Here is a 144,179-nt window from a genome sequence, read left to right as displayed (position 1 = left end):
TACACATGTATTGTGTAATAAGGTGATGTATTGTCACGGTTGTCGTTGGGAAAGGAGGACCAAAATGCAGCAGGTATGTGGTTGCTCATCTTGAACTTTTATTAAACTCAAAAATGAACACCAAAATAACAAAACGAACTCACGATCACCAAACAGTCTTCTCCGGCTCACATACGCTAGACAAGAAACAATCTCCCACAAAACCTACACCAAACAATTACCCATATATAGGACTCTCAATCAGAGGCAACGAGGAAGCACCTGCCTCCAATTGAGAGTCCCAACCCCCCCATTAACCTAACATAGATATACACTCACTCGACTAAACATAGAAATACCTAAACATAGAACATAAACCAAAACCCGGAAATAATAAATCCAACGCCCTTCAACAAACACACCACCCCGAACCACATAAAACAAATACCCTCTGCCATGTCCTGACCAAACTACAATAACAATTAACCCTTATACTGGCCAGGACGTGACATGTATTGTGTAATAATAACATGCATGATGTTTTTATTTTAGTTTTATTTAACCTTTATTTAGCTAGGCAAGTCAGTTAAGAACAAATTGTTATTTACAATGACGGCCTACCAAAAGACAAAAGGCCTCCTGCAGGTACGGGGGCCGGGATAAAAAAATAAATATATATATAAATATACGACATCACATTTTATATAAAGGTTCAGTAAAAATCCTTAGTGTTATAGTTTAATATTGTACAGGGATCTTTTTAATAATAGTAATATGTATGCATTTATTTACTAAAGATTTAGAAGAAAATACAAATATTTTAAAAGAAAATTGTATTTACCTTAAATAAATGACAGCTCTCTCTCTCTACGGAAGAAAAATTGGTTCGTTGGGGTGTGTTGTGTGTCTGAGGCCAGGCTGTGTGGATGGTGTCAGGTTACAGTAGGAGCATGAAATGTCATCAAAAGCCTTTTTTCTAAGAAGATAAAAATAAACATTATTCATTCCTACAAAAAATAATGGTATATTTAAACATTTATTGGGTTTTAAAGTGTAGTATTTGTTTGACAATAATATGTACGATTTACATCAAAATGTGAAAAGAAAACATTTAAAACAATATGTTCTATAGTCTAATATAGCATTGTAAACTTGTAATAATTGTAATATGTATGCATTTCTGTAATAACAGCTCTCTCTCTCGCTCTCTCTTTCTACACAAGACAAATTGGTTCATTAGGGTGTGTTTTTGTTGTTTGTGTGTTTCTGAGGCCAGGCTGCATGGTTGATGTCAGGTTACAAGCTATGGGTGTTACAAGCAGAGGGATGGAAGTCACACATATGCCCAGGCCGTGAGTGGGCAAACTTACCCAACCCCCACTCTTACACTAGCCCAAGCCAATGGAATGTACCAGATGCTCAGCAGGCTCTGCTCACACTTACTGGCCTGAGGCCAAACCACACAAACAACAACATTGGAGACTTTATGGAACACAAAGCCTTCACTATCTCATCCTGGAATATCCAAGGGCTGAGGTCGTCTGCCTTTGGCCTAAAGAGCAGGAACCTGGACTTCATCAAAGAAATCGGAAATGGAGACATTGTCCTCCTACAAGAAACATGGTATAGAGGAGACGGACGCACTGGTTGCCCTCTAGGTTACAGAGAGCTGGTAGTCCCATCCACCAAACTACCAGGTGTGAAACAGGGACTCAGGGGTATGCTAATTTTGTATAGAGCAGACCTAACTCACTCTATTAAATTAATCAAAACAGGAACATTTTACCTTTGGCTAGAAATTCAAAAGGAAATTATCTTAACAGAGAAAAATGTCCTCCTGTGTGCTACCTATATCCCCCAACTACAATCTCCAAAACAAAGATATATGGTTAAACCACTTCTCCAATCTTTTTGGCTCTATAACAAAGAACAAACAGCAAAAACATATACATGATCATATACAAATCTTAGAATGAACTATTAAAGACTACCAGAACCCACTGGATTCTCAATTTACCTTGAATGAACTACAGGACAAAATTAAAACCCTCCAACACAAAAAAGGCCTGTGGTGTTGATGGTATCCTCAATGAAATGATAAAATATACAGACAACAAATTCCAATTGGCTATACTAAAACTCTTTAACATCATCCTTAGCTACGGCAACTGCACCGCCCTCAACCGCATGGCCCTCCAGAGGGTGGTGTCGTCTGCACAACGCATCACCGGGGGCAAACTACCTGCCCTCCATGACAGCTACAGCACCGATGTCACAGGAAGGCCAAAATATTAATCAAGGACATCCACCACCCGAGCCAGTGCCTGTTCACACCGCTATCATCCAGAAGGTGAGGTCAGTACAGGCGCATCAAAGCTGGGACTGAGATACTGAATAACAGCTTCTATCTCAAGGACTTCAGACTGCTAAAAAACAATCATTAACTCAGAGAGGCTGCTGCCTACATTTGAGACCACTAGTCACTTATACAATGCCACTCTAAATAATGCCACTTTAATAATGTTTACATATCTTACATTACTCATATCACATGTATATACTGTATTTTGTACCATCTATTGCACCTTGCCTATGCCGCTTGGCCATCGCTCATCCATATACTTATATGTACATATTCTCATTCACCCCTTTAAATTTGTGTGTATTAGGCAGTTGTTGGGAAATTGTTAGATTACTTGTTAGATATTACTGCACAATCGGAACTAGAAGCACAAGCATTCCACTACACTCACATTAACATCTGCTAACCATGTGTATGTGACAAGTGCAATTTGATTTGATTTGATTTGATAACCTTGTTGAGATTAGTAAAAATGCTATACAAATTGCCATTCTATAATGGTGTTGCTGGTTTGACCTTGTTGACTTCTCAACTGCCTGGTAGAGTTCGGTTATGTCACGTTCTGACCAGTAAGGGGTTATTTGTTATTGTAGTTTGGTCAGGACATGGCAGGGTGTATTTGTTTTATGTGGTTCGGGGTATGTTAGTATATGTGTTTATGTAGAGGGGTGTTTGTTTAGAGTGTTCCAGGGTTTTTGGTTATGTTCTATGTTTCGTATTCTAGGATCTATCTATGTTGTGAATTTCTTTGTGTTGGCCTGGGATGGCTCTCAATCAGGAACAGCTGTACATCGTTGTTGCTGATTGAGAGTCATACTTTGGTAGCCTGTTTTTACCTGTCCCATTGTGGGAAGTTGTTCTTGTACTGCTGTGTGTTAGCCTGCAACACTGTTCGTTTGATCGGTTTCTTATTTTGTATGTGTTCTAATAAAGTTAAGATGAGCACTCAACCCGCTGCGCCTTGGTCCAGTATATACGACGACCATTACAGAACTTCCCACCACAAATGGACCAAGCAGCGAGGTAAGGAGCAACGGAGGAATTATGTGGACCTTAAGGAGTACTGGACTTGGGAGGACATCTTGGAAGGAAAAGGATCCTACACATACGTACGATGACCGTTACAGGTTATTTCCCCCCAAATTATATTAGAAATTCCTATTTTATTTGTTAGTAATAGGAATTTAAGATAAAACATTTTTCAACATGTTTTTGAAGAAGAGACAGTTAACCTCTATGGGCTAGGTGGGACGCTTGCGCCCCACCTACTCAACAGCCAGTGTAATCCCGTGGTGCGATATTCAAATACCTTAGAAAGGCTATTACTTCAATTTCTCAAACATGTGACTATTTTACACCATTTTAAAGACGAGACTCTCGTAAATCTAACCACACTGTCCGATTTCAAAAAGGCTTTACAACGAAAGCAAAACATTAGATTATGTCAGCAGAGTACCCAGCCAGAAATACACCCATTTTTCAAGCTAGCATATAATGTCACATAAACCCAAACCACAGCTAAATGCAGCACTAACCTTTGATGATCTTCATCAGATGACACCCCTAGGACATTATGTTATACAATACATGCATGTTTTGTTCAATCAAGTTCATATTTATATAAAAAAACTGCTTTTTACATTAGCATGTGACTAGCATGTGACTAGCATTCCCACCGAACACTTCCGGTGAATTTACTAAATTACTCACGATAAACGTTCACAAAAAACATAATTATTTTAAGAATTATAGATACAGAACTCGTCTATGCACTCGATATGTCCGATTTTAAAATAGCTTTTCGGTGAAAGCACATTTTGCAATATTCTAAGTAGATAGCCCAGCCATCACAGGCTAGCTATTTTGACACCAACCAAGTTTGGCACTCACCAAACTCCGATTTACTATTAGAAAAGTTTGATTACCTTTGGTGTTCTTCGTCAGAATGCACTCCCAGGACTTCTACTTCAATAACAAATGTTGGTTTGGTCCCAAATAATCCATAGTTATATCCAAATAGTGGCATTTTGTTCGTGCGTTCAAGACACTATCTGAAGGGTAAATAAGGGTCACGCGCCCGACGCGTTTCGTGACCAAAAAATTCTAAATATTCCATTACCATACTTCGAAGCATGTCAACCGCTGTTTAAAATCAATTTTTATGCCATTTTTCTCTTAACCTGTTATGGCTAGGGGGCAGTATTTTCACGGCCGGATAAAAAACGTACCCGATTTAATCTGATTATTACTCCTGCCCAGAAACCAGAATATGCATATAATTATTAGCTTTGGATAGAAAACACTCCAAAGGTTCTAAAACTGTTTGAATGGTGTCTGTGAGTATAACAGAACTCATTTGGCAGGCCAAAACCTGAGAAGATTCCATGCAGGAAGTGCCCTGTCTGACAATTTCTTGCCCTTCTTGATTATCTCTATCCATTACAGGGGATCTCTGCTGTTACGTGACACTTCCTACAGCTCCCATGGGCTCTCAGAAGGCGGCAAAATGCTGAATCGTGGCTTTGCAGGCTCTGGCTGAAAAAAAGTAGCGCGTTTGGATAGTGTCTGGTCACAGTACTGTGAGACTCAGGCTCGTGCCCGAGTCGACCCCATGCTTTATTTTCTTTCGTCTGTTTACCTAAACGCAGATTCCCGGTCGGAATATTATCGCTTTTTTACGAGAAAAATGACATAAAAATTGATTTTAAAGGTATAAAGAATCATGGCCATAAGGTTCTAATTGAAACCTTTATGGTGCCATAAAGAACCCTTTCATAAGGTTTTATAAAGGTTCTGAGAACTGGTGGCAGGTTGCCACTTATCAAACCAATCGAATATTTTGCCTATATGGAGCTCCAAACTGAGGTTGTGTTTCTGAAAAATGTTCAGCAACAAGCTAGCTATCATAAGATGCTAAATTAACTGTGAGCGTTAGATGCCAGCCCTGCCATTCAAATGCAAAATGTGAAACTGAAGTTCTTTAGACTTTGAATATCGAAGACAACAAAATAAGATTCAGAAGGATGGCCTTGCGAAACTACAGGACACATCAAGGCATATGTCATTTGGCCAGTGCATTAGAAATTTGACAGTCAGGCAATTGATAAGATGGTCCATGTGCTAATGGCATTTCATAGGAACATTCCATCTGAACTGAATTATGAAACAATGATTCAAGTCGAGGGAGACAGTTACATCATTGGGACACATAATATTTGCCAGAGATCACTCTGCAATATTCTAACCCAATCATAGTTTTTGTCTAATCAGATGTTGTGGTCTCAGATTCAAGAGGGACCTGTTAGCACTAACATGCAAGGCTCTGTAATAATGACACTTACATCACTCTACCAATTAAAGGTGTCAAACAAGAACACACACACGTGCGCACACACACACACACACACAGTCAGACACACACACAAACACACACACACACACAGTCAGACAGACACACACAAACACATACACACACACACAACCACATACAAACATCTAGTACACTGTAATTTCATCTCTTTGGCACTCATGATTCTCTAAGAGCATATTGCGTCAACAAAACTCAACCTGTGCTCTGTGACTGATGTCACTGGCACAATATTGTAAGTGAACTCCTCTTTAATGATGTTAGTTTGACTTTGTTAAGTTTCTCACATCAGAGGGTCCAGTTATTACCTGTATGCAAGGCTCTGGAATAATGAGGTCCAAAACTCTAAGGAATTCCACCAATTAAAGGTGTTAGAGACACACAGACGCTTTACTCCAGGGACCTAATAAGGCCGCAATACAGCATAAACATTGAAAGTGAACCTGATCTGAAACTCGGTATCCTGTGTGGAGAAGAAACATCTTAACCAATAGTCCAAGAGGAAAGTACCTCTTGGACTGAGGGTGACCCTGACTTTGAAGTACCAGGCAGGGCTACGTCATTGCGAGAGCATGAGTCTGACTCACCTCTGCTTCACATTTGACTTTTCAGTCATTTAACAGATGGGTGGGGGGTGATTTCTGAGGAGTGATTTCCGTTTAGCCACTCTACCATAAAGGCCTGATTGGTGGAGTGCTGCAGAGATGGTTGTCCTTTAGGAAGGTTCTCCCATCTCCACAGAGAAACTCTGGAGCTCTGTCAGACTTACTTTTGGGTTCTTGGTCACTTCCCTGACCAAGGCCCTTCTCCACTGATTGCTCAGTTTGGCCAGGCAGCCAGTTCTAGGAAGAGATCTTGGTGGTTCCAAACTTCTTCCATTTAAGCATGATAGAGGCAATTGTGTTCTTGGAGACCTTTTGTGCTGCAGAAATGTTTTGGTACCTTTGCCCAGATCGGTACCTTGACACAATCCTGTCTCTGACCTCTACGGACAATTCCTTTGACCTCATGGCTTGGTATTTGCTCTGACATGGACTGGACCTTACGTAGACAAGTGTTTGCCTTTCTAAATCATGTCCAATCAATTGAATTTCCACATGTGGACTCCAATCAAGTTGTACAAACATTTCAAGGATAATCAATAGAAACAGGGTGCAACTGAGCTCAATTTCGAGTCTCATAGCCTAGGGTCTGAAAACGTATGTAAATAAGCTATTTCAGTTTCTTAGCAAACATTTCTAAAAACTTGTTTTCACTTTGTCATTATGGGGTATTGTGTGTAAATTGATGAGGAAAAACATTAATTGAATGCATTTCTGAATAAGCCTGTACCGTAACAAAATCTGGCAAAAGGGAAGGGATTTTTTTTTTACACATATTTAACCCCTTTTTTTGCATTGTCACAAAACTGGGGGTAGTAGAGCAAAAGGGTGAACCCATGGTGTTTATGAGAATCTTCCCTTTTCACATTAGTTTGTAGCCCAAACGGTTTGGATGCTACAAACTGAAGTTGGCACACTAACGGTACCGACTTCAGACGACTCCCCTGGGGCTTAGAGTGGTCATATTAATTTGTAGGCCAGACAGTCCGGACACTACAGACTTTTTTGTGAGAAGATTTTCGGATTTCTCATGGTCTGTCAAATACCGCTGTAGATCGGCCACCTTTCACTGCAGTTGTTGAAGACCGCCATAGGCGGATGCGGTGGATTGAAACACAGCCCATGCAGACATATCTAGTTTAAACTGACGGATTTTGAAGGGGATTTTTTTATTATGTTTCTTACATTGTCGCACCGGTGCTACACTAAACTCTAGGGGATTTAAATCAAGATATTCATGGAGGTTGGTTTTCAGAGTACACCTCCCCTAACCTAATTTAAGTCTCAAACCTACACCTCTCTCTATGGGTTAGGGTCAGGGTTAGACAGATAACAAGTAATTTTCATAAATACAGAACTGAACTGGTATTTGTTTATATGGCCTCTCTCAGTTTTCATGGGGCATGGTCCAGGATCAACACATCTAAACAATGATCCAGGATCAACACTGATATATGTCCGGTCCAGAATCAACACTGATATGACGATCTCGGATCAACAACGATATAATATGATGCAGGATTAACCCAGATATAATATGATCCAGGATCAATATAGACACATCTTACATGCTAAATGCTTGCTTCACAAACGCAGCACTGTTTTCACTACTTGAATCAGGCCTCTGATAAGGCCTTTTCAAGTTGTTTACTCAAAGTAGACAGTTTGCTTTTTGAGATGTTACAACCTTCATACTGTAACCCTAATTGGTAGCACTTTATAATAACACACTGTAATAAAGCATTTATAATGGATTAGTAAATAGGTTATTCATCACTTAGTAATAAATGTGTCAATAACTAGCTTACTAGTTATCACTTATTAATAAACATGTGAACAACTACCTTACTAACATTTACAAATGTGGGAGTAATGATTAATAAATGATGAATAAACTATTTACTAATTCATTATAAACGCTTTTTTACATTGTGTTATTGTAAATTGTTACCTAATCTCTGTATGTGAATCATTTCAGGAAACTAGGTGTATGTCGCACATCACTACTTCACATGAGAGGCATTTGAACGTAAACACAGATTTTTTTTATCAAAATGGGTTTCATGGCAGAAATGCCTTCTGGGGGCCTCCTGAGCTGCACAGCGGTCTAAGGCACTGCATCGCAGTGCTAGAAGCTTCACTACAGACCTGGGTTCGATCCCAGGCTGTGTCGCAGCCTGCCGCGACCGGGAGACCCATGAGACGGCCCACAATTGGCCCAGCGTCGTCCGGGTTAGGGGAGGGTTTGGCAGGCCGGGATGTCCTTGTCCCATTGCACTTTAGCGACTCCTTGTGGCGGGCCGGGTAAATGCATGCAGATGTTTTATTTTTTTTTACCCTTAATGTACCAGGAAAGTTGACTGAGAACACATTCTCATTTACAGCAACGACCTGGGGAATAGTTACAGGGGAGAGGAGGGGGATGAATGAGCCAATTGCAAGTTAGGGATGATTAGGTGACAGTGATGTATGAGGGCCAGATTGGGAATTTAGCCAGGACACCGAGGTTAACACCCCTATTCTTACAATAAGTGCCATGGGATCTTAAGTGACCACAGAGAGTCAGGACACCTGTTTAATGTCCCACCTGAAAGACAGTACCCTAGATAGGTCAATGTCCCCAATCACTGCCCTGGGGCATTGGGATATTGTTTTTAAACCAGAGGAAAGGGTGTCTCCTACTGGCCCTCCAACACCACTTCAGGCAGAATCTGGTCTCCCAACCAGGGACCGATCAGGACCAACCCTGCTTAGCTTCAGAAACAAGCCAACAGTGGAATGCAGGGTGGTATGCTGCTGGCAGCGGTCGCCAGTTGTACAGTGTTTCCTCCGACACATTGGTGCGGCTGGCTTCCGGGTTAATCAAGCAGTGCGTCAAGAAGCAGTGCAGCTTGGACAGGGTCGTGTTTCGGAGGACGCATGGCTCTTGACCTTCACCTTTCCCGAGTCCGTATTGAAATTGCAGCGATGGGACAAGACTGTAACTAACAATTGAATATCACGAAATTGGAGAGAAAAAGGGGTAAAAAGTAGAAGAAAATATATAATAACAAAAAATATACATATATGCTGGAACATGTGAACTTTCATGTGGCTTAATAACAAACATGTATGCAGTCTATAAATATGAAAACAATTGTTAAATTACAAGCTTTGTTGGTTTAGCCATGGAAAAAGACATGAACCTTCCCGCTAACCATGATTGGCTGAGATAATGGATGGGCTGGACATACCGAGAGATTAGTTCGGCATGTAGCATGCGTCTGTCATGTAGCGTGCGTCTGTCTATAACATGAGCTGCTCAGTATGTGTAAATAACCATTTCTACCTCAGCTGTTTTTTAAGATATCAAGAAGTGTTGCTACAGTGTTGCTACAGCTCTCCAAATTTTGGAGGGCGATCGTGCCATTTTGACTCTCTCTGATTCTGAAAATGTATCAGACGATGAGGAAATCCCTGATTTAGGTAAACACATTTTCATTGAACCAGACATTGTAGAGTCTTTTGATGACAGTGATGGGAAAGAAACGGCAATCAACGGTGTTGTTGTCACGGAAGAAGTTGACCGAGTTTTGAAATCAGTGAAATGGCCGATGGAAGCAGAGTATGATAGCTAAGATGTAGACAATTCTGGCTTTTGATTGCGAATATGCAGAGGAGTCAAAAAGAGAACACAGAAGGCTGTTGTATAAAACACCTGTCTACGAATTACATCTTCAAACTAAGGGCAAACATGGTATCCATGACAGAGAGGGAGAAGCGCTCATCCATGTACTATATATGGGTCTAGCTAGCTACATTTTCAGATATTATACGTTTCTAATTTTGTCAGAAAGTCATTTTGTCAGGCAGTGGGTGTAGCTGGTGCATGAAGTCAGGCGCAGGAGAGCAGAGATGAGTGAACAATGCACTTTACTAAAGAAAATAGCACAAAGTAACAAAACCAATGTGTGAACAATAATGGTTGCCATACAACACGGGTGAACACAGCATCCGGAACAAACCAGCCGGAAACGTACCGACCCTAACAATAAACAAACACACACAAAGACATGGGGGAAACAGAGGGTTAAATACATGATCAGTAATTTGGAAATGAAAACCAGGTGTGTGGGAAACAGACAAAACCAATGGAAAATGAAAAGTGGATCGGCGATGGCTAGAAGACTGGCGACGTCGACCGCCGAGTGCCGCCCGAACAAGGAGAGGAACCGACTGTGGCGGCAGTCATGACACATTTTCATTCTAAGTTAAGGTGTACTCTTAGCTAGTTAGCTAACATTAACTGGCTGGCTTGCTAGCCTGTTAGGGCTAGGGGGCAGTATTGACACGGCTGGATAAAAAACATACCCGATTTAATCTGGTTACCACTCCTACCCAGTAACTAGAATATGCATATACTTATTCCATATGGATAGAAAACACCCTAAATTTTCTAAAACTGTTTGAATGGTGTCTGTGAGTATAACAGAACTCAAATGGCAGGTCAAAACCTGAGAGATTCCTTTACAGGATGTGGCCTGTCTGACCATTTCTTGAACTTCTTTTCCATCTCTATCATTTACTAAGGATCTCTGCTCTAACGTGACACTTCCCACGTCGTCCATAGGCGCTCAGAGCCCGGGAAAAAACAGAATGTCGTCATTCCAGCCCCAGGCTGAAACACATTATCGCCTTTCTCAAGTGGCCGATCAAGGGACACTGGGCTTATGCGCATGACCCCGACCGCCCCCGCCTTTGGGATTTTTTCCTCTGTTTGCCGAAAAGGAGATTCCCTGTCGGAATATTATCGCTTTTCTACGAGAAAAATGTCGTAAAAATTGATTTTAAACAGCGGTTGACATGCTTCGAAGTACGGTAATGGAATATTTAGAATTTTATTGTCACGAATTGCGCCATGCGCGCGACACTTCTTTACTATTTCGGATAGTGTCTGGAACGCACGAACAAAACGCCGCTATTCGGATATAACGATGGATTATTTTGGACCAAACCAACATTTGTTATTGAAGTAGCAGTCCTGGGTGTGCATTCTGACGAAGACAACAAAAGGTAATCAAACTTTTATAATAGTAAATATGATTATGGTGAGTGCTAAACTTGCCGGGTGTCTAAATAGCGAGCCCGTGATGCCTGGGCTATGTACTTAGAATATTGCAAAATGTGCTTTCACCAAAAAGCTATTTTAAAATCGGACATATCGAGTGCATAGAGGAGGTCTGTATCTATAATTCTTAAAATAATTGTTATGCTTTTTGTGAACGTTTATCGTGAGTAATTTAGTAAAATGTTAGCGAATTCCCCGGAAGTTTGCGGGGGGTATGCTAGTTCTGAACGTCACATGCTAATGTAAAAAGCTGGTTTTTGATATAAATATGAACTTGATTGAACAAAACATGCATGTATTGTATAACATAATGTCCTAGGGTTGTCATCTGATGAAGATCATCAAAGGTGAGTGCTGCATTTAGCTGTCTTCTGGGTTTTGGTGACATTATATGCTGGCTTGAAAAATGGGTGTCTGATTATTTCTGGCTTGGTACTCTGCTGACATAATCTAATGTTTTGCTTTCGTTGTAAAGCCTTTTTGAAATCGGATAGTGTGGTTAGATTAACGAGAGTCTTGTCTTTAAATGGCTGTAAAATAGTCATATGTTTGAGAAATTGAAGTAATAGGATTTTTAAGGTTTTGAAAATCGCGCCACAGGCTGGCAGTGGCTGTTACGTAGGTGGGACGCAAGCGTCCCACCTAGCCCATAGAGGCTAGCTAACGTTACATGTATGTAGTAATATTATTAATATCTCGGATATCTATTTGCATTGTTTGTTATAGCGTAATGTTAGCAAACTAATGTTAGCTACCTAGCTAACATGGAAGGAAGTTGGTTAGTTTAAGCTGCCTGGTGGTTCGCTATGGCAATCAGTCAAGGTAGGGAGTATTGCCGCGTTCAAAATCACTGGGAACTGGGAAATCTCTGACATCCGACTTCAGTGCTTTCAAGACAACTGGGAAAAAAACAGCTCGGGAATTCAGGCCTTTTTCTAGACCCCAGACTTTCCGACCTGAACTTCACTGTCGTCTTGATTTGACCTTGAGTTTTTACAAGTTCCCAGTTGTCTTGAAAGCACCATTTAGGTTCATTGTTTAGCTAGCTAGCTATGTCTAAACAAAATACTCTAGATTATTACATGGCCCGTCAAGTTAGCCAGGTGTGTCTAGGGGTGTTTACAGTCATCTATTGTATTTCATGAACATGTGTACATGTTTAGACAATAGTGACCCAGCCACTTAGATAGATGTGACTGGGTTGTGGTTATAGCATTAATTTCACATGACCCAGTGTGTCTGTGTAAGAATCATCTAATAATTATAAAATATTTATTCAATATTTATCTGGACACATTTTTGATATTGCTGCTATGCAGATATGCAAGTAACCATTTCCATATACCGTTTACACCTGTATTCTGTCCATGTAACATTGATTTTATTTGATACAGTGTGTGTTTTCCAGAGACGGTAATGTGAAGCACAACATGACCTGCAACAACAAAGACGTTACTTCTAACAAGGAACATATTTTTTTTCCTTTGATATCATAGAACAGTAATAGAACAGTATGTACTGTGATTATTTTAACTACGATGCAGGATGCTCCTCAGTGGTGCTGTTTCACTGAAACATGGGGAAGCTCCAAAATTGCCTGACCTGGAAGCCTGTGTTTCAGACATAATGATGGCGTGCCATTTCTTTTGCTTTTTCAATCCCTTTTTTCAATTTTCGCCTAAAATGACATACCCAAATCTAACTCAGGACCAAAATCAAGGATATTTGAAAATATGTATATTTCACTAGGCAAGTCAGTTAAGATCAAATTCTTATTTACAATGACGGCCTACACCGGCCAAACCCGGATGATGCTGGGCCAATTATGCGCCGCACTATGGAACTCCCAATCACAGCCAGTGATCTTGATACTATTGCCTGAATTCAAACCAGGGTGTCTGTAGTGATATCCATGTTCTTGATACCATTTGAAAGGAAACACTTTGAAGGTAATGCAGGAGAATATAACACATTACATCTGGTAAAAGATGATACAATTTTTGTTAATGTTTCATCTTTTTGAAATGCAAGAGAAAGGCCATTATATGACTTTGGACTCTAGGCGCAATTTTGATTTTGGCCAGTAGATGGCAGCAGTGTATGTGCAAAGTCTTGGACTGATCCATAAACCATTGCATTACTGTTCAAAATGTTGTATCTAGTCCGCCCAAATGTGTCTAATTGGTTTATTGATACATTTTCAAGTTCATAACTGCACACTTTCCTCAAACAATAGCATGGTATTCTTTCACTGTAATAGTTACTGTTAATTGGACAGTGCAGTTAGATTAACAAGAATTTAAGCTTTCCGCCCATGTCAGATATGTCTATGTCCTGGGAAATGTTCTTGTTACCTACAACCTCATGCTAATCACATTAGCGCACTTTAGCGCAACCGTCCCGTGGGGGGGACACGGATCCTGTAGAGGTTTTTAAAGACCTGGAGAATAAATCCTCCTCCTCACAGCTGCTCATGTCCCTTAATGTTAATTATGTGGTTGTTACTGACAAGAAGCACATGGCTGAGCTCTTTAATCGCCACTTCATTAAGTCAGGATTCCTATTTGACTCAGCCATGCCACCTTGCCCGTCCAACGTTTCCTCATCTCCCATCCCTTCTAATGTGACTAGCACCGATGCTCCTCCCTCTTTTCCCCTGTCCCGCTACAAAGTTTCTCCCTGCAGGCAGTCACTGACTCTGAGATGCTAAAGGAGTTCCTTATCTTGACCCCCCCAAAAAAACATCTGGGTCATCTTTCATCTTTAAGGTTGCTGCCCCCATCATCGCCAGGACTATCTCTGACCTTTTTAACCAGTCTCTCCTCTCTGGGGAGGCTCCCATTGCTTGTAAGGAAGCAAAGGAAGCATCCTTTATTTAAAGGGGGAGATGAAGCTGATCCTAACTGTTACAGGCACACAATCATTTCTATTTTGCCCTGTTTATCGAAAGAGTTGGAAAAACTTGTCAATAATCAACTGACTGGCTTTCTTGAAGTCTATAGTATTCTCTCTGGTATGCAATCTGGTTTCTGCTCAGGTTATGGATGTGTCACTGCAACCTTAATGATTTCACCATTACCCTTGATTCTAACTAATGTTGTGCTGCTATTTTATTGACTTGGCCAAAGCTTTTGATACGGTAGACCATTCCATTCTTGTGGGCCGGCTAAGGACTATTGGTGTCTCTGAGGGCTTGTTGGCCTGGTTTGCTTACTACCTCTCTCAAAGAGTGCAGTGTATAAAGTCAGAACATCTGCTGTCTCAGCCACTGCCTTTCACCAAGGGAGTACCTCAAGGCTCGATCCGAGGCCCCGCGCTCTTCTCAATTGACATCAACAACATAGCTCAGGCAATAGGTGTGATTACTACCACTGATGGTTTTGAGCTTGAGGTAGTCACCTCATACGAGTACTTTGGGAGTATGGCTAGACGGTACACTGTCCTTCTCTCAGCACATGTTAAAGTTAAATCTAGACTTGGTTTCCTCTATCGTTATCGCTCCTCTTTCACCCCAGCAGGGAAACGAACCCAGATTCTGATGACCATCCTACCCATGCTAGATTACGGAGAAGCATTTATAGATTGGCAGGTAAGGGTGCTCTCGAGCGGCTTGATGTTCTTTACCATTCAGCCATCAGATTTGCCACCAACGCTCCTTACAGGACACATCACTGCACTCTATAGTCCTCTGTAAACTGGTCATCACTGTATAAGAATCACAACACCCAATGGTTGATGCTTATTTATAAAACCCTCTTAGGCCTCACTCCCCCCTATCTGAGATATTTACTGCAGCCCTCATCCTCCACATACAACACCCATTCTGCCAGTCACATTCTGTTAAAGGTCCCCAAAGCACACACATCCCAGGGTCGCTCATCTTTTCAGTTCGCTGCTGCTAGCGACTGGAACGCTAGCAGCATCTCCATCTCTTCATTCAAAGACTCAATCATGGACACTTTTTTTACTGACAATTTTGGCTGCTTCACACGATGTATTGTTGATTCTACCTTCTTGCCATTTGTGCTGTTGCCTGTGCCCAATAATGTTTGTACCATGTTTTGTGCTGCTACCATGTTGAGCTGCTGCCATGTTGTGTTGCTACCATGTATTTGTCATGTTGTGTTTCTACCACGCTGAGTTGTCATGTGTTGCTGCCATGCTATGTTGTTGTCTTAGGTCTCTCTTTATGTAGTGTTGTCTCTCTTGTCGTGATGTGTGTTTTGTCCTATATATTTAAATAGTTTTTTTTAAATCCTAGCCCCTGTCCTCGCAGGAGGCCTTTTGCCTTTTGGTAGGCCGTCATTGTAAATAAGAATTTGTCCTTAACTGACTTGCCTAGTTAAATAAAGGTTACTTAAAAAAAATTAAAAATAAAGAAAATTTCCACTGTCTCATCAAAACACGGAAATGTTTCATAACACAGCAGTCACTCAGGGCAATGCACCACATGTTCTACCAGGCTCAAGACGTAGGATGAAAAGGCAACATTACTGCTCACATTGAAAAGAAGAAAAAGCATTGACAAACGGAGGAATTGGAGCTTGAAACTGAAATATTGGCTAACAGCGATTTTATACTCATTGAATGTATTCAATGAGTATAAAATCACTCAAGGAATGGAAATAATATCAAGTGATGGAATGAACAATAACCGGAATGCAATGGGAAGGCCTGAGGATACCTTGGGGAAGGTTACACAAATCAAAACTTTCCCCACCACCACTCAGACTGTCAAAGGAATCCATAGCACATAATCACACACCATGGCTGAACTGGGATCCCCATTGTTCACGATGTCTGCTCATACTGCACAGGGACAGGGTCAAATGAGTATATTGCAACAAAGTGCTACCACGACATACCACTCTGTTCATCGTAGGTCAACTAACACACGGGCAGAGCCTGTTTTAAGACCAAAAGATAGTCCGCTGCAACTTCCATCTGGGGGAGGAAGGCCTATCAACCCAGACATACATGGTGGAGCTGATAACATGGACAGTACTGTCAACATTATACAACACCAAAATAATATTACTGATATTCTGGTGAGGCAGAAGAAGTTGTCCTCATTACCACCTCTTAGTGTACCAGTGTTTAAGGGTGACCCACTAGACTACAGGTTCTTTGTACGTGCCTTTGAACATGCTATTGAAGGCAGGACAGAGAACAGCAAAGACGGGCTGTACTTTTTGGAGAAATTTACTGTGGTACAACCCAGACATCTAGTCCGCAGTTGCCAACATATGGAGGCTGACAGAGGATATGCAGAGGACAAAAGGCTTCTGAAAAACACTTTGGAGACGAGTATAGAATTGCCACAGCTTAAATTTAGAAAGCTCTCAGCTGGCTGTCCAATCCATCATGGTCGAAGAGTCTAAATCTTTACAAACCATTGCAGTTTTCCTCACTGGATGCTGCAACACTATGGATTATGTTCAATATATGGAGGAAATGGACAGGCCATCAAAAATGAGAGCCATGGTCTCAAAGCTGCTGTTTAAAGAAAAATGGATAGTGTTGGTTTATGACCTACAGGAGTGAAATGGCAGGAGAAAAGTATTCTGATCTGGTTAACTCTGTTGATCGCCAAGCCATGATAAACCCCCACAGCAGCAGTGAGGGGAAGTTCAGGGCCTGTGAGTAGGCGTGTTCTGAGCACTTAACGTGATACAAAAGAAATGTTATGTAATAATATAACTTTTTTTGAGTAAAGGAGTAATGAAACAGGTTCCTTTTTAAATTTGAGTAATCATTTTATTTTTTATTTTATTTCACCTTTCTTTTAACCAGGTAGGCCAGTTGAGAACAAGTTCTCATTTACAACTGCGATCTGGACAATATAAAGCAAAGCATTGCGACACAAACAACAACACAAAGTTACACATGGAATAAACAAACATACAGTCAATAACACAATAGAAAGTCTATATATAGTGTGTGCTAATGAGGTAAGATATGCGAGGTAAGGCAATAAATAGGCCATAGTTGCGAAATAATTACAATATAGCAATTAAACACTGGAGTGATGTGCAGAAGATGAATGTGCAAGTAGAGATACTGGGGTGCAATGGAGCAAAAAAATTAATAACAGTATGGGGATGAGGAAGTTGGATGGGGTATTTACAGATGGGGTATGTACAGGTGCAGTGATCTGTGAGCTGCTCTGACAACTGGTGATAAAAGTTAGAGAGGGAGATATATAGGACTCCAGCTTCAGTGATTTTTGCAATTTGTTCCAGTCATTGGCAGCAGAGAACTGGAAGGAAAGGCGGCCAAATGAGGAATTGGCTATGGGGATGTCCATTGAAATATACCTGCTGGAGCGCGTGCTACGGGTGGGTGCTGCTATGCTGACCAGTGAGCTGAGATAAGGCGGGGCTTTACCTAGCAAAGACTTATATATGGCGCCAGTGGGTTTGGCGACAAATATGAAGCCAGGGCCAGCCAACAAGAGCATACAGGTCGCAGTGGTGGGTAGTATATGGAGCTTTGGTGACAAAACGGATGGCACTGTGATAGACTGCATCCAATTTGCTGAGTAGAGTGTTGGAGGCTATTTTGTAAATTACATCGCTGAAGTCAAGGATCGGTGGGATAGTCAGTTTTACGAGGGTATGCTTGGCAGCATGAGTGAAGGATGCTTTGTTGTGAAATAGGAAGCCAATTCTAGATTTAATTTTGGATTGGAGATGCTTAATGTGAGTCTGGAAGGAGAATTTACAATCTAACCAGACACCTAGGTATTTGTAGTTGTCCGAATATTCTAAGTCAGAACCGTTCAGAGTAGTGAAGCTAGTCGGGCGGGCGGGTGCGGGCAGGCAGGTGCCGGCAGCGATCGGTTGAAAAACATGCATTTAGTTTTACTAGCGTTTAAGAGCAGTTGTTGGCATTCTATTGACGTTTCTATTTAATCCTCAGGTAGTCTATAATGTAAATAAACTATAATATTTCACATGGAAAGTACTATGTTCAATAGGAAAGGAAAATTGGTAAGCGCGCTCCAAAAGACTGTTTTGCTTCAGGTGGTCCCATTACAAAAACTCCAAATACTTGTTCGTTTTTCAAAAGAGAAGCCTGAAACCTTGAATAAAGACTGTTGCCATCTAGTGGAAGCCATAGGAATTGCAACTTGGGTTACAGAGATATATGAAAACAATAGGTTTCCATAATAAGAGCCTGGGAGCTGAAAAAAAAAATTCTGGTTGGATTTTATTCGGATTTTCACCTGCCATATCAATTCTGTTATAGAAACTTCAGAGTGTATTCTATCCAATGTTACCAATTATATGCATATCCTGGCTTCTGGGCCTGAGTAACAGGCAGTTTACTTTGGGCACATCAGTCAGGCGGAAATTCAGGATACTAGACCCAAGCCCTTACAAGTTCTAATTGATACATACAATACGAATGCAGGTGTTGTAAGATCTGGCATACGTCAGCAACATCTGAGCAGGAGAACACAACCAAAGATTTTAAATTAAAACAAAGGAAGTCTGTGAAGAGGTTTAGCTTATAGCGAATGTGCAACATAAAGCCCATATCATAGGATGACACATAAGTATAGAAGCAATTCTAGGTTAACAGAGTGACTCTGAGACTCAGATTTTTTACCTTAAAATGTCAAACAAAAACGAATAATTTGCAAAGATAAACAAACCATGCAACTGTATGCACAAGGACTACCTTAACTATTTCCACTGAAAATGTTACAAAAACACATTTAGTGGAAGAACAGTGTAGATGCAATATTTGCTGTTCCTGGTAAAATTGCTTTTTATGAACGGATTTCATTCAATTTTAGTAATTTATGACAGATTTTTTAAAGGGGAATTTCACCCTGGCTCTGCCACGGAACATATTCATTACAATATTAACGACATTATGCTTTATCATAAACATCACAATTATCCAAAACACAAGCTAAAACAAGAACATATTAATTTTACTGGTAGAATCAGGAAGTGTATCCGTCTGCTCATAGTGAACCAAAAAGTCTGGCATTTATAGTGAATGCAGATACTGCCCGCTAAAGTAGATGAGGCGTGCCCACAAACTTGGATGATGTCATTGTACAAACAATACACAGCAATTTCAGAAGTTCTCTTTCACCATTCTACATTTACATTTACATTTTAGTCATTTAGCAGACGCTCTTATCCAGAGCAACTTACAGTAGTGAATGCATACATTTCATTTCATGTATTTTTTTTATTTTTTTTGTACTTCCAATGGCTTAGGCCATTGTATCTTCCAATGGCCTAGTTCTCACAGTTCAATATTTAACGAAATGCAGTTTAACACCACTAGCATTATACCCATCTCTCAATTGAAATCCAGTTTGATCCAGTTTGTTCCTGCTTAGTGCTGGGTGCTGCACTGACACAGATACTAGCCTGACACATAGCTATGGAAAGTAAGAGCAGCTTAATTGCACATGTATTTATATACAGTTCTAGTATTTGTACATAGTTTATGCTCAATGTTAGCCATCCTATACTCCACTGAAAACATGAGGCAACCAGTAGGCTTTGGGTTCCCAGGCAGTGAAGTATGCATTTCCAAATAGGTCTGGCAATCCTTCGCCAGCTATACCAGTCTGCTGAACTTTAGCTAAAAGGTTCGTCACATCATGTGACAGCCGCAATCCAACACTGTACCAGTCAGCTATTAGCATAGCTACTAGCCTATTAGCATCCCAACAAGAGACAGGGTTGCTTATGAAAGCTACGAGGGTCCCCCTGTCACCCGATCCCCAAATCGGCCATCCGATACCCCAGACGAGGGTATTTTTAAGGTGTCGGAAAGATCCTCCGATAGATTTACTGTCCCTATGAAGTGCATGGCGAGGAAAGCTGTTGCCACTCAATGGGAAAGCACCTGTTGCTATTGCTAGGGATAATAGGTAATGATATTTGACATTTATTTAGATGAAAATCTGTAGATGCACAATGTCATTTTCAAGAGTGTCCAAATGAAAATGAACTAAAACAAACAATACGTAGTAACAATAATAATATGGCAACTACTGTCCTTCAATAATAACAACATTGAAATAATAATAATAGTAAAAAAGCCCTCTAGAAAGTCCCATTTTACAACCTAAAAAGGAATAGTGTTGATTTGTCATAGATTATCTGTCAAACATTTTACTATGGTTGTGTCTTGTTGATACAAAACATACACTGTACAGTTGAAGTCGTAAGTTGACATACACTTAGGCCTACCTTCAAAATCACTGCCTCTTTGCTAGACATCATGGGAAAATCTAAAGAAATCAGCCAAGACCTCAGAAAAAAAAAAATTGTAGACTTCCACAAGTCTGGTTCATCCTTGGGAGCAATTTCCAAATGTCTGAAGGTACCAAGTTCATCTGTACAAACAATAGTACGCAAGTATAAACACCATGGGACCACCAGCCGTCATACCGCTCAGGAAAAATGCAAATCAATCCCAGAACAACGGCAAAGGACCTTGTGAAAATGCTGGAGGAAACAGGTGCAAAAGTATCTATATCCACAGTAAAACAAGTCCTATATCGACATAACCTGAAAGGCCGCTCAGCAAGAAAGAAGCCACTGCTCCAAAACCGTCATAAAAAAGCCAGACTACAGTTTGCAATCGTACTTTTTGGAGAAATGTCCTCTGGTCTAATGAAACAAAAATAGAACTTTGTCCATAATGACCATCGTTATGTTTGGAGGAAAAAGGGGGGTGCTTCCAAGCCGAAGAACACCATCCCAACCGTGAAGCACGGGGGTGGCAGCATCATGTTGTGGGGATGCTTTGCTGCAGGAGGGACTGGTGCACTTCACAAATAGATGGCATCATGAGGGAGGAACATTATGTGGAATACTTAAGCAACATCTCAAGACATCAGTCAGGAAGTTAAAGCTTGGTCGCAAATGGGTCTTCCAAATGGACAATGACCCCAAGCATACTTCCAAAGTTGTGGCAAAATGGCTTAAGGACAACAAAGTCAAGGTATTTGAGTGGCCATCACAAAGCCCTGACCTCAATCGTATGGAAAATTTGTGGGCAGAACTGAAAAAGCTTGTGCGAGCAAGGAGGCCTACAAATCTGATTCAAAATTCACCCAACTTATTGTGGGAAGCTTGTGGAAGGCTACCCAAAACATTTGACCCAAGTTAAACAATTTAAAGGCAATGTTACCAAATACTAGTTGAGTGTATGTAAACTTCTGACCCACTGGGAATGTGATAAAAGAAATAAAAGCTGAAATAAATCATTCTCTCTACTATTATTCTGACATTTCACATTCTTAAAATAAAGTGGTGATCCTAACTGACCTTAAGACAGGGAATTTCTACTAGGATTAAAAGTCAGGAATTGTGAAAAACTGAGTTTAAATGTATTTGGCTAAGGTGTATGTAAACCTCCGACTTCAACTGTATATAGGAGTATTGGGGGTATGGCCAGGCACTCCTAATGCATGTTTTCAAAGACAGTTTCAGGCTTTACCTGAAGTTATTTTTAGATGCTGTTATCTTATCTACTTAAAGGCAGTAAAAGATACAAAAAAATACTGCAAAGTCCACAACTTCCACATATGCATTTATACTGTATTTGCGTACATGCACATGTGTGCCTGTGTCCAGATCAACTGCTAGAGAGCTGTACTACACAAGCTGTAACATAACACTGCCTCGTATATCGGTTCAGTTTAGCATCCGTTAGCTTGTTCCTACTATTTTGTTTGCTTAGCAAACATGTTCTATTTGCTCCTGCGAGATGAGCTCTGCTTTCATTTTCCTGGCTGATACTTAATATTGAATATCTAGTGAGAACATTTATTTCTTACAAGCCCTGTATCAGAGGTCCTCTTCCAAGTAACACCACACAACATGAGGCCTGTATTCAGCAGTTACCAGTTTCCACTGAGCCATTTATTCATTGTGAATAAACATTGAATAAATATATAATATATATATATAATATAAATATATTCTACCGACCAGAGATTTACCCTGATGCTGCCAATGGTTTGCGGCTATCAAGAAAGATGCTCCTTATGATGACCAAAGATTATCATAGGGATTTTCAGGCTGAATTAATGTGTTATCCATTTCGACGACAGCTGAGAAGTGATGCGATACCATCGAACAAAAACCCATTCTTTTGTTGTTTTTTTCACACCAAAACAGAAGAATCTTGATTGAAGGTAAATAAGAGTAGCAATCTGGTAGCCATCTATTACACCCTTGTCTGGAAAACACTCCCTTACTAAAAATATAATTAATTCACTCTCTGTGTGTTAGTAGAAATGATGAATGTGTATAAATCATATATAGTTGGTTATTTGGTTCTCAGCCAGCCTCAGCTGACTAGCAATCTTACTGCCAACTTAGTGGAGCAAGTTAGCCAACAGCAAGCTGACAATATTGAAATGTTCATGTTAGGTATGCTAAGCTAGCCAGTCTAATAGAGATCAATACAATTAGTGGGGTGGCTAAATAGTGTATTGTTGTGTATTTTGTTGTAGGTGGTACAGAATCTGATTCCACCAACATTACAACCCGTAGCTCTGTGGCATAAACATGAATTGGGTAGTGTTTGTGTTATGGGGTTACATGTGAATAGATGTAGCCTGAGGACCACAGAGAACCTTCCAGACCATGTAATCAAGTTAATCTACTCCTCTTCTCTTTTTACCTTTTTTCTTTGTAAAACTCAGGTTATCTGGAGGTTATTCCACAGAGCCATGCTGAAAAATACCCCAAAGTGTCTGCATTTTGGGTACACAAACATGAAGGAGCAGACACACCTTGTGGTTATCGAGCACAACAAGGTTGTGGGACAGAAATCAGCAAGGGATACTGAAAGGTATAAAATCAAGACTACAACAGTAATGACACAACCACCTAATTTTTCTCTCAGATTCTTAAAACACAATACAAAGACATGTCTACAAAAATCCCCTGCAAAGGATTACTATTGACAAGAATGATCTGTCAAAGTCAATGGGCTGGGGGAGGTTTATAGACAGTACTTTGAGATGTGGAAGTGGGGTTTGTCTGTGCAGGGGTATGCTTAGACAGTAAATTGATTGTTGTGTATGAGAGTGATTGAGGTGCCATTTCTCAATCTCCCATACATAACAATTCATACTGTGCAAGAACTGCCCTCCGTAAGACTTTTCACACAGCCATCGGCAAAAGACAGTACTGTGCAACCGTCTTCATCGACCTGGCCAAGGCTTTTGACTCTGTCAATCATCGCATTGTTATCGGCAGACCCAACAGCCTTGGTTTCGCAAATGACTGCATTGCCTGGTTCACCAACTACTTCTCAGATAGAGTTCAGTGTGTCAAATCGGAGGGCCTGTTGTCCGGAACTCTGGCAGTCTCTATGGGGGTGCCACAGTGTTCAATTCTCGGGCCGACTCTTTTCTCTGTCGAAAGCCTTGGCCAGGTTGAATATGCCTGCACGGTATTGTCTTTTATCAATGTCGGTTATGATATCATTTAGGACCTTGAGCGTGGCTGAGGTGCACCGATGACCAGCTAGGAAACCAGATTGCATAGCGGAGAAGGTACGGTGGGTTTCGAAATGGTCGGTGATCTGTTCATTAACTTGGCTTTCAAAGACTTTAGAAAGGCAGGGTAAGATAGATATAGGTCTGTAACAGTTTCGGTCATCCCCCTCTGAAGAGGGGGATGACCGCAGCAGTTTTCCAATCTTTATGGCTCTCAGACGATACGAAGAGAGGTTGAACAGGCAAGTAATAGGGGTTGCGGCGGATAATTTTAGAAAGAGAGGGTCCAGATTGCCTACTTACAAGCCCGTAACCATCAGAAGAAAATATTTACCAAGTAGACTAAAATAAAAAGTAATAATAAAAAGTAACACAATAACAATAACAATACCGAATCACAGTGCGGGGGTACAGGCTAGTTGAGGTAATCTGTACATGTAGTTCTGTACATTGTTTCCATATCTAGAATCCACTCCAGGAAGATTGAACTGTGCCAATATTGCATTAACATTAGGGTAGACTATTTGAACATGCATACGTGTGCACAGGCACAGAGATTACATTTACAACAATTTCTAGCCTAATAGAAATAAGTTTGGCATAACCCTCAACCTTTGCAGAGTGACCAGACCGTACAAATGTACATAGGTAGGTTGTTTGACAGTTCTTACCTATAGCCATGTCTATCAGGCATGCTTAGGCAAATATTTTTATAGTAAAACCAGCTTCAATTTTAGAGATTTAAAAAAGTAAATTGTTGTATTATTGTTTCTCCTCACTGTTTGCTAGTAAACATAATTAGCTAGCTTGCTGGATATACAATACTTGTTATTTACATCTGTTTGGAATCCTATCTTGTGTCATGCCTATCATTCCGTGAGCTTGAAATGCATCCACAGCCATAATCATAACAAATGTCAACCCTTGTCAATTATGTTACATAGCTAGCTAGTAAAAATTATTTACAGTTGCAAATGTTAAACATGTTTGCTAACAATTTAAAACGCGAGGTTTGGCACATAACAAGTTAGTTCGCCCCAGGCTGTCTAACGTTAGCTAGCCAACTCCAGTCCTGTGCTAACGTTTGCTGGAAAACCTAGCTTTAAGTGGCTGGTTGTAATGTTGTAGCTTGCTATTTTGTAACCATATCTACGACAAAAAAGAGCTTTTACAATCGACATACAAAATATATCTGATTGTAAAACCTCATCTATTTTTAGCCATATATGGCTAAACGGTAGTTTTTTAGCTAACTTAGCTAACTACCTAGCTAGCTACCTAGCTAAAAATATAAATAATTTGATTTCCCATCACTGTAACACAGTAGTATGTTAGCCAGCAATACACAATATGGGTTTCAGTAGGTAAACTAAAGTTAGCTAGGTGGCTTGAAGGAAAAATAACTTACTAGGCACAGTATTTGTCATCTACCCTCTTTGTGCTCGAATTTGCTGTCGTTGAGTTTCTAACGTATGGTCATCGTAAGGAGCATCTTTCTTGATAGCCGCAAACCATTGGCAGCATCAGGGTAAATCTCTGGTAGGTAGAATGGTGAAAGAGAACTTCTGAAATTGCTGTGTGTCGTTCATACAAAAACTCTTTGTTTTGAATCCTCTTCGCTACATTCCGGATGAATATGTATGGTTGAATGTCCCCATATGTAGCTAATAGAACAGAAAAAAATGCTCCATCAATGTATTTGTGTTGATGAGAGGAGTCACTTGAAGCCATTTTATGACCAAAGGATTGTGTTGTTAGTGTCTACCTCCTTTTCAAAAAAGCACTCCTTGTGGGTGGGACCGGGGCCAGAGCACGAACCACCGCCTAGCAAAAGTTGTAGTCTTTTAGAGACTGGAAAAAAAATGTCTGCTTGTATATTAACAATGAATCCGCCAATTGGGACATCGCTGAAAGACGTGCAATGGCTCTATCGAACAAAGACTACTGTCGTGTCTTTGGCTATGCCGGATTAAGTGATATGACATGCTATTCTATAAAATCCTTTCTCTGTAATTAATATTACCTGATTAAGCTAACCATGTAAATGTAATTAACTAGAAAGTCGGGGCACCACGGAAGAACGTTTATAGAGCCGTTATCTTCCGAATAAGCTCTTAAAAGACTTAGTAATATTTTACATCAATAGCCGTCATCTTAATCCTCACCTTATTTCAATCTCATAATGAAAGTTGTAAATTCTTGGTTATCTTCACGAACCCTGGCTAACAAGTTGAATCAGCAATACAAAATTATGTCATACAGAAAATGCCCCTGGTGGACGGAGCCGACATGGCGGCTTGTTACACAAAGAAAGGGGGTTGGGCTTGAATGAAAGAGCGGGAAGACTGAGGAACAAAGAAACAGCTATGCTATCGTAAATACAGAATCTTATGCATTCTAAATTACCGCCCATTTGGAAAAGGAAAATGCAATAAATATTAATTCTGAACTGCGCTTCGGTAGATTGGTCGTAGATAGTAGGCCGGGTTGGCCAAGAGAGATCTTCCTGTCCTCGGAAGAATGTCTCTGGTGGTAAATTGGATACGTTGTGGTATCTTCGTCTGTGTTAGACTGGATCCGTCGTCCGTCCTTTCCTAGCCCACGTCTACAGCGGCCGCTGCTAACTCAACGGCTAGGAAGTATCACTTCTGTAGTGAATAAGTTCAAAGTTCATACCGTTCACAACCAAAGCTCACGCCGAGGTTGGCTTAGTTCTGTACTTGACATGTGTGTCCTTGTAACGCAGAGGCTGCAGACCTCACGTAGTGGAACCCATTGTTACATTGTGTCATTGTCTTATATAGTGGAGAGGGGGAAGGATGTGTTTCAAGGTTTATGACCCCTGTCTCTTCACAGGGGCGGGCCACTGATCAAGCAGGGCACTTTCCTTATGAAAACCAAATTCTCTCAATTGGAAGCTAAAATTACATTTAATCTCCTAACAAACAATTTCGATATCAAGCATTTCAATTGCATAACAATTCCATGTGACTCTGATAACTAGAGGGTGTATACTTTCCCAGGTACAGTTTATGTCGTCCTGTCATCAGTCATAATGTCTCAGATGACAACCGAACTGACATCCATACTCATTAAGTTTCAAAGCATATTTCCAACTGGTTTTATTACCAAAATATGGTTCCTTTTCCCCATTTGTTTGATGTTCCCAGACTCTCTATATTTAACACAGGCTATTCAACAGTCCTTCAGTAGGGTCAGAAAGAGAGGGGAAGGGAGAAAGGTATTTATGGGGGGGTCATAAACCTTACCCACAGGCCAACGTCATGACACTACCATATCACATAGTGTGATCAGTATAACATAAAGCCTTTGCGGAATGTCACGAAGCAAGAATACATTTTTATTTACTTGTCAATTATGTATGAAACACATCTCACTTTCCTAGAAATGCCTCGGACATGATGAAAACAAGCCCACATTCCCTCAGGCTGAAATTCCCCTTTAATACCACAGCTAATAGTCTGCGGACCAGAAATTCTATAACAGCATCCCCAATCATAGACCTAACGTTACACTATTTGAACACCATTTTTAATACATCTAGTTAGTACATAATCAATGCAATGATAATAACATCATTATTGAGATAAAATCACAATGTCTCTAGTGAATTAGTTTTGTAACCCATGTCTATTTTGCGTTGATTGGTTAAAAACAGATAGCCTACATTACTTTTATTAGTTCAAAACAATCAGCTTGCTTGCAAGAGAAAATGTTGCTCTCAAAAAGACCCAAAAGAATGGCTGATTTAGAAAATAGAAATTTCCCTGAAGAATGGACAGAGACATATCATCTTACCACATTTCTCAGATGCCTAACCAGTGTATCTTGTTTGCAACAAAACTGTCTCTGCTTGCAAATTATTAAATCTGTGTCATATAATTCCAGTCAATGTAGCCTACATTCAAAAGTTACCTTTCCACCCCAGAGAGAGGCACGATGCAGAACAATTTAAGCTTTAACTGCTGGCTACTCTTCTGTGGTTTAACCCAACAAGAGAAGGTCACAAGTGAGTCCCTAAAAGCTGCCTGGGTTTAAATATCTTATATTTTACAGAAAGTATATAGTTCAATTGATAGCTACAGAGTTCCACATTGTTAGGCTATTAGATTACTTGCCAAGCAAAGTATATATTTTTCCATAAACCCTGGCCAGCTAACATGTGGAGTGCTGACATGTCTCCTGGTGTTGTGGGTTCTGGTCCAAACTGGGCAATGACAAAATCCAAAACGGTTAGTCTTACACATGTATGCTATTTCCCATGTAAAAAAATGTAACAAATCATCACCAATATGGCATTTTTTCCATTAAAATGCTCAGAATTTGAGAAAATTAACCCTTTCTCTCATGTCTAACTATCAGTAAGGCTGAAGGACAGGATAGGTGGGTACAGCAACATCCAATCCTGTCATACATTACATCATGCTTTCACAAATGATTTCTTTATCCAACCATTTTTTTTCTTAGTTTCTGTGCTCACTTGGCTATGGTGTGTGTGTGTGTGTGTGTGTGTGTGTGTGTGTGTGTGTGTGTGTGTGTGTGTGTGCGTGTGTGCGCGTGTGTGCGTGTGCGTGCGTGCAGAGAGACTCTGGAGAGGGGAGTGGCTGTCAGTCAATCAGGGATAAATAGAGAGGCAGAGCTCAGAGTTTGTCAGAAGTCTGACCTGACAGGGTCACACACAGGACCAAGCAGGAGCAGGACCTCAGCATTTTGATCATTTTCTACAAATGGAGAAACATGAAGACGTTCAATACTGTTTTCAAGACAGAAACTCTTCTTGCAGAAAGACTTTGCTATCGACATCTATCTACATAACACTGTACATATTCTTCTCATTGCTTTCAGCAGTTACAGTATTTTTGAACATACTGGTGATCATCTCCATCTCTCACTTCAAGCAGCTCTACACTCCAACCAACCTGCTCATCCTCTCTCTAGCTGTGGCAGATCTCCTGGTGGGACTGATTGTGATACCAGCAACGACTGTAGCATTAATGGAACCATGCTGGGGTTTTGGGGAATATTTCTGTGTGTTTTATTTCTACATCACTTGTTTATGTGCTTCTTTATCTCTGGGCAGTTTGGTATTGATATCTATTGACCGCTATGTTGCTGTGTGTGATCCCTTATTGTACCACTCCAAAATAACAATAACAAGAATGATGTGTTGTATATTAACTACCTGGTGTTTTTATATCATATATGATGCTGCTATTATAAAAATATTTGTAAATGTACAGGTACCCAGTCAGTGTTTGAAAGAATGTTTTATTGTTGAAGGGTTTATGTGGGGTAATATCATTGACCTTGTATTTACAATGGTTGTCCCATGTTCTATTATTATAACACTTTATATGAAAATCTTTGTGGTGGCCAGATCACAGGCCAGAAAGGTATTTTCAAAAGAGGCTGCCGGTGTGTCTGGTGTTAAACCTGTACAGGCTAATAAGTCTGAGAGAAAAGCAGCAAAAACTCTAGCTATTGTTGTTTTCAACTATCTCATTTGTTGGATTCCAATTCAATTTTATTTATTTTTTCTTTTAGTTGACAATGTATCATCATTCATCATCAGCTTTCTGCCACTTGTTAATTCCTTAATTAATCCAATAATTTATGCTTTCTTTTATCCATGGTTCAAAGTGACAGCTAAACGTATTTTAACTCGGGTGAAGTTAAGGCGTTCATAGTTCCTATGTTTTTATTCCCTAGTTTGACATAATTATGTTATACTGTTTTGTTGTTGTTATTACTTCTTTCATGTAACAATATATTGACATTACCTTGCTCCGTGTTCTCGTCATAGATACATGTGGGGTTGATACAGAATGATTTTCCTGAGTTGGATTGGAATGACTTGGAGAAGGCATAAGAAGGCTTAAGCTTGTTTTATAAAATACATTGTAGTCATTTTGGGTTGTATATTCCAAATACTAAAGTCTGTGGTTGTTCCATATTATTTAATAATAAATTGTATGTAATTATTCAAAAAGTACATTTTGAGGATGTCTGTATGTTGTTTAACATTACCCTCTAGTGGCTTAATTGGACACAATGTCTTTAACAAGTGTAGTAAAGTTGAAATGTACAGTACCTCATGATATCAGATAACTTCCAGGTCTAAATCAATGGTCTATTGTAGTAGTTGATGGTAAAATGTAAGAATATGCAAGTATGGGTAACACTTTATAATAACATTCAGTAATAAACCATTTGTAAGGCATTTACAGTTTGTTCACCATTAATCATTACTCCCACATTTGTTAAATGTTAGTCAGTTAGGTATTCTCACATTTATAAATAACTACTATATACATTAATGATTAAACACAACAGAGCAGGAGACTGTAGCAGACACTTCAACCTCAACATACTGGGTATGAACACTACCACTACTCTCACTACCACTACTCTCACTACCACTACTGTCACTACATCACTGCTGCCAGGTCAGGGGTCACACCAGAGCAGCTCTCTCAGATGCTGTTGAGTCTGAATTAATATAGAGATTAGTAAGACTTCATAATAACACTTTGTAATAAACCATTTATAATGGATTAGTAAATAGTTTATTCTTCATTCATTTATCATTACTCCCAGATTTGTTTTAGTAAGCTAGTTATTCACACATTTATAAACAACTTTTATAGGATGTAATAATGATTCAGCAGATGTTTAATAAATGTCCTTATAAACCATTTACTAATCATTAGTAAAGTCGTTTTGAAGTCTCTAATCAAAAGTGCGGATTATTCTTACGTTCTTAATACTTAATGTGTTTTGAGTGACCAGTGTAATTTATCACAAAAAGATGGACATTCTATTGGTAGACATTCCAGCAGTACCTGATGCTCCTTAAGTTCTCAAAATGACCTAGATCATATCAATGGTTAAACAATAAGCACACAACACAGAGGATGTTAAAGGAAATATATTGAACATTTTATTCCAAAACAGTCACACTGTTGTAGTAGTGTGCTGAAGGAAGAGACGTGTTTTGTCTGAAAATGATAACATTCTTGTTTGTTGGCAGTGACTATCAAAACCAAAGTGTGGATTGCAGTCACTCATTAGAGCAGTTCATAGACTGATTACAGGGTAAGGGAACCAATATCTAAATACATAATTTAATTGAACATTACGTTTAAATGGTTACCACCTCTAATACACTACAAGTGAAGTTGTCCAATACTTATTACTTTTTCAAATGGGGGGACTAGGTACATAAGGTGTTTTTGAAAATTCCCTCAAATAAAAGGTGACATTCTATAATGTCTCCTCATATGAAACATTTGATCTCAAATCCATAATGCTGGAGTAAAGAGTCTCATTTTAAAATCGTTTTACTGCAGTGTTTTACACCCACTGGGCGCACACTGGTTGAATCAACGACGTCAGGATGAAGTGGTTGGTACCATTCAGTGGGAACGGGCAATCTATGTGGCAGGGGAGCGATGATCCAGTCCTAACAGTAAAGTCCTTGAAGATGATGTGGAGGGCCTCACCAGGAGATCGACAGAGCCCCTCTTTTGTAGGGGGCGTCACCGGGAGGTAGACAGCTCTCCTCTTCTGTAGGGGGCATCACCGGGAGGTAGACAGCTCACCTCTTCTGTAGGGGGCATCCCCGGGAGGTAGACAGCTCTCCTCTTCTGTAGGGGGCATCACCAGGAGGACGACAGCGCTCCTCTTCTGTAGGGGGCATCCCCGGGAGGTAGACAGCTCACCTCTTCTGTAGGGGGCATCACCGGGAGGTAGACAGCTCTCCTCTTCTGTAGGGGGCATCACCAGGAGGTAGACAGCTCACCTCTTCTGTAGGGGGCATCACCAGGAGGTAGACAGCTCACCTCTTCTGTAGGGGGGGTCACCGGGAGGTAGACAGCTCTCCTCTTCTGTAGGGGGCATCACCAGGAGGACGACAGCGCTCCTCTTCTGTAGGGGGCATCCCCTGGAGGACGACAGCGCTCCTCTTCTGTAGGGGGCATCACCGGGAGGTCGACAGCGCTCCTCTTCTGTAGGGGGCATCACCGGGATGTCGACAGCGCTCCTCTTCTGTAGGGGGCATCACCGGGATGTCGACAGCGCTCCTCTTCTGTAGGGGGCATCACCGGGAGGTCGACAGCGCTCCTCTTCTGTAGGGGGCATCACCGGGATGTCGACAGCGCTCCTCTTCTGTAGGGGGCATCACCGGGATGTCGACAGCGCTCCTCTTCTGTAGGGGGCATCACCGGGAGGTCGACAGCGCTCCTCTTCTGTAGGGGGCATCACCGGGATGTCGACAGCGCTCCTCTTCTTTTTCAGAGAGCGGCACGAGCGGGTTCAGCGATACAGCCACCGGTGAGGCATGGAACTCTGGGATGGTTATGGTTTACCTGAACGGGACAGCCTTCCCCGGGTGGTGTGACATGAAACTGTCTGTTGTCAGCACCAGTCTGTAGTAACGACCCGGTTTACGCCAGTTCTCTGCTAGTGCTTTGAAGTCAAGGGTGGGGCATCCGTGCTCTGCACTGTTAACCGATTTTGTAATTTCACCAGTAACTTACTGTATTAATTATGGTGCATTGTCGGGAAACGTTTGTTGGTGTGGAAAGAGTCTCTGTCTCATTAACATATTTTAAGGCATGTCTTGTATGTTCCTAAATTTTTGGCACCTGCTGGTGAGAGTTGTGTAGCAATTATTACTATCATTATTATACTTTTTTATTATTATTATTATTATTATATTTTTTTTAATCAAATGGCTACCCAGACGATTTGCATTGTCCCCCCCTCTCTGTTTATTATCTATGCATATTCGCTTTAACTCTACCTACATGTACATATTACCTCAATTACCTTGACTAACCGGTGTCCCCGCACATTGATTCTGTACCGGTATCCCCTGTATATAGTCTCGCTACTGTTATTTTACACCTGCTCTTTAACTATTTGTTATTTGTTATTTAAATTTTTTACTTAACACTTATTTTTCTTAAAACTGCATTGTTGGTTAAGGGCTTGTAAGTAATCATTTCACTGTAAGGTCTACACCTGTTATATACAGCGCATTTGACAAATACAATTTGATTGAATGATTGATTGAAAACAGATCGAACAGGCCCTGCTTGGAACATCCCTGCCTGGGTATGCATTCGAAGAGGAAGTCTTCGGGCGAGATGATTTGAAAGCCATTCGAATCTCCTCAGTAGCGTATTGTCCAGACTCCAAAGTTACAATTTTAGGTTGTTCTAAATTCAATAGCGCAAATGCAACCATATCTGTTATTTTGTATGTATTTTCAAACACTTGCACAGAGGTCAACTATTTTGTGTCTGTCTTTAGCTTCAAGTGTCGAGATTGGTTTAAGGTGCTTGATATGATGAAACAAGTGCAAGAGTTTTTCCACCATCGTGAACATTTACAAAGATGGTCCCTTCTGTCCTAAAGACAGAATTTGGGCTTAACGGCAAGAAGGTTGATCTATCATCAAAAAGAAAGCATTTGTAGTATTGTGTCATAATAACGTGTATGATTTATATAAAGGTTTAGTATAAAAAATATAGTTTAATATTGTATAGTGAACTTGTTAATAATTGTAATATGTATGTATTTCTGTACTAAACATTTTGAAGAAAATAAAAATATTTTAAAAGAAAATTGTATTTACCTTCAATGAATGACAGCTTTCTCTCTCTTCACACAAGAGACTTGGCGATCCGGTACCGCTTGCCATGCGGTAGCAGAGAGAACAGTCTATGACTAGGGTGGCTGGAGTCTTTGACAACTTTTAAGGCCTTCCTCTGACACTGGTATAGAGGTCCTAGATTGCAGGAAGCTTGGACCCGGTGATGTACTGGGAAGTACGCACTACCCTCTGTAGTGCCTTGTGGTCAGAGGCCAAGCAGTTTCCATACCAGGCAGTGATGCAACCCGTCAGGATGCTCTTGATGGTGCAGCTGTAAAACCTTTTGAGGATCTGAGGACCCAAGCCAAATCTTTTCAGTCTCCTGAGGGGGAATAGGTTTTGTCGTGCCCTCTTCACGACTGTCTTGGTTTGCTTGGACCATGTTAGTTTGTTGGTGATGTGGACGCCAAGGAACTTGAAGCTCTCATCCTGCTCCACTACAGCCCCGTCGATGAGAATGGGGGCATGCTCGGTTCTCCTTTTCATGTCGTATAGAATCATTTCCTTTCTCTTGATCACGTTGAGGGAGAGGTTGTTGCCCTTCCACCACACGGTCAGGTCTCTGACCTCCTCCCTATAGGCTGTCTCATCGTTGTGGGTGATCAGGCCTATCACTGTTGTGTCATCAGCAAACTTAATGATGGTGTTGGAGTCGTGCCTGGCCGTGCAGTCATGAGTGAACAAGGAGTACAGGAGGGGACTGAGCAGGCACCCCTGAGGTGCCCCCATGCTGAGGATCAGTGTGGCGGATGTGTTGTTACCTACCCTTACCACCTGGGGGCGGCCCGTCTGGAAGTCCAGGAACTAGTTGCGGAGGGAGGTGTTTCGTCCCGGGGTCCTTAGCTTAGTGATGAGCTTTGAGGGCATTTTGGTGTTGAATGCTGAGCTATAGTCAATGAATAGCATTCTCACATAGGTGTTCCTTTTGTCCAGGTGGGGAAAGGCAGTGTGGAGTTCAATAGAGATTGCATCATCTGTGGATCTGTTGGTGCAGTATGCAAATAGGAGTGGGCCTATGGTTTCAGGGATAATGGTGTTGATGTGAGGTATGACCAGCCTTTCAAAGCATTTCATGGCTACCGACGTGAGTGCTACGGGTCGGTAGTCATTTAGGCAGGTTACCTTAGTGTTCTTGGGCACAGGGACTATGATGGCCTGCTTGAAACATGTTGGTATTACAGACTCAAACAGGGAGAGGTTGAAAATGTCGTGAAGACACTTGCCAGTTGGTCAGCGCATGCTCGAGGTACATGTTTAAATGTCTTACTCACATCGTCTGCGTTGAGCGTGATCACACAGTCATTCGGAACAGATGATGCTCTCATCCATGTTTCAGTGTTACTTGCCTCGATGCGAGCATAAAAGTTATTTAGCTCATCTGGTAGGCTTGTGTCACTGCGCAGTTCTCGGCTGTGCTTCTATTTGTAGTCTATAATATTAAGGCAATGCATCTCAGTGCAAGAGGCATCACTGCAGTCCCTGATTCGAATACAGGCTGTATCACATCCGGCAGTGATTGGGTGTCCCATAGGGTGGCGTACAATTGGCCCAGTGTCGCCCGGGTTTGGCCGGAGTAGGCCGTCATTGTAAATAAGAGTTTGTTCTTAACTGACTTGCCCCGTTAAATTAAGGTTAAATAAAATAAAAGAAATGTAAAAATATAAATGACCGGTTTATAACAGTTGATTCAAAGACACTAGGGGTTCCCCCTTGTGTACATACAGTTCCCCCTTGTGGTTAAGGGACCCCCTAGAAGAGCAAACTATTGACCATTAAAATATATATCGTTGAGAACTCTTTTAAAAAGTTTAAAGATTAAACAGATTAAAGAAACACCACACGCTCACACACACACCCCAGTGAACCAATTTATCTTGTGTGGAGAGAGAAAGAGAGAGAGAGATACACAGATCAGAGAGACAGAGACAGAGATTTCATAAAAGGTCAATTACATTTTATTCAAAATCTTTAGTACAGAAATGCAAACATATTACTAGTATTAAAAGTTACTTTGCAATATTAAACTATACCAGTAAAGTTTTTTTACTAAACCGTACATATTATTATTAACCAATACTACACTTTAATGCCCAATAAATGTTTAAATATATAATATTTTGTTTTGTAGGAAAGACTTTTTCTCCTTGATCAGGTTTTTTTTTTATCTCTCTCCGCTTGTAACCTGACACCAACCATGCAGCCTGGCCTCAGACACACACAAACACACACACCCCAACCAACCAATTTCTCTTGTGTAGAAAGAGAGAGTGAGAGAGAGAGAGAGAGAGAGAGAGAGAGAGAGAGAGAGAGAGAGAGAGAGAGAGAGAGCGAGAGAGAGAGAGAGAGAGAGAGAGAGAGAGAGAGAGAGAGAGAGAGAGAGAGAGAGTGATGTCATTCATTGAATGTTAACACAATTTTCTTTCAAACCTTTTATTTTCTTCTAAATGTTTAGGACAGAAATGCATACATATTACAATTATTAAAAGTTCACTGTGCAATATTAGACTATACAACATGTTTTTTTTAAATGTTTTATTTTCTTATAAATTGTACATATTATTATCAAACAAATACTACACTTTAATACCCAATACATTATTATTTGTATAATACATTTTTTAAGGAATGACTGTTCATTCTATTTTCTTAGAAAAGAAGGCATTTGGTCCTTTTCAGGGTCCTACTGTAACCTGACACCATCCACGCAGCCTGGCCTCAGACACACAAACACACACACCCCAACTAATTGCAAAATGTGCTTTCGCCGAAAAGCTATTTTAAAATCTGACACCGCGATTGCATAAAGGAGTTCTGTATCTATAAGTCTTAACCTCTCTGGGCCAGTATGACGCTTGCGTCCCACCTACTCAACAGCCAGTGTATCCCGTGGCGCGATATTCAAATACCTTAGAAATGCTATTACTTCAATTTCTCAAACATGTGACTATTTTACACCATTTTAAAGACAAGACTCTCGTTAATCTAACCACACTGTCCGATTTCAAAAAGGCTTTACAACGAAAGCAAAACATTAGATTATGTCAGCAGAGTACCCAGCCAGAAATAATCAGACACCCATTTTTCAAGCTAGCATATAATGTCACATAAACCCAAAGCACAGCTAAATGCAGCACTAACCTTTGATGATCTTCATCAGATGACAATCCTAGGACATTATGTTATACAATACATGCATGTTTTGTTCAATCAAGTTCATATTTATATAAAAAAAAAACAGCTTTTTACATTAGCATGTGACTAGCATGTGACAAGCATTCCCACCGAAAACTTCCGGTGAATTTACTAAATTACTCACGATAAACGTTCACAAAAAACATAACAATTATTTTAAGAATTATAGATACAAAACTCCTGTTGAGGCTCGGGGGCAGTATTGAGAAATTTTGAAAAAAATATGTGCCCATTTTTAACTGCCTCCTACACCAACTCAGAAGCTAGGATATGCATATTATTAACACATTCGGATAGAAAACACTCTGAATTTTCTAAAACAGTTTGAATGGTGTCTGTAAGTATAACAAAACTCATATTGCAGGCAAAAACCTGTGAAAAATAGATTAAAAAAAAATTGAATTTTGTGACTGTACTATTTAGTGTCATTGTTTTATAGATACCATAGTGAGAAAGGATTCATTTCGCAACTCCTACGGCTTCCACTAGATGTCAACGATCTTTATAAAGTTGTTTGAAGCGTCTATGATGAACAGAGACCGGATGGCAAGGAAGAGAAGTTGACCTCCCTGGGATGTCGTCACTTCATTATTGGCTGCACCTGCGCAATCATGTGATGCCATACATTTTTCAAAGACGTTTTTCAAGACACAGGAGAGGTCGGGTTGAAACATTACTGATGTTTCACGTTAAAAATGGCTCTAAAGATTGATGCTAAACAACGTTTGACATGTTTGAACAATGTAAATAGATTATTTTTTTTACTTTTCGCCGTGACTCCCCCCCCCCCCCCCGCGCTACTTTTTAGTAGCCTACCGAAGCGCTAACAACATGGAACAACTTGGAGTTATTTGGACATCAATTATGAACTTTGTCAAAAGAAACCACATTTGTAGTGGACCTGGGATTTCTAGAAGTGCCAATGGATGAAGATAATCAAAGGTAAGGGAATATTGACAATAGTAATTTTGATATTACATGGTTACATATGGTGCTAACCTGTATAGCCTAGCCTATTGTTCTTAGCACAGCACCCGGTTTATTGCAAATTGTGATTTCCCAGTAAAGTTATTTTGAAATCTGGCATTGCAGTAGCATTTACGAAATGTTAAACTATGAATATTTGAATGACAATAATATAATTTACCAATGTTATCGAATAGTAATTTTGTGATTTGTAACGTTGTTCACCGGAAGCATTTGAGAGAAAAAAAAATCTGATTTTCACCGCTTCGGTAAAATGCTGTTTTTGGATATAAATATCAACTTGATGGAACAAAAAATGCATGTATTGTGTAACATAATGTCTTAGGAGTGTCATCTGAGGAAGATTGTCAAAGGTTGGTGTATAATTCTAGCTGGTTATCCGCTTATGGTGACGCCTGTGTTTGAATTGACAAAACATTACACACAGCTATTTTCAATGTACTCTCCTAACATAACCTAACTTTATGCTTTCGCCGTAAAGCCTCTTTGAAATCGGACAATGTGGTTGGATTTAGGAGATGTTTATCTTTCAAATTGTGAGAAATAGTTGATTGTTTGAGAAATTGAAATTATTAGATTCTTGCAGTTTTTGAATTTCCCGCCGTGGTCTCTTGACAATGAATCCCGATATCGGGATAAGATCCCCAACAGGTAAGCAATCGCTATGTCCGATTTTAAAATAGCTTTTCGGTGAAAGCACATTTTGCAATATTCTGAGTAGATAGCCCGGCCATCACAGGCTAGCTATTTTGACACCCACCAAGTGTGGTACTCACCAAACTCCGATTTACTATTAGAAAAGTTTGGTTACCTTTGCTGTCTTCGTCAGAATGCACTCCCAGGACTTCTACTTCAATAACAAATGTTGGTTTGATTCAAAATAATCCATAGTTATATCCAAATAGCGGCGTTTTGTTCGTGCGTTCAAGACACTATCCGAAGGGTAAAGAAGGGTGACGCGCCCAACGCGTTTCGTGACAAAAAAATTCAAAATATTCCATTACCGTACTTTGAAGCATGTCAACCGCTGTTTAAAATCAATTTTTATGCTATTTTTCTCGTAAAAAAAGCGATAATATTCCGACCGGGAGTCGTTGTTTTCGTTCAAAGAGAGAGAGAAAGTAAACATGGTGTCGGCTCGTGCACGCGCCTCCAGTCTCATTGTCCTCAGATCGACCACTTACAAAATGCGCTAATGTTTTTCAGCCAGGGCCTGCAAAGCCACCATTCATCATTCTGGCACCTTCTGAGAGCCTATGGGAGCGTTAGAAAATGTCACGTCATGCCAGAGATCCCCTGTTTTGTTTAGAGATGATCAAGAAGGCCATGAAATGGTCAGAGAGTGCGCTTCCTGTTTGGAATCTTCTCAGGTTTTGGCCTGCCAAATGAGTTCTGTTATACTCACAGACACCATTCAAACCGTTTTAGAAACTTTAGGGTGTTTTCTATCCAAATCAAACAATTATATGCATATTCTAGTTACTGGGCAGGAGTAGTAACCAGATTAAATCGGGTACGTTTTTTTATCCGGCCGTGCAAATACTGCCCCTATCCCCAACAGGTTAAAATAATTGTTATGTATTTTGTGAACGTTAATCATGAGTAATTTAGTAAATTCACTGGAAGTTTGCGGTGGGTATGCTAGTTCTGAACATCACATGCTAATGTAAAAAGCTGTTTTTTGATATAAATATGAACTTGATTGAACAAAACATGCATGTATTGTATAACATAATGTCCTAGGAGTGTCATCTGATGAAGATCATCAAAGGTTAGTGCTGCATTTAGCTGTGGTTTTGGTTTTTGTGACATATATGCTTGCTTTGAAAATGGCTGTGTGATTATTTTTGGCAGTGTACTCTCCTGACATAATCTAATGTTTTACTTTCTCTGTAAAGCCTTTTTGAAATCGTACAATGTGGTTAGATTAACGAGAGTCTTGTCTTTAAAATGGTGTAAAATAGTCATATGTTTGAGAAATTGAAGTTGTAGCATTTTTTAGGTATTTGTATTTCGCGCCACGCGATTCCACTGGCTGTTGACTAGCCCAGGGAAGTTAAACAGATCATTTTACCCCCTTAACAACCTTTTAATGTAGTGGGCTAAATCAGGGGCAGTCAAACAAATCTACTGGGAAACAAAAGTATACACCTCAGACAATATATTCATTTTTGAGTTTGCATCACGATATGACACTGTAAATACTTCACAGAAGACTGAAATGTAACAAAAAGCTTAGTGTTTATAGAGCTGAATCACAAAATATCTTACAGGTATTCCCTCTTTCACTCTCTCATCATGTCACAAGCTGACAGGCTCCCATAGACAGGGTCATAAAAGGCCCCAGCTCACTCAACTGCCCCTCCCCTCTCCAACAGCCATCAGCCCAGAACATCCTGAAGACAGAATATCTAAAAGATTATCTGGGAATCCTTTCTTGCTCATGGAGCTTTTTGAAAGTGAGTTGAATATTCAATGTTATGTTTGTATATAGATATATATATATTATTTAGTAATGACATGTATGTTTAAAAAATGTGTTTATTTATCCATTGAGCAGTAGTCATTGTTTTTATTCATACTGTTTGTAGACAATAGTTTCTGCCCTCTTAGGTTCTATTTGACCCTCTTACTATATCAAAACCTCTCATAATAGAATCTATGATTAGAAACTATGATTAGAAATTATGATTCGAAACTATGGCCAACTACATTCAAATTGTGATTAGAAACTATAATTAGAAACCTTGACAAACTATGATCAAACTATGATATGAAACTATAAACAACTATGAAGCGTTATCTGTGTTTGTGAGTGATGATCTACTATTTAATAGTGTAATATTACTCTCTCTCTCTCTATCTCTCTCTCTCTCTCTCTCTCTCTCGCCTCTCTCTCTCTCTCTCTCTCTCTCTCTATACTATCAACCAATCAATCAAATGTTTTTACATCAGCTGATGTCACAAAATGCTATACAGAAATCCAGCCTAAATCCCCAAACAGCAAGCAATGCAGATGTAGAAGCACGGTGGCTAGGAAAAACTCCATAGAAAGGCAGGAACCTAGGAAGAAACCTAGAGAGGAATCAGGCTATGAGGGGTGGCAGTCCTCTTCTGGCTGTGCTAGGTGGAGATTATAACAGTATATGGCCAAGATGTTCAAACATTCATAGATGACCAGCAGGGTCAAATAATAATAATCACAGTGGTTGTAGAGGGTGCAACCAGAAGCTCGCATCCGCTACAAGACCATGGTGCTTGCCTACGGAGCTGTGAGGGGAACGGCACCTCCGTACCTTCAGGCTCTGATCAGGCCCTACACCCAAACAAGGGCACTCCGTTCATCCACCTCTGGCCTGCTCGCCTCCCTACCTCTGAGGAAGCACAGTTCCTGCTCAGCCCAGTCAAAACTGTTCGCTGCTCTGGCACCCCAATGGTGGAACAAGCTCCCTCACGACGCCAGGACAGCGGAGTCAATCACCACCTTCCGAAGACACCTGAAACCCCACCTCTTTAAGGAATACCTGGGATAGGATAAAGTAATCCTTCTAACCCCCCCCTTAAAAGATTTAGATGCACTATTGTAAAGTGGTTGTTCCACTGGATATTATAAGGTGAATGCACCAATCTGTAAGTCGCTCTGGATAAGAGCGTCTGCTAAATGACTTAAATGTAAATGTAAATGTCTTGTCCCGTCTCGTGTATATCGTTTTCTTCGTGTATATTTAGCATATTTTTTAATCTCAATTTCCATCTACTTACTGAACATACTCTCCTGCATCCCGCCTCACCCAATGTGGTACGGAGCTGTTATTTTTATACTTTCGAACCGTAACCCCCACCAGAGGCTAGCAAGCTAACTAGCTACTAGCTAGTAGTCAATTAGCCACCGCTAGCGGTCACCACTGTTAACTCGGCCATCAGCCAGCCTCAGCCCAGTCAATTCCTGCCAGTCTGCACAATGCGGTATCAACCCAGAGCATATCGGACTGCTTTTTCTCTACCACATCTCCGGATTCCTACCACAAGCTCTGAACCTTTACACCGGATCATCGCAGCTAGCTAGCTGCTATCCGAGAAACTACTCCTGGCTAACGTCTCTGTCCCGAAGCAAGCATCAGATAGCCTGGAGCTAGCCTGGAGCTAGCCCCATCTCCCGGCTAGTCGAAGAGGTCCATCAGCCAGTTCTTGGGCTACAATACCTCATTTGCCAATTGGCCGGGACAATTTACTGTCGACACGGAGCCCCACCAATCCATCACGACTGGTCTGCTGATGTAACCGTCCGAGGTGGTTTCAACAGGCTCTTCCGTTGCGATGTCCCCGGATGCCCGTCTGCTAGCCCCAGCCCGCTAGCTGTCTGAATCGCTGTATCTCTAGCTCGCCTAGCATAGTAGCACTACTGAATTGGCTCCCTGACTCATCTATTGCTACTCACTGGACGCTATGATCACTCGGCTACACATGCCTCTCCCTAATGCCAATATGCCTTGTCTATTGCTGTTTTGGTTAGTGATTATTGTCTTATTTCCTTGTCGAGCATCCAGCCCTTCCCAATATGCCTAAACTAGCCATTTTGTTCCACCCCCCACACATGCGGTGACCTCAACTGGCTTAACTGGCGCCTCTACCTCTCTCATCGTCACTCAATGCCTAGGTTTACCTCCACTGTACTCACATCCTACCATACCCTTGTCTGTACATTATGCACAGAAATCTGCTCCTTTAACTCTCTGTTCTGAACGCACTACATGACCAGTTCTTATAGCCTTTAGCCGTACCCTTATCCTACTCCTCTTCTGTTCCTCTAGTGATGTAGAGGTTAACCCAGGCCCTGCAGCCCCCTGCACCACTCCCATTCCCTTGGCACTCTCATTTGTTGACTTCTGTAACCGTAAAAGCCTTGGTTTCATTCATGTTAACATTAGAAGCCTCCTCCCTAAATTTGTTTTTTCACTGCTTTAGCACACCCCGCCAACCCGGATGTCCTAGCCGTGTCTGAATCCTGGCTCAGGAAGGCCAACAAAAATCCTGAAATTTCTATCCCTAAATATAACATTTTCCGACAAGATAGAACTGCCAAAGGGGGCGGAGTTGCAATCTACTGAATAGATGCAGAGCCTGCAGAGTTCTGTCAAACTATCCAGGTCTGTGCCAAAACAATTCGAGCTTCTACTTTTAAAGATTTTTCCAGAAATAAGTCTCTCACCGTTGCCGCATGTTATAGACTCCCTTCAGCCCCCAGCTGGGCCTTAGACACCTTATGTGAATTGATTGCCCCCGATCTATCTTCAGAGTTCGTACTGTAGCTCTTCATCCCAGCTACCCACTGCACTGATGCTACGAAACACTGTCACCACCGATAAATCTACGATAATCGATCATTTCAATAAGCATTTCTCTAAGGCTGGCCATGCTTTCCACCTGGCTACCCCTACCTCGGCCAACATCTCAGCACCCCCTGCAGCAACTTTCCCAAGCCCCCCCCCCCACTTCTCCTTCACCCAAAACCAGACAGCGGATGTTCTGAAAGAGCTGCAAAATCTGGATCCCTACAAATCAGCTGGGCAAGACAATCTGGACTAGACAATCTGGACTCTCTCTTTATAAAATTATCCGCCGAAATTGTTGCAACCCCTATTACTAGCCTGTTCAACCTCTCTTTCCTATCGTCTGAGATCCCCAAAGATTGGAAAGCTGCTGCGGTCATCCCCTCTTCAAAGGGGGAGACACTCTAGACCCAAACTGTTATAGACCTATATCCATCCTGCCCTGCCTTTCTAAAATCTTCGAAAGCAAAGTTAACAAACAGATCACCGACCATTTCGAATCCCACCGTACCTTCTCCGCTATTGAATCTGGTTTCAGATCTGGTCATGGGTGCACCTCAGCAACGCTCAAGGTCCTAAACAATATCATAACCGCCATCGATAAAAGACAATACTGTGCAGTCGTATTCATCGACCTGGCCAAGTCTTTCGACACTGTCAATCACCACATTCTTATCGGCAGACTCAATAGCCTTGGCTTCTCAAATTACTTACTCGCCTGGTTCACCAACTACTTCTCAGATAGAGTTCAGTGTGTCAAATCGAAGGGCCTGTTGTCCGGACCTCTGGCAGTCTCTATGGGGGTGCAACAGGGTTCAATTCTCGGGCCGACTCTTTTTTATGTTTACATCAATGATATCACTCTTGCTGGTGATTCTCTGATCCACCTCTACGCAGACGACACCATTCTGTATACATCTGGCCCTTTTTTGGACACTGTGCTAAAAAACCTGCAAACGAGGTTCAATGCCATACAACACTCCTTCCGTGGCCTCCAACTGCTTTTAAATGCTAGTAAAACTAAGTGCATGCTCTTCAATCAATTGCTGCCCGCACCCTCCCACCCGACTAGCATCACTACTCTGGACGGTTCTGACTTAGGACATGTGGACAACTACAAGTACCTAGACGTCTGGTTAGACTGTAAACTCTCCCCTCTAGACCTAGCATTTCTGTTTTGTCCGAGTTTAAGAGTAAAACATTTGCCGCCATCCACTTCCTTATGACTGAAACACAGGCTTCCAGGGAGGGCAATTTTGGGGCTTCATTTTCATCGAAATGTACAGCTGTGTATCGTCCACATAGCAGTGAAAGTTAACATTATGTTTCCGAATGACATCACCAAGAGGTAAAATATATAGTGAAAACAATAGTGGTCCTTAAACAGAACACCAAAACTTACAGTTGATTTGTCAGAGGACAAACCATCAACAGAGACAAACATATCTTTCCGACAGATAAGATCTAAACCAGGCCAGAACTTGTCTATGTAGACCAATTTGGGTTTCCAATCTCTCCAAAAGAATGTGGTGAGCTAGGGTGTCAAAAGCAGCACTAAGCTCTAGGAGCACGAGGACAGATGCTATGATGTGGTCTAAAACCAGACTGAAGCGTTTCGTATACATTGTTTGTCTTCAGGAAGGCAGTGAGTATGTGCGGAAAAGCTTTTTCAAAAAGTTTTGAGAGGAATGGGAGATTCAATATAGGCCGATAGTCTTATATTTTCTGGGTCAAGGTTTGACTTTTTCAAGAGAGGCTTTATTACTGCCACTTTTAGTGAGTTTGGATACACATCCGATGGATAGGGAGCCGGTTATTATGTTCAACATAGGAGGCCCAAGCACAGGAAGCAGCTCTTTCAGTAGTTTAGTGGGAATAGTGTCCTGAATGTGTCAAGAGATATAGGATTAAATAACTTGAGTGTCTCCCATGATCCTAGGTCCTGGCAGTGTTGTGCAGACTCTACCTCTCTCAATGTATACCAAAGTAACAAATATTTAACAATGTTTCAATGTTTTGTGTTACAACAGTTCTGAAAGACACGGACATACAATTTTTAGGGAATTATTCATATAATGTGTTACATAATGTGCATCTTTATGTAATAGATCCCCTCTCTCTCTCTCTCTCTCTCTCTCTCTCTCTCTCTCTCTCTCTCAGGCTTTGAAAAAGACAAATGACATGACATTTACTCCTGAGTGTTGAACTTTTGCCCACTCTAAGCCACCCTGGTCATTATCTGACCCTGCTGGTCATCTACGAACGTTGGAACATCTTGAATAACAATAAAGAGCACATTATCTCTTAAATGTGCACTCAGCACAGCCCTTGGAGCATGGTTCCTCTCTAGTTTTAATCCTAGGTTTATGACTTCTAGGGAGTGTTTCCTCGATGCTGTGCTTCGGCATATGCATTGATTGGTCTTAGGTTTTTAGACTGGGTATCTGTAAAACTCTTTGTGACAACTGCTGATGCAGGAATATCTACAGGGGGTCAAAATTGTTGTTCAAATGTTGCATATAAAAATGTTAGTACCTAGGCATTGCGCAATATGTTAGAATGTCTAATAAACAACTATATTGTATACATTAGCAATATTGTTTTGTCAAAAAATGATTAAAGTGTGTGTACCTAGTATGGTGTATAAACGTTAAGTTGTCTTAAAAAACAGCATGTTAATGAGTTAGTACCTCTTAAGGATTGGACCCTTTTTTTCATTTTTTTGCCTAAAATGACATACCCAAATCTAACTGCCTATAGCTCAGGGCCTGAAGCAAGGATATGCATATTCTTGATACCATTTGAGTGGAGAACAGGAGGGCTAACCTGTTGGGGCTAGGGGGCAGTATTTTCACGGCCGGATGAAAAACGTACCCAAATTAAACAGGTTACTACTCTTGCCCAGAAAATAGAATATGCATATTATTAGTATATTTGGATGGAAAACACTCTGAAGTTTCTAAAACTGTTTGAATGGTGTCTGTGAGTATAACAGAACTCATATGGCAGGCAAAAATCTGAGAAGAATTGAATCAGGAAGTGGGAGAAATTAGAAATGCAGTTTTCTTTTGAATCCCTTGAAAAACTACAGTGACAGGATTTACATTGCACCTCCTAACTCTTCCATTGGCTGTCAACAATCTTTAGGAACTGGTTTCATCCGTCACCTGTTACCGGGCAGAAAATTATGGCTCAGTCAATCACTGGCCAGTCTGAGGACAAGTGTCTTATGACGCGCGTGCACATGACTTCGTTGTTTTTTATTTTTCTTCTGGGATGAATACCTATTGCCCGGTTGTAAAATTATCGCAATTTTACGTTAAAAAATACCCTAAAGGATTGATTGTAAACATCGTTTGGCGTGTTTCTACAAACGGTAATGGAACTTTTGACCATTTCGTCTATGGATTTGCATCCACGCCTCATGGCATTGTAAAGTGTTCTGGATGGGTCAACAAAACAGACATATTTGGACATAAATTATGGACTTTGCAGAACAAATGAACATTTCTTGTGGAAGTGGGTGCCCTTCCGAGTGCATTCCGCCGAAGATCAGCAAAGGTAAGAAAATATTTCGAACATATTTTTAGAGATTTGTCGACGCCGTGGTTGTAGGCTAACTGTATAGCTTCGCATTGAAGGCTAAGTTCTGTACTCAGAATATTGAACAATGTGCTTTTTCTGTAAAGTTATTTTGAAATCTGACAAAGTGGTTGCATAAAGGAGTAGATTATCTCTAATTCTTTAAATAATTGTTATAAATTTTGTCAACGTTTATGAGTTCTTCTGTAAATGTATGTGCCTATTCACCGGGGTTATGGGGAGAAAACATTTTCTGAACGTCACACGCCAATGTAAATATTGGGTTTTTGGATATAAATATAAACTTGATCGAACAAAAAATGCATGTATTGTCTAACATGATGTCCTAGGAGTGTTATCTGATGAAGATTGTCAAAGGTTAGTGCTTAATTTTAGCTGTATATCTGGTTTTGTGACGGCTATCCGTGCTTGGAAAATTGATTTTTTTTTTGCTAATGTGATATCCTAAAATAATCTAATGTTTTGCTTTCACCGTAAAGCCTTTTTGAAATCGGACACTGTGGTTCGATTAACGAGAAGTTTATCTTTAAAATGGTGTATAATATTTGTATGTTTGAGAAATTTGATTATGAGATTTTTGTTGTTTTGAATTTGGCGCCCTGCTATTTCACTGGCTGTTGGCGAGTGGGACGCTAGCGTCGCACATACCCCAGAGAGGATAATGTCGCTTTATATGAAACATTTGATCTCAAATCCCTTTTTTTGTTTTACTGCAGAGTGAAACAAAGAGGACAGGGATTGCTTTCAGTTTGTGCAGTGGCCAGAAGATGTCAGTATAATTCAAAACCTGTGACAGGAATAACTTGATTTACATTAAGTGTACGAAACATTTCTATGACAGATGGACAAGGCGAATCCAGGTAAAAGCCATGATCCCTTATTGATATCACTTGTTAAATCCACTTCAATCAGTGAAGATGAAGGAGAGGAGACATGTTAAATAAGGATTTTTAATCATTGAGACAATTGAGACATGGATTGTGTATGTGTACTATTCAGTGGGCGAATAGGCAAGCCAAAATATTTAAGTGCCTTTGAATGGGGTATGGTAGTAGGTGCTAGGCGCACCGGTTTGAGTGTGTCAAGAACTGCAACGCTGCTGGGTGTTTCACGATCAACAGTTTCCCGTGTTTATCAAGAATGGTCCACCACCCAATGGCAATGTTTAGGTATAATGCTGGGAACAACTTGTGGATTTGACAGCTCTAATGCAGTTCCACCTCCGACACCGTCAAAACATCAGCAATGTTTTGTGGATATGGGCCCAATTTTGAAACATAGGTCTACAGTATTGCAATATATGATTGTCTCACCTGAGCTTCAAAACCAAAAGGTTACGTCCTGATTGCTCGACCAATGACTAGTCATCAGCATCAGCGCACAAAGGCAGACATGCATATCCAGATTAGTATCCACAAAGCATCTTAGAAAAGGTCCTAGGAATCCTGTTTGGCATATTTGTTAACAATTTGACGCATGAAGTCAACACAGAGAATCACGTTGTTAAAAAAAATCTGCCTAAATTGGGCATGCCTATAAAATGGGAAATTAAAGGCATCTAGGGCTTATGTTCACTTTGATTGTGTTCTAAGAAAAGTATAGATCTTTCAAACGTTGATTGCAACGTTGTATGCAACATTATCTGCAGGTGACTTGATACCTACTGTGCCAAAGCGATTTAGAGTTAAACAAGGGTAACGAGTGTCTTGACATAACGGTAATATTGTGAAAATTCCGCTTTTAAAAACCATCAGAATTAGTTTAAAAAAGGTTATGCATGCACATTAGGCAATAATTACGAGTAGGCAAAGCGATTGTGTTAGGCGGAAATTATATCAAAGTTTTACCATTGTAACATTTAATGCACCTGTCTGAAGCCTGCTATGAAGTTCAAAGCTGGCGATGCCTCATCGCGACAATGTCAATGAGCTTCATCACTATCTTTCCTTTGCAGTACCTCAAATTGTCATGATTACCATCTGAGATAAACTTTTATGAGTTGATTTTAATCATTGTCTAAGAAGTGTCTTAACATCCTAAAACCTACTCTGAGCTGGGAGTTTTTTTGTCTTAAAACTGTTTTTTAAACCTAGGAGATTTTCTGAGATGATTTGTGGATAAAGGCCGTTGTACTCCAGAGAAGTGACATGATATCCATCGTAGATATTGGCTGCTAACATTATTGTTTTTCATCAAAAAATGAATGTGTAAAACTTATTTTTGTATCCTGCATTTTGAAAATGCATAGCTGTTTATGGCTATAGGCTTAATAACATTTTCTCAGCGATTGTCTGCACGTGTGCTCGCATGCATGGGGTTCTCGAGGTTTGAACCACTCCATTTTGGGGTCACGGGGCTAAAGGTTTGCTCTAACTAACCACCATATACTAAAATATCCACACAAGCCACTAGCCAGCCAGCCAAATATCGTGAGTTAAAAAATTATGAATATTACGCTATATTATGAAGTGATTATTTAAGAGCATAGAAGATAAATCACAATCAGTAAAAACATTTTTTAGCTAGCCAATTTGCAGATTTACATTAGGCATCTCCTCAATGATCAACTGATAGCCTACCCTCTTTTCCCATGTCAATGGGAAAAGTGGTCCCGTGTGACTCAGTTGGTAGAGCATGGTGTTTGCAACACCAGGGTTGTGGGTTCGATTCCCACGGGGGACCAGTGCGGAGAATGAAATGTATGCATTCATTACTGTAAGTTTCTCTGGATAAGAGTGTCTACTAAAATGTAAAAATGTAAAATCATGTCTTCAGGAGGCACTGTAACTAGCTTGCTTACCATTTGTGATGAGAAATACATGTAAAAAAGTTTGCTACAGATGCAGTTAGTATGTTCTAGTATTTCTTTTATTTTGATCACCTGCCCCCTGAAAAGCCCGTTAGCAGCATAGGGTTCACAGATGAAAGAACTGTCTCCTTCCTCTATGCAAGACATACAGTGCAGTGCTCCAGTTTCCCTGCATGTCTGCATTCCTAGTTTCTTATTCAGGAGATCTCTGCTCTACTCTGCTCTGGGCTTTGACCAGTGCCTCCGCTCTGCCTACTCCTGCGTGTAGATGGGGATGGGGACAGGGATAAAAGATACAGACGCCTGGTGGTATCTGGGGTGGAGGGATGGAGCTGGGCTTGTTTCATGCCTTTGCTGTTTGGCATCCGCCCACCTTCTCCCTGGATCTACTGGCAATAAGAGAAGTCTCCTACGCCTTGTGTTCTGTGGGACTGAGATGTGGAAATCACACTCTGCCTTGGCAGCATCAGAACAGAACCTCTCTCGAGGCTTAGAGAGAGCATGAAAAATTGTGTGTGTGTGTGTGAGAGAGAGAGAGAGAGAGAGAGAGAGAGATGGACCAGGCATGTAATAATTTATGCCTTTAGCAGTTTGATCAAGTATCTTACCTTGCCTCCTGCTATCCCTGGCATCAGAGAGAGAGAGAGAGAGAGAGAGAGAGAGAGAGATGGACCAGGCATGTAATAATTTATGCCTTTAGCAGTTTGATCAAGTATCTTACCTTGTCTCCTGCTTTCCCTGGCATCAGACAGGTCCAGTGAGAGGCTCTGTAGTCCAGTCTATTGAAAGATTGTAATTGTTGAGTTGTTTCCCTCTGTTAATCCAACCCTTCACTAAACCTACAGGGCAGAGGTCCCTTAGTGTTGACATATTCACAAGGGTGTTGGAACAGTCAAAGAGTGACTCAGATGTAGCGATCTGACATGCATTTTAATATCAAATCAAATCAAATTTTATAAGTCACATGTGCCGAATACAACAGTGAAATGCTTACATTCAAGCCCTTAACCAACAATGCAGTTAAAAAAAATGAATAAGAATAAGAAATAAAAGGAACAATTAATTAAAGAGCAGCAGTAAAATAACAATAGAGAGACCATATACTGGGGTACCGGTACCGAGTCAATGTGCGGGGGCACCGGTTAGTCGAGGTAATTGAGGTAGTATGTACATGTAGGTAGAGTTATTAAAGTGACTATGCATAGATAATAACAGAGAGTAGCAGTGGCGTAAATGAGGGGGTGTGGGGGGGGGGGGAGTGCAAAGCAAATAGTCTGGGTAGCCATTTGATTAGATGTTCAGGAGTCTTATGGTTTGGGGGTAGAAGCCTCTTGGACCTAGACTTTTTGATCCGGTAACGCTTGCCGTGCAGTAGCAGAGAGAACAGTCTACGACTAGGGTGACTGTTACAGTACAAGATTGAAGTAGCACAACACTGTGTATGTCCTCTATAGTAAACTATTGCATAAACATCTCACTCAATAGGCTTCTATTCTTCACAACACAGAGAGGACAGTAAATAATTTCAATGAGGCGGTGACAATCATTCATTTGTACACCAGACAGCCAACAGCAGAACAGGAACTCATGCTCGCAACCAGAGAATGTATTGCTGTAACAAAGAACTGGAGACAGATTCCTTGGAAGGACATAATGTGAGGTAGTCAGTATAATAAGCCTTGCTTCCCTGCAACATGTGTATGCCCTGCTATTAGTGAATGAGGCTTGCTAGCTCTTTCGTTTTTAGAGGAGCACTGATATATCTGTAGACCCACAGGAAGCTGCATTGTTTGTTCAGATGCTACTGTGAAGAGAGGCTGCATCACAGTGGATGGGAGACCAAACAGAAAATCACACACTGTACACTGTATATACACTGTATATCCGCTATTATAAATGCCCCAATTATGTATTGAAATTGGATTTGTTGGTTACAGTGCATTCAGAAAGTACGGTCCCATGTGGCTCAGTTGGTAGAGCATGGTGTTTGCAACGCCAGGGTTGTGGGTTCGATTCACACAGGGGACCAGTACGGAGAAAAAAAAAATGTATGAAATGTATGCATTCACTACTCTAAGTTGCTCTGGATAAGAGCGTCTGCTAAAATGTAAGTGTATCCAGACCCCTTGACTTTTCCCCACATTTTGTTACGTTACAGCCTTATTCTGAAATGGTTTAAATCTGTTTTTTTTTCTTCTCATCAGTCTACACACAATACCATATAATGACAAAGCAAATAACAGACATTTTGAAATTTTTGCAAATGTATTAAAAATAAAAAACGGAAATATCACATTTACATAGGTATTCAGACCCTTTATTCAGTACTTTGTCAAAGCTCCTTGGCAGCGATTACAGCATTGAGTCTTCTTGGGTATGATGCTACAAGCTTGCCACACCTGTATTTGGGGAGTTTCTCCCATTTTTCTCTGCAGATCCTCTTCTTTGCTATTTTCTGGTCTCTCCAGAGATGTTCGATCGGGTTCAAGTCCTGGCTCTGGCTGGGCCACTCAAGGACATTCAGAGACCTATCCCGAAGCCACACCTGCGTTGTCTTGGCTGTGTGCTTAGGGTTGTTGTCCTGTTGGAAGGTGAACATTTGCCCCAGTCTGAGGTCCTGAGCGCTCTGGAGCAGGTTTTCATCAAGGATCTCTCTGTACTTTGCTTTGTTCATCTTTCCCTCGATCCTGACTAATCTCCCAGTCCCTGCCACAGAAAAACATCACCACCATGCTTCACCGTAGGGATGGTACCAAGTTTCTTCAGGAGGTGACGCTTGGCATTCAGGCCAAAGAATTCAATCTTGGTTTCATCAGACCAGAGAATCTTGTTTCTCATGGTCTGAGTCCTTTAGGTGCCTTTTGGCAAACTGCAAGCGGGCTGTCATGTGCCTTTTACTGAGGAGTGGCTTCCGTCTGGCCACTCTACCATAAAGGCCTGATTGGTGGAGTGCTGCAGAGATGGTTGTCCTTCTGGAAGGTTCTTCCATCTCCACAGAGGAACTCTGGAGCTCTGTCAGAGTGACCATCGTGTTTTGGTCACCTCTCTGACCAAGGCCTTCTCCCCCGATTGCTTGGTGTCTTGATAGTTCCAAACTTCTTCCATTTCAGAATGCTTGAGGCCATTGTGTTTTTGGGGACCTTCAATGCTGTAGAAATGTTGTGCTACCCTTCTCCAGATATGTGCCTCAACACAATCCTGTTTCGAAGCTCTACGGACAATTCCTTCGATCTCATGGCTAGGTTTTTGCTCTGACATGCACTATCAACTGTGGGACGTTATATAGACATGTGTGTGCCTTTCCAAATCATGTCCAATCAATTGAATTAACCACAGATGGACTCCATTCAAGTTGTAGAAACATCTCAATGATGATTAATGGAAACAGGGTACACCTCAGCTCAATTTCGAGTCTCACAACAAAGGGTCTGAATACTTACTTACTTATAAGCTTGTATTGTATGAAACAAAAACTAAATATATATAACCCAAATTTTGCCGCAAACGAGAGCGGTAGAAGCTGTCTGTGCATCAGAAGTCACAGCAATGATGCACAACAGGCAGACAAGCACAAGGGGTGGTAGGTGTGTGGCTGGAGAAGGAAACTCTAAGACCGCAGCCGTGCCTCAGCTGTGTGCTATGACTTATCCTCACTGAAATTTGTTGGCAACACTGTTTGTCTATCCTTGCTAGTAGTAGCAGAGAGGAAGAGGCAAAGAGAGAGGGTCCACTCCCGTCAAAATCTGTCCATATGAGAATACAGTGATAAGCAGACCACCTGCCTTCTTTCTTTTGGGACACCGACTTGTTAAGGCGGAGACAAGACCATCTCTTCACTATATACAATATCTCCGTAGTAGATAGCTGGCTTTAGCATGGCTAGAAACATAGCAAGTTAGCTAGCCTTTTTAGCTTCCCACATCTCCATGTGAAATAATCAGCTTTATAGTTAAATATAATATGCTATTCTTATAATTGCCGGTGTAACCTACAACATTATCCCAAGTTGATATGCTGCTTAATATCAGCTAAAAATAGAATGTCATCATATCAAGGAGAAAAAGCACATGGCTACCAAGTTTCAAAATAGCCTCGTAGTTATTACTTCTCAACAAAATGCTGTTTGGTTTATTGTTTAAACAGTTGCTGAGATTATATTTGGTCATCAATGCAAAATTGTTGGCAGGTAGCCTAGCGGTTAAGAGCATTGGGCTAATAACCGAAGGGTCACTGGTTCAAATCATTGAGCTGAGTCGATGCGGGGAATATGTTGATGTGCCCTTGAGCAAGGCACTTAACCCTAATTGTTCCTGTAAGTTGCTCTGCTAAATTACAAAAAATGTAACAAAATCTAGATCAGATAAAAGAACCAAGCAACAGCTTCATTGCCTACACAACACTGCCCCCATGGCAGCATAATGAACTCTACGTAGAGTCACAGATGTAGAGCTGAGCAAAAATCTATAGGCAGGACCATGTTCTACAACGACATCTCTCCATCCACATTAGCATCTCCTGTCATGTCACAATGTTCCTCCACCTTTTAATACCAAGTTATTAGAGCTGGAAATACTACTTTTAAATCCCCCTAGCCTCCTGCTATTACAGTCTGAATCTTTGACTCTCTAATTTTTAATTTTGCTAGACAGTCAAGTTCACTGCAAAATATTAGTTCCATTTCATTTGAAATTTACTGGTTGTTTGTATTCTATTACCAGAGCTGTCCTTAATAAAATCAGGGAACAATTATGCTAGACAATGGAAGGTCAAACTGTCAGTCAAACAAGTAGCCAATTACTACAGTTCTACTTGACTTTGACGTGCTACTAAAATATGCATTTGTTTCCCCATCTGATTACTTAAACACAATTACTTACATAGATCAGTAGAGTTCTGTGCATTCATTTAATATCTCCCTTTCTACTGTATTCATCCGGCAGCATCTGGCCACATCTGGTAGCATTTGGCAACATCTGGCAATGCACTTAAGGAGAGGAGAAGGAAAGATGGGAGGATATTTGTTACAGCTGATCAAGCAGAGAGGGAGGGGAGGTACAGTATTTGTGGATAGAGGCCATTAAAAGGAGGCAGGAATGGGGAGTGTGGAGACTCTCTCCCCAGAGTGGTTCATCACAGGCCACCTGCAGAGCCCTCTACCTCAGCACCGGACCAGGATGGCAGTGTGAGCAGCACCTAACATGCTCCATTAAGAAAGCTCAAACACGAGAGGTGCTGCCAAAAACTAACCCTAACCCTGCCAAAAACAAACCCTAATCCTGCCAAGAAATAACCCTAACCCTGCAAAAAAACGGACACTAATCCTGACAAAAACGAACACTAACGCTGCCAAAATCTAACCCTAACTGTCACGCCTGCTCCCACTCTCCCCCCAGGCGCTTGAGGGCGCCAGGCTGCCCTGCATTATGCATTCCTGCCACCTTCATTACGCACACCTGCTTCCCTCATCAAGTGCATCAGCGATTCATTGCACTCACCTGGACTCAATCACCTTTGTTTTTTCCTTCCCTATATCTGTCTGTTCCCCAGCTCTGTTCCCCGCTTCAGCATTAATTGTCGTATGTCTTTGTATTACCCGGTTCTGGCGCTGGTCCTGTCCTGTTCCATGTCTGTGTAAATTAAATGTTCACTCTCATTACCTGCTTCTCATCTCCAGCGTCGGTTCTTAGACTAACCCTGCCAAAAACTAACCCTAACCCTTACCCTGCCAAAAATGAACACTAACCCTGATGAAAACTCACCATAACCCTGCCAGAAACTAACCCTAACTTTAACCCTGACAAAAACTAACCCTAACCCTGCCAAAAACTAACCCTAACCTTAACCCTGACAAAAACTAACCCTAACCCTGCCAAAAACTAACCCTAACCTTAACCCTGACAAAAACTAACCATAACCCTGCCAGAAACTAACCCTAACCTTAACCCTGACAAAAACTAACCCTAACCTTAACCCTGACAAAAACGAACCCTAACCCTGCCAAAAACTAACCCTAACCTTAACCCTGACAAAAACTAACCATAACCCTGCCAGAAACTAACCCTAACCTTAACCCTGACAAAAACTAACCATAACCCTGCCAAAAACTAACCCTAACCTTAACCCTGACAAAAACTAACCATAACCCTGCCAGAAACTAACCCTAACCTTAACCCTGACAAAAACTAACCATAACCCTGCCAGAAACTAACCCTAACCTTATTAACCCTGACAAAAACTAACCCTAACCTTATTAACCCTGACAAAAACTAAGCCTAACCTTAACCCTGACAAAAACTAACCATAACCCTGCCAGAAACTAACCCTAACTTTAACCCTGACAAAAACTAACCATAACCCTGCCAGAAACTAACCCTAACTTTAACCCTGACAAAAACTAACCATAACCCTGCCAGAAACTAACCCTAACCTTATTAACCCTGACAAAAACTAAGCCTAACCTTAACCCTGACAAAAACTAACCATAACCCTGCCAGAAACTAACCCTAACTTTAACCCTGACAAAAACTAACCATAACCCTGCCAGAAACTAACCCTAACCTTAACCCTGACAAAAACTAACCATAACCCTGCCAGAAACTAACCCTAACTTTAACCCTGACAAAAACTAACCATAACCCTGCCAGAAACTAACCCTAACCTTAACCCTGACAAAAACTAACCCTAACCTTAACCCTGACAAAAACTAACCATAACCCTGCCAGAAACTAACCCTAACCTTAACCCTGACAAAAACTAACCATAACCCTGCCAGAAACTAACCCTAACCTTAACCCTGACAAAAACTAACCATAACCCTGCCAGAAACTAACCCTAACTTTAACCCTGACAAAAACTAACCATAACCCTGCCAGAAACTAACCCTAACCTTAACCCTGACAAAAACTAACCCTAACCTTAACCCTGACAAACTAACCATAACCCTGCCAGAAACTAACCCTAACCTTAACCCTGACAAAAACTAACCATAACCCTGCCAGAAACTAACCCTAACCTTAACCCTGACAAAAACTAACCATAACCCTGCCAGAAACTAACCCTAACCTTAACCCTGACAAAAACTAACCATAACCCTGCCAGAAACTAACCCTAACCTTAACCCTGACAAAAACTAACCCTAACCTTAACCCTGACAAAAACTAACCATAACCCTGCCAGAAACTAACCCTAACCTTAACCCTGACAAAAACTAACCATAACCCTGCCAGAAACCGTCTGCTCCTCCCAGTGCTGCTGAGTCGTTAACACCAGAGAGATGGATAACATTCACATACTATTATTTTACTCTGTCTAGGTGACAGAGTTTTGGAGAGTTATTTATGGGGGTGTGGGAGAAAAGGAATGTTTGACTGTAGGCTACCAACTTGCCCTTTACATGGCTTGTCACATGGCTAGTTTACTAAAACCTGTTATTTAAACCTGTTACTCAAACCTGTTACTTACTTTTGGGCTCCCGAGTGGCGCAGCGGTCTAAGGCACTTCATCTCAGTGCTTGAGGCGTCACTACAGACAACCCGGTTGGATTCCAGGTTGTATCTCATCCGGCCATAATTGGGAGGTCCATAGGGTGGCGCACAATTGGCCCAGCATCGTCCGGGTTTGGCTGATGTAGGCCGTCATTGTAAATAAGAATTTGTTCTTAACTGACTTGCCTAGTTAAATAAAATAAAAATACATATAATTAAAAACATGTTATTCAAATCTGTTACTCAAACATGTTACTAAAACCTGTTACTCAAATACAGTATGTCCACCTTAACCTGTTAATACATCAGAGGGAAAAATATTCCTCCTAGTTAGGGGCATAATTTACGATGCCCCTTGCTCGGGACAACATAATACCTACCCTGCATCTTCCTCATTCTCTCTCTTGCAGGCTGTCTCTTTTTCAGACAGAAATGGCCCATACAATGTTACACTGGTGTGAAAGTTGTGTTGTGCTCTACAATGACATGTCTATTCAATTGTATTCTATTCTAATGTTTGGTTGAATGGGCTGTTGCTCAGGGGACTGTAGGCTTGGCTCTTTACTAGCTCTTTGTTTTCATACATGAATTATGCATCATATTTCATGTTCTCTCAAGCATGATACATTTACAGTAACTCAGAGGAAACATAGGTAGATGATGAGTAACCAGTCTGAGACCATTGGGCACTAGCAATCTCCCCAAATCAATCTTCATGAACGCTCTCAATTAATCTACAAATAGGCTTACCAGACTCTTAGCAAATGCTCCGAAGAGATGCTGTTATGGATGTTTTCAAGCTTGAAAGCTAGATGTCAGCCTTGAAAAAGGGAAAACATGGATTTAAATCTGTAAATAAGAAATGGCCAACCACATGCCAAGATCATCCCCCTACACAGTGCAAATTACACTGTGAGATTCACAACTCATGTGTTGCCATCTGGTTGCCATGACACACAATCATTAGGCCTCATGCCAGTCCTACCCAGGCCAGTGCTTTCTATCTCTCCCTCGTCTTCTTTCTATCTCATCTTCTTTCTATCTCTCCCTCGTCTTCTTTCTATCTCTCCCTCATCTTCTTTCTATCTCTCCCTCATCTTCTTTCTATCTCTCCCTCGTCTTCTTTCTATCTCTCCCTCGTCTTCTTTCTATCTCTCCCTCGTCTTCTTTCTATCTCTCCCTCGTCTTCTTTCTATCTCTCCCTCATCTTCTTTCTATCTCTCCCTCGTCTTCTTTCTATCTCTCCCTCATCTTCTTTCTATCTCTCCCTCGTCTTCTTTCTATCTCTCCCTCGTCTTCTTTCTATCTCTCCCTCATCTTCTTTCTATCTCTCCCTCATCTTCTTTCTATCTCTCCCTCGTCTTCTTTCTATCTCTCCCTCATCTTCTTTCTATCTCTCCCTCGTCTTCTTTCTATCTCCTCTTCTTTCTATCTCTCCCTCATCTTCTTTCTATCTCTCCCTCGTCTTCTTTCTATCTCTCCCTCGTCTTCTTTCTATCTCTCCCTCGTCTTCTTTCTATCTCTCCCTCGTCTTCTTTCTCTCTCCCTCATCTTCTTTCTCTCTCCCTCATCTTCTTTCTCTCTCCCTCGTCTTCTTTCTATCTCTCCCTCGTCTTCTTTCTATCTCTCCCTCATCTTCTTTCTATCTCTCCCTCGTCTTCTTTCTATCTCCTCTTCTTTCTATCTCTCCCTCATCTTCTTTCTATCTCTCCCTCGTCTTCTTTCTATCTCTCCCTCGTCTTCTTTCTATCTCTCCCTCGTCTTCTTTCTATCTCTCCCTCGTCTTCTTTCTCTCTCCCTCATCTTCTTTCTCTCTCCCTCATCTTCTTTCTCTCTCCCTCGTCTTCTTTCTATCTCTCCCTCGTCTTCTTTCTATCTCTCCCTCATCTTCTTTCTATCTCTCCCTCGTCTTCTTTCTATCTCATCTTCTTTCTATCTCTCCCTCATCTTCTTTCTATCTCTCCCTCGTCTTCTTTCTCTCTCCCTCATCTTCTTTCTCTCTCCCTCGTCTTCTTTTTATCTCTCCCTCGTCTTCTTTCTATCTCTCCCTCGTCTTCTTTCTCTCTCCCTCGTCTTCTTTCTATCTCTCCCTCGTCTTCTTTCTATCAGGAGGTGGGGGTGCTCTGACTGCAGTTGAGCTGAATGAATTCCACCTGATGTACTGTCTTAGAAAAAAAGGTGCTATCTAGAACCAAAGCGTTTATTCAGCTGTCCCTATAGGAAAACCCAAATGTGTTTAATCCTCCTCATACACTTTTATAAAACAAGGCTTATAAAAAGGGTTCTTCGGTTGTCCCCATAGGAGAACCCTTTTTGGTTACCGTTAATTTTTTAAACCTTTATTTAACTAGGCAAGTCAGTTAAGAACAACTTCTTATTTCACAATGACAGCCTAGATACAGTGGGTTAACTGCCTTGTTCAACAACACATTTTAACCTTGTCAGCTCGGGGATTCAATCTAGCAACCTTTCGGTTACTGGCCCAACGCTCTAACCACTAGGCTACCTGCCACCCCATGTAAAACCCTTTCCACAGAGGGTTCTACATGGAACCCAAAATAGTTCTACTTGGAACCAAAAAGGGTTATCCTATGGGGACCACCAAAGAACCCGTTTGAAAGCCTTTTTCCTAGCAGTTTATGAGGAGTAAACATATCAACACATTCGAGCTGTGAACGCTGTCACATTGTCCAAGCATGTGTTTGGCCCTGCACTCTACAGATGTACCTAGTCCAGCAAAAACCCCTATAACTATTAGCTGTTCATTCCATGTTCGATTTCTGTATTACTTTATGATGCTGTTACCTGATCTGTGGTTTGTCTCTCTACATCTAACCCCATTACCGCCCATGATCCTGAATGTGAACCCGTTCAGCTACTGAGACTTTTATTCTCCACAAAATAAATGTTAGCCTTTATCTATGGGTTATGTGAAAGACAGGACCACATTGAGACTTTGTAATGCTCCACTGATCAATGTAAGGCTTATCCAATGATCAATGTAATGAAACCCTTTTTGTGTGGTCCATCCATTGGAATCTCTTTGATCTCCAGAGAGTCTCCAGAGAGTTTTCCCTGATCTCCTGATCCGGGCTCCATGAACTCCTTTACTTTCCAGTTCACAGTGTGGGGAACGTGTGTTTGTTAAAGGGGAAGAGAAAGAGAGCCTTCTCCGTAGTGTCACTAAAGTTCCCCCAGTGACAGAGTTAAAGGCAGGGAGGCAGAAGATGGTGTGACTCATGCAGCGCTCCTCTTCATCTTGACATTTGACATACTGATGGGGATCTCAGCTGGAACAAACATGCCACAGAGTGTCACAGCTGCTGGGAGCAGCGAGAGCAGAGTACGACTCCGGTCTGGAGCTGAATAGGTAACCATGAGTCAGCTCCTATTTAATTCATACACCTACACTCCACAGATCATGGCCGCTCTTTTCAAGCATTTTTTGCTGCCGCCTGTTCTCCATAGATGATGCTGAACTCTGATTGTGCTCGGATTTCTTTGAAAGTCTGTCTCCCAGTGACTCTGTGCTGAACACTGTGGGTGGGTTGGAGAAGTCAGACTGCAGTGTAGTGACCTGCTGGCGTTGGCTCTGAGAGGACTGCAGTGATACACCAGACCCACGGCCATATTCCTCATAGAAAAAAAAACACTGGAACATACAGTACTGTACAACTACAAGCAGGCTACTGCTAAAGTTGAAACAAACGCCTACACATTCTTTCTCAACTTGATCAGATAGATCAATACCCCCCCCCCCCCCCCCCAAATAAATATTCTCCATCTCTGTATGAGACATACTTTAGATACTAGATACATTATATGTATATATTATAACTGTCTGACTGGGACATTTAACTTCTTTGGGCTAGGTGGGACGCAAACCAGTGAAATATCAATGCGGCAAATTGAAAAACAACAAAATGTCATAATTCAACTTTCTCAAACATACAACTATTTTACACCATTTTAAAGATAAACTTCTCGTTAATCTAACCACAAAAAGGCTTTACAGCGAAAACAAAACATTAGATGTTAGGAGAGTACATAGACAAAAATAATCACACAGCCATTTTCTAAGCAAGGACATGTGTCAATAAAACCCAAAACACAGCTAAATGAAGCACTAACCTTTGACGATCTTCATCAGACGACACTCCTACGACATTATGTTACACAATACATGTATGTTTTGTTCGATAAAGTTCATATTTATATCCAAAAACAGCATTTTACATTGGCGCGTGATGTTCAGAAAATGTATTCCCACCAAAACGTCCAGTGAATGTGCACATCATTTTACAAAAATACTCATCATAAACGTTGACAAAATATATAACAATTATTTTATGAATTATAGATAGACTACCCCTGGATGCAACCGCTGTGTCAGATTTTAAAATAGCTTTACGGAGAAAGCACATTTTTCAATATTCTGAGTACACAGCTCAGCCATCACGGTGAGCTATTCAGACACTCGCCAAGTTCGGGGCAACCTAAACTCAGAATTAGTATTCGAAAAATTATCTTACCTTTGCTGATCTTCGTCAGAATGCACTCCCAGGACTGCTACTTCCACAAGAAATGTTGTTTTTGTTCGAAATAATCCATATTTATGTACAAATACCTCCGTTTTGTTCGTGCGTACAGATCACTTATCCAAAGGCATAACGCGCGAGCGCGGAACAAGAGACGAAAAGTCAAAATGTTCCATTACCGTACTTAAAAGCATGTCAAACGCTGTTTAAAATCAATCTTTATGGTATTTTTTACATAAAATTGAGATAATATTCCAACCGGACAATAGCATATTCATTCAAGAAGAAAAAGAAGGAGGGGCGCTCTCGCGGGACCGAGAATATCCAATCCCTTTGTTGCCAGGCAGACCACTCAGTAACTGCGCTCCTATTATCTGCCCAGTGACAGGAAAATGCTCAAACCACTTTCTGAAGGCTTTAGACAGCCAATGGAAGCCTTAGGAAGTGCAACGTCACCCCACAGACACTGTAGCTTCGATAGAGAATCAAAAGAAGAACTACAATTCTCAGACTTTCCACTTCCTGCTTGGAATTTTCTCAGATTTTTGCCTGCCATATGAGTTCTGTTATACTCACAGACACCATTCAAACAGTTTTAGAAACTTTAGGGTGTTTTCTATCCATATCTAATAAGTATATGCATATTCTAGTTACTGGGTAGGAGTAGTAACCAGATTAAATCGGGTACGTTTTTTATCCGGCGGTGTAAATACTGCCCCCTAGCCCTAAGAGGTTAAGACAATTGATGAATGGATGACTCATAGTGAAGACTGGGTTCGTGCAGATAACCAACAATTTACGACGTTTGGAATGAGACTTTGCGTGAGGTAAATACTAATACGTCATTAATCAGGAGACTCGTGGATCAGATATTATGATATCTGAAAGTTATATTAGGAAAATTATAACTTTGTAATCTGAATATTTTCCTTGGTGCCCCGACCTCCTAGTTAATTACAGTTACACGATTAATCAGTTTAATCGCGTAATAATAATTACAGAGAGTTATTTGATAAACATGTCTTCAGTTTAAGGATGCCAAAGACACGACAGCAGGTTGATGTTTATTGGGATGAATCTGGTCCTGGAGGCAGAGCTGAGCGGTTTCCACTAGATGGGAAGGCAGCAAAGTCAAAATTGGTTTTATAAACTGGGTGGTTCGAGCCCTGAACGCTGATTATCTGACAGCCGTGGTATTCTACAGGTAAGACACATTTCTTTTTACTGCTCTAATTACATTGGTAACCAGTTTATAATAGCAATAAGGCACCTCAGGGGGTGTGATATATGACCTAAGGGCTGTGTCCAGGCATGCCGCGATGCATCGTGCATAAGAACAGCCCTTAGCTGTGGTATATTGGCCATATACCACACCCCCTTGTGCCTTATTGTTAAATATATCGTAAATATTAATTAAAACAACAATTTGCTTTTTGGTCTTCATTTAAGGTTAGGGTTAGGCATAAAATCTGATTGTATGATTATAATTATAAGAGCTGCCTCCAGTACATGAGTCATCCCAGTAAATACCAACCTGCAAGCTAAACAGTAGTGTGTATTGGTCCCTTAGATAAAGTATTCTTCATATTATTATCATAATTCTTATCATCATCATCATCAAGGAACACAAAAACACAACCCCCATATAAACAAAGAAGAAAGTAAAGTTTAATTCATCAAGCATTGTGCACTTGCTGTAGCAATCAACGTTGGGTTCTTGTAATTCACAAAGTGACTGTGCTATTTAGAACTGGAGGTGGCAAAGGAACAGAAACCATTTCCTTCCAAATAGATTTCTCTCTCCCAGAACACTTTAGAGAGAACCCGGTGATGGCGTAGAGTGCCTTTCACTCCAATAAGTAAACATAGAAATAGTGTCATTCACGCTGCAATGCATTGTGCTAAACACACTTTTATTGTTTAGGTGCTAAATTAAAGTGTCATTCATCCATTCATTTAGGGAGGGAGAAAGAGTAAATGGTGACATAAAAAAATTATAAAATGAACAATGAAAATGGTAACCCAGGGAAGGTCTGGTAATCCAGGGAAGGTCTGGTAACCCAGGGAAGGTCTGGTAACCCAGGGAAGGTCTGGTAACCCAGGGAAGGTCTGGTAACCCAGGGAAGGTCTGGTAACCCAGGGAAGGTCTGGTAACCCAGGGAAGGTCTGGTAACCCAGGGAAGGTCTGGTAACCCAGGGAAGGTCTGGCTCCCTGTGGCCTACAACAATGTATAGTTGAGACAGTGTCCGTACCCAGATGTGTATGTGTTTGGTTTGTACGTTTACACAGCCTATAATAATCTCAAACAATAAAGTCATCTTCTTTTGTTTACTAGCCATGCATACAGTTCACAGGAGGTTGGTGGCACGTTAATTGGGGAGGATGGGCTCGTGGTAATAGCTGGAACGGAATCAGTGGAATGATATCAAACAGTTTTCCGGTGTTTGATGCATTCCATTTGCTCCGTTCCAGCCATTATTAGAATGCTGCTCTCCCCTCAGCAGCCTCCACTGATACAGTTGACAACAGTTCAGTCAGTGTCTTCATAGGAGCTGGCACTTTCCAGACAAAATATTTACACTACTGTTAAATAACAATTATCATCATCATCATCATCATTACTGTTACTACTATACATTTGAATACTCTGAATACTTAAATAGGAGTGGGATGATGAGAAAACGTTGCACCCCATTTCATTGTGATACCCAATTAAAATCAAATTCAATGGAGAGGATGATGAGGGATGGCACCCATTCCTGAAAAGTAAACTGTTTGTAGAGTCTGTAGAGATATTCAAATACTGAAAGATGGAGTCCTCCTAGTCCCATCTGAATGAAACGGTTACAATATTCAGAACTTTCTGAAACCAAAACAAATGACAGGATTATGTGACAGACACCTCTTCTACACTTAACACAACACCTCCAAAAGGAGAAAACAGGAAGCAAGACTGTCTTTTCCACCAGTTTCCCCCCCTTCCTCAAAACAAATAAAAGAGAAAATTAAAAAGAGGCTCTTTCAAGTCAGCTCTTTGATTCTGGCCTAGTGATGAGTACAAAACATCTCATTGGATAAAGGTAGGTAGGCTTTCTCTTTTCCTGCGCAGAGAAACCTAGTACACAAATCAATTACTCATCAATGTTTCAAACAAGTGGATCTGAGGGATTACCTCCTCTTTAGTCGATGCAGTTGCTATCTTCTGCTCTGTCAGTTAAAACGGAGAAAGAGGCTCGATGTGCTGAGAGAAAAACTGGGTCATATCAACAAAATTAAAACTATGTTAAAGAAACATATTAATGATCGCAGAACAGCATAAAGAGTACACATCCTGTTCAGTAATTCCGACAGACGACTCAAGACAGAGATAACATAAAGCGAGTGCACTTTTCTTTAGTCCTGTTTGTTTGTCAATTTCTCTTGAGACAAATCCTTTGAATTCCTCATTTAATTCTATTAATTCTGAACATATCATTATTATTAATTACATCATGACTGATTTTATGCACCAAAGAGTTCAATTCCACCACATTTCTACCATGAGTTTGTTAATCGTCGATGTTGTTGGTGTAAGTATTGTCCTCCTCTCTGTGAATCTTCCTGTATGCAGACTCCCTCTCTCCCCGGTCGTTGCCCTAGGCCCTGGGGCTATGTTCTCTCTCCACTGGCCACTAGCGTCGCCCTAGGCCCTGGGGGTACGTCCTCTCTCCCCTGGTGTCGCCCTAGGGCTACGTCCTCTCTCCCCTGGCGTCACCCTAGGCCCTGGGGCTACGTCCTCTCCCCTGGCGTCGCCCTAGAGCTATGTCCTTTCTCCCCTGATTTCCCCCTAGGCCCTGGGGCTATTGTATATTGCAGGAGGAGCAGCATGGGTCATTCTTGTCTGGCTGGGCGGCATAGTCCATCTGCCGAACAATCTCGGCAAACAGTTCGTCCACCATGGTTTTGCTCTTGGCCGAGGTCTCCATAAAGGGGCAGCCCCACTCCTCGGCCAGAGCCTGGCCCTCGCTGGCCGACACCTCCCTCTCACTCTCCAGGTCCACCTTGTTCCCCACCAGGATCACTGGGACCTTCTCGTACCTGCAGATGACACACACACAAACAGATGCAGAAAATGACCAGAAACCATCATGTGACATGAATACAAGGTCAGTCACTGTCAATGCAGATCAGAATGAGATGTGATTTGCTGAGATGTTGAACTAAGATATAGGGGTGCTGACTAGTTTCTCAGCCTTTCTGTTTTCATGTACCTGACGTCATGTACTCTGCACTCTCCTAAATAATAATTTAATAGGCATAATGAAAGCTTCTCTGCTGCCACATCATGTTGACAATAAATCATTGAAACCATAAATAATTACATTAAATCCGTGTGGCACATTTTCCTGAAATATATAATCTAAAAGGCCTGACAAATTCAGTTCTGAGACGTGTCTTGCTGAGAAAGAAATCTATACCGCCAACATACTATATTCCTATTACTATCAATGACAACTCACTATCAATGACAACTTAACCAGCCCAGCAGTCAACAGGAAGCGGGCGAAATCACCCACAATCCCCTGGAGGCAGGAAGAGTCAATATTGGGCGAGTGCTGCCACTGAGGAACTGGGCTACTTGCACGAGTGCCAGAAAGACAAGTGTTACATCATATTCCTAATGAAGGACCTGAGGTCTTAATACTAACACTCTCAATGAAGAGTACCACAAACATTTAGTGAACATGATTCAAAATGTCTGCATCTTATTGATCAATACAAATAAATTGGTTATATTGACAACATTTCAGTTAATTGTAGACATGTCGGGAGGAGCTGCTGATATGAATTAGGCAGCTCTATTTTGGACACATCACAGAGAATAAAGGCTGTGCTTTTAGTCTTTATCTGCAAGTAGCTCTCTCACTAGTTATAATATGAACCAGAACACACCGCTATGAACACTACTCTTCTCATGTTATTGAGCACAAACATCCCAGGAGAATCATGCTCCCAGACACCTTCATTAGACTTTTCAAAGGTTAGCCTCTCTGTATGAAATATTAATTCCTCTAAATGATTTAACACTATTTGACAGAAAACACTTGTCCTTGATTGCTATGGTAACAGGTACACAAGGAAATGCATAGTATTGGAGAGATTGAGAGAATCAGTGACTTTCTTAAGTAGAGGAACGTGAGCTTCTTCTCACGAGGTCCATGGTCTGCAGGTTCAAGTGCTAAATAAGCTTCAACTGATCTACTCCTGAATATATTATCCAGAACCCTAATTTTCACTTTCCTCATTCTGTGGGCAAGCCAAGAACTACAGGGGTTAAAACAGCAGAGTTCAGGGGTCTGTGAGCTACTGTGTGTGGCTGTGACGCACAATACAGTCAGCCACCACACAGCGTTACAGAACGGCTGGAATACAATAGCCTTTTGAACCCAAAATGTACAGTCCTTCGATTGTTCAAACAGCTGGAGACACCATTCCTACCTCCAACAAGTTATTGGAGGCCCCTGATTGGGCAACACTGTTATTCAGGAACACATTTTTGTGGCGACAGTAAAAACATGCAGTCCAACTATACACTCCCTCCCCATGATCACTGAGAGGGCCTAACCATAGTGCTGAGGGTGTGTAGATTGGAGGGCCTGACCAGGCCCTGCCTCGGTGGAGGTTGTGCCCATTTAGAGAGAACCCACAGGGGGCACAGCATTTAGGGGGGTAATGGCAGTCCCCTCCACGGGCGGGCGTCTCTATTCTGAACAGGGCTGTGGTGGCGGCGCCATCTCTACCAGCCCCAACTCATATGGAGGCCTGTGGCTGTCGTCACATGACTTCATATACTGCCTCAACGCCTCACCACCTCGGATTACAGCCTGCTGTCCAAACCCACTCATTCATGGGAAGAAATGCCCTGGAGATCCCAGGGAACATGGAGAACAGTGGTATGGAAGCGTGTGTTTATTCTAGAGTGTGTGTGTGTGTGTTTCTGTGTTTACGCAGAGGTAAGAGCAAAAGTAACACTATTTGGTAAAGGACTTGAGCCTGGCTCTGAGACTCACTGAGCTCTGATGGAAAATGATTTCAGATGAGCTTACAAACACAACATCTCTCCCTGCTTCTATTGTCACAGCTGTCTGCTTCTCAGCACTCTATACTTCACGGGGAACAACCCCAAACAACCCCAGATGATTATGGATGATGAGCTAGAGAGGAGCAGCCGGGACGGGAGAAAATAATTCAAATGAAAACATATGGATCCATTAAAATAATGACAGATTTCATAGGCTACCTAACGGTCTAAAGGCAGAACAGCCACTCCACCATGCAGGAGAGCAGAACAGGCAGCACCAAAAAAATATTTATCATCTGGAGAAGGGCTATAAATATCCGTAATAACAGAGGGGAATCCTGCAATCCCAGGAGGTGTGTGAGGACGGCTGCCACGGATACCAAAGCCTCACAGAGACTTTGCACAATGGGCTCTCTAGGCCAGGCGCTGGGTGAAGGAAGGGAGGATGAGGGTGGACAGAAAAGGTCCAGGGTAGCTTATACTTATGCCCCTATTTTAGGTTTTGCGCCTGTTGGGTGTACATTCTCCACTCTGAAGTCTTGAGCGGTAGTCTTCAACGTAGATACACGGCCGAGCATGCAAACACTCCACTCCCACTGTCTGTCAGCCTGACTGCATGTGGCTAAAGCACTGTCGCTGCAAAACACCCAGCGCAGCTCTCCCAGACACCCCTTATTTATAATGCAAGATTCATCAACTGATATAGTCCTGGGCCTAGCTGAGGGAGGCAGGGTGGGAGCTACGTGGTGGTGTCTGGGCCCAGCTGATGGGTTTATCAGGCCCTAGCTGAGACAAAGCCAGCCAGCCTGGCCTACATGGTGAAAGAGGGCCAGCCAGGTCCCTGCACAGTGAGATGGAGTTTGTCCTGAGTCTCCTGTACCTCAGGCTGGCTGTGTGTCTGTCTCAGTGAGTTCACACAATGGCGCCCAGCTGAGGAGGAGTGGGTCTGACTGGAGCTGATGCAGGTGGTTTTATTGAGATGAATCAGGGCAGGGGCACAAATGAGATCCACCACAGTCCAGGAGAGAGGGGATTCATTAAGGCTGATGAGGTCCACCACAGTCTACGGGAGAGGGGATTCATTAACTTCTCTGGGCCAGGTAGGACGTGACCGTCCCACACTATTCAACAGCCAGTGAAATAGCATGGCGCGAAATACAAAACAGCAAAAATATCATAATTTAAATTTTCTCGAAAAATCAACTATTTTACACCATTTTAAAGATACACTTCTCCTTAATGTAACCACATTGTCCGATTTCAAAAAGGCTTGACAGCGAAAGCAAAACATTAGATTATGTTAGGAGAGTACATAGACAAAAATAACCACACAGCCATTTTCCAAGCAAGGAGATGTCACAAAAACCCAAAACACAGCTAAATGAAGCACTAACCTTTGACGATCTTCATCAGATGACATTCCTAGGACATCATGTTACACAATACATGTATGTTTTGTTCGATAAAGTTAATATTTATATCCAAAAACAGCATTTTACATTGGTGCGTGATGTTCAGAAAATGTGTTCCCACCAAAATAGTCCGATGAATGAGCACATCAATTTACAAAAATACTCATCATAAACGTTGACAAAATACATAACAATTATTTTAAGAATTATAGATACAGTACTCCTTTATGCAACCGCTGTGTCAGATTTTAAAATAGCTTTTCGGCGAAAGCAAATTTTTCAATATTCTGAGTACATAGCTCGCCATCAAAGCAAGCTATACAGACACCCGCCAAGTTCTGGGGTCACCTAAACTCAGAATAGGTATTATAAATATTCTCTTACCTTTGCTGATCTTCGTCAGAATGCACTCCCAGGACTGCTACTTCCGCAAGAAATGTTGTTTTTGTTCCTGAGAAAAATTGAATCAGGAAGTGGGGGAAATTAGAAATGTAGTTTTTCTTTTGAATACCTCGAAAAACTACAGTGACATAGGATTTACGTTGCACCTCCTAACTCTTCCATTGGCTGTCAACAATCTTTAGGAACTGGTTTCATCCGTCACCTGTTACCGGGCAGAAAATTGTGGCTCAGTCAATCACTGGCCAGTCTGAGGACAAGTGTCTTATGACGCACGTGCACGTGACTTCGTTGTTTTTTATTTTTCTTCTGGGATGAATACCTATTGCCCGGTTGTAAAATTATCGCAATTTTATGTTAAAAAATACCCTAAAGGATTGATTGTAAACATCGTTTGACGTGTTTCTACAAACGGTAATGGAACTTTGAACATTTCGTCTATGGATTTGCGTCCACGCCTCATGGCATTGTAAAGTGTTCTGGATGGGTCAACAAAACGGACATATTTGGACATAAATGATGGACTTTGCAGAACAAATGAACATTTCTTGTGGGTGCCCATCCGAGTGCATTCCGCCGAAGATCAGCAAAGGTAAGTAAATATTTAGAACATATTATTTAGAGATTTGTCGACGTCGTGGTTGTAGGCTAACTGTACAGCTTAGCATTGAAGGCTAAGTTCTGTACTCAGAATATTGAACAATGTGCTTTTTCTGTAAAGTTATTTTGAAATCTGACAAAGTGGTTGCATAAAGGAGTAGATTATCTCTAATTCTTTAAATAATTGTAATAAATTTTGTCAACGTTTATGAGTTCTTCTGTAAATGTATGTGCCTATTCACTGGAGTTATGGGGAGAAAACATTTTCTGAACGTCACGCGCCAATGTAGAAATTGGGTTTTTGGATATAAATATAAACTTGATCGAACAAAAAATGCATGTATTGTCTAACATGATGTCCTTGGAGTGTCATCTGATGAAGATTGTCAAAGGTTAGTGCTTAATTTTAGCTGTATATCTGGTTTTGTGACGGCTATCCGTGCTTGGAAAATAGCTTTTTTTTTTTTTTTTGCTAATGTGCTATGCTAAAATAATCTAATGTTTTGCTTTCACTGTAAAGCCTTTTTGAAATCGGACAATGTGATTGGATTAACGAGTAGAGTATCTTTAAAATGCCGTATAATACTTGAATTTTAATTTTGAGATTATAATTTTTTTGAATTTCGCGCCGTGCTATCTCACTGGTTGTTGTCCAACGAATCCTGTTAACGGGATTTTATCCTCTAGAGGTTAAGGCTGATGAGATCCACCACAGTCCAGGGGAAAGGGGATTCATTAAAGGCTGAGCACTTTTAAATACATCACCATCCGCGGAAGAAAACAGCTCCGGGTCCTGATCCCAAAAAGGATGTATAGCCCTAATGGCGGGATGTACAGCCCTAATGAAGGGATGTACAGCCCTAATGGCGGGATGTACAGCCCTAATGGCGGGATGTACAGCCCTAATGGCGGGATGTACAGCCCTAATGGCGGGATGTATAGCCCTAATGGCGGGATGTATAGCCCTAATGGCTGGATGTGCCAAAAGGATCCCTCTGCTATTTGGGAGGATGAATCATGAATGACAAAAGCAGACAACAGCTGAGATATTACTCCAGGCCCCTGAAAACAATCTCCTTGGATCCCCTTCCGACTGTCTCAAGGTAGCAGGAGGATATCCACTCCTTCCCGTTTCCTGTAAAGCTCTGATACTATTCTTGGAATATGACAAGACTAGTTTGTCAAAAACAGGAGTTAGAAATGAAACGAGTGACAAATGCTAGACATGCACTATTGTCATCGCTAGGTGGAAGATGTTAGACGGCCCACTTACAGTTGAAGTCGGAAGTTTACATACACTTAGGTTGGAGTCATTAAAACTCATTTTTTCAAGCAGTCCACAAATTTCTTGTTAACAAAGTCTAGTTTTGGCAAGTCGGTTAGGACATCTACTTTGTGCATGTCACAAGTAATTATTCCAACAATTGTTTACAGACAAATTATTTCACTTATAACTCACTGTATCACAATTCCAGTGGGTCAGAAGATCACATACACTAAGTTGACTGTGCCTTTAAACAGCTTGGAAAATTCCAGAAAATGATGTCATGGCTTTAGAAACTTCTGATAGGCTAATTGACACAACTTGAGTCAATTGCAGGTGTACTTGTTGATGTATTTCAAGGCCTACCATCAAACTCAGTGCCTCTTTCCTTGACATCATGGGAAAATCAAAAGAAATCAGCCAAGACCTCCACAAGTCTGGTTCATCCTTGGGAGCAATTTCCAAACACCTGAAGGTACCACGTTCATGTGTACAAACAATAGTACGCAAGTATTAACACGCAGCCGTCATACTGCTCAGGAAGGAGACGCAAATCAATCCCATAACAACAGCAAAGAACCTTGTGAAGATGCTGGAGGAAACAGGTACAAAAGTATGTATATCCACAGTAAAACGAGTCCTATATCGACATAACCTGAAAGGCCGCTCAGCAAGGAAGAAGCCACTGGTCCAAAACCGCCATAAAAAAGCGAGACTATGGTTTGCAACTGCACATGGGGACAAAGATCGTACTTTTTAGAGAAATGTCCTCTGGTCTGATGAAACAAAAATAGAACTGTTTGGCCATAATGACCATCGTTATGTTTGGAGGAAAAAGGGAGAGGCTTGCAAGCCGAAGAATACCATCCCAACTGTAAAGCACGGGGGTGGCAGCATCATGTTGTGGGGTGCTTTGCTGCAGGAGGGACTGGTGCACTTCAAAAAATAGATGGCATCATGAGGCAGGAAAATGATGTGGATATATTGAAGCAACATCTCAAGACATCAGTCAGAAAGTTAAAGCTTGGGCGCAAATGGGTCTTCCAAATGGACAATGACTCCAAGCATACTTCCAAAGTTGTGGCAAAATGGCTTAAGGACAACAAAGTCAAGGTATTGGAGTGGTCATAACAAAGCCCTGACCCTAATCCTATAGAAAATTTGAGGGCAGAACTGAAAAAGTGTGTGCGAGCAAGGAGACCTACAAATCTGACTCAGTTACACCAGCTCTGTCAGGAGGAATGGGCCAAAATTCACCCAACTTATTGTGGGAAGCTTGTGGAAGGCTACCCGAAACGTTTGACCCAAGTAAACAATTTAAAGGCAATGCTACCAAATACTAATTGAGTGTATGTAAACTCCCAGACTCACTGGGAATGTGATGAAAGAAATAAAAGCTGAAATAAATCATTCTCTACAATTATTCTGACATTTCACATTCTTAAAATAAAGTGGTGATCCTAACTGAACTAAGACAGGGAATTTTTACTAGGATTAAATATCAGGAATTGTGAAAAACTGAGTTTCAATGTATTTGGCTAAGGTGTATGTAAACTTCCGACTTCAACTGTATATACTGACTGCAGCTCTAAGGCTGATTTGTTGCTTTTCTCAGAAGACAAAAACACACCCACATTGGGGCACCTCATAGTCTGTCACGCCCTGACCATAGAGAGCCATTGTTTCTCTATGGTGAAGTGGTTCAGGGCGTGACTGGGGGGTGATCTAGTTTATTTATTTCTATGTGGGGTTCTAGGTTTTATTTTATATGTTGGTGATTTGTATGATTCCCAATTAGAGGCAGCTGGTAATCGTTGTCTCTAATTGGGGATCATACTTAAGTAGCTTGTTTTTCACATGGGGGTTATGGGATATTGTTTATGTGTAGTTGCATTGTAGTCACGGTTTGTTTATTCTTTATTTGTTTTGTATTTTTCTAAAGTTTCATTTTCTAATAAATTATGTGGAACGCTACTCACACTGCGACTTGGTCCGATCATTATTACAACGAACGTGACAGAATATCCCATCCGACCAGGACCAAGCAGCATGACCAGGTGAAGGAGTCCTGGACTTGGGAAGAGATTCTGGATGGGAAGGGATCCTGGACTTGGGAAGAAATCCTGGCAGGACAGGATCGCCTTCCATGGCGGGAGACGCAAGCGGTGAAGGAAGGACAGCGACGACGACAGGGTTCGCGGCCACGACAAAAGCCCAAGAAGCAACCTCAAAATATATTTTTTTGTGGGGGGGGGGGGGGGCACATGGGTTGGTCGGCGAGGCCGAGGGGCGAGCGAAGAAGAATATTGGGGTGAGTCAGAGTCCGTTGAGGAGTTATTGGATAAATTGGAGGAGAGTGAACGGAGGGGAGATTTAGAGACTTTCGAGGAATTGTTGGATAAATTGGAGGAGCGGGAAGAGAGAGCTGTTGGTTTGGCGTAGTATGCACCGCATTCGCCCTGAGGAGCTTGTTAGTCGTCCAATGCCACCTGTGTCAGCTCCCCGTACTCGTCCTGAGAAGTGTGTTAAAGTTCTGGTAGAATTGAGGTCGGCTATACGCACCAGGTCTCCAGTGCGCCTTCACAGCCCAGTACGCCCTGTGTCACCTCCTCGTACTCTCCCTGAAGTTCGTGTCCCCAGTCCGGTACGTCATGTGCCTACTCCTCGCACTCTCCCTCAAGTGTGCCTTCCCAGTCCGGTGCGTCCTGTGCCTGTTCCTCGCACTTGCCCTGAAGTGTGTGTCACCAGTCCAGTGCTACCTGTATCGGCCTCACGCATCAGGCCTCCAGTGCGCCTTCACAGCCCAGTACGCCCTGTGTCACCTCCTCGTACTCTCCCTGAAGTTCGTGTCCCCAGTCCGGTACGTCATGTGCCTACTCCTCGCACTCTCCCTCAAGTGTGCCTTCCCAGTCCGGTGCGTCCTGTGCCTGTTCCTCGCACTTGCCCTGAAGTGTGTGTCACCAGTCCAGTGCTACCTGTATCGGCCTCACGCATCAGGCCTCCAGTGGGCCTTCACAGTCCAGGATATCCTGCGCCAGCTCTACGCATTGTGTCGCCAGTGCGCCTTCACAGCCCAGTGTGTCCAGTGCCAGCACCCCGCACTTGCCGGCTAAAGTGAGCATCCAGCCAGGACGGGTTGTGCCAGCTCTACGCTCCAGACCTCCAGTGCACCTCCATGGTCCAGTATATCCTGCACCGGTTCTACGCACCAGGTCTCCAGTGCGCCTCCACAGCCCAGTGCGTCCTGTGTCTGCTCCCCGCACTCGCCCTGAAGTACGTGTCACCAGTTTGGCACCACCTGTGCCGGCTCCACGCACTAGGTCTCCAGTGCGCATTCCCAGTCCAGTACGTCCTGTGCCTCCTCCTCGCACTCTTCCTGAAGTGCGTGTCCTCAGTCAGGTACGTCCTGGGCCTGCTCCCCGCACTCGCCCTGAGGTGTGTGTTACCAGTCTGGCGCCACCTGTGCCGGCCCCACGCATCAGGCCTCCAGTGCGCCTTCCCATTCCAGAGCTTCCGGCGATGGTTCCCAGTCCAGAGCTTCCGGCGACAGTTCCCTGTCCAGAGCTTCCGGCGACGGTTCCCAGTCCAGAGCTTCCGGCTCCCAGTTCAGAGCTTCCGGCGACAGTTCCCAGTCCGGAGCCTCCTGAGACGGTCCACGGCCCGGAGCCTCCTGAGACGGTCCACGGTCTGGAGCCTCCAGCTCAATGGCCGGAGCTTTCCTCTGCGCCGATACCCAGTCTAAGCACGGCGGCCAGTCCAGCTCCAAAGCCAGAGTCTTCTTCTGCGTTAATGCCCAGTCCAGGTCCAGCGTCCAGTCCAGCTCCAAGGACAGAGTCTTCTTCTGCGTTGGTGTCCAGTCCAGGCACAACATCCAGTCCCGCTCCATGGCGGGAGTCTTCCTCTGCACTGAGATCCAGTCCAGGCACAATGTCCAGCCTGGGTCCATGGCTGGATCCGAGGGATGAGCGGGTTATTCGGCCCGCACCAGAGCCACCACCAAGAATGGTGGATCCGCGAGCTGAGCGGGTTCTTTGTCCCACACCAGAGTTGCCTCCGATGCCGGCCGATCCGTGGGATGAGAGGGTTCTTCGTCCTGCACAAGAGCTGCCATCGACACTAGACACCCCCCTAACCCTCCCTTTTGGTTTCAGGTTTTGCGGCCGGAGTCCGCACCTTTGGGGGGGGGGGGGGGTTACTGTCATGCCCTGACCATAGAGAGCCATTGTTTCTCTATGGTGAAGTGGTTCAGGGTGTGACTGGGGGGTGATCTCGTTTATTTATTTCTATATGGGGTTCTATGTTTTATTTTATATGTTGGTGATTTGTATGATTCCCAATTAAGAGGCAGCTGGTAATCGTTGTCTCTAATTGGGGATCATACTTAAGTAGCTTGTTTTTCACTTGGGGATTATGGGATATTGTTTATGTCACGGTTCATTTATTCTTTATTTGTTTCTGTATTTTTCCAAAGTTTCACTTTCTAATAGATTATATGGAACGCTACTCACGCTGCGCCTTGGTCCGATCATTATTACAACGAACGTGACACAGTCATGGTCTCTTATTGGAGGTTCAGTGACATTTTTGAATAATTTCCTAAATCAAAGGGCAGGAAAGAAACCAAACACTTACAAATGACATAACATATCTGAATTAATCAACTTCACCAAATCTGAAATGAATACTGACTGTGTTTAATTTGAAATGTGTTCTACTTTCCCCCCATGCTAGATGAAAATATGGGAGAGGAGGAGTACAGTAGCTAAGATTAGATTGGTCTAATTTCTGGGTTTTATAAATAGAAACTGTGGCTTGGAGTGACACAGTCAGTAGGTTTCACCCTCTCTCCCCTGATCTCTGGTTCCACATAAAGATTTGTGGTTCCACATAAGAAGTGGCACACACAATGGAGCATGAACCTATACACATCATCATAATCATAATGAAGTAAATAAAAGTATAGATAACCTTCGGTAACTGTAAATTGTCACCAATAAAACTTAGAAATGCAGCAAACACATGACGTTTTCTGGTAACACGTCGTACGCATACCACTTAATTTAAGGATACATAGAAGTGTGATGCATTTGTGACATAAAACAACAAAATACAAAAAAAGGTGAGCTTGAGGCTGCATGTTTCTCTGTTTGTAATTGTTATTTTCTCTCCCGCTCAGTCATCTTCAACAATACCAGTAAAAGCGTCAAACATTACTGTCTCTCTCAACAACAGTGCAATCACTTATATCACCACTACTACTAAACTGCTTGGCTGACAAGGCAAACTATGTCATTATTTTCTATTAACTTGCCCTTTTCACTTGTGACTGAACTTCAATCATCTCTGAGTAGCTCTGTTTGTGTGACGCTGAAGCCAGGCTTAGAAAAATAGACAAGTAGTTTCCTGCATCAATTCATATAAAAAGGTTCAACTTGATCTGGGTGAAACAAATGTGTGGGTGGTCTTGACAGGGGTAACATTGACAGAGTTATTGAAATTCACATGAAACCGATGAACCTGGGGGATTCTTTACAAGTTGACATTCTATCAAATAGGATATTTCTCCATCTAATGACACAGGTGTTATGGCCACCCCTCAGAGCCTGTTTTCTTCCTAGGTTCCTGCCTTTCTAGAAAGTGTTTCCTGGCCACTGTGCTTCTACATCTGCATTGCTTGCTGTTTGGGGCCTTTGTGGTTTTAGGCTGGGTTTCTGTATAAGCACTTTGTGACAACTGCTGATGTAAAAAGGGCTTTATAAATACATTTGATTTGATTGCTATAGAAATATCCCGCTGGCAGGAGAGAATTCATGGCATGTTAGTAATGTGAATAAATTATGGTTAATAAGTGATCAGCAGTAACGGGCAGCCACTACCATCATGGGACTTTTACTAATAGTGTTATTCTCTGTTACAGCATTCAACACACTGAGACAAGGGCTTGACAATAACAAAGATACAGGCCAAAGTAATACACCTGAATGCTAAGAGAAATTAGGACACTATTGGAAAACCATATAGCCATGATCATTTTAACCAATCGACACATGGCAAACTCTGTTGACTTGATTGGTATATTCTTCAGTTGTAGATCACTGCGACATAGGGTGAGTCCTGCCTTCAACTACACTATAAGTGTACTCTGAGAACAACAAAACCTTCTGTGGTCTCATTCTGACCCTGTCACCATAACAACCTAAGTCCTCTGGCTGACAATGGCAAGAAGTACAACATTACCCAGAAGGTAAATCATTCCTGTCCCTCCTCCATTTCTATGCGCTCCATCTGTGTCACCCGTCAGCTGGTATAACCTGTGCATGGCTTACTGTTGCTGGGGAGTGATGATCCCCCAGCAGGCATGGGGAAGGAGCTAATCATCAGGCCCCATGACCTCTGTTAATGATGCTCTGTGCCAATGACGGGCGCCAAACACTGATACGCGCTGACAGGGCTCGGTACTGGCGTTGCACACACCAGCGCCTCCGACCTGGCAGGCGGCGGTGACGGCTCCTGTTTGAGACAGTGACGAGGACAGGAGGGGCTAAGTGAACAGCAGTGACAGCTGCATAATCCCCAGTGCAGCGTGTAGCCTTGGAGGAGAGACATGGGGCCTCCTTGGCCACGTGGTCGTGAGGAGATGTCAGGATTGCCGGCTGGGCTGTGCAATAAAGCCCCACTCTACTTTCACCCCTCTGTACGTTGGGAGGGTGTGGTGTGTCGTGGACGAATCAGAATTAGTTGGGTAACATAGATAATTAAGATGTTTTATTAGTATAATATGCTTATTGAGGTACTTGTCATTAGAAAGTGTCCATTGGACTCTGGTGTCTTTTCAGTTGCATGTCTACCTTAGCTGGGGCTCAGACACTTGGGGCCCAGAGAGAGGAGAGGTCAGACTTGTCGTCATGGGAATGTGTCTTTACCTATGCTTAAACCATGTGAAGGGATGGCGTGATTACTGGGGAACCAATGACTTGTCTCCACAATGTCTGTGAGCAAGTCACACCCTCCTTTTCCTTATTGTGGGGAGGTTTATGGCAGTGTCTGGGACCATGGTCTCTTAGATCTCACACTTATCCTGTGATAATATATGGCCTAGAGGCTCACTCCCTCCAGTGAGCCTGTCCAGGAGTAGGGTCAAGAGGGGGTTTGCTTGAGATGGGAGTATCTAGAGTTGACAATTGATATATGCCATTGGATGAAATGGTGTTTTCGTTCTATACCGTACCTGAGAGGGACAGTTCTAAGGAGACCAGATACTGGGCTACTTAATGAACCAGGTTGACATAGCAGTTACTGTCTGATGTGTTTTATGGATATCTGTCATACAAAACGTAACCTTTGTGAACTGTTACTAAGTATCTGTGGTTTGTCAATGTACATTGAAGGGGCTGTATCGTTGCTATAAAAGATCCCTGAGCCATTCTGTAAGCACCTCATTAAATGATTCATTCGAGAGAATGCATTGGTGGGGTCAAGAACTTTTGCAAAAGTATCTTAAGTATTAAAGATGTAGTTTAACTCGGACTGGTGTGTTTTGTAACTCCTCATTTGGTAATGCGGAAATTAGTCACCACAGGTGACATCCAGCAGTGCCCAGAACGTATTTTAATATCCTCTCCACTTATATTATTACACTCCTATGTTATACTATATATACAGACTGATTACTCCAGCGCTTCCCAAAGTTGGTCCTCGGGAACCCCAAAAGGGTGCACGTGTTGATTTTTGCCCTAATACTACGCAGCCGATTCAAATGATCAAAGCTTGATGATTAGTTGATTATTTAAATCAGCTGTATAGTGCTAGGGCACAAACCAACAGTGCACCCCTTGGGGTCCGGGAGGACAGAGTTTGAGAAAAGCTGGATGACTATGAATCATTCAACTACACTATTTGACAGCCTACTCTTCCATTACAATATGATGGTAAATTAAATGGCTAATGATTCAGACAAGAGGTTGAGTCATTTCCTGATCTACTACTAGGAACAGAATGTAAGCTAATCAGTGTTTCTATGTGCAGTCATTTAGCTGTTCGCTATGCGCCACGGCAAAATTCTTGCCGCCACCGCCCCAAAAAATATGGAACATGAAAATATTTCTGCTGAGGTTCACGCTCCCCACATGAGAATACGAGAAGTTGGCAAGTTTACTTTCCCTGGAAAGCTCACACGAAAATGGCTAACGTAGGCCTAACCGGTTAAATAAAAAGGTTACAAGAAGAGAATAGGCTACAACGACACCGTGAAATCCCCAGTTTGGAAGGACAACAGCGTAAATTAGATGGTTACACAGCCTGCACAAAGTGCTGGAACAGTCCACATTTACTTTTCCTCTGCAAATGAATAGAATATGACAACCCATAGTAGAATAGTTAATCTATTTACCTAGTCGACTTTTTGTGTGTTCTATGCTAAATAAATTGCAAGTGCTATCGGGAGAAAATTCACAGAATATAATACAGGCTGCATTTATTCAGGAGGCTGCTCAAGCTCTTACCATCCGCACTGGTTTACACTTTAAACAGTCTGAGTATGGTCTAATTAACAAAATTAATGCAATCATTTAATGATAATTAACTGAATTATCGAAAACAAATAGACCTAACTGCTTGCACTTCGTGCAGGCTGTGTATCCATCTACCGTGTTGTCCTTCCAAACTGGGGATTTCAGTGTCGTTTCTCAGTGCCTATTCTCTATTCGTAACCTTTCTTTTTATTTAACCGGTTAGGCCTACGTTAGCCATTTTCGTGTGAGCTTTCCAGGGAAAGTAAACTTGGCAACTTCTCGTATTCTCATGTGGAGAGAGTGAACCTCAACTCTGCTCGTGGACAAATTAGCAGGTTTTCACCACACAAATAAGGGAAAGTTCCCTGCTCCAGACTCAATGCGTGGGTGGCTGGTAGCCTTGCCTGCCTAGCGGATAGAGTTGGGCCAGTAACTGAAAGGTTGACGATTTGAATCCCCGAGCTGACTAGGTGAAAAATCTGTCGATGTGCCCTTGAACAAGGCTCTGGATAAGAGCGTCTGTTTAAAAAACAAAAAATGCTAATGTAACACAACAAGCACCTAGGGATTTTAAATGTGTATTATCTTGATTTAAAACGTTCCCGACCCGCAATGTAATTGTTCTGAACAGCGAGCAGACCCACGGGTTGAAAGAATGTTTTCATTCTACCCGCCAGCTGATTTTTTTGCGACTCACCTGCAGGGAATTGTGGATATACGACGCGATGCAGGACTTTACTAATGATTAGCGCAATAGGATAAATGTAGATTCAGCCTATTTATTTATAGCCACTATGCTGCATCCGCTAGGCTACAGGTGATAACGAATACTGCTAATAGCATAGCCTACCTGATAATGTGGACCAAAATGTACAAATCATTTAAACAAATCATTTTATCAATATGTAATTTTGCTCATTTCTGGAGGTGGAAATTATATTTTAGATGGTGTCAGTATGATTGTATTTTCATCCATTTTGTCGTAGAATGTAATTTTATGTCCCTAAACAAAGTGGACAGTGAACACCATCTGTGGATATGATGCTCATCTTTGTAGTGGTGCCGTCATGCGAGGCAACCATGGGAACAGCTAAGGGGTCACGGTCTGGATGCCCCAGCACATAGAATCCCCAGTGTAACCTCTACTGTGTAAACATTCACTGTAAACACACTGTTCAACTCCAGAGAACATGCTCTTCTCTTCAAACAAACACTGTTTCACTGCTTAAGACGGGAGAGAGCTGCATGTTAGACAACGGTCACCACAATCTCAGCGATACTCTATCCCATCAACCCTAAAGATTCAGATCAACTTTATTATCCCACCAGGGGTAAATTCGTTTGGTCATGTGCTTAAAAAGACAGTACATAAAACATGAAAACACAGAAACGACACAAAATAATTAATTCAAAGTGCTATAGCTACACATGTACAGTGAAAGTGCAATATGCTGTATACTCGAGGGACCAACAGACTAAAAGAGTCCCCATATCTATCTGTTTTAATTAGATTTTGTCTGGCTGCTGCTGTGGCTGAATTTTGAGTGAAGGGGATGATTACTGTCCTGTAAAATGCTTTCAAGTTTTAGGAGGATGAGTTGTGTATACAGGTAGGTGGCTGATTCTTGATCTATACCAATGATCCTTCCTGCAGTCTTAATTAAGCGCTGAAGCTTGACTTGGTCTTGCACTCACATGTTCCCGAACACACATATCAGACCAAAGGACAGCACTCTGCAGGACAGATTTATAGAACATTTGTAAAATATGGCGATTAACATGTAAATGGTTCAGTTTGCATAAAAATATTACATTCTATGTTGCAATTTCTTTATCTTTGCAAAGTCACAGTCATTGAATTTCAGTTTGTCTATTTCGATTCCCAGGTAGTTATATGTGGTCACTCTATCGACTGATTCCCCATTGATCTTCGCAGGGATAGTGGAGTTTTGTTCCTTCTCAAATCCATATCCATTTCTTTGTTTTCTTAACGTTTATTTCAAGAAAGTTATCTGCACACCACTGGACGAATTTTGCTGTTTCTCTGTCAAAACCTTGGAGAGGCTTGATCTGGGTGGAGGAAACGTTTCGCTGTCAAAACCTCGGAGAGGCTTGATCTGGGTGGAGGAAACGTTTCGCTGTCAAAACCCTGGAGAGGCTTGATCTGGGTGGAGGAAACGTTTCTCTGTCAAAACCTCGGAGAGGCTTGATCTGGGTGGAGGAAACGTTTCTCTGTCAAAACCTCGGAGAGGCTTGATTTGGGTGGAGGAAACGTTTCTCTGTCAAAACCTCGGAGAGGCTTGATCTGGGTGGAGGAAACGTTTCTCTGTCAAAACCTTGGAGAGGCTTGATCTGGGTGGAGGAAACGTTTCTCTGTCAAAACCTCGGAGAGGCTTGATCTGGGTGGAGGAAACGTTTCTCTGTCAAAACCTCGGAGAGGCTTGATCTGGGTGGAGGAAACGTTTCTCTGTCAAAACCTCGGAGAGGCTTGATCTGGGTGGAGGAAACGTTTCTCTGTCAAAACCTTGGAGAGGCTTGATCTGGGTGGAGGAAACGTTTCTCTGTCAAAATCTTGGAGAGGCTTGGAGGTAACCCACAACAGCGGTGTCATCTGCATATTTACAAAACGTGTGGGCTGCGTCCGTGAAAGTACGCAACCTTGAGGGTCTCCCATATTCACCTTTCTAGATGTAGAGATGGCGGAGTTAAACTTCACTTGTTGAGTACAGTTCACAAGGAAACTATTAATCCACTTGATCAGTAGAGAGTTGACACCCAAGTTCACCAGCTTATCCACCAGTAGGTGGGGTAGGATGGTGTTGAACGTGCTACTGAAGTCAATGACTACAATTTTCACTAGGCTATTTGCCTTTTCTAAAAGTTGGAAGATATTGATCAGCATGACCACTAACGCGTCATCAACACCCCTGGAGGCATAGTAGGCCAATTGGTTTGAGTCTAATTGGAATGAGAGACCAGACAGAATTAGTTTTAGAATAATTTTTTTCACTACATTTCATAAGTACAGATGTCACGGCTACAAGGTGTAAACACATAGGGCATAGGATGATCTGCAAAATTGAAATACTGTATGTCCTCCCTAGAGGTCAACCGATTAATCGGAATGGCTGATTAATTATGGCCGATTTCAAGTTTTCATAACAATCGGAAATCGGTATTTTTAGACACCGATTTTGGACAATATATATATTTTCTTTACACCTTTATTTAACTAGACAAGTCAGTTAAGAACAAATTCTTATTTTCAATGACGGCCTAGGAACGGTGGGTTAACTGCCTTGTTCAGGGGCAGACGACAGATTTTTACCTTGTGAGCTCGGGTATTCATTTTTGCAACCTTCCGGTTACTGGTCCAACGCTCTACCCACCTGCCTTACATTGCACTCCACGAGGAGCCTGCGAGGCAGGCTGACTACCTGTTATGCGAGGGCAGCAAGAAGCCAAGGTAAGTTGCTAGCTAGCATTAAACTTATCTTATAAAAAACAATCAATCTTAACATAACCACTAGTTAACTACACATGGTTGATGATATTACTAGCTTATCTAGTGTGTCCTGCGTTGCATATAATCGATGCGGTGCCTGTTAATTTCTCATCGAATCACAGCCTACTTCGCCAAACGGGTGATGCTTTAGCACTGTCGTTGCACCAATGTGTACCTAACCATAAACATCAATGCCTTTTTTTTAAATCAATACACAAGTATATATTTTTAAACCTGCATATTTAGTTAATATTGCCTGCTAACATGAATGTCTTATAATTAGGGAAATTGTGTCACTTCTCTTGTGTTCCAGTAGTCAGGGTATATGCAGCAGTTTGGGCCACCTGGCTCGTTGCGAACTGTGTGAAGTCCATTTATTCCTAACAAAGACCGTAATTAATTTGCCAGAATTGTACATAATTATTTACATTACATTAAAGGTTGTACAATGTAACAGCAATATTTAGACCTAGGGATGCCACCCGTCTTTCACTGAAAGAATAAACGTTTTGTTTTCTAAATGATAGTTTCCGGATTCGACCATATTAATGACCAAAGGCTCGTATTTCTGTGTGTTATTATGTTATAATTAAGTCTATGATTTGATATTTGATAGAGCAGTCTGACTGAGCAATGGTAGGCAGCAGCAGGCTCGTAAGCATTCATTCAAACACCACTTTCGTGCGTTTGCCAGCAGCTCTTCACTGTGCTTCAAGCATTGACCTGTGACCGGACGTGCTTGTTGCACCCTCGACAACTACTATGATTATTATTATTTGACCATGCTGGTCATTTATGAACATTTTAACATCTTGACCATGTTCTGTTATAATATCCACCCTGCACAGCCAGAAGAGGACTGGCCACCCCTCATAGCCTGGTTCCTCTCTAGGTTTCTTCCTAGGTTTTTGGCCTTTCTAGGGAGTTTTTCCTAGGGAGTTTTTCCTAGCCACTGTGCTTCTTTCACATGCATTGCTTGATGTTTGGGGTTTTAGGCTGGGTTTCTGTACAGCACTTTGAGATATCAGCTGATGTACGAAGGGCTATATAAATAAATTTGATTTGATTAAATAAATTTGATTTGATTGAGCTGTTTATGACTTCAAGCCTATCAACTCCCGAGACTAGGCTGGTGTAACCGATGTAAAATGGCTAGCTAGTTAGCGGGGTGCGCGCTAATAGCGTTTCAATCGGTGACGTCACTCGCTCTGAGACTTGGAGTAGTTGTTCCCCTTGCTCTGTGTCACGACTTCCACCGAAGTCAGCCGCTCTCCTTGTTTGGGCGGTCGACGTCACCAGCTTACTAGTCGCCACCGATCCATGTTTCCGTGTTTGTTTTGTTTTGTCTTAATTATACACACCTGTTTTCAATTCCCTTATTATGTTCCTTATTTAACCCTCTGGCTTCCATTTCTGTTTTGTCCGTGATTGTTCTTTGTCAGTGGTTGTTGGAGGTGTTTCTCCTCACACTGTTATTTTGCTGTTGGAGATTTTGACTTTGTTTTTTAACTCAACCTGTGTCCTGCGCCTGACTCTGCTACGTCTCCAAACCAAAAGCGTTACACTCTGCAAGGGCCGCGGCTTTTATGGAGCGATGGGTAACGATGCTTCGACGTGTTCCTGGTTCGAGCCCAGGTAGGGGCAAGGAGAGGGACGGAAGCTATACTGTTACACTGGCAATACTAAAGTGCCTATAAGAACATCCAATAGTCAAAGGAATATGAAATACAAATGGTATAGAGAGAAATAGTCCTATAATTCCTATAATAACTACAACCTAAAACTTCTTACCTGGGAATATTGAAGACTCATGTTAAAAGGAACCACCAGCTTTCATATGTTCTCATGTTCTGAGCAAGGAACTTAAACGTTAGCTTTTTAACATGGCACATATTGCACTTTTACTTTCTTCTCCAACACTCCAACACTATTTAAACCAAATTGAACATGTTTCATTATTTATTTGAGGCTAAATTGATTTTATTGATGTATTATATTAAGTTAAAATAAGTGTTCATTCAGTATTGTTGTAATTGTCATTATTAAAAATAAAAAAAGGCCGATTAATCGGTATCGTTTTTTTGGGGTCCTCCAATAATCGGTATCGGCGTTGAAAAAAAAACACAGAATCGGTCGACCTCTAGTCCTCGCTACACTTTACTTGTTATACCTGTGTAATAACACTACAATTACCCCATTAACAACATTGTGTTACCATTTTGTAGTTGCTTAACAGAGGAGAACAGAGGTGTTACATAATTATAAGGTAATTACAAAGTCATAACATGTTGTCGATACATTTATGATTAGTGTGACTACACACTGTATATGGGCAACTGTCATGCAAAGGGTTGGTTTATTGTCCATAAATGGGCATTGCCTTTGTTCCTGTGGGGCTGTGATGGGGTATTGGTGTGTCTTACAGTGGAATAATAAGTAGCCTGAATGCCTTAGGAAAGTGCAACCAGACTTGAGGAGAGACTCTGAGACAGTCCTTGGGTGTGTGTCTGACTCCACAAACTGCTGGCCCAGACCTGATGCATGCACGCACGCATGCACGCACGCACGCACACACGCACTCACACACACACACTAGGGGATGATTCCCCGCCAGCCAGGCAGCCTCCCTCCCCTCACCCTGTACTCACCTCTTTATGGGGGAAAACATACCTCTCCCTGTACTCACCTCTTTATGGGGGAAAACATACCTCTCCCTGTACTCACCTCTTTATGGGGGAAAACATACCTCTCCCTGTACTCACCTCTTTATGGGGGAAAACATACCTCTCCCTGTACTCACCTCTTTATGGGGGAAACATGCCTCTCCCTGTACTCACCTCTTTATGGGGGAAACATGCTGATGTCATTCTTTCATCTAGTCAGGACAGGAATTGATGTGAATGGTTTTAAATGCAATTCAAACTCAGCGCGATAGTGAGCTTATTGAAAACAAACAAACGCCAAGATATCCAGGAGACTAACTCATAAATTGGTCATGGCAATTGTGGTAGTAAATATTGGAGAAGGCAATTTCAGCTCCAGATAATGATATTTCGGAGAAATCAGATTACTTGAGACCACGTTGTTCATATGCAAAGACTGAGGGGATTGTAACATGCCAATGGAAGGGTGCAAATGAAAAGTTGAGTAATTTACTAGTTCTGTGTTGTTAATCTAGTTCTCCATTGAGATGCTTCTCGGTGGGCAGAGAGCCTCGTCTCTTTGTAGCTCATCAGACTCCTCCATTGAGAGGCTTCTCGGTGGGCAGAGAGCCTCGTCTCTTTGTAGCTCATCAGACTCCTCCATTGAGGGGCTTCTCGGTGGGCAGAGAGCCTCGTCTCTTTGTAGCTCATCAGACTCCTCCATTGAGAGGCTTCTCGGTGGGCAGAGAGCCTCGTCTCTTTGTAGCTCATCAGACTCCTCCATTGAGAGGCTTCTCGGTGGGCAGAGAGCCTCGTCTCTTTGTAGCTCATCAGACTTTTCCATTGAGAGGCTTCTCGGTGGGCAGAGAGCCTCGTCTCTTTGTAGCTCATCAGACTCCTCCATTGAGAGGCTTCTCGGTGGGCAGAGAGCCTCTTCTCTTTGTAGCTCATCAGACTCCTCCATTGAGAGGCTTCTCGGTGGGCAGAGAGCCTCTTCTCTTTGTAGCTCATCAGACTCCCTCCGTTCACCCTGTCAGATACACTGACACCTACAATGAGTGATGTACCCAGCGCCACAGCTCAGTGCAGGCTGAATCCCCACTTCACACCAACTCTAGAAGAGGGAAACACCAACATGTGAATGTAGCCCAGGTTTGACGATACTATGGCATTCATATGGTGAGTGCATTTGTATAAGGTTTTAACCAGGTCTTGAGAGTGGATGACTCATTTCTTGTGTGACTTTGTAAGTCCGCCACAAATTAGGCCACTGCACACTCTGCCTTTATGAATTACTTTGCTAAGCTAAGGGATAACCGAGTCATCTTTATAGCATGTCTCATTATTGTAGCATGATTATAAACATGTAAGGACAATGTAAGGACAATGCATGCGGACACTAAAGATGGCCTGGACCACCCATATAATGACAGTGCTGATCAGTGCTTTTCACACGCATGAGTCCTGCCTGTTCTGTTTCATTCCTTCCAAACAGATTGCGACAATAATTAAAAACATAACTTCCTCTCTTCAGAAACAGGCCTCAGTGTGATCCTCCAAACGTTGCGACTCTTGCCATTTTGAGGGTCTGTCTGTCTGTTAGAATCAGGCCTCTGTCTCTCTCTGCAGAGGCACTGGATATGTGACTCTTAGGTATTCCAACTGTCTATTTCACTGGGGTTGCAGCATCCAGGCTCATCCAGCATACAGTTTTATGGACAGCCCATCAAACACACAGAGCAGAGCTGCATTTGAGGTAGCCAGTCAGACAGACAGACAGAAAGCCAGCCAGCCAGACACTATCTCCACTGTAATAAGTGCAGGGGAAACTGGTCTCAGATCTACTGATGTCCAGGGCCTGGTGTAGTTCAGTAGTACAGTAAAGTCTAACAGAGGAGAAATAACAGCATGGACTTCTTACTAAAATGGCTCTAGAGCTATAGGGGAAAAATAGAAGATGCCCAACCATATGCCTCCTACCATACAAAATAAGACACAGATATGTTGTAAAAACTATGCTAAATAGGCTATATCATTTATATTGTTGAAGAACCCGGTTGAACTGCCTTCAGAGAGATAGATAGGCTAGTGTTGGATGATACAGCACCACTTGAAGAGATTACCCACTGGGCACATACTGGTTGAAACAACGCTGTTTCCGCATCATTTCAATGAAATGACGTTGAACCAACGTAGAATAGACGTTCAATTGACGTCTGTGCCCAATGGGTTTGCAGTAGTAGGCTATACCATGCTTCAATAGGCCAGAGTAGGCAGTGTTGTATCATCACAGGCCACATCCTCAAAAGTAGTCATTTTTGTGTCTACTCTGCACAAAGGTGCTTCTTCACAGATTGTGTAGTACCATTTGAGATATGAATGATGTTTTCTGTCAATGTGACAGATGAGTTGTCAGCTATCAGTGGGAAAATACAAGCAGGCATTATCATACATTGACATCTATGCATGTTTACAATGAGAAATAGGCCTACTGTTGGCCTTCCATAATACATGAATTTGATCCAAAACCACCCACCTTTTCACTCTGATGATCTGGTCCCTCATGGGTTTGATGTCTTGGAAGCTCTGCTGGTTGACAAGACTGTAGACCAGTATGAAGCCTTGGCCATTTTTGATGTAAAGGTCCCGCATGGATGCGAACTGTTCAGTACCAGCAGTGTCAAGAATCTCCAGAACAGAGGGTGAGGAATCCACTTCGATTTCTTTGCGGTAAAAATCCTCAATGGTCGGGTCGTATTTCTCAATAAAAGTCCCGGTGACAAACTGAACAGTGAGGGCGGATTTCCCGACCCCACCGCTGCCAAGGACCACCACTTTGTACTCGCGCATTGCTCCCTTGTTAGTTGATGATTTCAAGAGATTGTCGAAAGCTATCACTCTCCGCGAGACATAGAGTAGAATATCCCCGCCCAAATGGCATTTATTCCTGTTCCATTTTGAACGGATATAAAAAATATTGCCTTCCTTACCACCGTTCAGCAATGGCAAATACAAAAGCAGAGCACAAAGCCTTGCTGACCGAAAATGGATTTCATTGTAGAAATTCCCCCAGGCATACCAGACATGACTATTTGCATCCAAACGATTACAACTTCAAAATGTGCATTAAAAGCTATCAAAACGCTTCGCTTACCATTCTATGCATCATAAAAACAAAACTTGCTCCAGCAAAGACATTGGAGAAAAAACAGGACGGTTCCCGATGACGGATTCTGGAAGACTGGCGCGTATTAACTCAACAAATGTTGATAAATAAATACTATTTTAAAAGTTAAGAATACAAGCGTTCTTCTTTGATTATTTTCACCATCGCTTCCCGTCCTTATACGCTCACCAATACAATCCTGGCCGCCATACTCTCGGGTGGAGACCCACCGCCGCCGCGTAACCAACCAGTCCTCTCGGCTTCCGTACCAACGAAAAGGAGACGGGTCTTCGCCACTAGAAAGATGTACCAGGAGCCCAATGGCTACCTTTATTTGCTGTAAACCTCACTTATGACTATCTGAATGCAACACGGAAACGGCCAGTAAAATTCTAGGGCTGGATTTCCGTTCATGTGTTAAATTTCCCATCATTCGGTAGCCAAGTGACATCCTCGGGGCGCTCATCCAATCACAGAAGCAGTTTGAGGATGTGTATCCAAGAGAAGGAATGTGCGCCTGGATGCTGTTGCGATGGTAACGCTACAAGCCGTGTACATGCATCAAAAAAGTAGCTGTCTTTCAAACAAACAGCAGTACAATGTGAAAGTGGAGGCTAGCAAAATACCATCTTGGACTAGACTGTATAGAGGACTATAAATAACTAGACAGCAGGACGTGGATGTATTTGGATGAGTCAATGTCTTTGCAATATCTGCGAAGATGTGTTATCAGATGCAGATTTGCATAGACAGACTATGTGATACAAATGGCAACAACTTAGCATATTCATCCAAAAATACCCAATAATTCATGTTTTTTTTTTGTCATAGGAAATGGGATAAGACTAAACCTAACATGTACATTGAATTCCTGAGGTGGAGCATTTCATTATTTGGGCTTTTGAAATAATGTCCTCTGCTTATATAAAATACCCTAAATAAATAGGCCTATTATTTCCTATGTGAATCACCAAAACAAAGGAATCAGAAACTTGGCATTTACTTAAACTTTTATTTATTTTTTAACATTAGATTTTACACAATTTTGCATTTACCAAAACTACTGTATAGAACATAAATGAGCACAAATAAAACATTTAAAATTGCCACATGAACAGATTCAAAATTAGTAAGGGTTTGTCCCCTCTGTTCTAGAGTACGGCACAACAGATGGAACCATATGTGAACCAGCACAGCAGTTTAAACATAACCCTGCAGTAACTGTAGCACCACCATTTAGAATGGCACCTGTCAGTTTTCTCATCATCAAGCTTTTCTCAGTGAAATATTTGACTGCACTCTTTACAATCTACCATTTTGACCTCAAAATGAAAATGTACTGTAGTGAGAATTAAAACAGCATATTTCACAAATTGCAATAGACTAATTACAATCCTTATATTTCATGAGTCCTAACACAGAACAACTTAAGAACAATACATCAAAAGGCAAGGCAAAGATCACTAATAAGCTAGTCTGCTCAGATCAGTTTACCAACTGTTCACAAAGTGCTAAGGAATCATGTTACTATTGGGTCAGTAAAAGTGAACACATTCTGACTGTCCAAATCTTTTGATTGAGTGGTCTAAAATCTCGACTGATTTTCAGGTGCAGATTTATCTAGCTATAATAACATTCAAAACATTTAGCAAAAATCAAGTTGAAATAAACACACATTTTCATAGAAACATTTTTTCTTGTGAAAGACGCCTTCGGTCAACAATTGACATAATTTAGGAGAATCATTGCCACATTAGCCATACCCACGACTATATGTTTAACAAAAGTGCTTTTTTGAGTTTTCCCTTGTCTGTATGAGTCCAGGGACGCTTTTTATCTGGTGGAATAGAAAGATTAGAACATGTATTAATGGGTATGTAAATGCCATGGGTAGGCTGTCAAATGCAAAATGAATATAGTACTGTGATACCAAGGCAACATGATAATGAAAATATTGTTTTTGCCATAAAATAGGAAATGTTCAGATTCCGGCAATACAATCTAGTGTGTTGCAGTGCTCTAGAAAAGCATAACAATTACATCATTTCCAAAAATACAGAGCTTCCGTAATTGCAACTTTAGGAGTCAAATTAATATAGTTATGAAATTATACTGTACTACAATGAAAAGTACATTTACTTAAATGTTTATTTTTTGGTAGACTGTGACCTATACAATAAACTGTTTTTTACATAATAAAAGCAATTCTACAACCTTGCTCGTACTGCAGTGTGTTGTCCTGTATAAGTGACAAGGCAGTGACAAAGATGAGATGTGGAAGCTTGCCATTGGTAGCTCCAACATTCCATCCCTGATCACAGATGGTTTTTCATAGGCTAACGTGACAGGACAGGTCCTTTTGAGGAACCACCAGCAGAGCAAAGCTCAGCTTAATAAATTACATTCATTTTAAAATAGAATACAACATTGTTCAATAACTAATGTTAAACAAATAAAACTAAGTATATTCCATTTATTTCCATCAAACATTACATAAAAATTAACTTTTCTGAAAATGTTAAATAAAAAAAAGTGTTGGAAAAGGACAAAGATCGTAAGGACATGCGTAAAGGAGTCTCATTGTTGATTGTCTGAATTGATCAAACATCATGGAAAAAATGTCCTTGATACTGTTAAGATTTATTTTTTATTTTTTTTACATCTACAGATTTCACTCACACACAAAATGAAAAGGGGAGAATGAAAGACTGGGTAACATTTAGAGTTTGCACCTGTGTGAAATTTTTAACTGTTATTTCAAGATCAAATAAAAACATACAAGTTTGAGCAAAAATGTAAAATAATGGTACGTGTAGATACATTGTAAATAGTTCAATATTTTTAACTTTGTTTTTGTCTTTTATATCCTTCTGTAAATAACTGGCTTCATTAGTCTTCTATACCCTACTGTAAGTAACAGGTATAGACTTTGGACTGGTGGATAAATCTGTCTTGTGTTTGTAAGTGCTAGTTTTATAGACCAGTTTGTAAATACAATGAAGCTTTGACAATAACATATGTAGATTTATGAGTTTCCTTACATTTGTAATGTGACCACGTCCTACCACTAAAACATATATTGTGATACATTCTACTTGAAAGATGTTAGACTATGATATCAATGCAGTAAACGTGAGGATATGATAAAGACAGCTGTATAAAGAGAAGAATGAATTAGCAACATAGAATTACCATACATATCCGTTTTTCTAATCTCATCTCCAATCACTTTTTTTTAGTTGCAAAACACTTTCAACTCATTAAGAATGAAGCTAAACCATGTTACATAATGAACCCTCACTGAACATCATGCCAAAGCAGTCATGTTCAGATCTGTCAGATATTGACATCTCAAAACAAACAAAAAAGTCAATGATCAATGAAACGTTAAAGCAGTAAAAACTAACCCACTGTACAAAGAGTATCAATGCACTGAATTCACATCACACAAAACAGGTGTTCATTTTCTTCCAGAAGTGATTATTGTGAGACTGTGGAGTGTTTTGAGAAATTGTGAGGGTTTTCTATTTAATGTGGAATATTTTTTCACATAGAGCCTTTTCAAGATGCATGTTATATACATTACTTTAGGCACTTCTACAGTTAAAATAAGACAGGATTAACAAGTGACCTCCCATCATGTGTAAGTCAGCCTTTTTTAACAAAGATCACATGTACTATACCTTTCTTTTGAAGTTGTATCATTCTGGTCCCCTTTTAATGTCTGTGGCCTTGGGAGTATAACCACCTAACCCTTTAAATGTCTGTAATAGCTCACCAAACTCTTACAATGTTCCTCTAAGGTGGCTTATTTTCAGCCCACCAATCACTCTGCTAGGTCATTGGCACATCTGGTATATGGTGTTTCTTGGATGAATGCTAAAACACTCAAGGCCCAATAGACATAACGCAAACAGTGCAGCGCAAACAGACACTTGGAACCAGTGATCGCTAGATTCATTATCAATTCTGGAATTAGTGACTGATTAAATCACTGCCATTTGGCCACCATAAGGAAGAAGAATTCAATGTTCTGCTATTATCATGTCTTATTCCTTCATCATAAAGGGACCAAGGCACACCGGGAGGGGGAGCAGTGATCCTATACTCAGAGAACAACCATCAGATAAACAACAACAGACTATGCATCCTCCGTCACATTCATCCTTTACAAGAACAAGAAGAGCATTCCTTCCAGCCTGATGCACAGGCCAAGTGGAAATTTGTATATGGGGTAAAAACAAGAGAGCTTTTCAATGATCTGTGTTTTAAATAAAATTAATCAAACACTTAGATGCACAATCATTTCTGAAAAAAATAATAATAATGATTTGGGTGAGTGTTGTGTAGTTTTAGCAAAACATTAAAAAGGTCATAAATGTAATTGTTGAATACCTTTACAATTACATTTTCAGAATCCCCAATCATGTGTGTATACATATAATAAAATCAGTCATTTACATATCAGTAATGGTAGTAGTCCTAGCAACACTGGTATGTCATCTGTATATATATATATATATTTTACCATAGCTCAATGTTATACATTGCCTCTAATCTTCTTCTCAGCATGCAGGTTGCTGTAGTTCTCTTGTGGAGCAAATGTAGTATTTACAGACGGACTGTTTGGGACCTCTAAGGGCAGCGTCTTGACACTCTGTTCCTTTCCTGTTAGTTACTTGAGGATGATCTGTTTTAGGAGCAGAGATTGAGACATCATGTTACTCAATTGGTGGCATTCAAAATCAACATGACCGATTGCCCTTAGGTCCAAGTAACAGTGCCAGTGAGTTTTTGGAAGACAAAAACAGTACTGATGCAGTTCTGTACAAGATTCATGGCAGGAAATGATGAAAGAAAAATAGTTCTTATCTGCAGAAGTAGAACAGTAGCAAAACTGTGACCAGTATAATCAAACAATGCTGACGAAACAAAGAAAACCATGGGTAAAATATACATTTAAATCCTGCATGTAAAACAAACATAATTCTGTTGAGTTGAGACATCTTCAGATAAGATTCAGAGCTGAGGCAGTAGTTTACATACCCAGGTTATTGTAATAACATTGAAAATAAAAATAACAAAAATCGACAACAAAAAAGCAAAGTAAAATGTTGCAAATCTCAAACTAACTGAAATCAGAGAAAGTAAAAAAAATAATGTATAGCCTAGCTAGAGATTTTTTTTGTATATTTCTTTTATTTAACTAGGCAAGTCGGTTAAGAACAATAACTCTTATTTACAATGACGGCCTACCCCGGCCAACTCTGGCCGAATTGTGCGCCGCCCTATGGGACTCCCAATCACAGCCAGATGTGATGCAGCCTGGATTCGAACCAGGGACTGCAGTGACGCCTCTTGCACTGAGATGCAGTGCCTTAGACAGCTGCGCCACTTGGGAGACACACACATACACTGAGTGAGTATACCAAACATTAGGAACACCTTGCTAATATTGGAATAGCACACATACACAATCCATGTCTCTATTGTCTCAAGGCTTTCTAATCCTTCTTTAACCTGTCTCCTCCCTTTCATCTACACTGATTGAAGTGGATTTAACAAGTGACATCAATAAGGGATCATAGCTTTCACCTGGATTCACGTGGTCAGTCTATGTCATGGAAAGAGCAGGTGTTCCTAATGTTTTATACACTCAGTGTATATTCCATATTAACAACCTGGGTGAAGAAAATACCAAAACATCCAGCAGAATAAGCTTCAGGACAAGGCTGGTGGTTTGCAAGTATGTGTATGTTTTAATGTTCTCCCAGAATCTGACCTGACCCCCAAGTGGAAGTGTCTAAAAGAGGCAACACAGGGAAGTCACAGGCACATGTGACAGCCCTGTCGCACACACACTAGAGCTGGGTGGTATACCGTATTGTACTATATATCGGTATTGATGCAGGACCGGTTTGGGTTTTTACTTTACTTTCTATAACGGTATTTGAATGTTTGGTTTGTTAAATGTGATACGCTGTGTGTAACGTCCATTTTTATAGTTTACTTCGCTACTTGAGTCATCTCTCTCCGTACTACTTTCCACACAGACCTAGCCTCCGCCCCCTGGTACTCAAGGATCGCATTTGTTGTTCCTCGACCACGAGGAACTTCGTTCAGTCTGCATGGTCAATGCAGCACATGCAACAATGTTGACGACAACCAGTGGTGTAGCGGTGCCTTGAGAAGTGGGTATACTCTAATTTTGCCACTATTTTTGCCGAACGGCCCGTTCGGGCAAAGGAAAGGCACACTGTGTGAAACATTCTATGAGAAGCAGTGACATACACTCTGAATGATCTAAAATGATGAAGCCCATATTGGTCTTTCACAGTCAGGCCAACCCAAGCTGTACTGTGCAGTAGGATAATAGTAGGCCTACTATTGAAACAGATAAACTGATTCAGAAATTCATAGGTTCAGATTTTTACCCATTATTTTCAGATTTTCGTTCTCAAAGTCAGACCTTTTTATTTTTTTCTATTTACTTTTTAAACAACAAATGGTATATTCTAAGTCCATAACAATGCTTAAACCACATCAGGAGACCACTTTTGAGGTCTGGGGGGGGGGGGGGGGGGGGGGGGAAATCGAAGAAATGTTGATTGCTGTGAGTAGTTCCCCTTTAATTGAAGTGTGTTTCTCTAGCACATGAGATGGAGTTTGCAAAATGTATTTATACATCATATACCTCCACTACACTACTTTGATATGTATCAGTGGGGATTAATAAGTGAGTATACGCAATGCCCACTGAAAAATAAGTGGGTATACCATCCACTAAACCACTGATGACATCAAGGCTGTTTTCACTTTGCTTCTTAATATAAATCCACTAACATTCTATAACTACACTATTAGTTTGTGTTTCTTACATCTTCAAACAACTAGTTTGTGTTTTCTTAGCAAGTTGGGCCTAAATTTTGTTAGCCTGATAATACCGGTGATGGTGTACACCTAAATCAGCATGTTGTTTGTGCAACAGTATCTTCTAAATCAAAGAGGAAGCATGAATGTGTTCGCTACATGAAGTAGCTAAGAGAATACATTCAATATGTAACCAAATATTATAGGGTCCGCTAGGAAACACTGACCAACACTTTGGCTTCCTACCCTGTCACAATAACTCCTCCCTGGCATTTTAATTAATTGTCATGTCAAAGAACACTGTATTCAAAGTGCCAACTATTATATTCTAACTACAGAACTAGAATAATCATTCTATTTCCATGATTTCAACAGTTCACCCCCCCAAAAAAATATTAATAAGGCCAAAAATAAGGCCAAGAATTGTTTGCCCATATCGTCCAGCCCATTGTGTGGAAATGATCTCAAATGAGTACAAGAAAAAGAAATGCAGAAATTTATGAAAATGTCGACAATTTTTTTTGATTGTTTGATACAGTTCAATTCAACTTCAATCAGAATGGCAGAAAACCCATTCAAATCACTTAAGAAAGTATGTGTTGCCACCCTAGGGTCACACACTACTCATGAAGCACATTAAGAACTTTTATTATTCAAAAACATAAAATTACCATCAAATACGGTCCGACTTTAAAAAAAAAATACAGTGATATATTTTGTCCATAACGCCCAGCCCTCTCACACACACACACACACACACACACACACACACACACACACACACACACACACACACACACACACACACACACACACACACACACTTAAGTCCTTCTTGTGATAATAACAGCAGATTCTAAGCTTTAATTCATTCAATTGGTCTCTTCAGTCTGAGGGGCTAATTTAGGCTGGTTCAACCCATAAGCTTATCTAGAGCTTTTTTTCCCCCCATCACTTGACAGAATTATAGTCACACCTGAATTAAATAAAAATCAATTGTCACTAAATAAAAAACTATTAAGGAAGTTCTGCAACAAACTACTATTTGCAGATGAGAGCTCTCTAAGTGCGTTCTGTCATTACTATATTTTAATACAGCATGTAGAATCATTCTAGTCAAGCTTGCTAATAAGCAAGGCAACAGGCAGGAGAGCCTTGATGATGTCATGATCAGCACTTATTCAGAGCTCAGGGATTCATGAAAGAAAGCTTTAAAAAAGGAGCAAACCTGATTGGCTGGTGCTGTTGCTGCGTAGGGAACACTTGTGGCAGGAGTAGTTGCTGCAGAGACAGTAGCAGGCGTAGCACTGTACATCATGGGTACTTTTTCAGGAAGGGAACCATGGAAGCAATGAACAGGTAGCTGGAGCATTATGGTAACCATAGCAACATTTAGTCTATTTCTTCTTCGCATGGTGAATACAGTACAAAACATCAGCAGCAAGCCATCATTAGGTTTTTATTTTAATGTAACCTTGATTTAACAATTTTTTTGTATATTTCTTTTATTTAACTAGGCAAGTCAGTTAAGAACAAATTCTTATTTACAATGACGGCCTACCCCGGCCAAACCCTCCCCTAACCCGGACGACGCTGGGCCAATTGTGCGCCGCCCTTTGGGACTCCCGATCACGGCCGGTTGTGATACAGCCCGGGATCAAACCCGGGTCTGTAGTGACGCTGCTAGACCGCTGCGCCACTCAGGATCCCTAGGTTAGACCAGCAGATGGCATGCAATAACAGTGCAAAGGGTCATGCAATCATAGTGCAAAGGGTTATACAATCACAGTGCAAATGGTTATACAATCACAGTGCAAAGGGTTATGCAATCACAGTGCAAAGGGTTATGCAATCACAGTGCAAAGCAAGAAAGCATGGGATAAATAATGGAGGAAAGCTGTTTTAAGTAACAGTTCAGGAAATTTGTCAGATATTTGTCTGATTCCCAGAGAAGACAATTTGAAACTAAACGCTTGCAATTACGACATGGAAAAATGATGTTTTGCTTATATCATCATTAGGATGGTATCTTCACTGCTTTGTTAGAAATAAGTTCCCTTTTTATACAAATAGAGGAAAGACCAAGACATGTCCAATAAAATCTCTGGGAAACTGATCAAATGTCCTAATCCACAGAGCAGTAAAGAACTATAAATATCAACCAGCAGCGCTTATAACTGATGTCACATATTTTGAATACTTGTATTATCTACAACGGTATGATTATCACTGCAGAGAACAACAGACACAAAACAAATAAACTAAATAATCATAAGAAAAAAGTAGGCCACTCAGTGAAGGCGAAGAGTATAAAATAAAAGCCAGAGCTTTGTCACGGATATAGCTAACCGAGAAAAACAATATATGCTGAAAGTTGTTATAAAATACACTTTCCCACAGGTGATTTAAACATGTACTGGTTCCTAACGTATATACGTATATAAAACACCCTTACCCCCTGACCCAGAGAACATTTACCCAAGAGAACATTGGAGTAACAGGAAAGTATTTTAAACCAACAGAGAGAACATTCCACCCATATTCTCCATTCATTAGAGGTGATATCAGAAAAAAGAAACAAGGGACCTACCAACGCCGGTAGCAGGAGACATGCAAAACACTGACCCTGTGTGATTGTGCAGTGGGAAGTGAGTAGGGGAAAATGAGGGAGAAAAACAGGTTAGCTAGTTTTCAGCATGCTTTTACACATTCAAAAACCAAATACAAGCCAGACATTAACCCCTCAATGTAAACCAAGGGTTCTTTAGCTTGGCGAGCATACACAGATACAAGCCCATGACAACCGATGTGTGTTAGAAGTATAATGTGTGGGTTTAAGTGTAGGGTGTAGATGAGACTTGCAGAATAAAATAGCTCCTGTCGACTGACATGGGAATCAGTGCTAGGGCAGCCAGGCAGTACAGTAGTTAATTTAGTAGGGCGATAAAGCATCAAACAAGAGTGCATAGTGGCTGTTACTGTTGATTATGGCTGTCAGAGGAAGGCCATGATGAGAGAAAGAGCTAAGCTCATGATATAATTAAGCAATAAGGCCCGAGGGGGTGTGGTATATATGGCCAATATACCACGGCTAAGGGCTGTTCTTATGCACAACGCAAAGTGAAGTGGCCATATACCACAAACCCCCGAGGTGCCTTATTGCTATTATAAACTGGTTACCAACGTAATTAGAGAAGTAAAAATAAATGTTGTGTCATACCCGTGATATACCACGGCTGTCAGCCAAATCAGCATTCAGGGCTCGAACCACCCAGTTTATAATGGTATATTAATATGGGGTTCTACTTAGCCATGTACTTACTGTATCACAACAATGTAGGCCAATGGCCTGAATTTGATACATTTGATTAAAGCAGGTCTCCTTCAACCAACCTGGATGATGTCATCTGGACGCACTGATATATCTAACTGCCAGGACATTGAACTATTACGCATGTGACAGTGACATTGAATGTGCATCATTTGCAAATAATTAACAGCTCAAATTACAAGGTGTTGCATTACTTCATCATAGCTAGGAATGCAGAAAAACAAGGAAAGACACCTGACTCACAAACAGACACCTTAAACAGATATAACCACCAAACATTAGCAGGGAGCGAATGAGGAGTGAATTATATAATTATAAAGTCCTCATTAGTCATAAAGGGACAGCTGGGCTGTGGAGCCATGGATTATACTCAGACAGCTGGGCTGTGGAGCCATGGATTATACTCAGACAGCAGGGCTGTGGAGCCATGGATTATACTCAGACAGCTGGGCTGTGGAGCCATGGATTATACTCAGACAGCTGGGCTGTGTCGCCATGGATTATACTCAGACAGCTGGGCTGTGGAGCCATGGATTATACTCAGACAGCTGGGCTGTGGAGCCATGGATTATACTTAGACAGCAGGGCTGTGGAGCCATGAATTATATTTAGAGAGCTGGATTAAATAAAATAGCTATGGATTATGGATAATACTCAGAAAACTGGGCTGTGGAGCCATGGATCATCCTTAGAGAGCTGGGCTGTGGAGCCATGGATTATACTCAGAAAACTGGGCTGTGGAGCTATGAATCATACCTGTGGGATAGAACGCAGCTGTCTGCTGGAGCTGTGCATTGGCCAGAGCCTGCTGGTAGTGCAACATACTGGGGTTGAAGAAGGAGCTGGCCCCGTGGCTCTTCTCCAGTGCTTGTCTCTTTGGTAGGGGCTGCAGGCAGCCATAAGGGAACGCCTGCCGAGGACAAAGAACATGTTAACACAACACAGATAAAACACTTAACAGTAGCTCTCAAAAATCCACTGGCTATGAGCTTTTTACTGTATGTAAATAATATTACTGCTATGAACTTTATACTGTATGTAAATAATGTCACTGGCTATGAGCTTTATACTGTATGTAAATAATATTACAATCATTGCCAAATGGTAGAGCAAAACTGTATACAACTATTACATGACAAAATAAAGGTATTTATGATCAAATTAGTGAATGTCTAAAACTTCATACTGTTAATTTAACACCTATTAAATTACTGAATGATAACTGACGGTGAATGATTCTGTACACATACTAGAGGATTCTTAAGAAGTTATAAAAACAAAAATGAGAAATTAAATTATGTGAGTTGCTACAGTACAATTAATAGCTACATGCAAAGCAAAAGGTGAAAGGTCAAAGTACCAGGTCTACAGTTGCCTCGAGGGGTCGCTTCATTGCTTTGGCAGTCGACTGAGTCTTTTAATAGCAGACAGCGAGCACATGATGGCAGTGGGCCAATGGGATTCAAGCGTATTAACATACAGGTAACAGCAAGCAGAGGTGCGTCATGGGGACAGCATTGCATTGTGGATAGGTGAGAAGGAGAAAACAAAAATAATCTGAATGCAGTTTACCACCACATACAAAACAATAGGCATGCACAATAAACAAATGTAACTGATTCAAGGAAACATATGACTGACTCCTGAATTAGTATGTAAGCATTTACCATACTCATTAATAGCTTAATCTAATAGAATTTAGAATCACAACAATACTGTGCAACGACAATAGGACTGAGGTTATTTTCTAATGTAGAAAACAGAAACAGTAGTAGATCAAAATATGTTCATAATTATCAAATCATTATCAAATTGAATATACAGTTTAGTCTACTAAATAAACGTTCTAGTAATGCATTCATTGACAGACAATTGCTATACCAGGATTGTACATAATACACATAAATTTGAAATAGAGACAATAGGTAAAAGGCTAACTGGCATTAGCTAGGCTACTGTGAATGGTCACCCTTGTGAATTTTTTCTCAACTGAGAGCTAGGTCTGATTCATGTAATCTTGAGTGTTTTACATGTCATACTAAATAGGGAACAGAGAGAACAATATACCCACTGAATTGATGATAACTTATGTACAGAATGTGGAGCTCTGTTTATTGTGAGATTAGGTACCAAATTTGTACTTTTTGTTAAATTTGTTAAACACATTGGTCATTCATCGTTTCAGTCAAAAACCGTACCTTCACTACACTACAAAATTCCTCAGCATTACAGACGTATCACTACATGACCAAAGTATGTGAACACCTGCTCGTCGAACATCTCATTTCAAAATCATGGATATTAATATGGAGTTGGTCTCCCATTTGCTGCTATAACAGCCTCCACTCTTCTGGGAAGGCTTTCCACTAAATGTTGGAATATTGCTGTGGGTACTTGCTTCCATTCAGCCACAAGAGCATTAGTGAGGTTGGGCACTGATGTTGGGCGATTAGGCCTGGCTCGCAGTCGGCGTTCCAATTCATCCCAAAGGTGTTTGATATGGTTGAGGTCAGGGCTATGCTGGTCAGTCAAGTTCTTGCACACCGATCTCAACAAACCATTTCTGTATGGACCTCACTTAGTGCACAGGGCCATTGTCATGCTGAACAAGGAAAGGGCCTTACCCAAACTGTTGACACAAAGTTGGAAGGACAGAATTGTCTAGAATGTCATTGTATGCTGTTGCCTTAAGATTTCCCTTCACTGGAACTAAGGGGCCTAGCCCAAACCATGAAAACAACCCCATACCATTATTCCTCATCCACCAAACTTTACAGTTGGCACTATGCATTGGGGCAGGAAGCGTTCTCCTGGCATCTACCAAACTCTGATTCGTCCCTCGGACTGCCAGATGGTGAAGCGTGATTCATCACTTCAGAGAACACATTTCCACTGTTTCAGAGTCCAATGGCAGCAAGCTTTCCACCACTCCAGCCGACGCTTGGCATTGTGCATTGTAATCTTAAGCTTGTGTGTTGCTGCTCAGCCATGGAAACCCATTTCATGAAGCTCCCGATGAACAGTTATTGTGCTGACGTTGCTCCCAGAGGCAGCTTGGAACTCGGTAGTGAGTGTGTGACCTACCACTTGTGTAGCCTACCACTTCACAGCTGAGCCAATGTTGCTCCTCGAAGTTTCCACTTCACAATAACAGCACTTAGTTGACCAGGGCAACGGTCTGACTTGTTGGAAAGGTGGCATCCTATGAAGGTGCCCTGTTGAAAGTCACTGAGCTCTTTAGTAAGGCCAATCTACTGCCTATGTTTGTCTATGGAGATTGCATGGCTCTGTGCTTGATTTTATACACCTGTCAGCAAACGGGTGTGGCTGAAATAGTCAAATCCAGTAATTTGAAGGTGTCCACAAACTTTTGTATATATAGTGTATAAAGGTACTAAAGCATTTACCAACTCTAGTAATACTAGTGCTGTAATACAACAGTATTTAAGTAATTCATAGACCATGCAAAAAATGAAAACAGATGATAACTGATGATAAAATATATGGAGGAACACAAAATAGCAGAGCAAGGATGGAGGATACAGAACAGTCTATGTAAGGCCATGCATGTTGTTAAAATTAACAGCCAAAATAGAAGTCTGAATGTGCCATTATGTGAAATGTGTACATTGTGTACATGAGAGTAATGTTAACTGTTGAATCAGCTACTCAAATGCTGCTGCTGGAGAATTTGACTATGGATGTTTAGCAGATAGGGCTTTATTCTTAGGAACTTCTTGGAAGTTTAAGATGAAGGCAAAACCAACAGCAGACAATAGATCACAATGAAACAAGACAGTAACTGTAGAAACAGGGTTCACTTTGCAGCAACTGGCAAATCGAACATAGATTATCAAAAAGCATGATATCAAAGTGAGACGGCCAAAGCTAATCTTTAGTTAAACAGCTAGGAAAAGGTTAGTTAATCAGCTAGGTTAGTTAAACAACTAGGTAAAGGTTGGCTAACCTGCTAGGTAAAGGTTAGCTAACCTGCTAGGTAAAGGTTAGTTAAACAGCTAGGTAAAGGTTAGTTAACCAGCTAGGTAAAGGTTAGCTAACTAGCTAGGTAAATGTTATCTTTAGTTCCACAGCTAGGTAAAGGATAGCTTTAGTTAAATAGCTAGATAGAGGTTAGTTAAACAGCTAGGTAAGGGTTAGGTAACCAGCTAGGTAAAGGTTAGGTAACCAGCTTGGTAAAGGTTATCTTTAGTTAAACAGCTAGGAAAAGGTTATCTTTAGTTAATTAAACAGCTAGGTAAAGGCTAGCTTTAGTTAAATAGCTAGATAGAGGTTAGTTAACCAGCTAGGTAAAGGTTCGTTAACTAGCTAGGTAAATGTTACATTTAGTTAAACAGCTAGATAAAGTTTAGTTAAACGAATAGGTAAAGGTTAGTGAACCAGCTAGGTAAAGGTTAGTGAACCAGCTAGGTAAATGTTAGTGAACCAGCTAGGTAAAGGTTATATTTAGTTAAACAGCTAGGTACAGGTTAGTTAAACAGCTAGGTAAAAGATTAGCGTCACATAATGAGATACACAAATGTATGTTTATGCTATGTGACAGTTTAAAGGCAATTGAGGACTACTACTTACTTGGCAAATTACATTTTGAGTCTTAAGAGCATATATTAGATGTAACAATCTTTAATGTAGCTACATTGGAAATAAAAATAGGGTGGTAGGTAGCCCAGCGGTTAGAGCATTGGAACAGAAACAGAAAGGTCGCTAGTTCAAATGTCCGCGCTGACAAGGTGAAAAATCTGCAGTTGTGCCCTTGAGCAAGGCACTTATCCCTAACTGCTCCAGGGTTGCTGTTGATAATGGCGGCGCTTGGCTGTGACCCACTCTCAGGGGAAGTTGGGGTAAGCAAAAAACACATTTCCAATTCAAACATAAGTATACATACATACTTGTACATGTGTGAAATAGGACAAATATAAGCACCCACTAAATTATTATTATTATTATTATAAATAAAGCAGTGCTCCACATTCAATAAGTTAGCTAATCAACCAACAAAGGGTTATTGAATAGGATTAAGATAGTAGGCCTACTGCTGTGAATGAAGAAGACATTGCATTTTAAAATGAATAGGACAAGTTGCCCTTAATCAGAAGGGATGCTACAGTATTATAGTAGCTATATAGGCCAATGGTGTGTGTTCTATGCTGCTGCACATGGGTCTGGAGGGAAGCATCTTACCATGGCTGCAGCTGCTGCCTGGGCTGCCACAGCCGTATGGTTGACCTGGTGTTGAGAGGATTTGATTTTGGCCTGTAAGTGTGCAGGGGGGTGGAAGTACTTGCACTTCTCCCTGGAGCAGCGCGACTTGATGTAGTCCATGCAGACGGTGACCGTGTTGTCACTGGTGTCGATCATGGGGCTGTCGCTGGGGTGGGCAAAGCGGCAGTCCGTCTCGCCTCGCGCACAGGTCCCCCGCTGGAACTCACGACACACCTACAATAGGACAACCACACAGGAAGAGATGGATGAAGTAATAGCACCCTAGAAATGTACCCTGTTTGACAGTCAACAGGCATTCCGTAATGAGTGTGCAGTGAGTGTACAAAACATTATGAACACCTGCTCTTTCCATGACATAGACTGACAAGGTGAATCCATACGAAAGCTATGATCCATTATTGATGTCACTTGTTAAATCCACTTCATATCAGTGTAGATGGAGTGGAGGAAACAGGTTAAAGAAGGATTTTGAAGTCTTGATACAATTGACACATGGATTGTGTATGTGTGCCATTTAGAGAGTGAATGGGCAAGACAAAAGATGTAAATGCCATTGAATGAATTGAGGCTATTCTGAGGGCAAAAGGGGGGGCTGCAACTCAATATTAGGAAGGTGTTCTCAATGTGTTGTATACTCAGTGTATTAATACAGCATATCTCAGACAATGATACGGCCTTGTTCTTGTGAAGGTGATTTGATACCTCCAGTTTGTCGACGCGCAATAGCTTCTGTGAGGGGGAAGAGGAGGACGAGTTGGAGCTCTGGAGTGTGACCGGGGGGCTTCCAGGGACCATGACTGGGGTGCTGGGGAGCAGCTCCGTGGGTATCAGGCTCATCCCATGGCTCATGGAGGTCATGGGTGTAAGGTAAGGAGAGTAGCTGAGACCTGGGCTCGTACCAAGCCCCTGGGTGACATTGAACGCAGGCTGTAAAAGAGAAGGGACAGCAGTCAGTACAGACACTACTACACATCTGAAATGAAGGATCTGAGTTTTTGGATGGTGTATAATTAAGCAATAAGGCACGAGGAGGTGTGGTATATGGCCAATATACCACGACTAAAGGCTGTTCTTACGCACAACGCAACGCGGAGTGCCTGGATATAGCCTTTAGCCGTGGTATATTGGCCATGTCACCAACCCCCGAGGTGCCTTATTGCTATTATAAACTGGTTACCAACACATTAGAGCAGTAAAAATAAATGTTTTGTCATACCCGTGGTATACGGCCTGATATACCACAGCCAATCAGCATTCAGGGTTCGAACCACCCAGTTTATAATGTCTGATATACTACGATTTTCGACCAATCAGCTTTCAGGGCTCAAACCACCCAGTTTATAATAAACTGTACTTACTACAGGCTGCATGCTCGTGCCTGGGATCATGAAGTGCATCTGCTGGGCTAGCATGGCTGCTGCCGTCTTCTGCTGGATGAGGTTGTTGCGTCCGTTAATCTCTAGCTGGGTTTTTAAATGAGAAGGTGGATGAAGGTACTTACAGTTTTCTCTTGAACAACGACCCTGGAATAAGAGTAAAAACACAAAAGAAAGCTAACTATTAGACAAGATAAATCCCTTAAACGTAGGCCTAAGTCTAACATGAGTAGTCTATGCCTACAGCTTTATAAATACAATATACATATTTATTTTACATAAAGTGAAGCATCATTACTGGACAGGGTCACTAGAATTCATTGACAACCAAGGAAAGCGACAAAGACGTCCATAAAAATAAGACACAAAAGACCATCCCCAGAACATTCATGAAAGATTCATGTTGAGCCTCAATCATGTCCTGAAGATGCAGTAGCCCACGCCCCTATCAGACCAAGACCATTCAGCTCAGAGGACAGGACACTAATGCAATATCAGGAAACTCAATCATAGTGACACAGAATCACACCTTCACACTTGAAATGTTTTTCTGTGGGGACAGATAGTATGGTAGTTTGGCTGATGCTATTGTTGTTGCAGAGGCAGTATGATTGACAGAGAGGAGCACACTGCGCCCCAAGACAAATGCACACAAGAGATGGATGCCTGTAGAGCAGGTATTCCCAAACTGGGGTACGCGCAATGCCGTCAGTGGTACGCCAAATAAAAATGTGATTCAAATGTTTTATTTTTTTATTTATTTTTATCACATTTTCAAACAGTCCATTTATATTTTCCAACGGGGCTATACATTTGGGTGAGTTTTTTCTCCTCGCCTGAGAAGCCTTGTTTCACTGCCAAAAATAAAATTAAACCATCTAGTGTTCAGCAAAATAACAACACAATGTTAAATACAGGTAGCCTAGTCAAATAATTAACATCCAATCACATTAACCGTTACTTTCTCACGGGAATTCCAATAACGGTCCGTATGTTGCCAAACATAGCTGCTGCACATTCCGTTTGCTCGAAAATTGATAAAAGGTTAAAAAAAAGTAAGGCCCGCGCCCATAGAGACACACACCAACTCTACTGGTGGTACTGCTACTACCAGCAATACTACACGTGCACCTGTCAACGACAAGTTGTTCTGCTTCCACGAGCACATCCAATGCTAGCATCAGTCATTCTACATTTGTTGTTAGCCCAGCTAGCATGGACACGGACTGTTGTGAATCTGATGCAGCTGAAGAGCTACTGCCCTCTTATCCGGGAAAGCACAGAACAACAGACAGGACGTTGGACCCTCGAAGAGGCGCAAATATGATGAGAACTACATTGATTTGGAGTTCACTTATATTGGAAGTAGTGTCTTTCCTCAGCCACAGTGTGTTATACACTACCGGTCAATTGTTTTATATCACCTACTCATTCAAGGATTTTTCTTTATTTTTTACTGTTTTCTACATCGTAGAATAATAGTGAAGACATCAAAACTATGAAATAACACATATGGAATCATGTAGAATCCAATTTTTTTTAATACAAATCAAAATATATTTTATATTTGAGATTCTTCAAATAGCCACCCTTTGCCTTAATGACAGCTTTGCAAACTCTTGGCATTCTCTCAACCAGCTTCACCTGGAATGCTTTTCCAACAGACTTGAAGGAGTTCCCACATATACTGAGCACGTGTTGGCTACTGTTCCTTCACTCTGCGGGTGACTCAGCCCAAACCCTCTCAATTTGTTAAAGGTCGGGGGATTGTGGAGGCCAGGTCATCTGATGCAGCACTCCGTCACTCTCCTTCTTGGTAAAATATCTCTTACACAGCCTGGAGGTGTGTTGGGTCGTTGTCCTGTTGAAAAACAAATCATTGTCCCACTAAGCCCAAACCAGATGGGATGGCGTATCGCTGCAGAATGCTGTGGTAGCCATGCTGGTTAAGTGTGCCTTGAATTCTAAATAAATCACAGACAGTGTCACCAGCAAAGCACCCCCACACCATAACACCTCCTCCTCCTTGCTTTACAGTGGGAAAAACACATGCGGAGATCATCCGTTCACCCACACCGCATCTCACAAAGACACGGCGGTTGGAACCAAAAATCTCCCATTTGGACACCAGACCAAAGGACAAATTCTCACCGGTCTAATGACCATTGCTTGTGTTTCTTGGCCCAAAGAAGTCTCTTCTTATTATTGGTGTTCTTTAGTAGTGGTTTCTTTGCAGAAATTCGATCAAGAAGGCCTGATTCTCTTTGCTTATTTGAGCTGTTATTGCCATAATACGGACTCGGTCTTTTACCAAATAGGGTTATCTAAATTAACTTTTAAGAAGGCACACCTGTTAATCGAAATGCATTCCAGGTGACTACCTCATGAAGCTGGTTAAGATAATGCCAAGAGTGTGCAAATCTGTCACCAAGGCAAAGGGTGGCTATTTGAAGAATCTCAAATATAAAATATATTTTGATTTGTTTAACTCTTTTTTGGTTACCACATGATTCCATGTGTGTTATTTCATGGTTTTAATGGCTTCACTATTATTCTACAATGTAGAAAATAGTCAAATGAAAGAAAATTCCTTGAATGAGTAGATGTTCTAAAACTTTTGACCTGTAGCGTGTGTGCAAAAGTACTATCTCAGAACTCGATAAAACCTTAACTCTTGCGCAGACATTTAGAAACAAAACATGCCAATTTGAAAAATAAGCCACAGGAGTTTTTTGAGCGAGAATTAAGACGACTTTCAAGTAGTAAGACATGTATAAAAGCAACAGATACCAATAATAAGAAGGGGCTAGAAGCGTCTTATATTATGAGCTACCGAGTGGCTAGGACAGGAAAGTCCCATACTACTGTGGATGACTTAATTCTTCCTGCTGTCACGGATATGGCTGGGACAATGCTGGGGGAAAAGGCCCCAAAAACTATATACAGTGAGGGAAAAAAGTATTTGATGCCCTGCTGATTTGTACGTTTGCCCACTGACAAAGAAATGATCAGTCTATAATTTTAATGGTAGGTTTATTTGAACAGTGAGAGACAGAATAACAACAAAAAAATCCAGAAAAACGCATGTCAAAAATGTTATAAAATGATTTGCATTTTAATGAGGGAAATAAGTATTTGACCCCCTTTTAATCAGAAAGATTTCTGTCTCCCAAGTGTCTTTTATTCAGGTAACGAGCTGAGATTAGGACCACACTCTTAAAGGGAGTGCTCCTAATCTCAGTTTGTTACCTGTATAAAAGACACCTGTCCACAGAAGCAATCAATCAATCAGATTCCAAACTCTCCACATGGCCAAGACCAAAGAGCTCTCCAAGGATGTCAGGGACAAGATTGTAGACCTACACAAGGCTGGAATGGGCTACAAGACCATTGCAAAGCAGCTTGGTGAGAAGGTGACAACAGTTGGTGCGATTATGCGCAAATGGAAGAAACACAAAAGAACTGTCAATCTCCCTCGGCCTGGGGGTCCATGCAAGATCTCACCTCGTGGAGTTGCAAGGATCTAAGACTGACATTAACCTGTGGTGAGTTACTCACAGTTTTCGATGAACAAATAAGGTTTTATAAGAATATGGTTAAATAAAGAGCACAATTATTGATTATTATAATATTATTATTATTATTTGTGCCCTGGTCCTATAAGAGCTCTTTGTCACTTCCCACGAGCCAGGTTGTGACAAAACCTAAACACTCCTTCTTATGTTTAATAAATATATCGTATAGTGTGTGTGTGTGTGTGGCAGGCTTACAATGATGGCAAAAAACAACATTTGAGAGTGAGCTGACCCTGGTGCTAGAGGAGGAACGCAGCTGGAGGTTAAATGTTTGAAGGGGTACGGGACTTTAAAAAGTTTGGGAACCACTGCTACATTTTTACATTTTAGTCATTTAGCAGACGCTCTTATCCAGAGCGACTTACAGTAGTGAATGCATACATTTCATACAATTTTTTTTTTTTTTTCCGTACTGGTCCCCCGTGGGAATCGAACCCACAACCCTGGCATTGCAAACACCATGCTCTACCAACTGAGCCACATGGGACCAGAGTAATGGAATGGAAAACAGTTTGAAATGCTTTATTGTCATAAGTGTTTCTCACTATGATCAGGAGGTTATCCACAGACACACTAGGAGTAATTTATGAGAATAATAATGAACAAAGTTGATAGGCATAAACTTTTACCATTGCAGGAAATCAGTAGGCAGGGCTTTCTCCTATAGAGCTAAATGCTTATGGATTGGTCTGCCTTTCCTCTGACCCTATTACGGGGGCTGAGTCACTGTCTTACTAGTGCTCTTCCATGCTGTCCCTAGGAGGGGTGCGTCACGTCGTACCAGACTATACTCGAATTTAATGGGTTGAGTCACTGCCGTGATCTTCGTTACCGGTTTTTATGGAGCGAGATCCCTGCCAAAAGGTTGAACGTACGTATCGTTAGCATTGTATGAAAATCTGTACGTAAAATGTTAGGATTGTAAGAAAAGCCATTAGTGAAACATTAAATGTAAACGTGAAATTTCATCAGTTAACATACAAACACAATGTTACGATTACGGACTAACATTCAAGGCTTGAACAAATCTTATATTTAATTTCTGAAGTACAATAATACCTTTCAGACTTTCGGCTGTTTCATCTCACAAAAAAAAAAAACGTACACCAAACGGCCTGTGAGGAGTGCTACGTCGACAAGCATAACACAGTGAAGTTTCAGTCCGCTAGGTATCTCTACAGCATAGACATATCTCTGGGTGACGTGGACATCCCCATGCATGCACCTTATCAGAATAGGACTAATTCAATATTGCACCATCCCATTCTCTGTTCGCAATCATAACCAATAGAATCTACCAGGAATAATGAATCTTAACCAGTAGTATCTACCAGGAATAATGAAACAGATTAATAATAGCTGTTTGGTGAATCTATTAATTATGTATGACAACTGGAGTCTTTGCCACTCCCCCAAAAATTATTAGTATTTTGATATACATTTTTTTTACTCAATCTTGCCAAAGCATATTCTGTAGGAGGGGTTAACATGAATTTAAAATGATTTACATGCATCGGGTCATGAACGTATGGACTTTGTCGCAGAGGTCTTAGGTAGTCTCTGTATAGGCTAATCCCTCCATCACGACACTGCTGCCCAGTTGAAGAGCTTGAGATCTCACCACAGCACCATGCGCCTTCAGAAAAGCACCCCTCAGCCTCAGAAGATGCCCTTCTGGAGGGATTCAACCATAGTCATTATACCCTAATGTAGGCCTATTTGCCTACTAGCAAAATAAAATGCAGAGCATGCATGATGTGTGCAACTCATCATTCCAACATATTTGAACATTTAATTCATCCTTCATTCAGTTCAGTCAGTCAGTATGTCATCCATTCAGTCATTTGTCTTAGTTGCAATAGGAACTAAACCAAAGGGAAATGTTATTATTCAGATACGCTGAATACAACAGGTGTAGACCAGTGAAATGCTTACTTATAAGTCCTAACCAACAATGCAGTAATTTTTTTTTTTTACAAAATCCGAATAAGAATAACAAATAAAAGAAACAAGTAATTAAAGAGCAGCAGTAAAATAACAATAGCGAGACTATATACAGGGGGGTATTGGTACAGAGTAAATATGCGGGGGCAACGGTTAGGCGTGGTAATTGAGGTAATATGTACATGTAGGTAAAGTAATTAAAGTGACTGTGCATAGACGATAACACAGAGATCAGCAGCGGTGTAAAAGGGGGGTGGGGGGGGGGCAATTCAAATAGTCTTGGTAGCCATTTGATTAGATGTTCAGGAGTCTTATGACTTAGGGGTTAAATGTTTAGAAGCCTCTTGGGCCTATACTTGGCGCTCCGGTACCGCTTGCCGTGCGGTAGCAGAGAGAACAGCCTATGACTAGCGTGGCTGGAGTCTTTGACAATTTAAGGCCTTCCTCCGACACTGCCTGGTATAGAGGTCCTGGATGGCAGGAAGCTTTGCCCCAGTGATGTACTGGGCCGTTCACATTACCCTCTGTAGTGCCTTGCGGTCGGAGGCCGAGCAGTTGCCATACCAGGCAGTGATGCAACCAGTCAGGATGCTCTCGATGGTGCAGCTGTAGAACCTTTGAGGATCTGAGGACCCACGCAAAATCTTTTCAGTCTCCAGAGGGGGAATAGGTTTTGGTGTGCCCTCTTCAAGACTGTCTTGGTGTGCTTGGACCATGTTAGTTTGTTGGTGATGTGGACACCAAGGACCTTGAAGCTCTCAACCTGCTTCACTACAGCCCCGTCGGCCCTCTTTCCTGTAGTCCACAATCATCTTCTTTGTCTTGATCACGTTGAGGGAGAGGTTGTTGTCCTGGCACCACACGGCCAGATCTCTGACCTCCTCCCTATATGCTGTCTCGTCGTTGTCGGTGATCAGGCCTACCATTGTTGTGTCATCGGCAAACCTAATGATGGTGTTGTGCCTGGACGTGCAGTCATGAGTGAACAGGGAGTACAGGAAGGGACTGAGCACACACCCGAGGGGCCTCTGTGTTGAGGATCAGCGTGGCCAATGTGTTGTTACCTACCCTTACCACCTGGGGGCGGCCTGTTAGGAAGTCCAGGATCCAGTTGCAGAGGGAGGTGTTTAGTCCCAGAGTCCTTAGCTTAGTGATGAGCTTTGAGGGCACTATAGTGTTGAACGCTGAGCTGTACTAAATGAATAGCATTCTCACATAGCTGTTCCTTTTGTCCAGGTGGGAAAGGGCAGTGTGGAGTGCAATAGAGATTACATCATCTGTGGATCTGTTAGGGTTGTATGCAAATTGGGGTGGGTCTAAGGTTTCTGGGATAATGGTGCTGATGTGAGCCATGACCAGCCGTTCAAAGCACTTCATGGCTACAGACGTGAGTGCTACAGGTCGGTAGTCATTTAGGCAGGTTACTTTAGTGTTCTTGGGCACAGGGACTATGGTGGTCTGCTTAAAACATGTTGGTATTGCAGAATCGGACAGGGAGAGGTTGAAAATGTCAGTGAATACACTTGCCAGTTGGTCAGCGCATGATCACAGTACACGTCCTGGTAATCTGTCTGGCCTTGTGTATGTTGACCTGTTTAAAGGTCTTACTCACATCGGCTACGGAGAGTGTGATCACACAGTCTTCCAGAACATCTGGTGATCTCATGCATGTTTCAGAATGATTTGCCTCGAAGCGAGCATAGAAGTAGTTTAGCTTGTCTGGTAGGCTCGTGTCACTGGGCAGCTCTCGGCTGTGCTTCCCTTTGTAGTCTATAATGGTTTGCAAGCCCTGCCACATCCGACAAGCATCAAAGCCGGTGTAGTATGATTCGATCTAAGTCCTGTACTGATGCTTTGCCTGTTTGATGAATCGTCGGAGGGCATAGCGGGATTTCTTATAAGCTTCCAGGTTAGAGTCCCTCTCCATGAAAGCGGCAGCTCTACCCTTTAGCTCAGTGCGGATGTTGCCTGTAATCCATGGCTTCTGGATGGGGTATGTATGTACGGTCATTGTGGGGACGACGTTATCGATGCACTTATTGACGAAGCCAATGACTGATGTGGTGTACTCCTCAATACCATCAGAGGAATCCCGGAACATATGCCAGGCTGTGCTAGTTTCCCTGCATTAAAGTCCCCGGCCACTAGGAGCGCTGCCTCTGGGTGAGCATTTTCCTGTTTGCTTATGGCGGAATACAGCTCATTGAGTGTGGTCTTAGTGCCAGCATCAGTCTGTGGTGGTATGTAGACAGCTACGAAAAATACAGATGAAAACTCTAGGTAGATAGTGTGGTCTACAGCTTATCATGAGATACTCTACCTCAGGCGAGCAAAACCTTGAGACTTCCTCGAGACAAAATAAGTTAAAAAATAAGTTACAAACAACGCAAAGAAACAAACAAAAAAAACACAATTGGATAGGAACACGTAAAATGTCAGCCTTCTTCTCCGGCGCCATCTTCTACTCCTAGAAGTCTTATCCATTAATTTATTGAAATTATCTAAATTCTCAAATGTTCTTTGGCCTATCACTTTAATAAAAATACCCCATAATGACAAAATGAAAACAGGTTTTTAGAAATTGTTGCGAATGTAAAAAAAATGTAATAATGAAATAGCTTATTTACATAAAGATTCAGACCCTTTGCTGTGAGATTCAAAATTGAGCTCATGTGCATCCTGTTTCCATTGATCATCCTTGAGAAGTTTCTACAACCTTGAGTCCACCAGTGGTAAATTCAAATGATTGGACATGATTTGGAAAGGCACACACCTGTGTATAAGGTACCACCGTTGACAGTGCATGTCAGAGCAAAGAAATTGGTAGAAGGAATTGCCCGTAGAGCTCCGAGACAGGATTGTGTCGAGGCACAGATCTGGGGAAGGGTACCAAAACATTTCTGCAGCATTGAAGGTCCCCAAGAACACAGTGGCCTCCATCATTCTTCAATGGAAAAAGTTAGGAACCACCAAGACTCTTCAATAGCTGGCCACCAGGCCAAACTTAGGAATCAGGGGAGAAGGGCCTTGGTCAGGGAGGTGACCAAGAACACGATGGTCACTCTGACAGAGCTCCAGAGTTCCTCTGTGGAGATGGAAGAACTTTCCAGAAGGACAACCATCTCTGCAGCACTCCACCAATCAAGCCTTTATGGAGAGTGGCCAGACAGAAGCCACTCCTCAGTAAATGGCACAACAGCCCACTTGTAGTTTGCCAAAAGGCACCCAAAGACTCTCAGACCATGAGAAACAAGATTCTCTGGTCTGATGAAACCAAGATTGAACTCTTTGGCCTGAATGCCAAGCGTCATGTCTGGAGGAAACTTGGCACCATCCCTATGGTGGTGGCTGCATCATGCTGTGGGGATGTTCTTCAGTGGTAAGGACTGGGAGACTAGTAAGGATCGAGGCAAAGATGAACAGAGCAAAGTACAGAGAAATCCTGCTCCAGAACGCTCAGGACCTCAGACTGGGGTGAAGGTTCACCTTCCAACAGGACAACCCTAAGCACACAGCGAAGACAACGCAGGAGTGGCTTCGGGACAAGTCTTGGACTTGAACCCAATCGAACATCTCTGGAGAGACCTGAAAATAGCTGTGCAACCCCCTCCAACCTGACAGAGCTTGAGAGGATCTGCAGAGAGATTTGTGAAAAACTCCCCAAATACAGGTGTGCCAAGCTTGTAGATTCATACCCAAGATGACTAGAGGCTGTAATCACTTCCAAAAGGTGCTTCAACATAGTACTGAGTAAAGGGTCTGAAAAATTATGTAAAAATGATATTAAAGTTTTAATCTATTTTTATTTTATTTTTACACATTTGCAAAAATGTATAAACCTGGTTTTGCCTTTTCATTGTGGGGTATTGTGTGGAGATTGAGGATTATTTTGGGGGGGAATAAGGGTGTAACTTAACAAAATGTGGAAAAAGTCAAGGATTCTGAATACACTATGTTAATGAGATATTTAATTCTCAATAATTTAGCAAACATTTCTAAAAACATGTTTTCACTTTGTCATTATGGGGTATTGTGAGAAAATGTTTTATATTTAATCAATTTTGAATTCAGGCCATAACACAACAACATGTGGAATAAGGGGTCAAGGAGTACAAATACTTTCTGAAGGCACTTTATGTTGAGTCCTGACACACACAGATGGGGCATTCCCGTTCCGTTGTTGCCTCTTCAGAAAGCTGGTATATTTTTGGTCAATTGCATATTACTGTTTGAATAAATCATGATTATAAAAAAAAGAAGCAAATTGAGAAACAAGTGTCCAGGTACAGTTGAAGTCGGAAGTTTACATACACATAGGTTGGAGTCATTAAAACTCATTTTTCAACCACTATAGTTTTGGCAAGTCGGATAAGACATCTACTTTGTGCATGACATAAGTCATTTTTCCAACAGTTGTTTACAGACAGATTATTTCACTTATAATTCACTGTATCACAATTACAGCGGGTCAGAAGTTTACATACACTAAATTGACTGTGCCATTCAACAGCTTGGAAAATTCCAGAAAATGATTTCTTGGCTTTAGAAGCTTCTGATAGGCTAATTGACATCATTTGAGTCAATTGGAGGTGTACCTGTGGATGTATTTCAAGGCCTACCTTCAAACTCAGTGCCTCTTTGCTTGACATCATTGGGAAAATCAAAAGAAATCAGCCAAGACCTCAGAAAAAAATTGTAGACCTCAACAAGTCTGGTTCATCCTTGGGAGCAATTTCCAAATGCCTGAAGGTACCACGTTCATCTGTACAAACAATAGTAAGCAAGTATAAACACCATGGGACCACACAGCCGTCATACTGCTCAGGAAGGAGACGCGTTCTGTCTCCTAGAGATGAACGTACTTTGGTGCGAAAAGTGCAAATCAATCCCAAAACAACAGCAAAGGACCTTGTGAAGATGCTAGAGGAACCGGGTACAAAAGTATCTATATCCACAGTAAAGCAAGTCCTATATCGACATAACCTGAAAGTCCACTCAGCAAATAAGAAGCCACTGCTCCAGTGCTGCAAAGAAAAAGCCATATCTCAGACTGGTCAATAAATATAAAAGATTAAGATGGGCAAAAGAACACAGACACTGGACAGAGGAACTCTGCCTTGAAGGCCAGCATCCCGGAGTCGCCTCTTCACTGTTGACGTTGAGACTGGTGTTTTGCGGGTATTACTTAATGAAGCTGCCAGTTGAGTACTTGTGAGGCGTCTGTTTCTCAAACTAGACACTCTGATGTACTTGTCCTCTTGCTCAGTTGTGCACCGGGGCCTCCCACTCCTCTTTCTATTCTGGTTAGAGCCAGTTTGCGCTGTTCTGTGAAGGGAGTAGTACACAGTGTTCAAGATCTTTCGTTTCTTGGCAATTTCTCGCATGGAATAGCCTTCATTTCTCAGGACAAGAATAGACTGACGAGTTTCAGAAGTGCTTTGTTTCTGGCCATTTTGAGCCTGTAATCGAACCCACAAATGCTGATGCTCCAGATACTCAACTAGTCTAAAGGCCTGTTTTATTGCTTCTTTAAATCAGAACAACACTTTTCAGCTGTGCTAACATAATTGCAAAAGGGTTTTCTAATGATCAATTAGCCTTCTTAAATGATAAACTTGGATTTGCCTACACAACGTGACATTGGAACACAGGAGTGATGGTTGCTGAGAAATGGGCCTTTGTATGCCTATGTAGATATTCCACTTTAAAAAATCTGGCATTTCCAGCTACAATAGTCATTTATATTAACAATGTCTAAACTGTATTTCTGATCAATTTGATGTTATTTTAATGGGCAATTTTTTTTTTGCTTTTCTTTCAATAACAATGAAATTTCTAAGTGTCCCCAAACTTTTGAACGGTAGTGTACATCTCGTTTGACCAGCGTTGTCAGGTCACTCCGGTTTCACACTGACCGTGGTGTGCAGAAAGTAGCCCATCACAACTTTTTCCAACTGATCTGTCTATAGCGCCTGCTAAATTCAGGGCATCAATGTTGTTGCGAAAAGAAGCAAAACTTTTGTAGTTCTCGATGGCTAACGTTATATCTTTCAAAACAGCTGCGGTAAAAAGGACTATCAACATATATTGAGCAGCTGACATTATAGACAGAAGCACGCTACATGGCAGACCAATCCAAACTCATCTCCCGGCATGTCCAGCCCATCCATTATGTCAGCCAATCATGGCTAGTGGGAAGATTCCTGTCTTTTTCCGTGGCTAAACCAACTAGGCTCTTAATTTAACCATTTTATTTGTATTTACAGATGGAATACAAGTTTGTTATTAAGGCACATGAAAGTTCACATGAAACGTATTTTGCTATAAAAAAAAATAAAGCCGTTCAAATGCCTCTCCTGTGAAGTACTGACATGCGACATATGCCTAGCTTCCTGAAACGGGTCACATATTGACATGAATATACACTGGGTGTACAAAACATTAAGAACACCTGCCTAATATTGAGTTGTACCCCTCCCTTTTTACCCTCATAACAGACTCAATTTGTTGGGGCATGGAATCTACAAGGTGACGAAAGTGTCCAACAGGGATGCTGGCCCATGTTGACTCCAATGCTTCCCACAGATGTGGTAAATTGGCTGGGTGTCCTTTGGGTGGTGGACCATTCTTGACACACACTGGAAACTGTTGAGCATGAAAAACCTAGCGTGAAAAAGTCACACCAATAAGGGATCATAGCATTCACTTGGTCAGTCTGTGTCATGGAAAGAGCAGGTGTTCTTAATGTTTTGTACACTCAGTGTACATTATTCAAGTTAAGATGAAATGTCAAATCAATATGCAGTGCTTAGGCCAGGAGTGGATAAATAACCAATGATAATGACGTTAGCAGCATGAAAGGTCTCTGGAAGACACAAGCAAAACGTGAGGATACAGTACTAGCCTATAGATTTATGTAAATTGAGTGAGCATAAAACAGGTATAGATGAGGTACTGTAAATGTCTGGGGTCATTCTGGGTTTGAAGCCATTATTTTAATACGATAGTATTTTCATCTGTACAATGCATGGCCTTTCAGCTCTTCTGCAGACATATTTACTGGTCCTCAACACATTAAAAGGGAGTGCGTGGTCTTATGGGGGCACGGGGCAGTCTTATGGGGGCACGGGGCAGTCTTATGGGGGGACCGGCGCGGGATTATGGGGGACCGGCGCGGGATTATGGGGACTTGGCAGTCTCAGCTGCTGTAAAAACACTGCCGTAAATAAGGGATAAAAAATAATGACCCTGGGTGACGCACAGGCGCCTCAATTTGCTTTAGCCTTCTTCTGAAAAGAAGGTGAAGCAGGTGCTGACTGCTGAGAGGAAAGGGGTGAATTAGGGGTGACGTAGTTACCCCCCCCTCATCATAAAAATGCTCTAATGTACTGTAGATCTGATCTCTTGGTCCCGTGTGGCTCAGTTGGTAGGGCATGGTGTTTGCAACGCCAGGGTTGTGGGTTTGATTCCCACGGGGGACCAGTACGGAGAAGAAAAAAAATGTATGAAATGTATGCATTCACTACTGTAAGTCGCTCTGGACAAGCGCGTCTGCTAAATGACTAAAATGTAAAATCTCTAAAGTAGTCCTTCTCTCAGTCTGTCCTTGGCTCCATTACTTCTTTCGCCTGCTTGTTTGCTGTGACAGATTTGTTCCTAGTGTGAAATGTTAAGCATTGGTGGAGTTCCCTTCCGTTTAACAAGTGGACTCTGTCCACCCCTCTGGTGTCCTTGGCTAGCCCTCAGTGCACTGCTGTTCTAGAATAATGCACAAGGATTTGCTGAGGTAGAACAAATGTTAAAAATCTTGGATTTAGGCTACACTGGCTTTTAATCATTTATTTCTAATCTCAGAATGATACATTATGTTTCATCCATCTAATGTCAAAGAAAGTCACCTTTTAATATGGGGCAGATGTTCAGTGATCAATTTATACATTGATTATCAATTTCTCATATCACACATTGTCTCAGATTAGAGAATGATGCGAATAGCTGACTTCAACAATTGCTAGGCTATTTGGAGGAGATATAACTCAGTAACAAGAGGTTTTATTTTTTCCCTTGGCGTAAACTCTCCACATCTAAAAACAGGCTTCACAATATATGATCTACCAGGCGCTGAAAGTACAAGCTCATGAAACACAAGAGCCATTTTTGTGATGTACTGTATCTGGTGGCAGCTCTGTACATTAATTTTCGCTAGCACGGCAGCAGACGTGGAGCAGACAAATCAGACTAATCTCAGTATAACAGCGTGTTGTGCTATACTGCGCTGGCCACCCCACCCACACACTGAATGTTAAACACCATGCAATAAACAAGACAGCCCGAAAAGCTGAAGGAGCAGCCTGAGCACAAAATACACAATTAATATTTGCTCCTCAGTCCTGTTTGGGATGCAGGTTAATGGGGATTAAAAGTGATTCTGAGCAGAGACATGTAATAAGACTTTCAGCTTTAGTTCCATGCGCAGAATAAAAATTGGCGTTGCTCACCACATTCCAGCAAAAGAATAGTCAGTCATTCTGGTGTCAGCCTAGTTTAAACCACCTAAAGTCTTCTAATCTCAATTCCCCCCAAATGTGTCAGGAGGAAATTAGGCCTAGATTCAGTTCACACTTCACAGCTAGCTAAATTGACAGCCATTCAAGAGGCATGGAATGGATGTTCCATTTAATATTCCGGCTGCTACTTTCAATATAGCTGTTAGTACAATGATACAGTTTTAGCTTAGGCTACATCCTGTTGTGTTGGGAGGTAACTGTAGTGACTGTGACGACCCTCCCACTCTGCCATATTCTCTCTGTTCTTGTTTCCTTATTAGGATGCCGGTGGGCGGAGTTGGAAGGGTCGTCAGCTAAATGTGACATTTATGTGACATTATATGCTAGCTTGAAAAATGGGTGTCTGATTATTTCTGGCCGGGTACTCTGCTGACATAATCTAATGTTTTGCTTTCGTAGTAAAGCCTTTTTGAAATCGGACAGTGTGGTTAGATTAACGAGAGTCTTGTCTTTAAAATGGTGTAAAATAGTCATATGTTTGAGAAATTGAAGTAATAGCATTTCTAAGGTATTTGAATAACGCGCCACGGGATTCCACTGGCTGTTGAGTAGGTGGGACGATTTCGTCCCACATACCCTAAAGAGGTTAAACAAATCATAATGATCTTCATCAGATGACAACCCTAGGACATTATGTTATACAATACATGCATGTTTTGTTCAATCAAGTTCATATTTATATCAAAAAACAGCTTTTTACATTAGTATGTGACGTTCAGAACTAGCATACCCACCGCAAACTTCCGGTGAATTTACTAAATTACTCACGATAAACGTTCACAAAAAACATAACAATTATTTTAAGAATTATAGATACAGAACTCCTTTATGCAATCGCTATGTCCGATTTTAAAATAGCTTTTCGGCAAAAGCACATTTTGCAATATTCTGAGTAGATAGCCCAGCCATCACGGGCTAGCTATTTTGACACCCACCAAGTTTGGCCCTCACCAAACTCCGATTTACTATTAGAAAAATTTGATTACCTTTGCTGTTCTTCGTCAGAATGCACTCCCAGGACTTCTACTTCAATAACAAATGTTGGTTTGGTTCAAAATAATCCATAGTTATGTTCAAATATCCTCTGTTTTGTTCGTGCGTTCAAGACACTATCCGAAGGGTGACGAAGGGTGACGCGCCCGACTCGTTTCGTGACAAAAAAATTCTAAATATTCCATTACCGTACTTCGAAGCATGTCAACCGCTGTTTAAAATCAATTTTTATGCGATTTTTCTCGTAAAAAAGCAATAATATTCCGACCGGGAAACCCTGTTTTCGTTCAAAGACGAAAAAATAAAAACATGGTGTCGCCTCGTGCACGCGCCCCAGTCTCATTGTTCTCTGATCGACCACTATCCAAATGCGCTACTGTTTTTCAGCCAGGGCCTGCAAAGGCATCATTCAGCGGTTTGGTGCCTTCTGAGAGCCTATGGGAGCCGTAGGAAGTGTCACGTTACAGCAGAGATCCTCAGTTTTCAATAAAGAGAGTGTAGAAGCCCAAGAAATGGTCAGAGAGGGCACTTCCTGTAAGGAATCTTCTCAGGTTTTTGCCTGCCATATGAGTTCTGTTATACTCACAGACACCATTCAAACAGTTTTAGAAACTTTAGGGTGTTTTCTATCCAAAGCCAATAATTATATGCATATTCTAGTTTCTGGGCAGTAGTAATAACCAGATTAAATCGGGTACGTTTTTTATCCGGCCGTGAAATACTGCCCCCTACCCTAGAGAGGTTAACACTTTTTTTGGGTTACGGCATGATTCAATATGTGTTATTTCCTAGTTTTGACATCTTCACTATTATTCTACAAGAAAAACCCTTGAATGAGTAGGTGTGTCCAAACTTTTGACTGGTGCTGTACATTTTTTTAATTAATTTGCAAACACTTCTAAAAACCTGTTTTTTGCATTGTCATTTTGGGGTATTGTGTGTAGACTGATGAAAAATAATTAAATACATTTTAGAATAAGGCTGTAACCTAACAATGTGAAAAAATATTCAGACCCCTTCTCTTTTTCCACATTTTGTTACAGCCTTATTTTAAAATTGAATAAAGTATATATTTTTTCCTCATCAATCTACACACAATACCCCATAATGACAAAGCAAAAACTGTTTTTTAGACATTTTAATCAATATATAAAAACATAAAACTGAAATCACATTCAGACCCTTTACTCAGTACTTTGTTGAAGCACTTTTGCAGTGATTAGAGCCTCGAGTTCTTGGGTATGACACTACAAGCTTGCCACACCTGTATCGCCCAATCTGCAGATCCTCTCAAGCTCTGTCTGGTTGGATGGGGAGTGTTGCTGCACAGCTATTTTCAGGTCTCTCCAGAGAAGTTCGATGGGGTTCAAGTCCGGGCTATGGCTAGGCCACTCAAGGACATTCAAAGACTTGTCCCGAAGCCACTCCTGCGTTGTCTTGGCTTTGTGCTTAGGGTCATTGTCCTGTTGGAAGGTGAACCTTCGCCCCAGTCTGAGATGCAGAGATAGTGTTTCTCCTGGAAGATTATCCCATCTCCACAGGGGAACTCTGGAGCTCTGTCAGAGTGACCATCTGGTTCTTGGTCACCTCCCTGACCAAGGCCCTTCTCCCCCGATTGCTCAGTTTGGCAGGGCGGCCAGCTCTAAGAAAAGTCTTGGTGGTTCCAAACTTCTTCCATTTAAGAATGATGGAGGCCACTGTGTTCTTGGGGACCTTCAAATGCTGCATCATTTTTTTTGGTACCTTTCCCAAGATCTGTGCCTCGACACAATCCTGTTTCGAAGCTCTACGGACAATTCCTTCGACCTCATGGCTTGGTTTTTGCTCTGACATGCGCTGTCACCTGTGGGACCTTATTTAGACGGGTGTAACGGCCGTCGTAGTGAATGGACCAAGGCGCAGCGGATTGAGTGCTCATCTTTAACTTTTATTGAACACTAAACAAAAACAAGAAACCGAACGACAGCTAGACAGTTTTGCAGGCTACACACACAGCAATGCAAAATCAACTTCCCACAAAAGACAGGTGGAAAAAGGGCTACCTAAGTATGGCTCCCAATCAGCGACAACGATGTACAGCTGTCCATGATTGAGAGCCATACCAGGCCAACACAAAGAAATACACAACATAGAATGGAACATAGAAATATAAAACATGCAACAAAACAAACACACTCCTGCCACGTCTTGACCAAACTACAATACCAAAATGACCCCTTTTCTGGTCAGGGTGTGTGCCTTTTCAAATCACGTCCAATCAATTGAATTTACAAAAGGTGGACACCAACCAATCAAGTTGCAGAAACATCTCAAGGATGATAAATGGTTAACAGGATGCACCAGAGCTCAATTTCGTGTCTAATAGCAAAGGGTCTGAATACTTATGTAAATAAGGTATCTGTTTTTTATTTTTAATAAATTAGCCAACATTTTAAAAAAAACGGTTTTCTCCCTACTACAATTCCAGGGGGTTGCCTGCCTCTTATCTGAGGCATGAGAAGCCATGCCTTTCTCACCTGCTGATTTCCTCCCCAGAAACAGGGTTGGGCATCAGGCCTGGTTCCTCCCACTGCTCACAGCCTAACCCAACACTGCTGTGCTGGCTGGCTGGGGGCTGGCTGCTAGCTCCAGGCATAAGCAGCACTTTTCCCTTCTCTGCTCGGTCTTCAGAGGCTTCCTCTGACCCAGCTTCAGCACAGTCTCCTGGGACCAGCCCACAGGAAACTGCTCCTCTCAGTCAGATCATGACTGATAGCCAGCCAGCCAGCCCCCAGCCAACCAGCCCCCAGCCAGCACAGCAGTGTTGGGTTAGGCTATGAGCAGTGGGAGAAACAAGGCCTGATTCCCAACCCGGTTTCTGGGGAGGAAATCATCAGGTCAGAAAGGCATGGCTTCTCAACCTGTTGATTCCGATAAGAGGCAGGCAACCCCCTGGAATTGCTATGAGACTCGAAATTGAGCTCAGGTGCATCCTGTTTCCATTGATCATCCTTCAGATGTTTCTACAACTGGACTGGAGTCCACCTGTGGTACATTCCATTGATTGGACATGATTTGGAAAGGCACACATCTGTCGATATAAGGTCCCACAGTTGGCAATGCATGTCAGAGCAAAAACCAAGCCATGAGGTCGAAGGAATGTGTTATACCCCCAATACATGCTAACTAACCTCTGACCATTACAATAACATGGGAGGTTCGCATTTTTGGGCTGTATGATATTTGTGCATCTGTAACTTTCTCACTCTTCATTATTCACGATTTATTCAGGACTATCCGTAATCATGGTAGCATCCACATTAATGTAGAAGAGTTTAGAAACATTTTATATAATTTTTTTACAATAAAAGTTACTCAAATTATACAATACATTATTTACCATTAATTTCTATTGGGCACAAAATAATCTGAAACATAACCAAACAAACAGCAAATCCAATACGTATTTTTAATGGAAAAACACTTTCAATGTAAACTTAAACCAGATATAAACTATGTAGAAAAGGACCTACATATTTTTTTTACAATCTTTGAGAACTAACTATCACCTAAATAAAAGTCAGACAGTCAGACACAATTGGAAATGCCAAAAACAATGAAATTAGTAGGGCTGTGACGATACCATTGTCGCAATATTTTTTTACATGCCAAAAATCAAAACATGAAGCTGACCATACTCTTTTGTCCTTTAAAAACCTGCTGTATGTAAAATATTGTTTGCTATAAGTTTGGGAAATAAATAAATGTTGACTCAGGATGACAATATAATGATGTTTGTTTCCAACATCAGGGCTGTTTTCCTAAACTTAAATCCACTTTGTGTTTTGTTTTCTTTCCACGATATGAGCGAGTATCGCGATACTGATATCCTCCAGCCCTAGAATTTAGATGTATTGATTTTGATATTATGTTTGCACAAAATAACACAGCATTGCCATGGCAAAATGCATAGAATTACAGGAAATTTGCTTTAAAACGGCAAAAATTCTCAGCTCCATTAAAGAATATGTAGAATCACAGGAAATGTCCTTTAAAACAGCAACATTTTCTCCAAATTCCATGCCCCCTTGCCTCGCCCCTTGTTGAACGAGAAAAAACCCTGGTAGTTACTGTCATGAATGGATTTCTGCTGTGATAGTGGAATCCCATGCAGTTAAGCATGTTAGGGGAAGAGTCAGGACGAGAACAGCCTTGTAACAACCATAAGAGGAGATGCTTCCTCACCAGTTGTTCAGAGTTAGGCCTAAGCTCCAGTCAGCATTTATTAAAATGGTTCACCTCCAAAATAATTTATCAGATTACTTTTGCTATGGGAGGTTGATAAGGGAGTAAGCCTATCATCAAATTTACAAGCTGAACACACACTGGTTTTTCTTATGATATTACATCCAAACTGTCAACGTGGGCCAACATGGCTTGCCTATCATTCAGTTTACTGAAGCACACAACTTGAGCGACAGGTAGCGGTTAGACCATTGGGCAAGTAACAAAAAGGTCACTAGATCGAATCCCGAGCCGACAAGGTGAAAAATGTGTTCATGTGCCCTTGAGCAAAGCACTTAACCCTAATTGCTCCAGAGTTGCCGTTAATAATGTAAGACCCTGGCCATGACACCGCTCTACAAGGATCTCTCAGGGGGTGCTGGGACATGCAAAAAACACATGACCAATTTACACATACATGTGTGAAATAGGTCAAATATAAACACAGACCAAATTATTGTCATCAATATGGATTGTGGGCAAGGCTAAATCACAGTGGAAACCACTGTCAAAGCTGAGCCAATGGAAGTGTCGGGAACAGACTACACTCAAGTTACTCTCTTTAGACAACAGGCTATTCAACAGAATAGTGACATCATCACATGACTGAGGCATTTGTATATTTTCTAGCCAATCTCTTCCCATCCCCCTTCCATCGGCTAACAACAGATCCTCTCTTACTCTTAACAGTGCAGATAGTCCTACACGTTTTAGGCTAATATGTATCCCCTAATATCATCACGGATTGTCGTTCATGCAAATCAAAATCCTGATTAGGAATCATTAGCCTTTTTCAATTGAACCGCAGCAGGAAATCAATTCACCTTAGAAATTAACAAATTATAGAACCCAGAAGTGATGACATTTAGCCTAGTGTCATTCAAATCAGTTCAAGTGTCGTCAAAAAACAACAACTGAATACTCTCTCATTAGAAGAGCAACGGTGACATAACAATTCAGACAATACTGGCTGAATTGAAGCGTGTGGGTGGGTTGAGAAAGAGAGGATGTTAATCCTGTTTGCTAAAGGCATTAATGTAGCCTTGCTAGCACACCTCAATATTTCAGAATAAACAACAAAAGTTAAAGATGCAATATGCAGAAATAGCTGTGCCTTTTCCTGGTTGCTAAAATTCTAAATCATTTTCCTAATTTCTGTTTATGTGCCAAAACAAGCTGTGTAGAGAATCATTGTACCATCTAAACCACTGAAATACATTTTTATTAAACCAAAACTCTTGTATTTTCAGCTGGTGTACAAAACCAAAAGTAAAAGACGCTAAAACGGAACTTAAGAACGGGAAGCATAGAAATACAGCACATAGAACAGATCTACCACTTCTTAGACTTGCCTTCAATGAGTGACAGATCTACAACACACATTTCTATGTGAATTTGGTCAGATCGTCCAAAAAGTTACATATTGCAGCTTTAAGAAAATGATTTATTTTGGGAACGAGAGTAGTACACTCAATATACTGTCCCCAGTCGTAAAACCTTGTCCACCTACACTTCAAACTCAATTCAGATGCACACAAGTCTCTGTTATGAAGAAACCTGTAAGTTCTGAGTAGACTTCCCCCAAGGTTCTATCACCAGCCTTGTGATGTGATCACTCCAGTCTCAGAGGGCCCAGTAAGTAGGCTGTCACATGAGTTGGATGGTAGGTATACAAGAATTGGAGGACAAGCAGCTCAATGCCTACACTGTTCTGGAATGAGCTTGAGCAACAGTGTGACTCTTTATAAGATTAATGGCTGGGCAACTAGTCAGGCCCTAAATTCCCTGCCACCAGTGAAGGCTACTGAGGGGAGGACGGCTCATAATAAATATCTGGAATGGAGTCAATGGAATGGTATCAAACACATCAAAGACGTGGTTTCCATGTGGTTGATGCCACTCCATTGACTCCGTTCAGGACATAATTATGAGCCGTCCTCCCCTCAGCAGCCACCACTGCCCTGCCACCCATAGCAATAAGAAAAAGTGACTTGCAACACTATGTCCGTCTTTTAAACCCTTCAAAAAAGGACCAAAACCTAAAGAGGGATTTTGGAAAATAGGTCCTTTGTAGCAATTCCTGTTGATGGTTGGTTGAGCACCAGCCTTGACCAACAGGGACCAGGCCCTTTGCCCTGGCACACCGTGTTTAAAATGGCCAGTGGAGGTAAGGAGATTGAACATCAGAATAATCCAGTGGGCAGCATTGTGTTGCGGTGGTAGTGTGAGCTTCTCTGTGGATTAACCCCAGCAGCAGACAGCCAGGCACATCCACAGATAGCCAGGCTCAGCAGCAGACAGCCAGGCCCATCCGCAGATGGCCTGCGGCTGGGCTTGACTCACAGACAGCCAGGCCCAGCCGCAGGCAGCCAGGCCCAGCCGCAGACAGCCAGGCCCAGCCGCAGACAGCCAGCCGCAGACAGCCAGGCACAGCCGCAGACAGCCAAGCACAGCCGCAGACAGTCAAACCCAGCCGCAGACAGTCAAACCCAGCCGCAGGTGAAAGGGAGAATGCAGTAATCCCACTGGAAGCCAGCACAAGGCTATAGCCTGCACCCCATGGGGCGTAGTAGTGTGGGATGTCCAAATTTGCTTAGAATAAACAGTACAGTACAGATTCTGTCTCCATTTCCTTACAGTAAACACTTTAGAATGTAATTATCTGTTTAGGCTCCTACATATCAGTCTCTTGGCACATAAAGCAGAGTCATGAATGTAACAGAAGAATGGTGCATGACATTCCTTACCTTTAACGAGTCGAAGCAGGCAATAACTCTTCCATTTTCAACCTGGCAGCTCGTTGGTGGGTGTGCAAATTTGCATTCCTCATCACTCCGTGAGCAAGTTCCTCTCTGAAACTGCCGACACACTTCCAATGTCAGCCATTTTGTGTCCCTTATTGAAGATATATTGAGAGCCATGTCAAGAGGTTCCAATCGAACGCTGCCAGTCCAATGTATCAGTTGAGTTGACTCTTAACTCAAAAAACGGCCACACATAAAAAAAAGTTCACAACTTTTGTCTCTGATTAGTGGTTGAAAAGTTCTCAAATCATATGAAGCAACCAGACTGGCCTCACTGCATCAGCCGGGAGGAAGGCTAATCGATCAACGAGCAATCACTCATCAATCAGTTTGCACCAATGGGAGACCTCTGGAAGGTTTGAGGGCTTGCTCTGTGACACAACTGTGTGTCTATACTCCTCCACTGACAAGGACGCTCTCATTAATGGTATGTCGAGGCAATGGAGCTCCTTGAAAGAATATTAATGAAGACTTGCCTGGTATTGACTTTGCCAACTTCTCACAATTTGTGCTTTGGTAGTTCTCCCCTCCAGTAAATCTTTCTCCTTGGGATACCTTAGCCACTGGAGTCGTTCAGAAATGAATTGGAAGCGGATGAAGATTTGCAGCTGAAGTATCCCGTCACTGCTCAGGCCTGGCCTAGAAGGGAGGGTTGGCTTCCCATGCACATTTAGACCAGAGAGCAGGTTGAAGTTGGAGATGTTTTCTGAAAAGCACTTTCTGTTGGTGATCTGGAAGATAGGAAAGAGTTATTTGTTTAAAATACAATTAGTACTCTTATTATACTATAATTATTGCTATACTATAGGCTTACTTTCATGTTATGCTGCTCGAGTGGCTAAGGCCTCTTTTCAACTGATGAAACTGAGGCAATCTCAACGCTACAGTTGTGAAAGCAGGGTGGGTTACAGCATAGCAGTGTTTACTCTGGACAAATGTGTAGCAGTGGGGGGGGAAAAAGGTTGAAGGGGGGGTATGTGAATTTTTAAAGGGACATTATACTCCAAAATGAATCAAAATAAAAGAATGCTGATACCATCTAAAATAGAATGTCCACCTCTAGAAATTAGCCCAATAACACATTGTTAAAATTATTATAACATATTGGACCATGCACTGTATTTAGCCTATGCATGGTCCATATTATCAGGTATGCTATTAGCAATAAACATTATCAGCTGTAGCCTAACTGATGCAGCAAAGTACAAATAAATAGGCTGAAGCATGGAGTTCCCTATCTGCATTTACCCTATTGGGCTAATCATTAGCCAGATCCCAAATGTGATATTTTAACTAGTTATTATCCTATTAATACATTTTATTTGCCAAAAAACTTTCATAAACACAGTTAATATAATGTAGGCCTATCTGTTAGGGTAACACACCCCATGGCCTGTACTTCTCACATAAACCATGTCATGCCACAATTACTCTTGCTCAACTAAAAATATAATCTGTCTCATCACAATTTAAGTCACTCCCCCAAAATTGTTTTGAGGTAGAGTGGCATTGTACCCCCAAGTTACCCTACAATTGACCAGTGTTACATTTAGCCCCTCTCCCCTATGCTCTCACTGCTAATTGCAGAACAGTAACATGCTTAACCATGCTGCTGCTAAACACTCTGGGTTTAAAATGGCGCAGTTCACGCATATCTAGGAGTTGAGAAATAAATAATGTAGGAATGGTAAGCTGGAAACCCCCTCTTTTTAACAAAGGCCATTAAAACTGCTGTTTTTGCAAGTGCAATAAGTTATGGTATTCATAACTGAAATGCACTACGAGAAAAATATCTCAAGAACAAGCCGACTAGGTAAACAGAAACTATTCTACTATGGGGTCGTCAGATTTTTCTATTAAATTACTTGAGGAAAAGTAAACGTGGACTGTTCTACCATCTTCAATGTGCGCCTCGGCAGGAATATTTTTTCATGTTCAGTATTTTCTTTGCATGGCGGCAATGATTTTGCCAATTTCCTGCAATTCTCAGAATTTCTTCATGGAGCCGAGATACATTTTTGCAGTTTTAAAGCTCATTTCCAAGGATTCTACATATTCTGTCATTCAACTGAGAGAAAACATTGCAATTTTAAAGATCATTTCCTGCAATTCAATGCATTTTGTGTTATTTTGCTCAAACTTAATACCAAAATCAATACTGTATAACTTCCCCTGACTGTCTAGCTTTTATTTTGGTGATTGTTAGTTCTCAAAGATTAATTAATTTAAAATTATATAGGTCCATTATCTTTTCTACATACAGTGCATTCGGAAAGTATTCAGACCCCTTGACTTTTTCAACACTTTGTTACATTACAGCCTTATTCTAAAATTGATTAAATAAATAAAAATCCTCAGTCTACACACAATACCTTATAATGACAAAGCGAAAACAGGTTTTTAGACATGTTTGCAAATGCATAAAAAAATAAAAGCAGAAATGGCTTACTTTCATAAGTATTCAGACCCTTTGCTACGAGACTCGAAATTGAGCTCAGCTGTATCCTGTTTCCATTGATGATCCTTGAGATGTTTCTACAACTTGAATGGAGTCCACCTGTGGTAAATTCAATTAATTGGACATGATTTGGAAGGGCACACATATGTCTATATAAGGTCCCACGGTTGACAGTGCATGTCAGAGCAAAAACCAAGCCATGAAGTCGAAAGAATTGTCTGTAGAGCTCTGAGACAGGATTGTGTCGAGGCACTGATCTGGGGAAGGGTACCAAAACATTTCTACAGCATTGAAGGTCCCCAAGAACACAGCGGCCTCTATCATTCTTCAATGGAAAAAGTTTGGAACCACCAAGACTTTTCCTAGAGTTGGCCTCTCCGACCAAACTGAGCAATCGGGAGAAGTGACTTGGTTAGGGAGATGACCAAGAACCAGATGGTCACTCTGACATAGCTCCAGAGTTCCCCTGCGGAGATGGTAGAACCTTCCGGAAGGACAACAATCTCTGCAGAACTCCACCAATCAGGCCTTTATGGTAGAGTGGCCAGACAGAAGCCACTCCTCAGTAAAAAGTAAAAGCCCACTTGGAGTATGCCTAAAGGACTCTCAGACCATGAGAAACAAGATTCTCTGGTATGATGAAACCAAGACTGAACTCTTTGGCCTGAATGCCAAGAGTCACGTCTGGAGGAAAACTGGCACCATAACTAAGGTGAAGCATGGTGGAGGCAGCATCATGCTGTGGGGATGTTTTTCAGCGGCAGGGACTGGGAGACTAGTCAGGATCGAGGGAAAGATGAACGGAGCAAAGTACAGTCGTGGCCAAAAGTTTTGAGAATGACAAATATTAATTTCCACAAAGTTTGCTGCTTCAGTGTCTTTAGATTTTTGTCAGATGTTACTATGGAATACTGCAGTATAATTACAAGCATTTCATACGTGTCAAAGGCTTTTATCAACAATTACATGAAGTTGATGCAGAGTCAATATTTGCAGTGTTGACCCTTCTTTTTCAAGACCTCTGCAATCCGCCCTGGCATGCTGTTAATTATCTTCTGGGCCACATCCTGACTGATGGCAGCCCATTCTTGCATAATCAATGCTTGGAGTATGTCAGAATTTGTGGGTTTTTATTTGTCCACCCGCCTCAAGGATTGACCACAAGTTCTCAATGGGATTAAGGACCCAAAATATTGATGTTTTGTTCCCCGAGCCACTTAGTTATCACTTTTGCATTATGGCAAGGTACTCCATGCTGGAAAAGGCATTGTTCGTCACCAAACTGTTCCTGGATGGTTGGGAGAAGTTGCTCTCGGAGGATGGGTTGGTACCATTCTTTATTCATGGCTGTGTTCTTTGGCAAAATTGTGAGTGAGCCCACTCTCTTGGCTGAGAAGCAATCCCACACATGAATGGTCTCAGGATGCTTTACTGTTGGCATGACACAGGACTGATGGTAGCGCTCACCTTGTCTTCTCCGGACAAGCTTTTTTCCGGAAGCCCCATACAATCGGAAAGGGGATTCATCAGAGAAAATGACTTTACCCCAGTCCTCAGCAGTCCAATCCCTGTATCTTTTGCAGAATATCAGTCTATCCCTGATGTTTTTCTTGGAGAGAAGTGGCTTATTTGCTGCCCTACTTGACACCAGGCCATTCTCCAAAAGTCTTTGCCTCACTGTGCGCGCAGATGCACTCACACCTGCCTGCTGCCATTCCTGAGCAAGCTCTGTACTGGTGGTGCCCCGATCCCGCAGCTTAATCAAGTTTAGGAGACGGTCCTGGCGCTTGCTGGACTTTCTTGGGCGCCCTGAAGCCTTCTTCACAACAATTGAACCCCTCTGCTTGAAGTTCTTGATGATCCAATAAATGGTTGATTTAGGTGCAATCTTACTGGCAGCAATATCCTTGCCTGTGAAGCCCTTTTTGTGCAAAGCAATGATGATGGCACGTGTTTCCTTGCAGGTAAAAATGGTTTACAGTGGAAGAACAATGATTCCAAGCACCACCCTCCTTTTGAAGATTCCAGTCTATTATTCGAACTCAATCAGCATGACAGAGTGATCTCCAGCCTTGTCCTTGTCAACACTCACACCTGTGTTAACGAGAGAATCACTGACATGTCAGCTGGTCCTTTTGTGGCAGGGCTGAAATGCAGTGGAAATTCAGTTACTTTGCATGGCAAAGAGGGACTTTGCAATTAATTGCAATTCATCTGATCACTCTTCATAATATTCTGGAGTACATGCAAATTGCCATCATACAAACTGAGGCAGCAGACTTTGTGAAAATGTATTTGTGTCATTCTCAAAACTTTTGGCCACGACTGTACAGTGAGATCCTTGATGAAAACCTGCTCCAGAGTGCTCAGAACCTCATACTGGGGCAAAGGTTCACCTTCCAACAGGACAACAACCCTAAGCACACAGCCAAGACAACGCAGGAGTGGCTTCGGGACAAGTCTCTGAATGTCCTTGAGTGGCCCAGCCAGAGCCCGGACTTGAACCCGATTGAACATCTCTGGAGAGAGACCTGAAAATAGCTCCCTACCAACGTGACAGAGCTTGAGAGGATCTGCAGAGAAGAATGGGAGAAACTCCACAAATACAGGTGTGCCAAGCTTGTTACGTCATACCGAAGAAGACTCGAGGCTGTAATCGCTGCCAAGGGTGCTTCAACAAAGTACTGAGTTAAGGGTCTGAATACTTATGTAAATGTAATATTGCAGTTATGTTTTTGTTTTTTATAAATGTATAAACAAATCTAAAAAACAGTTTTTGCCTTGTCATTATGGGGTGTTGTGTGTAGATTGAGGGGAAGAAAATTATTGAATCAATTTTTTAATAAGGCTGTAACGTAACAAAATGTGGAAAAAGTAATGGGGTCTGAATACTTTCCGAACGCACTGTTCATCTGGTTTTAGTCGTTTAGGTTTACACTGAAAGCGTTTTTCCTTCCCGAAAATGTATTTTTTTTAAAACAAGTTTTATAATTTGGATCCGCCTAAGGGTTTCCATGGCAGAAAAATCCCTGTCTCTGATATGTTGTTTTGACATTACAAGAGATGTGCATGCGTTTTCTGTGATAAATCCACAGCCCAGCCACCAGCCTCACACACAGCAGCCATCATCTAATCAGAGTGACATATTTGACTGACTAATGCTTCTGACCTTGAATCTGTGTTCAGCCTTTGACTTATGACATTTTCATTCTGTGCACTCCATCTCCAGGCAGCTTTTCTATTCAGACCGACAAGTCCAATAAGATAAATGTATCAATATGCTTGGCGGGAGCCAGAGCAGCTGGGGGTACCCCAGGAGAAGGAGCCCAAAAAGAGTAAAGGTCCCTGAGTCTAATAGTCACAGGCAACGATATACATTTTGTTGACATCCTGGAAGGGCAGAAGAGATTAAAATGTTAGCCTCAATGTCAGCATGATATTGCTGATGAGACTATTTTTGGGGAGGCATGGCCAGAGCTACTGAATGCATTTTATTATGCTACATCATGAACAAAAGGTTGAAGGTAAATAAATTGACACCTAAGCTACTTACAATTGAAGTAAATGATTAAAGTGCCAACAACAATATCCTTCACATTCTAACTGCTGTCGCTGGTGGGAAAAAAAAGTAGGACATCAGGTCACAGAAAAAAAATGACAATTTAATTAATAGACAGAAATGTATGTAATTGGGGTAATTGTGATATCTGTTTCTTTCTCAAGCAACTTTAAATAGCTTGTAAGGACTAACTGAAGGTAGGCTTGCACATCTCTCGTGAGAGGTATTATTCTATTGTAAACAGTAAGTCTTCTGTATTTTCTGTACTGTAGAGAAAGTGTGTGTGGTTTTGCGGTTATTAACAAAACATATCAGGGCAACGGAAATACAGAAATGCAACAGTATCACTGAATAGTTTGACCTTTATTTTAGTGTGGGAGGCTCTGCACTGCAACACTTGTGAATTCAGTTGGAAGGTTGTCAGTGAGAGAGAGACACTTATTTTGCTCCTGGCCTATCCTGCTTTGCAGTAGTCCTGGTTCTGTTCAGCTCCTGGTTTTGAGTGTTTATACTTATCCCGGGATGCCCTAAAACACGGGATGCCCTAAAGACAGCTGGATTCCCTAAAGGTAGATGTAAAATGCAAATTAAGGGACAGCCTTAAATAATCCTATGGACCAGAGAATGACACTTAGACACTTAAAAATAGCCTACTTTCCTACAGACTGAGAGACTGATCTCATGAAAAGATTGACTCTAGTTTGATAACATGTGAGAGGTCTTGGCAAATTTCTCATTAAATTTGTTAATGGAGTCAAATTATCCGCTGTGTATACAAATTAAACTAGGTCTAGGCCTATCTATAGATTGATGGGCTAGTTCGGTCAGTGTGAACTCTGGCATCCTGTTATGTCTGTTTGGGATGAGCAACTGGCTCTAGGGCCTAACAGTTACAGAGGTTACTACTGTAAACCATCTAGCTTTCAGCCAGGCACAATGCAGGTAGCTATTTACTGAGTCTGCAGGAGCATGAACTTCATATTATAATAGTCTTAACTACCAACTGAACTGGCGTGACTTGAATTTTCTTCATGTGTAACGATCGTCGTAAGGAAGAGACCAAGGTGCAGCGTGGTAAGTGCTCATGATTACATTTTATTTATACTCAGAACACTAAACAAAATAACAAACAAAGGAAAACGAACGTCACGTTCTGCAGGCTTTCACTGAGCTGTACAAAAACAAGATCCCACAACTGAAGGAGGGAAAAAGGGCTGCCTACGTATGATTCCCAATCAGAGACAACGATAGACAGCTGCCTCTGATTGGAAACCATACTCAGCCAAACACAAAGAAATATATGACATCACACCCTGACCTAACCAAACAGAGAAAAACGGCTCTCTCAGGTCAGGGTGTGACATATTGTTACTAAGGCTCCAATCACACTGCTGTATGAGACAATCAGCAGTACTTACTGTATCTACAGTAACCACGGAGACCAAACTAATACAACATTAAATAAACCCTTCCTATAGTGTATGCTGTAAATTTCTTGGCTTGAGATTTTTATATTTTTTTAATTAAGTTTAGCTTCCAAAACAGTTTGAAATAGCACTGGTTTTGAGTGAAAATAAAAAGTTGTCATTCAAGCACTGCTGTCAAATAATGTATTTGAAAGTTGCAACATTAATAACTTCCAATAAAAAAAGATCATAGTCTAGCTTCAATAATTATCCTATAGTACAGGAGAACTAGTGATGGGGAAAGAATCGATTCAGCTACATATCGCAAAATCATTTTGGACGATATTATATCAATACTTCGTTTTTTTGTTCTGATAGGCAGTGTTAGCTAGCGCTAGTCGTCTGTAACTGCCCCAAAACTCAGGTATTTTTAAACATATAGTTTGTTCTCCATCTTATTTTTAAAGTGAGCCAACATGTTTTCAGCATTTTTATTCCCATGACCCATCAAAACAAATTTTCTCATACTCTCACTTGTCTCTCTGCAGCAGACATATACAGAGCACTGCGTTTGGAACAGCAAATTGCAATAAAATGGCAGCATCGAATCGCAATGCATACTGTATAGAATTGCAAGAATCGTGATAATATCGTATCGTGAGGTCCCAGCCCTAGAAAAAAAAAAACTGTACACCAGCCCAACCTACAACTTTGTATTGGGAATGTAGAGTAGGTAAACCTTCCATGTCCCTATTTGTGACAGTCCTTCTCCAGTTACTTTCCTTGGTGTATTCTGTCTGTGTTTGCATTGATGACAGGTTAACGAACACCTGTTGCCTGAGAGAATAAATCATGCTTATGAGATGTGTTGGCCCTCAGTCCTCCACAACCCTGTACATAACACTCCTACAAACCTTGTAAAAAAACACACACACACACACACACACACACACAGTTAAAGTCAGTCAGACACAGGACAGACAGCCTGGGTAAGTAGTGAAACGCCACAGGAAGTTGCAGAGCAGGCAGGCATAAAGGGAGCACCTTGTTCTTTCCTGGCAGGATGGGAGAGGTACATTCCCCACACTGACCAGCTAAATTTGAACATTTGAGATAAACAACCATTATAAGCAGCAGCAATGTCAAGAGAAGCAGATTCTAACCATCTCTACGAGTGAAGTCCCCTATCTCTCCCTCTCACCCATGGTATGCAGCAGAATGCAGCAAATTCCTTTATGAACTAGTCAGGAAAACAGAGGAGCCAGGGAAACAATCCTCTCACCTCATGCAGTGTTGGAGCTCTCCAGTCTTTCTAGCCTCCACCACAGTCTGGGTTAGCAGTCCGACTTCTCCTAATTACTTTCTGTCTAAATATAATCACCATATGTATAGTTGTGCTCGGGCCCATGCCTAGACAGGGATTTTCTTTCCACGACAGTGCAGTAAAAGACTGTCTGCTTAACTCTCTGGCTGAAACAATTCCAGCCACCCCTTTTCCTGCCTGCCCACCCACCTCCAGGAAGACCCTCCCAGCAGGCTCTGGCCAATAGCATATCAAGAACAGATTTGCTGTGCAAAAAAATGGCTGAAAGGCTCAGACTGACAGCCAGGCTAGCTGCAGACACTGATCTGATGCCAAACCTGTATGCTCTGTTGATAAGCATTATTACCCATGGATGCTGCTGAGGGGAGGATGGCTCATAAAAGTCTGGAACGGCACAAATGGAATGACATCAAACTCATGGAAACCATATGTTTGATGTATTTGATACCATTCCACCGATTCCGATCCAGCCATTACCATGAGCCAGTCCTCCCCAATTAAGGTGCCGCCAACCTTCTGTGATTATCTCAGATGATCTCTAGACCCAAGTCTTAACATAACTCCTCCTTTGATTTGGAAGCATTATTGTTCACTGTTACATATAAATACATATAATAATTTACTAAACTAAATATTGGATGTGTAATCAAGAACATCTCTAACATAACAGCACTTTCTCCACTAGCTTATTCAATGCTTTCTCATAAGGTGGACAACCAAAAATGTTTACACTGGCAAAAGGTTTTTAACGTAAACGTCTCTCTATTTAAAGTCTTCCCCCCCACCCACTTTGAAGCCGAAAACCAAGAGATGTCATCAAAGTAACTTGTAATGTAAGTTTATAGCTGGCAATAAACAATAAACACCAACAATAAACAATAAGTATCGGTATCTGAAGTCTTGGGAGCTACCGTTACTGTATTCATCATGAGCTAGCAAGGAAAATAGGCTACAAGCTATCTACCAAAGTCAGTGAACGAGCTACCACCACACGTCACAGCTAGCTAGCTACTGTATAGTAGCTGGAACTTTGATAGCTAGCAAGCGCTAACATGACAAGCAGAATATGCTAGCTTCTGTACTCCAATTTAGCTAGTCTCTTAGGGATAACACTTTATTACTAGGTACTCACTTTTACTAACCTGCAATACATGACACAACAAGTCTGGGGGGACATAGCGAGCTAGCGCGCTAGCAAGACAACATGTCTGACAAGGTGAAGCTAGCGTTTCTACCTGCTTACCTCATCATCACGTGAAGTAAAGAGGACAAGGTGCTGTTCAATGGTCCACTTAATTATTGTCGTATTACCTAGCTATAGACACTTTCAGAGGAAAACAACCAGGTGCCTGATTTCTCTTCGTTACTTTGTAGCACAGATTTGACACAAGCAACAAGCATTTGACAGCTCGCTCTACGACTGCCAGTTTGATTTATTTGAAGGGTAACATTCTGGCACAGTATGCCAATGTGCATACTAAAATCTGAAGATTCGTTGGAAATATGAATCTTTTTGAAATGTTAACAGATATGGCACGTTATTTTTTGTCTTTCAAATAACCTCCTTTTAGTCAAACGAAAGTATTAGTGAAATGGAAATCTACCTATCGCCCCACAGCAGCCATAATGGTACATTCCAAGCGAATGTCAGGAGGCTCCAGAAGGGCAAGGGTTTGCTTGTTACCAAGGGAACAGCAATGGAATCGAGAGGAAAATTACAGGGATTTTTTTGTTTTTAGTTTATTACAGGTTTTTATTTCAAGGATTTCTGAAAAAAATCTAGCCAGCATCCATCTCCTTTTTTTTTTCTCGGAAGAAAACACTGCATTTTTTGTTATTCCTCTGTTAATGGTATTATTCACCACTAGATATTGAACTTAAAACAATTGGCCTATGGGATGTTTTAAAAGCTGACCCAAAATTTTGTCATTATAAAATTCATGAAAAAAAAACAATTCAGTCTGATTAAATCTGAGTTGAAATCGTATCCTATGCTTACTGATGCTCTTTTTTAACTGCAGCCTGAGGGAATGAACAGCAAGCATCCTCCTGACCCTGCATTACAATCAAGGTCACCACAAGGTCACCGCAGCAGCATGACCAGGGCAGAATGCTGTGGACAAGAAAGGCTGCACCTTTTTGATTGATGGGATGTTGTCTATAGTATAGTAAGAGGATCGGCAATGATAAAACTTCCATCTATACCTTGCTGAAATCAGGACAGTTTAGATGCATACAAATAACTAGGCCTAAACCTAAACGTGTTCAGAGAGGATGTGTTAAAGAGTTTCGATCAGGCAAATTGAGTAATGAAATCATCTGCTACAATGGCTATAGGAAGTGTTCAGTATGTATTGTGAACTTGTTAACCTCGGAGAAGTGGTCAATGAAATCTATCAGCCTGGAACTTTACCACTGACATCATGTTTAGGCCCTGTGTGGCCACTCTGTTACACATGCATGCCTGCAGGACACACACCAGCAGTTGTACCTAATGTATATATTGTAACATCGGTCTTGGGGACATCACACTCTAATGATGTACACGGTTAGCAAACCTTTGCATTTATGGAAATCTCTACAAGATAAAACACTGCATAATCCTGTGACATTTTCTCCAAGGACAGTATATCTGAGGAAGATTGTGAGGATTTAGTGTGAATCTTGCTTGTTAAGACATTTACACACAGATGGTCCATTTCTAGTCAGGAAGTCACAGGACGTTCTTGTCATTTATTTAATCTCTTTTGACAGACCGCCTATATTCTGTCACGTAACCATGGAACATGTCTTTTCCCTGTCATTTGTTGAGTGCCAGATATGGGATTATGGAGGTATTTATGGAGACAAACACATTCCTTCCACTAAATTGAAAGTGGTATGTGTGGAATGATGAGCCGGTATTGTTCTAGGCATAGGAAAAAAGATAACCAGACTGGAATGTCAGACTAGTGGTGGGGGAAGCCTGCTGACTGGGCTCCGCTACCCTGGCCACTCCACAACCCACCAATCATGTGACTGTCAAGCAGAGGTGGGGCAAAACGGCAGCGGAACACACTGTCAAATGATACAGCCATATAAATTGTCATCTAAAGTCATCTACTACGATGAAATTCCATTCATAACATCCTTCTACTGGTCAATAATGCCTAAATCAAACTGAGTCAGTCTCTGAGAAGGATAGCTAAATTAAACTGAGTCAGTCTCTGAGAAGGATAGCTAAATTAAACTGAGTCAGTCTCTGAGAAGGATAGCTAAATTAAACTGAGTCTCTGAGAAGGATAGCTAAATTAAACTGAGTCAGTCTCTGAGAAGGATAGCTAAATTAAACTGAGTCAGTCTCTGAGAAAGATAGCTAAATTAAACTGAGTCAGTCTCTGAGAAGGATAGCTAAATTAAACTGAGTCAGTCTCTGAGAAGGATAGCTAAATTAAACTGGGTCAGTCTCTGAGAAGGAAAGCTAAATTAAAACTACGTCAGCTAAATTAGACTCTTGATTCAGATGTCATATAATTTTATGTAGCTTTGAGATTCAAAATTGACCACCAGGAGAGGTCCAATCTTTGATCTTGTCACATTGACTATCCCCTTCAAAAGAATGAAGCAGAGACATCAGAGCTGTGTGTGGAAAGGTCACCACCTTTCTCCCTTCTAGACTGGAGAAATGTCACTGTCGCTGACCAGGTTGGTCAAACAGACTGATATATGGAAGAGACAATATGAGAGTGAAAACAGTTACCCGTTGACTTTGTTGAGGCATCAAACTGATTTATCATCCTCTGTGCGCTATATTGGAATCTATGAGCTAATTTGTAAGATAAAAATAATTGTAAAATAGTGCAATCAATACATTTTTGTCATTAAATGTTCCCCCCAAAAAAATATTTTTGAAAAAGTGGTTATTCTAAAACTTTTCCTACCGTAATAATGATGATTACCAACCTTCTCTGGCATCCACGCATACCAACACACATATATTCTTATTTTTTTAGTACTTATTATTTAGATCATTTGTTAATACTAGATTGATAGTAGTCTACACTACACACTCTGTTGTATTGAAGTATAACAGCAACCCTGAGGCACTCTCTATTCCAACAGCAGTCACTGTTGTGCTGGATGTATTTGGACTTAACCATTATTTCTCTCAGTTCAGTTGCTGAAAATATTTACAGTCGATGTGCTAAATCAATAAGTTCAGAGCAATTAAAGCAATACAACTCTGAGACAGAATTACTGGATAAAGGGTAAGGTCCTATAAAGCCTATTCAAACCCGTTTTCCTCCTTGTGTTTATTTGTGTGAGAGAATGAGAGTGAGATACACAGAATGCTAGAGATGAGGGAAGAAGTACTGCACACAGAAATAGAATGCTAGAGATAAGGGAAGAAGAACTGCACACAGAAATAGAATGCTAGAGATAAGGGAAGAAGTACTGCACACAGAAATAGAATGCTAGCGATGAGGGAAGAAGTACTGCACACAGAAATAGAATGCTAGAGATGAGGGAAGAAGTACTGCACACAGAAATAGAATGCTAGAGATGAGGGAAGAAGTACTGCACACAGAAATAGAATGCTAGAGATGAGGGAAGAAGTACTGCACACAGAAATAGAATGCTAGAGATGAGGGAAGAAGTACTCCACACAGAAATAGAATGCTAGAGATAAGGGAAGAAGTACTGCACATAGAAATAGGAAATGAGAGAGACAGTACCTCTCCAGTTTGTGTATCAGAACTTCTCATTTATCCGGAGCCAACCATAAGGTGGGAAGAAGGTCAATGTGAAAGTGATGGCTGGTCAGTGCCCACGTCCCTCCTACACTTGTCGGTGCCAGTCTGCACAGCCATGAATATCACTTCATCCATCTACCTACTAGTCATTGTCTGTTATACACACTTCCTCATCTTCACTGTCTATCTTGTACTGTTTGATACTTCTCAGATGAGAGGAAAAAATATGATACGATTTTATTATACTGTCAAGTTTTAACGTAATATTAATTCCATAAACTACAATACAATTATAGTGGTTTTCTATTCAGAATCAGTTTCTTTTTTTTGTGGTAAAAAAAGGATCACTTTCTTATTGACAAGTTGACAACAATATATTTGTTATATTTGTACAGTATAGTGAATATGGTTAAAAACTGTCAAAAATGTTGTCAACGATAACTTCAGAATTTGTCCCATACGCCACATGTTGATGTAATGTTGTGTTATACTTTATTATTGCAAGAATGTAAGGTACTAACATTCGTACAAAAATGGGTTGGGACGGACTTAATAGCTTGACTGAAAATGTATTTAAAAAAACAAATAAATAAAACATGTTTTGGCTTAGTGTATTGAAAATATCAAATTATAATCATAATCACACTGTATTAATTATATTGCAAACATATGCAATTTCAGCTTATGGCCGCTAGATGTCACTCTCCTCCTCTCTGTTTTTTAGGACTACACAAGAAACTGGACCACCACTGGAGAATCATTCATAATCACAGTGGAATGTTTTCTATCAAGTTATTTGAAAGTGTACGTTCTATTATAAAAATGTTATTGAAATGTCCCAGAGGTATGTCCCATCACTATTCCTTTTGTGTCGAGGGACGATTCAGCGGACAATTGATGGCTTTGTTTCCGTGGTATTTTAATAAGGAAATGAAAGGACATTCTATGTGATCATTAGTGTGTGGTCAATAGTTGAACAATAACCTGGAGGTGGAGTATGTCTGCCACTTGTGTCCTTGGTCAAGCAGAGGGATACATGACACATCTTTCAAGTATGTAGGGTTGGAGAAGTCTGAATTCTAATCAAATCCCAATACTGCAGGCATTGCTTAAACAACAACTACAGTTTAGCACTTGTGTATCGGCAATAAAACATGTAAAAGTAAGTTGGACTATTTGGTTTCATTAGTACAGTGTAAAACTTTATTATTGTTTTGACAGTATTATACAATAAAATGAACAGTAAAGTACCATTTTAATTATTTACGGTAAATTGCCGTAAAAGGCAATGCACTCTGGGTGATTTTAGCCGTAAATAGTTAATGATACAATACATTTCGAAGAAACTTTGGTTTAACAGTACATTACTGTAACCGCACAGCATTGTGGGATTGTCAACTTGGAACTTTTTCAAACAATTCTTGAGTGACAGGATTGAGAGACATCAAGGTCTGAAGTGAACCAACCAAACAAGGTGTGTACAACATTTCTATGATTGACTAAATTACATGGTATTGTTGTTTCTGGCTAATTTAAATATTTTGGGGAGTGCCTTGTAATAGGCTACATTTGTGCCACATGTTAATGAGAGTGCTGTACCAATTGAACTGATATGTGGTAGTAGTGACCCAAAAAATGTAATGTGTACAGGGAACAGTGGCAGCAAGTCTTATACCTTTAATGGTTGAGTATTTTCCATGTCCTTTGGCCTTTGATAAGGCCTCTAGAAGTTATATAAAATACCAAAATCTAACCACGTGCCTGATTTAGTTTGAGTACACATTTGAGAACTATAAACCTGTTACAATTTGCTGTATGACTCTTATGGGTATACTACTTCCTCTGTTGGTAGGAAGTGGTACTAATTCTGTGTGGGAGGGCTCTGGGATGCTTTTAAAACTGACTGCTGCCTGAAGATTCAGGAAATTCAGGAGTGACAGATGGATACTGGAGGAACACTGCAGCTTATGGTGGGAATAAACACATTCTTAAACCACATTGATGAATTCAACTAGTAATATTCTAATGGAATACCATTATACACAAATTGTCTCTCTACTTGTGTCTTAGGTTAATTTCTTGGATATCACAACACAACCATGTCTAGAGAAAAAGTGAACAGTGACTGACTGTTTCCCAGTTGATGAGTACAGTAGGAGGTACTATCTCCAGATCACGTATGGGATAATCTTTGTATTGGGGCTTGTGGGAAACATCACCTCAATCATCATCTACGTGGTCAGGCTGCGGCCATGGAAGAGCAGCAGCATCATCATGGTGAACCTTGCCTTGGCAGACCTCCTGTACATTCTGAGTCCTTCCTGGTCCACTACTACATCCAGGACGACTGGATCATGGGCGACGTCATGTGTCCCATTTTCTGCTTTAGCTCTTACTTCAACCTGTACTTTAACCTGTATGGCAGCATCCTCGGCAATAAAACGTGTAAAAGTAAGTTGGACTATTTGGTTTCATTAGTACAGTGTAAAACTTTGTTGTTTTGACAGTATTATACAATAAAACAAACAGTAAAGTACTGTATTAATTATTTACGGTACATTGCCATAAAAGGCAATGCACTCTGGGTGATTTTAGGCGTAAACAGTAAATGATACCATACATTTCAAAGAAATGTTGGTT

At 41.4% G+C, this 144,179-nt stretch overlaps 3 protein-coding genes across 10 annotated transcripts; 1 reads left to right on the top strand and 2 right to left on the bottom strand.

Moving 5' to 3' along the window:
- The first annotated feature begins 28,597 nt into the window (after positions 1-28,597).
- On the top strand, positions 28,598-30,147 carry LOC106582431 (trace amine-associated receptor 13c-like). Its single transcript, XM_014165537.3, has one exon. It carries the CDS (start codon positions 28,662-28,664, stop codon positions 29,619-29,621), a length of 960 nt encoding a protein of 319 aa, XP_014021012.1. The 5' UTR covers positions 28,598-28,661; the 3' UTR covers positions 29,622-30,147.
- Positions 30,148-63,181: 33,034 nt separating this feature from the next.
- On the bottom strand, positions 63,182-89,550 carry LOC106582448 (ras-related protein Rap-2a). The gene is made up of 2 exons (XM_014165573.3): positions 88,466-89,550; positions 63,182-65,613 (listed from the first exon to the last, which is right to left on the bottom strand). The coding sequence occupies exons 1-2, from the start codon at positions 88,777-88,779 to the stop codon at positions 65,376-65,378; spliced, it is 552 nt and encodes a 183-aa protein (XP_014021048.1). The 5' UTR covers positions 88,780-89,550; the 3' UTR covers positions 63,182-65,375.
- Positions 89,551-90,093: 543 nt separating this feature from the next.
- On the bottom strand, positions 90,094-138,273 carry LOC106582447 (muscleblind-like protein 2a). 8 transcript variants are annotated; one of them, XM_014165562.3, is made up of 10 exons: positions 138,050-138,268; positions 128,003-128,790; positions 105,896-106,060; positions 105,240-105,464; positions 104,496-104,750; positions 100,657-100,710; positions 100,053-100,206; positions 98,556-98,591; positions 97,194-97,288; positions 90,094-93,785 (listed from the first exon to the last, which is right to left on the bottom strand). In XM_014165562.3, the coding sequence occupies exons 2-10, from the start codon at positions 128,174-128,176 to the stop codon at positions 93,771-93,773; spliced, it is 1,173 nt and encodes a 390-aa protein (XP_014021037.1). In that variant the 5' UTR covers positions 128,177-128,790; positions 138,050-138,268; the 3' UTR covers positions 90,094-93,770. The 8 variants fall into 8 exon arrangements, with proteins under 8 accessions (XP_014021037.1, XP_014021038.1, XP_014021043.1 ...); XM_014165563.3 differs by lacking the exon at positions 138,050-138,268 and adding an exon at positions 136,765-136,954; XM_014165568.3 differs by lacking the exon at positions 100,657-100,710 and having other exon boundaries at positions 138,050-138,273.
- Between the last annotated feature and the right edge of the window lie 5,906 nt (positions 138,274-144,179).

The sequence above is a fragment of the Salmo salar genome, chromosome 21 (assembly GCF_965601325.2).
Source record: "Salmo salar chromosome 21, fSalSal1, whole genome shotgun sequence".
Taxonomy (NCBI): domain Eukaryota; kingdom Metazoa; phylum Chordata; class Actinopteri; order Salmoniformes; family Salmonidae; genus Salmo; species Salmo salar.
The sequence above is the reverse complement of the archived record's forward strand: the minus strand, read 5'-3'. Positions and strand labels throughout refer to the sequence as shown.

Coding starts and splice junctions, on each gene's coding strand:
- LOC106582431 (XM_014165537.3), top strand. CDS start 28,662: ATGGAGAAACATGAAGACGTTCAATACTGTTTTCAAGACAGAAACTCT.
- LOC106582448 (XM_014165573.3), bottom strand. CDS start 88,779: ATGCGCGAGTACAAAGTGGTGGTCCTTGGCAGCGGTGGGGTCGGGAAA. Junction 65,614..88,465: donor CAGATCATCAGAGTGAAAAG/GTGGGTGGTTTT, acceptor TGTCATCTGCAG/GTACGAGAAGGTCCCAGTGA.
- LOC106582447 (XM_014165562.3), bottom strand. CDS start 128,176: ATGGCTCTCAATATATCTTCAATAAGGGACACAAAATGGCTGACATTG. Junction 104,751..105,239: donor TGCGCGTCGACAAACTGGAG/GTATCAAATCAC, acceptor GTCCTATTGTAG/GTGTGTCGTGAGTTCCAGCG. Junction 100,711..104,495: donor AGGCAGCAGCTGCAGCCATG/GTAAGATGCTTC, acceptor TGCTATTAAAAG/ACTCAGTCGACTGCCAAAGC.